We start from the raw sequence: 127,843 nt of genomic DNA, 5'->3' as shown, positions 1-127,843 counted from the left end.
GTGTGTGTGTGTGTGTGTGTGTGTGTGTGTGTGTGTGACACTTTTCTAGATACTGTGACTCGGTAAATCATAACGTTCAGATACGTTTAACTCCAATGCTATCACACGCTATTGGCGTGTACTACCATATGTCCGTTCATGCAATGTATATTGATGCCGATATACCTAATTTTTGAGCGATTAATCTTACTACTTCTGTGAAATAATGATAGACGTGTATGGTCAACTGATGCATTCCTGGTTTTAGTTTAAAAAAAACAAAAACCACAAAAAAAATTATAAAAAGTCTACAACTTTATAATATACTGTGATCGGTAAGAGTCTGACTGCCGGGACCCTGCTGATCCTGAGCAACTAAGGCCCTGTTCACACGGAGTTTTTTTGCAGGCAGAAAATTCTTCCTCAAAAAAGGAATTTTGAGGCAGATTTTGCTCTGCCTACACGCCATTTGCCGCGTTTTTCGCTCGCGCGCCTCGGGCAAAAACGCAGCGAAATACACTTTCTTCCTCCCATTGATGTTAATGGCAGGTCAGAGACATGCCCTATCTTCGGGCGTTTATGACGCTTTTTCCCGCGAGAGTTTTTTTCCCACTCGCTGGAAGAAAAAAAAAACGACCGCCTCCCTTTGAAATCAATGGGAGGCAAAAAAAACCTCAGTGTGAACAGGGCCTACGCTGGGCAATCGCAGCGCTTTGGCACCTTAGGCTGGGTTCCCACCCGTTGGATACGCTGCGTAAAACCATGCAGCTTATTCAACCTAGAACCCACAGTACATACCGTCCGAAAAACCGCACCACGTTGTGCAGTTTTTCAGGCAGAATTTCCACTGGTAAACTGCAAGTTCATAGGTCAAAGTCATGGCGAAAGAGTCTCTTCGTTGACATGCAGTCTGGCCTCCCGGGATGACGCTGCAGCAGTCACATGGGATAAACCGTCATTCCAGGACGCGGATCTGGAAGAAGATTAGAAAGCGTCTTTATGACAACGCCCGGGTTGTTTCAACACTTGGCTATTTGTTGCAGGTTTTACATCCCCATTAAATTCAATGGGGAAAACCCGCAGCATAAATGGAAATGCAGATAACAGAGGCCCCCTCTGAAAAAACAGCGGGTGGGCCCTCTTCTACCTGCAGACTTGCAACTTAAATCACTCATATTTAAAATGTCTAATCACTAGGGGTTAATAACGACATTCCTGGTGCTCTACAGAAGTGAACTCCCTGTGATAAAGGTGATCCACAGTACCTGTACTGGAGGCTGTAAGACTCCTCCCTCTTGCTAATCAGCCAATCAGAGCAGCTCAGATAATCATGGATCTACATGAAAAGTTGAAGGATTTTGTAAACACATTACACAATTTATGTTGACTGGATCCTGAGTTAGGGCTCATGCAAATGGCTGGATTATGGTAATCAGAGGCCGGTGAATGTATCTAATACTGTACTTCTAGAAGCCTCGGATTTCATACATTTTTTTTTTTTTCTTTACGAAATAATGGCATGCCTTATCGGACGCCATATTACATACCGATTCTCTAAAAGCATTGCTTCTGGGGAATAATCTCTCTATCATATAATGCCATATATTTTCAATTATTTAAATTTATAAAAAAAAGAGAGTTTTTAGGAAAGTTCTATTCAATTGTAATGTAAATTTTAAATTCCGTACCATTTTTTTAAAAGCTCTGCTGGTTGTCAGTGAATTTAAACATTGTGTACATCAAAAACTGTAATGCTGTCTTGGTCAGGTCCCACGGACATAAAGATGCAGGGCTTGCTACAAAAGAGCTCAGATAAAACGCATGGCTCCTTCAGTGTGTGCAATCGTCTGGATATGTTTAGGCCATGTTCACACACACAGAGGAAATGTATGCTGAGGAGATGGCATGGGAGAAATCTGCAGCAAATTCACAAACCCTATTCTCATAAATTGAACTGTAATCTGTTGGGGATATTCAGCGCAGAATTCTCACTAAAAATCTGCAACCAGGTGTGAACATGGACTTATAAATTTGATATAGGTTAACCATTTCATAAATTAATTTTTTTCCCCCTTCTTTTGGCTACAGCAGTGTGGAAGGCCAGTGGTCTCACAACTAATTCACGTTGGAACATCATTTCAGGGCTCGTTTACAGGTGTATTAAAACAACGTTCCAAATACAGGCACATAGAGAAGAATATAGTTCATCTGTATTTGTGTGTAAAAAAAATTTTCCCATCAGTTTCACCTTTTGTTAATAGGTTACACGGATACTCGATTTTTGGTTACAACGATTTCTGGATACGGCGTAAACTACAAATATCAATATGCAGATATTGTAGAAAAAAAAAAAAGTGCTCCAAAAAAGTTCCCAAGAACAACTTTACGTGAGGCCCCTAATTTTTATACATGGAACATAACAAAACCCTGACAAAAACACAATTATGTATTACCATGCATTTTTTTTTTTTTTTTACTTTTTGCAATGCAGCATTGAGGTGGCTCACACTGATAGTCTACACACTTGTAGCTGCGGTTCACAGTATAAGGGTATGTTCACACGGCTTATTTACGTACGTAATTCGGGCGTTTTACGCGTGGAATTACGCCCGAAAATACGGCTTGAAAGCGTTGACAAACATCTGCCCATTGAAAGCAATGGGTTTTACGTTGGTCTGTTCCCACGAGGCGTATATTTACGCGTCGCTGTCAAAAGACGGCACGTTAATAGACACCCGCGTCAAAGAAGTGCCTTGTCACTTCTTCAGACGTAAATGGAGCAGTTTTCCATTGACTCCATGGAAAAACAGCTCCATTTACGTCCGTAATGGACGCAGCGAAATAGCGCCTCAACATGCCATTACGGCTGAAATTACGGTGCTGTTTTCTCCTGAAAACAGCCCTGTAATTTCAGCCGTTACGGACGCTGCCGTGTGAACATACCCTAACAGCCTTCAATTGAAGTAAATGGGAGAAGGCTGTAATACGGTTAGGGTATGTGCACACACAAAATAAAAATCATCTGAAAATACAGAGCTGTTTTCAAGGGAAAACCGCTCCTGATTTTCAGACTTTTTTCAATCAGTCGCGTTTTTCACGGCCGTGTTTGGAGCTGTTTTTCTATACAGTCTATGAAAAACGGCTCCAAAAACTGCTGAAGAAGTAACATGCACTTTTTTCACAGGCGTTTTGAAAAATGGCCGCGTAAAAAACGCCCTATCGGAACAGAACGTCGTGTTTCCCACTGAAATCAATGGGCAGATGTTTGTAGGGGTTCTGCTTCCGATTTTCCAGCCGTTTTCGGCACGAAAAACGGCCGAAAATAGCCCGTGTGAATATACCCCAACCGCCGATACAAGTGTGTCGGCGATTCAGTGTGAGCAAAATAAATGAAGGGGAAGCAGCGCTGCAGCCCCTTCAAAACAGCTGATTGGCGGGTTTCCCAGGAATCAGACCCTGACCTATCAGATACTGATGACCATCAATTCTTTGGCACTGGACAACCCCTTTTATGGGCAGGTTGTAAAGATATACCCCCCCCCCCCCTCTACTTCCTGCAATCTGTCTCCTCTGCTCTGTAGCTAGAGACATATTTTGCTTGACAACGGGGTAGACTGCAGATTATAGGGATGGAGAGACCTAGTGGCAGTAACTTCACACAGAATTGGAATGAATAAGAGAACTAAATTTTAACAGTAAGTAAATGACAAAATTGATATATCAGGTTTACTATTAGCAAAGCATAAGTTGTTTGAAAAGTTAGTGTCCACTTAAAGCAGTAGCTAAAGATTGCGGATTGTTTCTTTTAGAAATTGAAATTTTTTCCAATTTGCTGTGGCACATTTTTGAGAACACAAAATACAGCCATAATTGCTGTCAACTTTTAATCAGTTACAAAAACAAAAAAATTAGACAATTGAGGTAGGCAACTGCTGTGACATTGTCCGTCTAGACTCGGACTGGGGTGTCAGACAGAAGAGTCGTCCAGTGACTAAGACAGAGAAATGTCGCTCTCCGTTCCAGACTGTTGATGGAAAGACTGGACTCCTAGCAGGACCAGAGGCCTTGGGCCGTGAGATTCCAGAAGTCACATCTATGGAGAGAAACTGCCAGTGGAGTGAGAGAAAGGACCGGCGCTGAGGGAACACCGAGGAGAGCCACCATAGGAGAGACCAATGGACAGTCGAAGAAAGTAGTATGCGGCAGACCAGAGAATCCAGAGGCCTGTGCCAGACAAGTGTGAAACTGGGCAAAGGAAATGACCCCCATGGAAACCACAATGGTCCCCAGGACCTTCATACAAAAGCAGAGAGAGGTGGGAGTGCCCAGCCGCAGAGCATTGACCCGCTGCTGCAAGGTGGACAATTTTTTCGGAGAAAGGGACACCTGAGTCAAATCAATGTCAAATACCATTTTCCAGGAAAATAAGTCTCAGACAAAAAAGTTAGACAGGACTTGGAGTGGTTGACAAGCCATTCGAAACAAGCAAGGGTATCCAGTGTGATTTGTAGACTTCCCAGGATGGGGACTTGATGAGAATATCGTCCAGATAGGGGACAACTGAAATCCCCCTGGAACGAAACCATTACCATATACATTTTTGGGGAAATCTGCGTGTCCGTCAACAGGCTGAATGGGAGTGCCACAAGCTGGTGGTGGTGAGGGAGCACTGTAGAACGCAAAAACCGTTGGTGGGACAGGAAAATAGGGTGTTGTAGGTACATGTCCTTGATGTCCACTGAGTGGAAGTCCCCGTTTCATGGGACTCCATGCGAAAATGGATTTTTGACAAAGGCATTCAGACTTTGAGCTCCAGGATGGGACAAACTGAAGTCTTTTTTTGGGAACAAAAAAGTTTGAGTAAAAACGTAGAAATCATTGGTCTGGAGAAACTTGGACAACAACCCCTTGACTCAAGAGTAAGTCTACTGCATGAAAAAAGGTGGCTACCATGGCACGCAATGGCGTGGACTGGAAGAACAGGTCAGGTAGAAGGTGACCTAGTTTGATCTTGTATTCTGAGGAGACAACTTCTCGCACCCAGGTGTTTGAGATGTGAGAGAGACAGACTTCCGTGAAAAGTAGAAGTCTGCCCACCAGCCGACAGCCGAGGCATGTGAGATCGCCTTGGACAGAGAAAAGAGACCTTGGGAGAGAGATGTCAGCATTCGTAAGGTGTCTCTGACCACTGTGATGAGACTATACACCAAAGAGAACAGCTTGGAGGATTGCTCTTCATCCAGTTCTGAATTAGAATCTTAAATTTCTCCCTCAGACAGAGGCATTTCATTCAGTCCCATTGCCACAGGTCACGCAGGACATGCAGTCTGCCTAAAAAGCTCACTGAATTCAAGCATTGTATTGTAATACGATGCCACCATTGCAACAAGTCAGTACATAAAATTTCTTCCCTCGATCAACTGTGTGGTATTATTGCAAAGTGTAAGCGTTTAGGAACTGAGACTTCGCCATTAAGTGGCAGACCGCGTAAAAGTTACATAGCAGAGTTACCGAGTGCTAAGTAGCATATTGCATAAAGGTCGCTAATGCGCTGCTGACTTAACTGCAGTTTCAAACCTCCTCTGGCATTATCTGCACAATACGGTGCACCAGGAGCTTCATGGCATGGGTTTCCGTGGCCGATAAGCTGCACGCAAGCCGTACATCACAAAGTACAATGCCAAGTGTCGGATTGAGTGCTAAAAAAAAAAAAAAAGGCCACAACTGGACTCTGGAGCAGTGGAAAAGTGTTATGTGGAGAAGTTACCGGTCTGACTGCACTATGCCAACTGTAAGGTTTGGTTGAAGAGGGATAATGCTATGGCTATTTTTTTTTTCCTTTTAGGGGTTGGCCTAGGCCCCACAGTTCCAGTGAAGGAAAATATTATTGCTTCAGCATACCAATACATTTTGGACAATTGTACCCTTCCAATTTTGTGGAAACAGTTTGGGGAAGGCCCTTTTTTGTTCCAGCATGACTGTGCCCCAGTGCACAAAGCAAGGTCCAAAAAGGCATGGTTGGGTGAGATTGGTGTGGAAGAATTTGAATTGCCCACACAGAGCCCTGACCAACTCCATCGAACACCTTTTGTATGACCTAGAACAGAAACATCAGTGTCTGACCTCAAATGCTCTTCTGCATGATTGGGCAAAAATTCCCAGACATTCAAACCTTGTAGAAAGCCTTCCCAGTAGCGTGGAAGCTGTTGGAGCTGTAAAGGGGGAACCAACTGCATATTAATGCCTGTGGCTTTAGAATGTGATGTCATAAAAAGGTTCTGTAGGTGTAATGTGTAAGTGTCCCAATACTTTTGTCCATATATAGTACTTGTCGGGAGGTCTCTCCTCTGGTGTCAGACATGGCACTATAGAGGTCTCAATGTACTGCAAGACACAGGACTGTAAATCCCTTAAAAGGGTGTAATGGCCATCTGAGATTACCTAGTGTTCTAGGTATACGCCCCCTACTGTAATTTACTGGATCAGCGTCTGAGAAGGGTATAGAAATGGAGGGGGTGCCAAAGGCAGATTCTACCCATTTGTAGAGTGTACAGAGCGATCCTAGTGCCAACAGAACCTGCCCTTACAAGGGAAACTGTCACCAGCATTTCACCTATTGAACTTTACTTATCTCTCACTGGCCGCCGCTATCAAAAGTTCATTACCGTTATCCCGTCCTAAACTCCTCCGATTGCGCCTTTTATCGTAATAATCCGGTGTCCCATTGTACGCACACACCAGAAGAGGCATCAATGCACAAGCACAGGATTTTGTGTGTGAGTTGCGGTCAAATCAAAAGTAAGGAGGTGGGGTAAACTCGGAAAGACTAGAAGAATGAAGATATGACTCTTTTCAAACGAAGATATGACTCTTATGCTCATTAGTATACGGTGTGGGAACACTAAAAAAACGGAATACTAATGTTACAGTGCCAAATAAGACAATTATAGGTTATATAGAAATGATTTTTCACCCACTACCACCTGGTATAATAGGTGAAATGCTGTTGACAGGTTCCCTTTAAGAGGTCCTGTGCCCCGCTCATTGAGATGATCAACTCCCTCTACCACTCCACAATTTGTTGCCGGTAGTCATCTGACAGCTGTTCACCAATCGCTGGCTAGGAGTAGAGGCATATGTCCCCTCCCCTTCAGAGACTGAAAATGGCTGCCAGGGGACGTGAGACATAGGAAACCTAATCCCCATCTAGGGTACCCCGGAAGGAGCCTAAAATCCGCTTGTAGTGGTGCCATCAGTAAGAATGACCAGGCAGAGGAGCACAACATTTGCCCGATGCACAAAGGACCCAGTTACAAGGGGGGGGGGGGTGGGATAATACACACCTGTACTGAAGTCCACTTTATTGCCAGAAATGTAGGACCAGCACGGGAGTCCCCTCCGCGTGCCAGCTGTGGCAAGGTGGGACAATCTGGAGCGAAAAGGGGAACAGCCCTTTGGCTGGTGGACGACAGGGGCTTGCGCTAGTCATCTTATGGGGAGGGGAAAAAATGCAAGGAAACAAACTGCCCGTCAGACGTTAGGGAAAGTAGGGGGACAGTGCTGCCTACTTTCCTGCTGGAAGAAATATAAACAAAGAAAAGCAATTACAGCCTGCTGTACCATCAGGGGTATCTGCCCCCTACAGACATTAAGCTAAAACGGACTAGCTGAGTGCCTGTAGAAGGGGCCAACTTTTTTTTATTTTTAGTGGCAAAAGCATGTACCCACGGTGTCCCCCCAACGAGACAAACAATAAAACCTATTTCAGACTATTAGGGTATGTCCACAGAGTAAACTCCGCAGAATTTCCGTCTGGATGTTTTTAGAAGAGAAACTAACATGCTAGATTGAAAATCTGCACCACAGGTCAATTTTCGCATACATTTTCAGCCGATTCTCTCTGGAAAAGATTTTAACAAACCTCATCCACACGCTGCACTTTGCTGCTAATGTAACACGATGCAGAGAGTCAGCAAGGATATTCTGCAGGGTTTACACTGCGTGTGGACGTACCCTTGCTATAGCTTTGGAATAAAATTGGGTGTGTGTGATAATGCCTCCAGTCCACACGGTTCCTGTATTTAAGGTGGTTTATGGAATTTCTATTCTTGGTGCATCATATTTCTTGTTCTTCACTGGTCAGCTGGAAACATTCATTGCAAGGGTTCCATATTTTGAGCATGCCAGGTTGCCGTGGTCAACATGTTGTCCAACATTTCTCTATACATATTAGCAGAACGCAATGTTTTTCAAATCTGTATATGGTACTTATTGGGTTGCCTTTTTGGCCCGTCAGATCACGATGGCTCACGTGACACTTACAATCATTTGAAATGCTGGAAGCGCAGCCACAGCAACTTGTTTCTGAACAGCAGAGCATTCAACTATTCATGGTGTTCATTCATAGAGCAATATTTTTTGGATTGATTTTTTCTTGCCAAAAGCGGAGTCTCATCAGAGCAAATCAGGAATACATGTGGACCAAAAATACAGTACTGTGAAATAGCATAGATTTAAGTGTGAAAGTGCGTGGCGAGTTGTCACTTTGGGAACACTCTATTCAGTGACAAAACTAATCTGTTACTATTTACCCAAAATTAAAGACCTCAAGTAGCACAAACTTCATCAAGGCACCCCCAAACTGATGTCTATCAAACTTTGGACTTTAAATCTCTTCCATACAATCCAGCATCCTGGTCTGTCAGATCAGACACCATCCTGATTTTTAGAGCTTACCCGGCTTTCTCTTCCTCGGTGCTTTGCTACAAGTCCTATCATGTACAGAATCACATGAGCAGCTAGAGCCAGTAGCCAGAGCCCTCTCTGCCTGCTGGGAGGGCATCATTCTCTCAACGTTCTCCTAAATGAGCCAAGATTTTAAGTATAGAATTAGGGAGGCTGAGCCATGTTCTTTCATTATAACTGGGTGTCAGGAGCTTATCTAATCTTCAGCAGTAACTGGCACAGGAGTTCCCCTCCTGTGGAGAGCCCGTTAGGAACAGTTCATGTAATTTAGCCATACAGGAAGGTCTGGTGCTTGTGTGAGTGACACAGGATTATTCCCATTGACTCAAGGATTATTTATTTCGTGATATACTGAAGATATTATCATGGCTGCCCTGACCGTATATGATAGGGAATAGGTTTCCTAATGCTTCGATACTTACCATTGTTTTTGAATACAGTTCTCCTGTTTGAGACAACAGACACAATCGCTGCCAGGAAGACGTGTCCAACATCTCCTTGGTATCGCAGTTTCTGGGAATTCTATTGTCGGAGATGCTGACTTAACAGCGCATGTGCGATTTGTATTGCTGGCACGTGCCGTTGTCAGGTAACTGGCGATGTCACATCTATTGGAAACTTGGCGCAATTGTAGTAGTAACATTAAGACGACTGAGCATGTGCAGTAGATAGTATTGGTCTCTGGCGCTGCACACATCCATTTAATGTAAGTTTCAACTGTTTGATACAAAATTTCTTAAAATTGGATACATGGGCACTTTGTCACTGACTTTTTATAGGTTAAATTGAATCTTGTAGGTTCATTTCTCATTAGTAATTCACATTAATTGGCTAACCCTGACTCCGTCCTATAAAGATTTGTACAATCTGTATGCTATATATGCTTGACAAGGACTCCTGAGTCAGTCAAAATGTTGCATTGTTTTTTTTTGGGGGTTGTGTTAATAAACACTGGATATTTTTTTTTGCCATATGAATGCGATCACAGATTGGACATGGTCTAAAATGTGGTGATTTTTCAGACATAGGTGAATTTTCGCATCTTAAGACATTCCATGCTTGGAGAGTGCTGTAGGCAACCAAACACTTTACAATGACTCAAGCGTGATGGATCTGAATCCCTTGGGAACACAAGAAAACTTTTGTTTTGGGAAGTTTTAAAGCTGAAGGAAACTGAGGAAAGCAGTTACCGGTGTGAAACTTTTACCATTATAGATGCAGGTAAAACCATGCCCAGCTAGAACACTTTAAAATGAAACAAGCCGAAAACGTATGCTTATTAATAGTTTAATGTATGAAGGAAACATCCAGATTTCTGAATATGAAGGTACATCTCACATTAATTTAAGTCTACATAATGTAGATCCTCTATACGGACATACTGAATTCTCTGCTTAGCCATTTCTGTTATGTAAACAATTGTACATTTAATTGCCATTCTAAAACTTCAGAATCGGTTACATAGTTTTGCTATTTTTTCTGTGTTTGCTCAGAAGCAGTTTACAGTACTAAAACCAACCAGCCAAACAGCTTCAAGGAAAATAAAGTTATGTCCATAAACAAAAGAAAAAGGGGGAAAATAAAACGAAAATAAAATAAAAAGGTGGGAGAGGGCTAACCATAGTGAAATTTGTGGTAATGAGAACTGGGCGGTCACAACGGTCACAGAAAAAGGTCAGTTAGTAAGTTCTTCTGCAAAAAGCCTACACACTTCAGTCAAGCACATCAGTAGAATGATCTGGGAGTATGTCATCTCTTTTTGCCTCTGTGGTATGAAGGTATTGTGTTTTATCTTCTCTACTCGCTTAACGATTTTCCATGCTAGCAAAGCAATTCAAATCAACCCATCTGGTTCATATGTACACTGTTCATGTGGGGGTTCCAGGTTCCAGTCCATACCTGCAAAAACAAAACCATATATAGTGTTTTGAGTGATACATCTTTAAGTAGGCTGACATTTACCAACAAGCTTTATGCTACTTCGTGGTATCTTAAATCGTGAACTAGAGCAATATTAAACTAAGAAACCCAGCACTTGACGGTCAGTCTGCAAGTTACAGCCCCTTGAATATGTAATAATCATAAAAAAAAGTGCCCTGGTTCTTATGTTGAATTTAATACCCTTCATGCAGCTTATGTGGGACATGATCAGTTTAAACCAATTTATTCTGCACAATAACCAAATAGTAAAAAAAGACTCCAATTTCTAGTTTAACAAGTTAGGCCAAATACTTTACATTTTTAATTTACAGAAAAATGTTATACTTGAGTACACACAAATAACTACTTCCACCAAGATAAAAAAAATAAAAAATGTACAATCTTAAAGGAAAGGTTCACAAAAAACAAATAAAACCACCACAACTTACGGTTTGAGGCCCATTCTCCGTAGAGTTTGAAACCATCTTTATGAGTGAATTCCAAGAAGGATCAGCAGCATGAGGTCCATTGAAAATGGGTCCCCCAGTGCCATCTGGCATTGGAGCTACAGAAGGAATCATTGCATTTCCATACATGGAGAACGGCATGCCCTGTAAGGAAACGATAACATTTCATATAGACAATTCATCCAATCAGAAATAGAAGACTACATTTACCGTGTACTTTAAAGTAAACAAAATTAGCTTTGGCCCATGATATACTAAAAAATGTACTTGTGGAAAAAGAAAAATGGACCAAAACTATTACCCCAACTTTCGGAAAGTCCATGTAGCCGGCAGGCAGATGTTGATGGAATGCTCCTGAAGCAGTTACTATGCCAGATGTATCTCGCTCTATTCCTTGATGTTGTGAAAACACTCCAGGGTCGGACATGGGCCTGTGCATCATGTGATTTCCCATGCCTGAGTGGCACCAGTCTGAAACTTTATCTAAAACAAAAAGGAAAGTTTACTTCTCAAGTATGTGCTGCAGCACGTACATGATCAGGACTGAAGTCTTACAGTATTCTAAGCAATCTAACAGTCTCTTAACATATCCATGTAGGTCAAGATAGAATAGGTGAAATAGAACAGGTCAGACAAAAATATCACAACAGTGTCTTTGTACAACGCCCCTTTAAAAAAGAGTTTTTCAGAATTCTAAAGTCTTTGCATATGGGACCAAAACGTAAGTATACTCAATAGTGGCGGCTATGACAAGAACGAATGGAGGAAATGGACCAAAGTAGAATCCGTATGTAAAATATACAATTTGAGCCCATATGCAAAATATTTTAGAAACCTGGGAAACCCTTTTAAAAAAAATCCTTAGAGTCCAATATCAGCTACTGTAGGGATTTGGCACATTGGATAACATTTTTATTCTCATGAATATATTACTTAATTTCATTGCTCAATGCAACTTTAAGTATTTTATTTTGGTTCAGTTATTTGGTATATCACAGGATACAGTGACAGGCATGTCTCTGCAGTGTGAACAACGCCAAAATATTACCATGGAATGGTTATAGCTGCAATGACTGTAGAGAAGAAATGTTAAAAAAAAAAAGGAAGCGTCACAAACTTTGCCCCCAATACCAGTAGATTGTGGTAGAGGATACAAAGTGAGAGACTGCTTTATGGGTCCTACATAACGTGTTAGCCAAAAGCGGTCACTCTAAAGCAAGAGGGGTTACCACGGAGAAGCCCGACACTTCACTTCGGTGTGTGAGAATTAAAAGTCAATTTTCCTTGACATGGACTTTAAAGAGGCTCTGTCACCAGATTTTGCAACCCCTATCTGCTATTGCAGCAGATAGGCGCTGCAATGTAGATTACAGTAACGTTTTTATTTTTAAAAAACGAGCATTTTTGGCCAAGTTATGACCATTTTTGTAGTTATGCAAATGAGGCTGGCAAAAGTCCAAGTGGGCGTGCTGAAAAGTAAAAGTCCAAGTGGGCGTGTATTATGTGCGTACATCGGGGCGTTTTTACTACTTTTACTAGCTGGGCGCTCTGAAGAGAAGTATCATCCACTTCTCTTCAGAACGCCCAGCTTCTGCCAGATCACGCTGTGACGTCACTCACAGGTCCTGCATCGTGTCAGACGAGCGAGGACACCGGCACCAGAGGCTACAGTTGATTCTGCAGCATCATCGGCGTTTGCAGGTAAGTCGATGTAGCTACTTACCTGCAAACGCCGATGCTGCTGCAGAATCATCTGTAGCCTCGGGTGCCGATGTGTCCTCGCTCGTCTGACACGATGCAGGACCTGTGAGTGACGACACAGCGTGATCTCTCGAGAACACGGCTGTGTCTGCACTGCCAGAAGCTGGGCGTTCTGAAGAGAAGTGGATGATACTTCTCATCAGAACGCCCAGCTAGTAAGTATTAAAAACGCCCCGATGTACGCACATAATACACGCCCACTTGGACTTTTACTTTTAAACACGCCCACTTGGACTTTTGCAAGCCTCATTTGCATAACTACAAAAATGGTCATAACTTGGCCAAAAATGCTCGTTTTTTAAAAATAAAAACGTTACTGTAATCTACATTGCAGCGCCGATCTGCTGCAATAGCAGATAGGGGTTGCAAAATCTGGTGACAGAGCCTCTTTAATTTTATTTACCTTGACTGCCTCCCATTCCTTCAAAAGACCATATTCCACTGTGTCCGACGGACGTTGCCAAGTTACTCCCAATTACGGATGGTGTGGAAGTTCCCGTCTGCCGTATACGTGCAGATCTCTCGGTTCCAATTGGCACATTTCTCGGTTCCAATTTCCTGTCATGAGGCACAGAATTGGGTTTCTCAGACACCATAGGAACTCCCGAAGATGAAGGAGACTGTGCTCGAACGCCAGTAGACACAGCCTGGGCTGAAGAATCTAGATAAAATAAACAAATATAAAAGCACCAAATATTTTCAGGAACAATTTATATACTGGCCTCTGTAAACCCAGAGACAACCCATACCAACTGCTGTGTCAGTACGTTTATAGTAGTTTTCAGTTCAGTATCACATGACCTTTTTGGTTGTTGTTTTTGTGTATGAACAACTGACACTTTGAAGCATTAACAGTACAACTTATCAGGTGCTTAGAAGCGAATACAAGAGGCAAGCAATATAGTAGTGGTACATCTGCTTGCCACATTTTGGAAAATACCACTGCAACAAAACATAAGCTTTGGGTGGAAATGCTCTATTTTTTACATTTAGCCAAAATTATATATAAACTTTATATAGTACAAAAGTCTCTTTGTTTTACCAAGGCAGAGTTTAAAAAATAAATAAAAAAAATATAATAATAATAATAGTAGTAATAATATAACCCCTATGGTCTTTTTTTTCTCTGCAACTGATCAAAAAGTTTGAGTCTCAGAAATAAACTGCAATAATAAAAAGCAAAATAAATAAAAATAATAAGTGTGAACAAAGCATTGGAACTAGAAGACCGACCAATTTAAGTTAGATTGTGTGCACGTCTGCCTTACCACTAGATGCTGATGAACAGGGGGTCAGTAAACTCAGAGGAGAAAAATGTTGTCTGTTGAAATTAGCAGCTGCGGGTGCTCCTCCGGGTGCGTACATCTGACCTCCCGAGATGTTAGAGGCAAAGGTACCCAAATGAGTAGTGGATGATGCCACAGACGTGTAAGAGGAATCCATATTCACAATACCTTAAAAAGGAGGGGGGGGGGGGGATATTAATACACTGACGGTACCATATTTTTTTAATCATAGAAACAAAAAGTGTAAAGCCCATTACTGGGACTGTAACTATATAGTATATGCTTTATTTCATAAAAAAAATAAAAATAAACCTCACCTGACTGACTTGGAGCTTGCCTTTGCATTGGTGGCCTGAAACCTGGGGCTTTGGAAGTATCAGATGGAAGCATAGACTCTGGATTTGGCAAATATGAAGATTGTGTGGAAAGCATGGAATCTGAAGCCGACTGTGAGGAGACCATAGATCCACCCCAGAAGGGATGAGTGGGATTTGGATTGTTTTCAAAGAGTGTGCTAAATGGACTATAGGGCAGAGAATTGAAATTGGGGGGCAAGGGCTTAGCTGAAGGATGACTGGAACTCTGAGCAGCACTTTGTGTACTTAGATTGGAAGGATGTGGACCTGAAGGTACACTTTGGGGTCGCTTAATATTTGAATGAGAAACCATGCCCGACACAGGGGAATTCTGAACAGTGACTTGGTTCTTATGTGCAGGGTTTGTTCCATGTAGGTGAGATCTAACTGCAGAGGATTCCATTATAGCAGCGGATGGCGTAGACACCATAGAGGACTGGGTCATGGTGTAGGACGCTGGGATAGGAGCAGTGTGGTGAGGTGGACCACTGCCTGCCAAGTTGAGAGATGGTGCCATTCTTGGGTCCGGGGGAGGAGGAACTTGTGTCTGGATTAGTGAAAGTCGGGAGTCCTGTGAAACAGACACTGGGGGATGTGGATGAGCCGAGTGCATGGTGGTACTCCCAGAGGTAGAGCTCGCTTGCTTACTGTTGCCTGAGCTAATGATCTCCATGACAGGTTGGATAACCAAATCTTGCTCAGTGGAAAGTTTGGTCCCTTTGTTTGGAGAACAGGTCAGGCAATCAGAGGGACTGCTTCTAGATCCTCCTCCAAGCAAGGATGGTGGGGAAGGTGATGAAGGTGATGACATAGGATGATGTTCTTTGGCAGTGGGAACAGGGCAGGTTGAGGCTGTTGGTGTGGTGATGTGATTGCTTGCAGTTGTGGTAACTGTGGTTGTAGTAGCATTAGAGGTTTTGACCACTGTGACAAAAAGTTGTCTCCTGACTGAAGGTGAGCCGAGGCTCCCATTTGTGGATGAAACAGGCACTGAGGCCGCAGAGTTTATGGTAGCTGATGGACTTGAGGACGAAGGGACTCCTGGGATCACCTGAGGGCTACTGATATTCTGGTTAGTATGGCGAGGCATCACGTGAGATTTGGGAGAGTTGGTAGCTCGTGCAGGACTTAGAGGCCTGACAGGAAATGGGCCCCAGGTAGACTGGGCAGGGGGAAATGGTCCTCCAAAGTGCGTCATAGGTAACCGTGCTGGACGGATCTGCTGGAAAGTCTGAGCAGCAAGTAGAGCATGAGCAAACTGGGGAGGAGGGTAAGCCAAAGGTAAAGATACTGGAAATCCTGGTCGCACATTATTCACTGGATTCTTCAAGGGCTTGTGAGCCGATGCTGAAGTGATAGCTGGCACAGTAAGGGCAGAGGCAGCTTGTGATGAAGAAACTGTGACAGCTGTAACTTTCATTCCCATAACTGAATTATTAACAGAGTGTATAGTGGCAGAGGTTGATGAGACGACTTTTGAATTTGCGGAGTTTTTTAAGCGATTCTTTGGGATCAGTTCATCTATTTCTTTATCAGGATCCTTAATAAGTGCATTAATCAGATGTGTTGCTTGTCTGGTGGATTCGGTTCCTCCCCTATGGAATACATAAATAACAGGTTAGGTAGGATTCAAAGGTCAAAATGTAGAGACAGTCATACAGAAAACAGTTGCCTCAGTTTGAGCAAAAGCTAACAGAACAAGGACACCAAGTATTTCATATAAACAGTTGAGGTGGTGCATAGTGAATAAGAAGATCAAACATCTGGTTCGGACTAAAACAACTTTAAGCAATTTATCTCGTAAATTAAAATTGTACTTAATGGGGGCAATTTCAACTGGAGTCCTAGTTGAAAGAAAATCAGAGTAAGATGCGCTTAATTTAATAAGAGGCACACTTCTTAATATTGGCGCAACTCTGGCTGTCCGTTTACGGTAAAATCAAAATCTACTCCAGCAACGATACAGTAGATTTGCCCTATAAATTTACCCTTATTTTCTAGCATAAATGATAGAAAAATTATCTGCCGGGTGCGCCTCCCCTCCTGTTAAGCCCAGTCATTTCTCAAAGAAAAGTGGTGAATGTGGCGTAAAAATAGAAAAGTCAAAAAAAATTTGCGCAAACAAGTCTTTGTTCAAGCGGTGATTTAGCTACATGATAAAACTGACGTGGAGAGCTTTCGAACCCCCCCCCCCCCCCCCAATATTCACTAGCTGGCGGGTGGTATCTATACTAGATCTGAACTGAAACGTTTTGGTGCTCAGCCTTCATGCCATTTTTCTTTTTTGATACATTTCAGCAGGAAGCATCTTCAGGCTTAATACTGTAATGGTTTCATAGGTGTATTTCAATACTGGATTAACTTCCCACGGGATAAAGCGAACATGAACGGGAATATTACCAATCTGTATTAGGATGATCTATAAACTGCCAAATCAGTTGTCCAATGTATTTAATATTTTAAAGTTAAAAAAATCATCCTGGATAAAAAGGTACAAAAAAGTAGGGCTCTAACACAATTGGACTGATGCATATTTTTTTTCTAAAAAAAAGATTTTAGCTCCAGTTTTAGCTACAGCTTACATACCGCTAAAGCGGATTTTATGCAATACCCAAAGGATCTTAAATCTCAAAACAAAAAAGAACCTCAAATCCTGTTAACCCATTTAAAAAACAGACTTTCCTGTGCTCTGCCACCCAATTTCTTTGATCATTCTTAAATTTGTTCTTCAGCCAATTCCAAACGTATTTTACCTGATCGTTATGATGCGATCGCCAGTTTTGTCCTTCTGCTTGTCTATATCAATGTGGGCTCCCGTGAACTCTCGGATAGCGTTGATGTTACAGCCACCCCTGCCAATAACTCGTGAAATGACTGTTGATGGTACGGACACTTTCTTTGACCTAGAACCAAGAAGGAACCACATCAAGCTTACAATAAATTTATGTTCATAAGAGACAACATCTGTAGTTAAGATGTTTTATGTGCAAGGTCTAGACCCAATATATTCATTAGAAAACATCTTTGGCACTAAGAAAGACTAGTTGGTGACAATTTTTTTTTACCTCAAACTCTCCAAATGCGGAATTAGTTTAGATCAGAATATAAAAAGTTATAATGCCATATACACATACTGTAGTTACCCAACAGTATTAAAGGGGTTTTCCCATGAAAGACATATCCACATGATATGTCAAACGTCAGATAGATGCTGGGACCCAGCATCTATCTCTAGAACAGGGCCCCCTAAACCCCGCTCTAGCTTTTGGTGCTCACGCTGCCTCCCGGCCACAACCAGATTACATGATCAGGAGTTACGGAAACAGCTTAACTCACTGAGCAACTCAGTTTCCGTAAGTCCCATAGAACGGAATAGTAGTTACGGAAACAGCGTAGCTCGCATGCTACGCTGCTTCCGTAACTGCCATTCACTACTATGGGAGTTAGGGAAACAGCGTAGGTCACAGTTGCGCTGTTTCCATAACTCCCAACCACGTGAACACAAAAAGCTAGAACAGGGTTTAGAGGGCCCCATTCTAGAGAATGGTGCGGGTCCCAGAGGTGTGACCCACATCTATCTGACATATCCTGTGGATATGTGAAATGTCCGCCATGGAAAAACCCCTTTAAAATGTAACCGTTTACATTTTTTCCCTTATAGTAATAGCATAAGCCAATAAGAAACGTTCAAATATATGTTATTAGAGAAAAAAAAGCCCCTCTTTCTCCGCTCATCAGGCTCCTCTCCTTCCCCCTACCCTGATAATTTTTTCACGGCTAAAACCCTTAATCTGTTTTGAAAACCGCTCACTGAAGGATCAGGTAGGGTACAGCTGCCCAAAGAGGTCTATGGAGAGGGGAGCTGCTGGAGGGAGACAGAGGAGAGAGACACCGATGACCCCAGTGCTTGATTCAGAGCTACACTGCTCCTTACTGCTGTGTAATGTTCTTCTATGCAGCTTCGCGTAAGTGGTTTACTGTCTCACTCTGGTGTCTCTCTCTAGCCATTACCCTTCTCTTGTTCCCCCCTCTCCATAGACTTCTATAGGCAGCAGCTAAAACCTGATCTGTGAGTTGACAACTCATCTCTGCCTCACTGAGTGCATGATCAGTGCAGGTGACGGGGGAGGGGTAGAAGTGCCTGAAACTGAGGAAAAAAAAGCGCCATTTTTCTGTAATAGGATATATTACAAAGTTCCATATACTCACTTGTACTATTGATTTAAGGGGGGGGGGGGGGGTGGGCGGGGGGCGTCAATGGAAACTGTTACACTTGAAATGCTATCATCCAAGCTTTCCTTTGAAAGTCTTTGTAGAGCAAATCTAACCTATGTATTGATTTTGTTTCCAACTTTGACTTTCCTTTTTATGATCTAAATTGTGAAAACAAAAGTTACAAAAAAGTCAAGTTTCCGGTTTTCTAATATGAAGGGATACTTTATAACTGCACAGGTTCAAATAATGGTAGGTTAACTGTAATAAGCTTAATTAAAAAAAAAAAAAAAAAAAAGACACTTCCTAACATGTGTCTTTATGCTCAACAGAAATCTATTTAGTAAATAGACTAAATAGTAAATTTTGTACAGTTTCTGGTAGTGAATAAAGATCTTGGCTATGCTGTAGAAAACATGGTTCAAATACCACTGAAACATACCTTCTGACCACTTCTTTCCACCCTTCTTCCCTCTTCTGTCCCCTTTTAGGACTGGCAATGGTGAATTTCCCATTAGGAGATGAGAGTGGCGAAGGGACCATCTTACTGTTTGTGGACAATGAATTGCTTGTTGTTTCGACGAAAGATTCGGATAACCTTCAAAATAATGAAAATATAGACATATAACAAGCAGCAATCCTATCTCACAAGTTAACGCAAGACACATTAGGAGATTTAATTCTATTTAGCACAAGTAATTATCATATACTTCAGGAGCAACTGGAACCCCAAACTCAATGATCCGACATAAGTTCACACTAAGGCCTTATTCACACGACCGTGTATTACGTCCATGATACGCGCATGAAAATCACGCGCGTCGCACGGACTTATGTTAGTGAATGGGGCCGTTCAGACAGTCCGTGATTTTCACGCAGCGTATGTCCGCTGCGTAAAACTCATGACATGTCCTATACTTGGCCGTTTTTCGCACATCACGCACCCATTGAAGATAATGGGTGCGTGAAAATCACGCACGGCACACGGAAGCACTTCCGTGTGACGCGCGTGATTCGCGCAACAGTAGATAAAGAAATGAAGGAAAAAATAAAAGCACTTCCTTCATTTCTTTTTCTAAACGTCAAAACCGTGTGTTATAAGCATGGCATATGCGCGAAAATCATGCAGCCACGCAGCACACACTGATGACACACGCAACTGCAATGCGCAAAAAAAGCAGCTTTTTTTTGCGCGCGCAAAACGCACACGTTCGTGTGATTAAGGCCTTATGTTGTATAATCAGTTACTCTAATCCATTTTTATCCTTTTATTTTGATTTTAAAAAAATGATCAGTTAAAATTCCCTATGAAATTAAAACGGATGCAAACGGATTACAATTCATTTGTTTACACGGACACCAATAAAAAAAAATATGGACATCCGTTTTTTTTTACTTTTATATCAGTCAAAAAACAAACAAAAAAACAGATGACTAACAAAACGGACGCAAACAAAAATCCCATTGATTTCAATGGGATTTTTAACGGTTCTGTTTTTATCCTCATTTGATCTTAAGACGGATCAAAGTAACAGATTATACAACGCAAGTGTGAACTTAGCCTAACTCGAGCATCAAGCAAATGCTTCATTTGATGAACTCTTTAGATGGTCATGGATAAGTATATAACTCAGGAGTATTATATCAGCGAGTGAAGTGTAAAATGTGAAAGGTCTACAATCTTATTTTGAGTACTAATTTTTTTAATTTACTTATATATTTTTCCCCACTTTCTAATTTTATTTAAAGGGTTTTAAACACATTCAAAAGCCTCAAGCACATAAACCCTGCCACCCCAGCCAGTCTTGATGGCCAATCCAAGGAATTATATTAGTTTGTTACAGAAAATGTAATGGTCTTATGGCAAGGAAGTTTTAATGAAGCAATCTACACCTCTGCTGAATTACCATTATTAGGCAACCTAAAGCCGCAAAACTCTGCTTGGATAAAATGCTTTCTTCAAAGAACGCACACAAAACAAAAAGTCCTACAACTCACTTTACGGAAGTTTTAGCAGGTACTTTTCTTTCTTCCTTTGGGGAGGAAACTAGAACTGACGGCTTCTTTTTGCTCTGCAGACCGCCGTCATTGGTAGAAGAATGATTGTCACTCTTATTGCTGCTGTTGCTGCTTTCATCGCTACAGCTGGAGATCCTCATATTGTCGCTGTCTCCACTTTCGGAGGTGCTGCTACTTTTGGATTCTCCATTTAACTTTTCCTGTTGCCCATATGATATTGGGAGCTGGTCCTCAAAGATTATCTGCACATTTTCAGCAATTTTATTCTTTCTGCTTTTCCTCTTGATGCTGTTTGTGGTTATAGTGTTATTTCTTTTTCCATGCGAGCCCGCCAGTGTGGTCCATGTAGCAGATATCCCAATAGTGGTGGTGGTTGTTGCACTAGGTGGTTCTGTTAACACTTGCGGCTCATCTTTTGGACAAAAACAAATAAATGCACATTAAGGACTTTAGCTGTTCACCTTTATGAGAACGTACCCATTACTAACGTTAATTGTAGGGCACGTGCAAAGAAAAGAAGAAATATGCCAATACGTCAAATTGTTATACTGAACTGTAACAATAACTGAAGACCATTTTTTTTTTGTGCAGGGCAAATTCTGTTTGCTAGGTCTGCTGCTTTCGCTTTGGTGATGTAAGCAGTAATTGTGTAGGCCTGCATAGACCAGTGTATGCCTTGTTCACATGGCACAAAAAAAACACTGCGTGTAAACGTGACAAATACGCTAGCGTTTCTGAAAAGCGCTCTTTAAACTACAAGAGTTTTTGACACATTTTGTGCGCATAATTAGGACTCTCAGACTATGGGAATTAGGCGCGTTTTCGGTACCTAAGAATTCACCTACGTAAAAAATATATGTCAGATGCACCAATTTCAATGGGAATCTTAAATAACGTGTTTTACGTGATTTACACGCCAAAAAAGCGCACTAAATACACCCTGTGTGAGCAGGGCCTTAGAGCATCCTCTGCAGCACTGTCCTTGGTCATCAGCAACCAGAATTCTTTTATCAGTGCTAGTTTCTCATACAAATGCAATAAAGCAGTAGGTTCCACTTGATTAAAATGTAATATCTGCAAAATATTGCCCCTTAACGGGGTTGGTCCAGTCCGTAAAATTGATGGTCTATCCTCAGGATAGGCGATCAATAGCTGATGGGTCGGGGTCCAACTACCGGGACACACACGCCAATCATCTTTTTTGAAGGGGGTGCAGAGCTCGTATGAGCGCTGCACCCCCTTCATTTCTACTTGATCACTGAATAGTCCTCATGGGTGTAGCGGCAATTCACAGGTATTGCAGCCTTCTTCTCCCATTGAAGTGAATGGGAGAAAAGGCTGCAATACCTGTGAATCGCTGATACACCCATGTCGACGATTTATTGAGCAAGTAGAAATGAAGGGGGTGCAGTGCTCGTATGTATGCACCCCCTTCAAAACAGCTGATCAGTGGGGGTCACGGGAGCTGGACCACGACCATCAGCTATTGATGGCCTATCCTGAGGATAGGCCATCAATTTTTAGGGACTGGACAGACACTTTAATTACACTTGCATGCTTGTTTACATCATAACTATTGGCCAACATGGTCTCAATTACCTTCAAGCTTTTGTTTTTCTCTCTCAAGAGCAGCTTGGAGCTCAAAGTTCTCTTTATTTTTAGCCTCAATTTCCTCAAGTTTCCTTCTCTGCTCCTCTTTCTTCTTCCTCCGTTTCTCCTTGCGTTTCTCTCGCTTTGCTGCCAAAGCCAACCTTCTGCTTTCCTCTCTTAGCTAAAATTTGAATGAGAAAAGTGTAAATACAGTGTACCCAAATTCAAAACATTTTCTGCACAAATAAACGTGACAATTCTCTAAAACACACAGTATGTTTATTTCGGTTTTTAAAACGCAAAAATGTTTCCAGTTACAAGTGTTAGATTTGCAAACCCCTGGAGAAAACTATTACCTTCTCTAGATCCAGCTCCTCCAAGAGGATACTGGCATTCTTGTTCGCTTCAGCAGCTTGCCTGTCTTTGGCTTGTACAATGGATTCCATACACAGGTGGCACTTCTTCAACATCTCCTGAAATCACAATATACATAAGGTTGATTGTCCAGAAAAGCACTGCATCTCGGGAATGAAAACGGTTCTAAGAAAGTCTCCGTTGCCCTGAGCAATCAGATCAACTTTTATTTTTCCACATCAGGATTGAAAATAACAACTCATCTGATTGGTAGCTATGGGCAACACTAATAATTTCTTCAAAACAGCAGATCAAAGTATACCATTTGTAATCGCCCTAGTTATATAGAAATTTTTGGACCTAAAATTTAATCCAGTACAACCGAGTCACCTTGGGTGAGCACTTACAACCTTACCAGCTATTGTTTGACCATCCTAAACATGCCCATTAAACAGAAATGTAAGTACAGCTGATATAAGCACAATTCTAGATGTTAATGTGTAGCTAAACATTTGACAAACTTCTGACATGTCATAGTGACATGTCAGAGGTTTGGATTGGTGGGGGTCCGAGCACTGAGACCCCCACCAATCGCTAGAACGAAGCAGCTAAAGCACTGGTGTGAGCACTCAGCCACTTTGTGTCTGTTTGGCTTTTTCCGGAAAGCGGATGTATCGGACTATGGGCTCATAGACTTTCTATTGAGTCCATACACCGATACATTTATTTCCGGAAAAAGCCTAACAGAGACGAAGCAGCTGATCGCTCACACTAGTGCTTCAGCTGCTTCGTTCTAGCGATTGGTGGGGGTCTCAGAAGTTTGGATTTGTGGGGGTCCGAGCACTGACATGTCACTATGACATGTCAGAAGTTTGTCAAACATTTAGCTACACTTTAAATACACTGTAGTAACCACCCTTACATATCACAAGTCAAATTCTTAATCAATAAGGATAAAAATATTATAAAGGTCCCAAGTGAAAAATTAGAAAATGGAAGTTGCCACATTCAACTGAAAAAAAGCTAATTGGTATTGCATGCAGATTACTTATGTGCTTATAGTACACATGCGAACCGAACACCTCACCTTATCTGTAATAGTTGCAATATATCTCATGCACTCGGAATCTGATGGGAACTGGTTTACCTCTTTTACAAGGTAACGCACCACTTTAACATGACCCTGCAATAGAAGACAGCGTCAAAGTTAACTGCAAAATATAATATATCATAAGTTAAAATGTTTAAAAACACGAGAATATCAATAGAAGTACATAGTAAGAAAAAGCTAAAATGACTACGTTTCAGATATGCCAAACCATTAACTAGTGCAAAAAACACAGTACAATACCTTTCTAAAAGCTGCCATTAGTGGGGTTATTTTTCGGTTATCTGCGGCATCGACATCTGCTCCAGCTTGAACAAGTAGCTGTACAACATCCAAATGACCTCCATTTGCTGCCAGCCAAAGTGGAGTATTCCCCTTTTTGTTCCGCACATCAATGTGAGCTCCCCTAGAATAAGAAAAGAAATGTTCAGCAACAAATACTGCCTTATATTTTACATTCTTTAAAACAAGACTAAGATTCTGACAATGTAAATGTCAGTAGTAAGAATGATGATGATGATGATGATGGAGGAGGTCAGAAGTCTGAATAAACAAAAATGGAACACATGAAACTCTTTAAAAAAGCAAAAAAGGTGTAAAATTATTATTAGGTCTCTAAGCTACTACTATATTTATTAGAGAAGGGAAAAGATTTCAAATATTGCAAACCAAACAGCCAAATGGATGTACCTGCTAATAAGTAGCTCACAGAACTTGTAGTGGCCCTTGTCTGCAGCAATTGTTAAAGCCGTATCTCTGGAGGATGGCACAGGGGGAGCATTAACATCTGCACCTTTGTCAAGAAGAACTCGTCCCACTTCTGCATAACCACCAGATGCCGCTTCCATCAACGGTGTTAGGCCCGTCTGTAAAAGAAACACTGGTCAGAATTCAATACTGCAACCAGCTATTTCAAGATCGTTTGGGGTCTCATTACAGGGCATTTTAAACACTGAATTCAAGACAAATATTCTAGGAGTAACCTTGACTACTGTATTGACCCTTTGCATCACTACATTTATGAGTTCAAGGATAAAGGTTATGAAAAGGGCATTTTTTGAGTTCTCAGCTTAAAAATCTTTTCCAGTCTAGTCTATTGAGGAACAAAGACCGTGGGTATATATTGTTGCCACTAGGAGGCTTGACACTAAAGAATTAAAAAGTGTTGGTCCCTCCCACAGGACATATCCCTCCTATAGACACCGAGCTAATTCAGTCTGGACATAAGCAGAAAAACAAGGTAATGAATGATCAGAAATACGGAGAAAACAAATGTCCAACATTTACAGGAAGGTGTCCGGGCCGTAGAAGTGTACCGCAAAAGATAGGACTTGTCCTATTTTTTGCTTTTTACGGTCCGTGCGCTGATACTTTGTATGGGAGCACGAGCTGAAAATGTGGGCAGCAGTCCACGGCCGTACCCGCAATCGCAGGGCGTGATTACAGGCACGGCCGTGTGCATGAAGCCTAAGGGCTTATTCAGACAGGGAAAGTCGGCCGTGTTACTTTTCAGGGGTGGGAACAGAAGACAAAGGACGTCAGTCATCTGCTATACAGGTGCCTGTAAGACATTGCAACCAAGGAAAGCATCTTCTGTAGTAAAAGTATGTTGCCTGTACAACTTGGTAACTGTGTGCAGAGAAGACCAGGTAGCAGTCTTACATATTTAGGAGCAGAAGCCTGATGGCGCATAGCCCAGGAGGCTCCAACCGCGATAGTGGAATGTGCTGTAATCTGTACGGAGGGTTTTCTTCCCTTGACCTGGTAGGCCTTGTGAGTAAAGAAGCGAATCCAGAGGGCAATAGCAGCCTTAGGCCCTGTTCACACTGAGTTTTTTGGCGCGGAAACCGCTCCACAAAACTCTTCAAAAAACAGCCGAAAATGCTTCCCATTGATTTCAATGGGAGGCGGAGGCAGTTTTTTAACCGCAAGCGGAAAAAACACCTCGCGGTAAAAACCGACATGACCTATCTTGAGGCGGTTTCCGCCTCCAAAACCCCATTTCAATCAGTGTGAGACGGAAAAAAAACGCCTCGACTACTGTTTTGACACGTTTTTGTCAAACCACTGTGCAAAAAACACCTCGAGCAGATTTTGCAGGAGGAATTTTCCTCCTGCAAAAAACTCAGTGTGAACTAGCCCTTAGAAGCAGCTAACCTCTTCCTCGAAATTCCTAGAACAAACAAGGAATCTGACTTGCACAAAGAGAAAGCGATAGATGAATAGAGCCACAAGGCACGGACAACATCCAACTTGTGAAAAGAGTGTTCCTTGGGATACACTGGGGAATGGCAGAAGGACGGTAAGAGGATTTCCTCGTTAAGTTAGAAGGGGGGGGGGGGGGAGACCAACTTGGGCAAAGAGGAAGGCCCTGTACATAGAACTGAAAGTACAAAACATACTTGGATGCCAGTTCTTTTGAAGAGCACAGATAACACAGACACCTCCCCTTAAAAGGAAGTCCGAACCAGACTGTGATCCAGTCCTTCTTGGAGAAACGAGAGGTTTCTGGACAGAGAAAACTAAGGGCGGAAGATTACAGTCCTCACAGCAGCGTAAATAGTTCTCCAAGTAAGGCTTTAAAGGCAGGCCCAGCTTTCTACATTGTGTGGTTAACATGCTTGGAAAACCCCCGTGCTCTCAAAACTGTGGCTTTAAACAGCCAAGCCATTAAACGTAGCAACAATAAACTCTGGTGGAAGGGAGGTCCCTAAGAGCACATCGAGCCAGAGGCGCAATGGCCAGGTGACATTGGTCAGAAGAGCCACCATGTCTGTGTACCAACGACGAGGACACAAGGATGGTGGAAATCCTCTCAGCCTTGATCCTCCTCAAGTCAGGGGTAGAGAAAATCCGGTTGAATGGGCCCCATGGAGCCACTAGAGCTTGAACCACGCATGCTTCGGGATCTCAAGCGCTAGATATGAATCGGGGAATCTTGCGGTTGAACCTGGACGCCATTAAGTCCATATGCAGTGGGAGCAAATCTGGTCAAAAAGGCCCTGAGCCGTGAGGTTCCTGAATGTCTCAGCCTTGGAAACTCACATCTGTGGAAAAGGCCTGCCATTGCAGTGAAAGAAGTGGGTGACTCTGGGGTGGGGGGGGGGGGGGGTTGGCTGGCGATGAGAGCCACCAGCCTAGGGACCATTGTACGGTTAAGGGAAGGAGGATTTTTAGGTCCAAGGAATCCACCAGGAGAGGATTGCCTTTTATAGCAGACAAGTGTTAAACTGAGCAAAAGGGATCAACTCTATCGAAGCCACCATGGTGCCCAGGACTCATGCAGAAGCAGAGGTAAGGGGCTCCCCTCCGCAGTCTTTACCCCCCCCCCCTTGCTGGAGGACTGCATTTCTTAGGTATGATGTTAGACACCCTGTTGGCGAGGGTGTTGGTCCGTCCAAAGACTAATTAATTGACAAAGGGACAGGCAAGACTTCCAGTGGTCTTTCCAGCTGATTCAAGTCAGGGTATCTAGAGTGATCTGGAGATTGGCACCATTGGTCTTCCTTGGAAGTAGACTTTGAGAATGTCACCCAAGTAGGGGACGACCGAAAAAAAAGAGCGAAAAAGTGCCATCAACACAAGCGGCTTTAAAGAGACTGTCACCACATTATAAGTGCCCTATCTCCTACATAAGGAGATCGGCGCTATAATGTAGGTGACAGCAGTGCTTTTTATTTAAAAAAAAAAATCTGTTTTCACCACTTTATTAGCGATTTTAGATTTATGCTAATGAGTTGCTTAATGCCGAAGTGGGCGTGTTTTTACTTTAGACCAAGTGGGCGTTGCACAGAGGAGTGTATGACGCTGACCAACCAGCATCATGCACTTCTCTCCGTTCATTTAGTCAGCGCATAGTGACACTGCGTTGTTCGCTATGTGCTGTCTTATACTGACATATTAACGTTACTGAAGTGTTAAGACAGTGAATAGACGTTCCTTCCAGCCAGGACGGGATGTCTATTCACAATCCCGGCACTTTATTATTGTTTCTATGGTACTTACAGCGGAGCAAGTGTAATCTTGCGAGATCACGCTGTAAATGACCGGTAACGTTTCTGTGGTACTTACAGCAGAGCAAAGCGTAATCTCGCTGTAACCGGTCAATTACAGGGTGGTAACGAAGAGAAGTGGATGATGCGGATTCGTCAGCATCATACACTTCTATTCACAACGCCCAGCTAGTAAAACAAGTAAAAACGCTCAGATGTAACGAACACAATACACGCCCACTTGTACATAACTTTAAACACGCCCAGTTGGACATAAGAAAGGCTCATTTGCATAAATATAAAAATGGTCAATACTTGGCCAAAAATGCTTGTTTTTGAAAAAAACTTTACTGTGATCTACATTGCAGCGCCGATCTGCTGCAATAGGAGATAGGGGTTTGAAAATCTGGTGACAGAGCCTCTTTAATGTTTATTGTAAAAAAGGTGTATGTGTATTTTTTTATTTAACATTACTTTGTTTTTACTTTATTATTAAACTGTAATGTACTGACATATATCAGATATGTGCCAGTACATTAGCCTGTGTACGGATAGTACACAGCCAGTTGTTAGGACATACCATATTTCCTGTTAGGGCATACTTCGATAAGACAGCCCTGGGGTCCTTCAAAGGACCCTGGGCTTTCCTCCCATATATGGTGTCCCCCAACCCAAGGGGCATCCCCCCTTCTAATTTTCACCTTGAATGCTGCGGTGGTGGTCAGCTTTGATCGCAGCATTCAGGGGAATGGCGGCGGCGAATAAAGATTTCTGATCTCCGCCGTTAGAGTGGGACTGCAGCTGTGTAATACGGCCATTGTCCCGCTCCTGACAATAAGTGTGCACGCAGTCAGCATGAGGTGATGCGGCCGGCGCTGCACTAATGATCGGCGGTTCAGGCACTGAAGACAGAACATTGGGGTTTTTTGCGGTGCGTTCACCATGTCCAGTCTTCCGTGCCGCCGCTCATTAGTGCAGCGTCGGTCACATTACATCATGCTGACCAGGCGCACTTGTCAGGACTCAGGAGCTGCAGCCGCACAGCTTAGTATCGAGATACATGAAATAAGGGTATCGAACTGTTTGAGTGTGCACGGTATAGAAACAGCATCGAAGTTTCGATGCATCATGCATCCCTAATTGGGATTACATTACACAGTCCAGAAAAACATTGACATACATATACGTGAAAGCTACTAGAAGTTTTTTTTTTATCTTAGCTAAATACCTACTGAAATTTGGATTTACCTTTGCTCGATGCTCTACATTAGCTTTCCTGTCAAGCAGCAAGCTAACCACTTCAGTTCTTCCTTGGAAGCAGGCCAGAGTAAGTGCTGTGTTTCGATTGGTTTCTATCTGTGCGTTGATGTCTGAACCCATATCCAAGAGCAACTTAACAGCAGCAGTGTGCCCATTCATAGCTGCCAGCATCAAAGGAGATATCCCTAACTTGCTACCAGTTCTGGGGAAAGAAAAAATTAACAAGATTCTCATTTTACAGCACTAGTTTAATCACAAAATTAACTCAAATAACTAGAAATTTACATTCTATCTTCCTTATATGTGACCTTTAGCTGCTTAAAGTGCAAATGGCATGCAATAAAGGTCATGGAAATCGTGCAAAATGGAAGAGAAATTAATTCAATCATATGCGAGTTTGAGCCGTTGCACTGGTGGCAGAAACATCTATTGTCTGCTATTACAACCTAAAACCTGCAGCAATAAGGATGACTGTGCAACAGCACAGAAATTAATACAATACATTTCTAGAACCTGAAAAGCAGCAAAGCATTAGCCTTATTTAAACTTTAATTTTAGGTGTGTGTGTGGGGAAGGAGGTGCCTGGGCGAGACACACACCGATTCTTTTAACAAAATCCAAGACCTTTTGAGATTCATGGGGGGGGGGGGGGACGACGACGACGACAAAATAGATGAAAACCATTCCACATTCAACCACTAGTATAAAACCATTAAAACCAAGCATTGTGAAACATTTGGGAAGTTTTCTTTGACTATATGCTCTTTGCAATAGAAAGGTATTTTTGTAGCGTACAGTGTTTCTATCTATACGGATATCGATCACATGTATGACGAGATTTAACTTTTTGTACTTCAGGCAACCACTAACTAAAAAAGTCCATAGCCGTTGGCGCTAAAAGAGTTGCACTAAGTTTCAGAATGCAATCTGCAGTCCTTCATTAATTTAGACCCTTGATGTGCAATTTACAACCTGATCCTAGTTTCACACTTTTCTCGTGTCTACGTATCCCATCCAGTAATACATGCTGAATGTGAGGCCTGTGTGTCCAGGATGTTGCAGCCTTCACTAGCTCTTATGTATTAGCAGTTTCATTCCTGTACTGATTTCTTCTTCTAACGTAGCCCCTGTACAATCTCTTTACTGTGCACACACGGAAACTAATGCTACCTGTGTACGTGATCGCTCTCCCCTCGACATGCAGAATCTGCCATGTGTGCTCTCCTCCCTATCTACACTGTGATACAGCACAGCCTATGTGATTTCCCCCCCCCCTCCTCGACTCTGCTGTATGTTCTATCCCCCCTATCTAGACTTCTCTTCCCCTGCCAATTATTTTGTGGGTTCTTTTCTACCTCACACAGTTTGCTCTGCGGTTTGTCTAGTCCCCCCCCCCCCCCCTCCCTGATGGATTCTCGAATAGAGATGGTAAGGGGAGAGCAGAGAAAGCACGATGAGGACATCAGCAAGGAGCAGTGCGCTGTCAGATCCATGTTAAAATCAGCGGGACATCCAGCTATGTACAGGGGTTACACAGATTGTACAGCAATGAACTGGTAGACATTTTTTAATGAAGACTATTTAGAAAGTAGATTTAGTAAGCAAAGAAAAAATATTTAAAAAAATATTTCCGTGCCAGTCTTTGTAGCCTTTAAACCTTTCCTTGTCATTGGGTACACAGATGACCGTGGGTACAGCTGCGGACACCAAAAGCATTACTTCCTCCTACCAGCTAATTCCTCCTGCAGGCACAGAGTTAAACCAGTTTTTAGCTTAGTGCCTGTAAGAGGCAGATCTTCCTACATCATTTTTACTCTCTCCCTTTTTAGGCCAGGAATACAGGGTTGACTAGATTTCCACTACTCCGACCAGAGGAAGGAGAACCGTGTGGCATAACTTCACTGTTGAAGAAAAGGTGACAGCAGACGCTCTAATCCCCCTGTAGCCCACTAGTGTAGTATCACTCAGGGCCCAATGCACTGCTAACCAGTGTCTCCATCTAGAAGGGACTTAACTGGACACAAATTACGGGCTAAGGTATAGGGGTGAGTATCGCCCCCCCCCCTCCTTTTCTCTAAAGGGCCTCTGAGCATGGCTCCCATTTGGGATCCCTGAGGACTGAGCACTTTTTCCTATTGAGGTGATTGGCTGTTGACCTCCCCAGGGAACACTTTTTTGGCAGTGGCTTCTACGCCTCATTTTCGGTAGTTCCTGGACAGACACCACGCTCTGCACTTTCCCGAGGATCTTCTCCTAGGATCGGCTAGTCTCTGCCTTTAGCGTTTTTACTTCACCATTCCTTCTGCCCGTCACTTGGCCTTCATATTTAACCCCTTGACGCATTATCACATACATGTACGTGATAAGTGTCTTAGGGATGTATGGAGGGCGCTCAGAGGCTGAGCAACCTCCATACCCTGCGGGTGTAAGCGGTGTTTGGCAAGCAATTACTGTAAACCCAGGCCGCTCCTTCAAACAGTGAGGATTTGTCCTCTGCAGACTTACTACACGGCAGACCACGCAAACAAAGTGCCCTGGCCCTTCAGCATTCATTCTCCCAAACTAGTGTACTTCTCCTCCAACAGAAGAGCTGGGTTCCGATTTTGCTTCCACAGAACAGGATCGATTGGAGGGAGAGGTCTGAGACTGATTCAGCACTGGATGAGGAGCAGTCTCCTAAACTCTCCTCCAAGCTAGACAGTCCTCGACCCTGCCGTAAAAATACACTCAAATTTTCAAGAGGCAGATTGTCCTGCCTATCAGCTAGGTTCTTTCTACCAGAGACCTCAGCGTTCTCAAAGTTCCCTGACAACTTTTTTTTTAAAGGGCTTCTTCAAATTCAGAGTGGGCCTACCGGAAAGTAGTTTGATAAAACCGAAACACACACACAGACGTTATATGTACCCCTTTCCGGAACACAAAAAAAAAAAAAAAAGTTGTCTTCACCAGCAGTTAACTGCCCAGTTTCTTGCCTTGCAAAACACATCACTCATCCCATGGCAGACACATCCTTTTTCTAAAATCATCGTGACAGGAGGATGGAATACTATTTTAAAAGCAGCGGGCTTGAAACTGCGGCAGTTATTCACCTCCTCGTGGGAAAGCAAAGCCAGAAAATAGGCAAAGCAGCTCAGTCATGGTATCATATCTCGAGTCTCCTGAACAATTGGCTGAGATAGCTATAAAGATCTCTAATGCAGGAAAGTACATATGCAAGGCCTCCCTAGATGCGGCCAGCTTGCTGGCTTGTTCCTCCGCACTTTATGGCAAAAATGCTGGTCCGCACATGCATCCCCCAAAGACTCACATCTCTCCTTTGCAGGTTCTCGCCTATTTGGTACCCAAACTGGACGAGGCCACAGGCGGAAGGAGCTTAAAAAAGGGGAGGAACCCAATTTCATTTCTTTCACTGCTTCTCGAGCCCATGGCCTTCTTACCAGGGGCAAGTGTTAGACCTGAAACTGGTTCTCTGAGCAATGATAGTTCTTCACACTCCAGGGGGTCGGTGGCCATACCCAACTTGGATGACACGATAAAGGCTCCGTCCACGTTGGTCAATCTTGAAAGCCTTTAGAGAACACATTAGCTGGATAGTAAACAGCTCCAAATCATCTCTAGCCCCTCTGTCTTTATTAGGCATGTGCTTCAACACAAACCCAGGCCCTCTGGAGAGACCAGACCTTCTGCTAGGAGTGGACTGGTTTCTCCAAAGTCATATCCAGCCTGGTCTTTGCATGAGGGTTCTGGGTCTGATTGAGTTTATTACATATGCCCATTTTCAAACCTGTCCATTTCAACAGGCTGTACTGGCTCGTTGGGACAAGTACACAGCTTCTCTGGATCACTCCATTCTTTCCCCAGTCAGTCCGACACTCACTCCAGTGGTGGCGGCAGTTCTCCCCCAACTTGACCCTGGGATGCTCCTTCTGACTGATGGACAGCCTCCTGGTGAGGGGTCCTTCAAACTGACAGTTCAGGGTGTCTAGTCATTCCAGGAGTCCTCTCTCCCCATCAACGTCCTGCCATCCCACTGTCTCTGACATTGTACGTGTTCAATCAGACAATGTGACCACAGTGGCCTACCCCAACCATGTCGGAGACGACAAACATCCTAAGAAGTACACGTGCCAGCTCTGTCAGCAATTCACATCCCAGGAGTTGACAACTGGATAGCAGGACTCATAAGTGGGAAACATTTATCCGGAGATATTTAAAGAAAGCTGCCCAGATGGCTCACCCGTCTGCCCAGCTACAAGGGTAAGAATATGAGCAGTAACATCTACATCAACCCCTACACCTAACCAGACCATTTGTCTCACGTTTACCAGAATCTGGATCGCTGATATTTTGATATATATTCAGCTCTGTTTTAATCAGTAAGTGGCAAAAGTGTGAAAATTGTTACAGCAGCAAGAGAGATACATTTCAACTCCTCACTAAATTTGAACAAGATTTTTTTTTAAATGGACATACCTGGAGTTGATTTCAGCACCAGCATTCAACAAGATTTTGATGATGTTGACATAACCACCAGAAGCTGCCAAACTAAGAGGTGTATAGTCTGAAACATTTCTATGTTCTTTATTGGCTCCACGAGCCAACAGCAGCTCAACCACCTAAATATGAAGTACAATGGTTTCATAGATCAGTAAATCTAGCAGTATTCGCTTCAGACATGGATGTCCTGGTTAAAGGCCACGTACACCTTTGAAAAGGAATTTTTTTTAAATAAATCAATGTTGGTGATTTGAAACAACTTTTAAATTGACTTTCTTAAAAAAAGTTTTGAACTTTTTTAGATACAGCTTCTTTGTAACCTGTATACATAGAAGCTGTAACGTTTGTCAAAGCCATGGCCATCAGTTCAGCTGAGCTGACGGCTCGGCTGAAAGTTAGCCCCGCTACACAGTAATCAGCTAATAACGATCTCATCCAAGTTTGCTTGGCTAAAAGCTATCAGTTCACCTTAACTGAAGGATCGATACAGTTTCCAGGCATACAGGCTACATAGAAGCTGTATCTTATTAAAAAACAAAACAATGTTTTACTTTTTAAGTCAATTTAAAAGTGGTTTTAATTCTTCTATAAACAGATTTAAAAAAAAAGTAATTATTTATATATATATATATATATATATATATATATATATATATATATATATATATATATTTATATTTATTTTCCTTTCAAATTGTGTACATTTCCTTTAAACAAAATTAACAACATGCTCTAACAATCCGATTGTTATTCCTCTTTGCAATAGTCCGATTATACAACATTGATTAACAAATCACAAGGAGACAAAGCAAAAGTAGTAATCCATCGCTGTGGAATAGATTGGCACTACATAAGCAATAGGAAACGAGTAAACCAGTGGTGGTGGGGATGGGGGGGGCAGGGAGATTGCTGTATACAAAATTTATCAGTTAATGTTATTGAATTCTAAATAGGAAGAGAAGACGTGAACCGGGTGTTGGAAATATTCAGTTAAATCAATAAATTCTATAGCGATCCTTCCGGCATTTTCCACATGACATACACACAAGATATTCTCTCAATTGCTCCTGAACAGACGAGAAGCTGTCACTTTGTAAGCATTTTCTGTAGAAAAGCAGCTGAACTGACAGAATTGGTCTTGTGGCAAATCTCATGAAAAGGAAAATGTTCTTTTAGGAAAACAGGCTGTGATGTAACATGGGGCATGTGGGCTCCTGTACACACGGAGGGAATTACTCAGAGCTGCGGTTGACTTCCCACACAGACATTTTTTGCTAGAGAGCAGGGTGCATAGAGTGTTAAAGAGGCTCTGTCACCAGATTATAAGTGCCCTATCTCCTACATAATCTGATTGGCGCTGTAATGTAGATAACGGCAGTGGTTTTTATTTTGAAAAACGATCATTTTTTGAGCAAGTTATGAACAATTTTAGATTAATTTCTTAAAGACCAAGTGGGTGTTGTAAAGAAGTGTATGAGGCTGACCAATCAGTGACCAATCAGCGTCATACACTTCTCATTGTTACAGCCCAGCATGATCCACAGCACAGTGAGATTGTGCAGTGAAAGAAGCTGGGCTGTAACAATGAGAAGTGTATGACACTGATTGGTCACTGATTGGTCAGCCTCATACACTCCTATGTACAACGTCCAGTTGGTAAAAAGTAAAAAACACGCCAAGTTGGTCATTAAGAAACTCATTAGCATAAATCTAAAATTGCTCACAACTTGCTAAAAAATGATCGTTTTTCAAAATAAAAACCACTGCTGTTATCTACATTCCAGCGCCGATCAGACTATGTAGGAGATAGGGCACTTATAATCTGGTGACAGAGCCTCTTTAAGTGGTTTTGTTCTGTCTGACACTTATGGGGTGCTCAAGTTCTGGCAGGGCCAGTTCTCACTCACAAAAAGGGCATATTTGCAATCTTTTGTTTCCTCTGTTAGGCCTTATTCACACGTACGTGTCAGTTTTGCGCACGTAAAAAACGCAGCATTTTTCCTGCGTTGCAGTTCCGTGTGACATAAGTGTATGGTGCTTGTCAGCGTTTTTCCTGCGTTGCAGTTCCGTGTGACATAAGTGTATGGCGCTTGTCAGCGTTTTTTACGCGCGTATGTCATCCGTTTTTTACGTCAGCAAAATAAACTAAACTGAAGGAGGTGGTTTTCTTTTACTCATTTCTTTAGCATCGGTTGCGTGAATCACGCACAGCACACACATGTGCGTCCGTGTGCTGTCCGTGATTTTCACGCACCCATTGACTTCAATGGGTGCGTGATGCGCAAAAAACGCACAAGCATAGGACATGCAGTGAGTTTCACGCAGCGGACACACGCTGCGTCAATAACACTGAATATCTGAATGGCCCCATTGACTTGCATAGCTCCGCGTGACGTGCGTTATTTTCACGTGCGTAACACGGACGTAAAAGACGCTCGTGTGTATTAGGCCTAATTCTTGCAAAAACCAGAGCGGATTTAGGCAAGATAAATAGAAAGCACAGACTGCAGCTATAGCTATGTAAACAAACCTTGTGTGTACACCTAAACTCTTTTTGTTGAATTCAGGGTCAAGGGCCACATTTGAAGCTCATATAACGTAGCAGCTTTAGATTTATTGTGTAGAACTTTGCTGTCAAAAGAAAAGGAAAACAGCAAGAATTTTCGCTGTTCTATACATATATGTGCATGTATCCAAAAAAGAGAACGTGAAGCAGCACTCAAATAAAGTGAATTTATTCATTCAACATGGAACCAGTGGTTCCATGTTGGATGAATAAATTCACTTTGAGTGCTGCTTCATGTTCTCTTTTTAGGATATCTAACACATAAGGAGAGGTCACTCCTTTATTTTTGAAGCTTTGCACCAGCCTAGTCAGGCACTTGTTCACAGTGCTACTCCAAGCCTAGTCAGGCCCTGTTCACATTGAGGTTTTTTTTACGCGGAAACGGCGCCAAAAAAAGGCCGAAAATGCCTCACATTGATTCCAATGGAAGGCGGTAAAAAGCAGCAGCATGCCCTATCTTTGGGCGTTTACGCCTCTGACCTCCCACTGACATCAATGGGAGGAAGAAAGCTTATTTCGTAGGCGTTTTTTTTGCTTGTGGCACTCAATGGGCGCGAGCTAAAAACACGGCAAACGGCGTGCAGGCAGATGAAAATCTGCCTCAAAATTCCAAACGGAATTTTGAGGCAGAATTTTCTGCCTGCAAAAAACTCAGTGTGAACTCAGCCTAAAAAAGAATTGATATACTCCATAGCTTTGCGAGAACGTCTGTTACAGTTCAAAAATGATTTTGATACCTCTTGTCTGCCACCAGAGCAGGCCAATGACAATGGTGTGTCTTTGGTCCTTTCAGACTGAGCTTCTATGTCAGCACCATTATCCAACAAGATTTCCACCACACCAACATGACCGGCAGTTGCTGCCAAGATAAGTGGTGTAAAACCTATATAAAAAAAAAAAAAAAAAAAAAAAGGAGTGGTATTAGACGATGCAATGGACTGACTAGACGCGTGCTACTTCATAGGAATATTAATGGTAAAACAAAACAACTACACAAACCTCCTTACTTCAGACTGCACCCACACAAACCGTTTGTATGCAGAATGTATATTTCTTGCCAAAAACTGGATCATATAACAAACAAAAGCCTTGGTTTTGGGTAGAGATTCCTTGCTTTCTTCTGGCAAAATACAGTCCTGCTTTTGGAAAGATATAAGTGGTCCTCATACCGACCATTTCTACCAAATCCATTCTAAGAGGAAGTGAAACTGCACTGTTCTCAATGGAAGAAAACGTTTACCTTTTTTATCGCGGTGTTCAATGTTGGCTCCTCTTTCCAAAAGAGTCTGCACAAGCTCTTCATGTCCACCAGCACAAGCAAGTGTTAAAGCGGTATCATGATTACTTTCAGTCTGTCACAAAAAAAAGAGAACCGCTGCAATTAGGTTACATGCACAATACAAATACCCATATGAATAGCCACTTAACAGACAAATGTAGCACCCAAACAAAAATATCAGCTTTACAAAAAATAAAACCAAGTGCTAACTAAACCTTACAATGTTTTATTCTAGCCACTCAATTCAGCCTCATTATTCACCTCCAGACTTGTATGCCATGGGAGACTTCACATTAGCCCATACCGCATTAATCGGTTTGGGAATCATGGGGAGTTTATACTGTTTTTGGGGATGTCCAGGACTCAAACAAAATGGACTTCGAGCAGGAAAGTAGATAAAAGAAGAACAAACAAACCTCACCTGTTCAATCCCCTGCTTCGGTGGTCTCCACCAGTCTCTGTGGATTTGTCCTGGAGTGAAGACATGCCATTCATGCACAGGACTGCTGCAGCCAGTTGCTGGCCTCAGTCATCGCATGCTCTTCTTGCTAGCAACAATACTGAAGCCAGCGATTGGCTGTAGCATTCCTGTGGGTGTACGGCACATCATCGCTGCAGGAAAGGCAGACACGGTCAGGGACCACCGGAGTGGTGGCGCTGAATAGGGGATTTTTTTTTATACAATTTTTTTTGAGCCACAGACAACCACTTTAAATAATATAGGTGCTTGAATTCTCCTATTCTGCCAGGTTGATAAACACTATTTTAAGTTAATCTGTAAAAATGTGTGTCAACATCCATATGGTTGCTAATACAACATCTACAGGGGTTATCATTAACCTTCTGAAATACATATTTGCCTATGCTAGGTAAGCAGTACTTTTGAGATGCAACACTGAATAACTAGGCCGATTAAAAGGAGTTAAAAAAAAAAAAAAAAAAGCTGGTCTACACTCTTATTTTAGGAGAAGCCATAAACAAAAAATGTTTCCAAATGTGGCAACACCATAAGCCTTTACATATCTTACCTGTGCATCAATATCTATGGAAGGGTAGATAGGTAGCATGGCTGAAGGAGATATGATGGGACTTGGAGTCGGCGTCGGAGGTTGGGATATGGAAGTTGCAATGCTGTGGGTAGGAGTGTTTGAGATTGCAGACGTTCTTCCACTCACTGCTGTTGAATAAAATATCTCAACTTAGTAGGGCTAGAAAAAATTAAGGCACCAGGTTGCATCAAAAGTTATATACCATGTGTAAGGTGAAACTAGATGGTCAAGTAAAAGCTCAAAAAGTAAAAAAAAAAAAAATCACTAAAAACTTTACTGCCTACAATAGTAGTTTGGAATATTAATGCTAAAGCAGCACGCTAAAACAATATGTCCAGAGTTCCGATAATCCAATCCTTCAAGGCCCCTCCATATAAATTGGTAATGCAGACTCCAGAACACGTGAACCATATAACATTACAGAAGACACCACTTATTGCTCGAAGGGCATAACATTACATGGAGCCGGGTGTTGTAACTGTGCTTTATGCACCTTGTCCGCAATATATGGAAATCTTAAAGCAAAATTGCAGGTTCATGAGTTGCCAACAAGACATTTATTTCTGTGCCTTGTACGCTAAATTTAAATGTAAAATAATTTACGAGTCTTTTCAAATACTTACCTAACCTCTATTTTTATATGACTGCTACTTAAAGTATATCCAGAGGCGACTCATTGTAACACCTAAATTAAGATTAGGAGTTCTGCACTGCAGTCTGCACTACCAACGCTGTCCTACAAAATGCTAGAATGTAAACTACGCTTGGCAAACGATGTCACACTAACTAACACATAAATCTCTCTTTTGGTTCCCTCTAGAGCCATCTTGCATAACGCATTATAAAAGAATTCACAATATCATGGTACAAAAACAGTTGCAGTGCACCACAGTGCCATAAAGTTACATTTTAAGCAAAACACTAGCCACTTTAGGTGACAAAAGTTGTAATTTCTTATCTTTGCGCTAATAAAGACATGGCCCATGCTCAATGACAATATTTTGACTTAAAAAGTAACGGACCGACAAGACTAAACTACTTGGTCTACAATTGCAGTGCAGTCGAATAGAACCTGCATTTAGCTTCTCCCCAGTCTAACATGGGAGATTACAGGGAATTTTAGGGTTTACAAATGGGTATTCCGCTTTCAACAAATAAAGCTCATTTGTTATCTACTGAAAAGTTATACAATCAATTCCACATGATTTTCAAGATCTCTGCTTGCAGTCAGTCATTGAAAACGCATCCTTCTAGCATTTACTCTGTGATCACACAGATGCACGGCGTGTTACAATAGCGCTGCGATCACCGTAGTGTCTGTCTAGAGCGGTGCGCCTGTGTGATCACGACATGACCAGCACAGAATCTGCTGGATGTAAACACTGAAGGTTCGTTCAAATAACGGAAATCAGCAATTGTGAAAGGCGTGAGAAATTGTATCACCTTTCGTTTTACAATGAATAACATTTGCTGAAGTCACAATTCCCTTTAATGTGAGGTTTAACTGAATTAACTATTCTTATAACTCGCTTTATATCTATAAAAGCATAATCTTAAGGTCAGGGCAGGACACAGTACATTATATCACTCTACGGGCCAAATGATCATAACTTTCATAGATAGAGAAAACCCAGTAAGTTGCTGCAGTCTACCAGATTTAGTGGCATTTGCCCAGCTATGCTTTATGGTACAGCGCTCCTTCACGAGAACATCATGTTAATTTGCCCTTACTAAGGGCCCATGCACATGAACGTGTTTTTGCAGCCGCAATTCACCCGCAAATCTGCGGGTGAATTGCAGTCCCATTCATTTCTATGGGCCCATTCACATGACCGTGGTTTCCATGGTCCGTGTATTGCCCGGGAGCCCGGACATGACTTATTACAGCCGCATTCAAATTAATGTACATGGCCCGCGGAGGACACACTGTGGCAGTCTGAGCCGCACATCACGGGCCGCGCGCCAACTACGGTCGTGTGTATGAGCCCTAAGGTATAGAACCCCTTTTAAAACGAATTTTAACTAATTCTGGAGTTAAGAAGTGAAAGGAACATTAAGTTACTGATATAATTCAGTAAAAAGTTAAATGTTAAAAAAGTTTTAATGTATTAAGTTTGACAATTTGTTCCTAATATAATGACCATGACATCTACAATAAATAATGACACATGGACTGGTATCCGATGCCTACAAAATGAATGGCATACCCCATAACTACCTGGAATGTTCCATTAAACTGACCTCCTCAAGTCTGCTGACAGGTGGGTGCCAAACAGTCCCAATTTTCTATAGAAGGAAAAAATAACCACCACTAACTAAAGCAAATGTCAACTCTGAGACTGGAGTGTCTAACAATGAGACATTAGATGGTACAGCACAATCTCACTGTGAAACAGATTCCTGAAGTATTTTCTCCTGAGGAAATGTTATTTTACATTTGGAGATTGTGGCATTACAGCATGCGGCTTCATGCGACAGCTGAAGTGCGATTCTATTATGCGCCTCCATATACCATGCATAGAAGCTGCATGTCCCGTAATTAGTTAGTACGGGTTACCTGACCAATAAGGACGTTCCAATGTTACCCAAGAGCATTAAACTAGGAGTGAAGTTCCCTGGATTGGGCAATAGAGCAGTAAATTTATAATTTGAGACAATTTAAGTATCCCCAAAAAAACTAAAAAAAACTATCAAATTTATAAAAAATAAAATAAATATAGGGTTACTCCAATAAAACAGTGTGATTTCTGAAGGCAGTACTGAAGCATTTATGCCATTATTTATTATAGCCGTCAGTTTTAGGCTGACTCTTGAGCACTAAGTCCTTTATTGGACGGGTAAATAAATTCATAGCACCATGCCACTGGCACTTCAATTGCACCAAGATTTTCAAAGGTTAACTCCCAAACATCTTGCCATTCACTATACTGAGGTAGGACACAAAACTTTCACAACACATATAATAAAAGGCAAGGAGGATTTGTACTATAAAAAACAAAACGTACGGCTGTACGATTAGTGGAACCTATAGAAAGTCATCCTAGCGCTAACGTACAAGTTGGTGTCACATTGACAAGATTCACTGGACTGCCCCGCTCTGCCGGTTTCTCTACGCCACAAGAGAACATCCCTCAAAATCTTTCACATTTGAAAGGTTGAAAAAAATGTTGAGCAGCAGCCCTGCAGAATGCATTATGGGAAACAGTCATCATGAAACATGTAAAACCAGCAAAATGCTACTTGAAAATTCTAGTTGCCACTCCACTTGTTTTATTTTTTCTTAGAGTTGGTAAACTAAACAATGGCCACCTAAAATAAAAGTGGGAACCGGTTAGGATGCCTTACACTTCGGGAGCCTGCATGTGTAATCGGATAAATATTTTTGGTGCATGTTATTAAATAGAATAACTGCAGTCACATTCAAGTTGAAAAAGAACAGAACAAATGCATGTTTCAAGCAACTGAAAATGAATGCAAGGCTTTTGAGCTCAGATCACTTCTAAAAGCAAAAATAATTTGCACATGTAAATAAAACCACATGGAACTTTTTTGAACCATCATACCCACCTGCCATGATGTCATCCAGCGTGTCAGTGAGGGTCTGAGCAGGACTGGCTATCATTAACCCTTCTTGTGTTTCTGCCAGGACACCTTGCCCAAGCCCTGTTAGCTGTGCTTGACCCAATTCTTGCTGTCCCACTAGAACTCCTTGGAGGTCTGCAAGATTTGCAATGGGCCCAGGGGATAATGTACCTGCTGCCAATGGCAAAGCTTGAGGCATTGCCAATGGCTGCATGGGAGTAAAGCCCATAGGTAGTGCAGTCTGCTGGGAGTCCTGTTTGAGCAGGATGGTGTCCACCTGCTGTAAGTGAGCATAGTCTACCTCGGTGATCTCTTCCCCATCCCCTACTGGAGTGAGAAGTCCAAGATGTTGGCAAGACTGCTGCTGCTGTTGCTGCTGAAGTTGAATTCTCTGGGCTTTAACTTCTAGGTACTGCTTTTTCAGCTGCTGTTGGGTTTTTAGTTGCAGCTCTCTTTCTACTTTTTGTAGCTCCTCCAGTATCTTTTGCTTCTTCTGGATCTGCTCTTCTCGGGTTTTGTTCAACTCCTCTATTTTTTCTTTAGTCAACTGGTCTGCGTGGGCAAGCTCCAGGGACTGTAACTGGGCATTCTTTTCAATGGCTTCTTTGATCCTCTGCTCCAACTCGGTCAGCTTCCCCTGAGCTTCTTCTACAATGCTTTCTGGAGACTGACTGCTGATGTATCCCTGTGCATCTTGGCCGCTGTCTGGCACATGGCCACTGGACTTCTGCTTAGATGCAGCTGTGTGAAAAAGAAACCCCCTCAGAACCAAATGGAAGCGCACAAGGAATGGTAACCTCATGACTGCTACTGCCAGACATGGGGAGACTTGAAAGGACAGGCACATGAACTACATCCACACAACTATGACACGATTACAAATGGAAAACCCAGAATTAACCATATATTGGTAACAGTACAAATGCATTCCCATAGTACTAACAGGCCTAACATTTCAAGTGATGGAGGAAACCTGTCTTCTATGGAGTAGTCACTGATGACAGGTCTTATGCTCCATGCTTTTGTGGGTATAAAAGAAGTTAAAAACTTGCACATGATCAGATCATTACACAAAAATCTAAGGGACATGGCTGAACAAAAAGACTTAAATGAATTAACTAAATTCACTACTACTTCGCTTCTATAGTCTAAGCTTTAAACCGCTGCTATGTTAGTTATGTAAAAATAGGGTGACAGAAGATCTGAAGTCTGAAGCAGTCACCTCCAGTATGTAGGAGTCTAAACATTAAAGGGGTTATCCGGGACGTTTTTTTTTAGTAGGGGCTGCAAATTAAATAAACCAAAAAAAAGCAATACTTAACTATCCTTGCCCCAAGCGATCCATGCCTGAGCCTCCGATGGCACTCCCATTGGGCGTTTACATGCAAGTAACTGCTGCAGCCAATCAGAGAGCTTAGCAGGGATCTGTGGTGACGAATCGTCACATAATGCTAGAAATACAACATATGGCCCTGAGCCCTCTGATTGGCTGCAGCGGTTACATGCTACGTGCATGTAAACAACCATCGGAGCCTCAGCCATGGATTGCTAGGGCAAGGATAGGTAAGTATTGCTTTTTTTGTTTATTTGATTTGCAGCACCTGCTTAAAAAAAATAATAAAAAAAAATAGTATTGCTGTGTGAGAAACTAGCAGAAGAGGAAAACAAAAAAAAAAAAAAAAGAAAAGATTGCGGGGGGTGTGGTTTGGATGGGGTATGTAAGGCTTTGTTCACATCTGCGTTGAGGTTCCGTTTTGAGGTTCCGTCTGAGGTTTGTCAGAACGGGAACCTGAGCACACACAAACTGATACGTTTCCATCACCTTTGATTTCAAAGAGGACGGATCCAGTGCCCAAGGTTTCCCGTATCTGTTGTGCACCGGACCCATCGACTACGCTATTGTTTCTGGCAAAATGACGGTTTCGGTGCACAAAAGAGGCAAATGGAAACCACAGGCACCGGCTACGTCACCATTGAAATCAATGGTGATGAAAACGGAAACCTCTGGTTTCGGTCGGTGTCAGTTTGTGTCTACTCAGGGTCATGTTCTGACGGAAACCTCAGACGGAACGATTTAGATACTAATTCCTCCTTTTATCAGCAATACCAGCTTCATCAAAGGCAAAGCAACCAAAACGCGTAACATAGTAATTAAAAGGGTATTCCCATCTCTCTACCCCGCCTGGCGAGATGGCCGCTGCATCCAGGCAAGTAACAGGCGCAGAGGCAGTCTGGGTTTCCAAAACAGCCGAGCTATGTGGTTTCCAGAACTCCCAGAGAAGTGAATGGGAATTAAAGAAACAACGTCGCACAGCGAGAGACGCGGTTGCTGAAACTTGAGTTACAGAAACAGCGTAGCTTACTGTGTTACACAGCTTAACTCCCATTCATTGATGTAAGAGTTACAACATCGTATCTCAGCGAGCTCTACAATTTCCCAAGCCCGGACACCTTGCCAAAACTTAGTCATTTATGGCATATCCAATGATATGGTATAAATGTCTGAGATGGGAATACCCCTTTACATAAAAAAAAATTCTACAAAACACATCAGGTACATGTACAATGAAAAAACAGGCCCAATGTAGCACCTGTATCTACATAGCATGTATCTACTGCTCCGTGCGTTGGTGGATCAGTCTCATCAAATGGGCTTTGTATGGCTCCAAATCACTGTTCACACATACAAGACTAAGCTGAACAACAAACCCTGGTACCAGGGAATACTTAAGCGTTAAGAAGCTGGTATTGTTGTTTAAAAGGGCATTCCCATCTGAAGACATTTATGGCATATCCACAGGATATGCCATAACTTTCTCAGAGGTGCAGATTCCAGAGCAGAGACCAACATTTATCACGAGAACAGGGCTCCCTAAACCCTGCATGGTAAGGTGGCCGCTGGCCTATGCATCCAAACGGAGCCTTAGTGGAGTAGTGGCCGGAAGTACGAAAACAGCCAAGCTTGCTGTGCTACACTTTCTGTAACTCCTAGAAGTGAAAGGAAGTTACAGAAACCACAAAGCACAGAAATCTCCGCTGTTTTCATACTCCCACCAGCTGCTGCACTTAGCGACGATCTTACCAGGCGGGGATGGGTCAGGGGACCCCCATTCGAAATAGGCACAGGTCCCATAGCTGGGACCCGTATCGGTCAGACTTTAATAGCATATTTTATCGATATGCCATGAATGTTGAAGAGGGAACTACCCCTTCAAAGAGAAGCAAGAGGAGACCGAGCAAAAGAAATGAACACAGCAAAATCAAAGAAAAAAGTGGCACACAATTAAACATCGCTACACAAATTTATAATAGTTTTTTCAAATGAATAGTTTGCTACAGCTTACAACATAAAAAGTAGGGGAAAATAAAAAGGATTGCAGCTAACCCAGCATGACTTTGGTGAAACAAAAATCAGAAAGATTAAAAAATGGAAACCATTTCACACATTTACTATGCAGAGAAGCTGCAATTTTTTAAATTTTGAAAATGCAAAAACTTGCCAAAGTACCAAGTTAATAATAGATGAGGACTAATTCCCATATTGCAAAAGGGAGAGAACAAAGTGGGCCTTCAAGCTAGTTCACCAACTAATAGGACTAGAAATCTGTATGAACCCTCTCACAAGAACAAAGGCTCAAGCTACATGCACACTGGCATTCAGGAGATCTGCGCTAATCTTTCAAAAAAAATAAAAAGTCCTAGCTCAAAGGAGAAAAAAAAATAAAATAAAACACTCTTCGGGGATGCTTCCCATTTTGGGATAATGTATCTTATAAACGCCATTGGGCACGCATCCTTACCCGAAAAGTAAAGAAAATCAAGCAGAACTTACCCTGCTGAGCATGTCTGAAATTGTATGGAATAGTTTCTTTTCGGAGTCTAGCTGTGGGTTAACTCTCGACATTCTGGAGGGCAATGTTTCCTCTTTTACTCAATATATGATTCCTATTGACCTAAATATGTACCTTTTAGAAAGTTTATATGCAATGTAGAGGAGCTCGCAGCCGTGGGACGCTTGAGAATTAGATTGTAATCGGGGACAAGGTCATTTAGCGCTCCCAATTATTGCAGACTTACTCAGCACTGTAAATTTTGCATAGGAAATTTCTGACCGGTGAAAACAAGCTACCGCAATTCATTTTTTTTAATTAAAAAGGTCCAATGTCCGAAAAATAATCATTTTCATGTAGTAACAAAAAGGTTTCCAATCAAACCATTTAGATTAGAATAATGGGATGTCAGGCCAATGGCAGCTAAGAAACCAGCGTAAAAGCAGTGTATACTGTATGAGCTCCGCAACATAAATAGGATTTCTAATGGTAAATGAAGATTACTTGTAAAAATTATTCAACCAGATCATCCTCACTCTTTTGCAGTATGCAGCCATGCCTGAGTTCCTCAAGTCTGCTCAAGATATATAAACAGACGCAATAGAGTATATTATTATACAGCTATTTGTTAAATTAGCAGTAGAAAAGAAGCCTGGGGCGACGAAACTGACCTTTATTTCTGACGGGAAGGTTTGTAGCAACATTTGCAGGGGGTTTGTCTGGCTCTTGGGGTGGTACAACCATTGGCAGTGCCTGCATTGGAACACGGGGAGCCTAGAAGATTTGTAATTACGATTTAAAATGGTTATTCCTTGACTGAAGGCTAAAAAACAAAACAAAAACACCACTTTAAAACAACCATATCCACAAAAGAAGGAAAAATTAGAAAACAGTAGGTTACCCGATTCAAGTCATGGGAGGGAGGGGTGAACTGTGTAACGTCAGGTGGGGGAGCAGAGAGAAGGTTATTAGGATAGTCCAATAGGTAGCAAACCACACTGGTGTGACCTCCTTTGGCAGCTTCAATTAGCATTGTGGAACCATCCTAAACAAAGAAGAAACAAGCTTTTAGAATTAGATATATTAAAAGCAAAAGATACTATCATCAGGTTAAAACTAATTTTAAATAAAAAATACAATTCCATGGTTCACACTCCTATACGAGTGGTCCATGAAAGGAAGAGATTTCTTTAAAAAAAAAAAAAAAAAAATAGGATAGCCTTTGCCTTTCCCAAATTTCTTTGAATCTAGACGTGAGGTCATCTTTAGAATGTATTCACCAATGGCAGATTTCTTCCAGAAATTTCTGCGACAAAGTCTGTTCCAACAAACCTGCCACATGTGAACTTACTCTGAACGGACTTGTCCAGGGAGAGCACAATTTATTAGCATTATTATAGATTGTAAACTCACTGGTCATGTCAACTTTTTTTTTTTTAATAAAGATTTACATTTCATTTGAAATTGTTCCTGCTAGCGGTCAGGTTGTGCGATCTCACATTGCCAGCAGCCCCTACTTGGTCAGGGTCTGTACTGGGGAGATGCATAGAATTACTGTCAGCTAGGCCTTTAGGCATGGTTAAGAATTTAAATTATAAGGGGAATACATTTCCTTGTGAATATGATAGAAGTAAAATTATATGCAGAAATTGCTCAACATTATATGTACAGATGAATGGTAAAGCGAACACCCAAGCAGGAGGGTCTTAAGTGGCACTTACCAAAAAGAGCAATGGATCAGTGGCTCCCTGACCACAATATAAGGGCCTGTAAGTGGCATCTTCTTTTATGCTGGAAAAACCCAAGGCAATGGCAGGAAATTTGTTCATGCAATTCCGTTAGGCTTCATGTGCATTATAAAGTATAGGCGCACGGTCCGTAAAATAAAATAGGACGCCATATTTTTTTTGGGCAGGTTTCTACGGCACGGACAAACTCCTGTAGACATACGGGAAGGTGTCCGTCGGCCATAGAAATGAATGGGCCCGTAATTACGGACGATTTTTCTGGTCGTGTGCATGGGGCCTTAATGTGTGTTCACGGAGGCTGTATCTTGGATTTAATAACATTTAAGAACAAGAAACAATTGGTCATTTGAGCCCATTTTACCTTTAATCTGTGCGTTGGATCAGCCCCATGAGCTAAAAGTAACTCAACAACAGCTAGATGTCCTCCAGCACACGCAAGAGACAGGACAGTATGATCATTGTTTAACGTTGTGCGATTCACATTTGCCCCTAAAACAGAAAGAAATAGAATTAAAACTAGTCTACACGCATCCAACTTAGATGGGCAATCTATTTAGCTAGTTTAGGACCCATTTTCCTAAAGCTGCACAGCTGTAACGGTAAGTTCAAATGTAGTATATTTTTGCTGCAAAATTTGCATTGCGAAGAGTGAAATTGGCAGCAGTCCCTGGCAACTATTCAGAATTTGAGGCGAATTCCATGGGAACAAATCCATGCTGTAAAATTACTCCATGTGTGAATCCAACCTAAAAAGGAAGGTATCACAGAAGAGATCATCTTGCCTGCCATTTTTCTTGAATCGTTTAACTTTGGTATACATCTGAACGAATATCTGTGATATTGACACCAATCCTAGGGCTCTGTCCTGGTCTCGGAATATTCCAGCCACAAACCTTTATCACCTATCCATTAGATAGTTGATTAATGTTAATTAGAAGGGGTCCCACCGCTCCCAGGACTGACAGGCAATCTATTAGGACGTGCCTCAGGCATATGCCCAGGGCAGACTTGGGGGCTTTGGTCAGGCCCCCGGCTGCCATGGCACCCCATCAGAGGCCCGCGATTGCATTTGCTGGCCACCGATGGGTGACATAGGTAGCTCCCTACACTGTAAAGTTTAATGCCGTGGTCGCTATTGCCCGCAGCATTTAACGGGTTAAATGGCCGCGATCGAATAAACTTTGATCGCGGCCGTTGGACCAGGAGCCCGGCTGTCAGACAGCCGAGCCCCAGCTCCAGCCTGCACAGGACACCTGTGCAGGACTTAGACTGGGCCACTGTGAAAAGGCGTCGGCCTAGCCTAAGGCCCCTTGGTGACCGCCATGAAAAGGCGTATTGGTGGTCACTAAGGGGTTAAAGGAATAAAATGGTGACTGGTTAGCAATGCAAACTTACCTTTGCTAATGAGAAACTGAACAGTACAGACATGACCAGCTCTTGCGGCCTTCATCAGCGGGGTCCGACCTCCCTCTGATTCATGCTCCTGAAACCAAAAAACACAAATATTTACTGCATCACTTAGAGCAGTTCTTATTGAATACAGAGCAGGTATAAATAGTGATACTTACCAAATCTGCACCAGCCTGAAGCAGTACATCTGCCACATCAGTATGCCCATTTTCACAAGCATACGTTAGAGCTGTATCCCCTGTTGCAGTTGTTGCGTGGACATTCGCTCCTATAGAAGCGGATGAGACAATTTTGTAATTGCAGGATGTTAGAAATGCAGACTACCTTAAAATGGCAACACACTCTGGCCTCATTCACACTCGCGGATTTTGCATTAAATAAGTCAGGTTAAAGTTCCCTGACATATCCTGCATTTAACGGGTCACGTTAGAGATGGCTACATCTGTATTTGTAATCCATAACCACAGGTGGGCCCAAAACACATAAGAGGTGCAAATCTTTCATTATAAATTTTTCTCCAGCTATGTTCCACTCTGGAGTTTTAGCTTTAAAAAATTGATGTCAAACACTGACCAAAATCCGCAAGTATAAACGAGGCCTAGTCTTTTATATGCAATGTAAAAACGTAGCCATACCAGCTGCAAGCAGGTATTTGACCAGCTCTAAGTGACCTTCTTGTGCAGCTTCCATCAAAGGCGTGGAACACCCTAGCTCTATATCTGCTCCAGCTTTAATGAGGAAGTCCGCCACTTCTAGAAAACCTCCACAGCAGGCCAGAGTCAGGGCAGTTTCTTGAGTCTCTTCAGTCTGAGCATTGATGTTTGCTCCTATACAACAAAAAAGGGATGAAACAAAAGGCAAATTATATTGGAAAAGCAGATCTGTGTTTAATATTTTTTTTTTCCAAGGCCAAGTTCACACCTGACAAAATTTACTACACCATTTTTCTGCAGTGTAAAAAACACAATGGGGTAAATCTAAGCAAAATGCACGAGAAGTCTGCCACAAATTGCAGGCAAAAACTGGCATACATGCCGTGCGCAAAATGTAATATGTTTTTCTGCCACTTTTGCAACCTGAACAGGATCGACCGTTTTGAAGGGACTAGAAAAAGGGACGTAGCGAAGGAGTCTTAAAACGTGCCAGATCGGTTAACAGCGTGCACCATTTTTTTGGCTGCAAAATATTGGTGGAAAACTATGCAAGCCAAGAGTGGTAGGTCTAGTACCATGTGCCAAATCGATCATACAGCGTGTACCAATGTGATCCATTTGGTGCAGTCTGTCAGTCTGGTCTATCTTTAACCCCATAATGCCTACAAGAAGTTCAATTAACACACGAATGTCATGAAAGTGTAGAGAAAATTTTTAAATATAAACTTGATTAAACAATGCATACAAAAGATTACAAAAATACAATGCAAAAGTGGCGTCAGCCTGTGCAAGGAGCATATACAAACATCAGTATATGGGAAGTGAAGAAAGAAGTGTAGCAATATAAAATGGGGGTATAATCTAGGCAAGGGCAAAATAATGTGCTAAGTAAAGCCAGGGGATAAATATACACAAAGTGGTGCAAATAGCGCCTCAAGTAAACCCCTGCCTAATATGAACACCACGTTATGTGGAAGTCATGCAGCTATAGTATAATTCCCGTGAGCCCGCTGCATACTTGTCATAACAGACTTTGGCGTATGGATACGTCAAATGTCGGGAAGGGGTTAATAGTGTGATATTTTCTATTTTTCTCTGCCCTTTCATGACATTCATGTGTTAATTGACCTCTTTTTCTAGGCATTATTCAATTTCATTTGGTCAATGCACCAAGTAATACTTGGTTACTCTCTGATGCCTAAAGTCCTATTTTCAGGACAATGATCTTTTGTTCCGTTTTCCATTGTTTCGTGACTTGTTTGAGGCATCTTCCTGTGTGTACAAGTAGGCCCTTTTATCTTTAACCTCAGAAGAACAGGACATTTTTTTTTTCTTCCTCCACACCCTTTAAAGACAGAACTTTTTTTATTTTCCTGTCGACTGTCGTTTGGGGGCTTGTTTATGCAGGACAAATTGTACTTTTTTTTTTTTTGTATCATTTAATGTAGCATAAAACTTACTTTAACCTGTAATGCATTATCACGTAACTGTACGTGATAAGCGTTAAAGGGAAGTATGGAGCAGGCTCACAGGCGGAGTTCGCTCCATACTTAGCGGGTGACAGCTGTGTAATACAGCGGTCAACCTCACTGCAATGGGCAGAATCAAAGATCACTTTGATCCCGTCCGTTTAACCCTTTAAATGGCGGTCAATCACGATATCTAAGGAGTTAGAAAGTGGGGCGTCCCCCTCAGACGTCTCATCGCCCGCCCCCTCCCCCGTGACACGATCACAGGGTGCCGATGGTCCTCATGGCAGCCTAGGGGCCTAACTAATGAAGGCCCCCAGGTCTGCCATCTTTGTACTCCTATTAAGCTCTGCCTCCGGCAGGGCTCGAAAGGAGCCTGTCAAAATAATGATATACTGCAACACATTGCAGCAAAAAGGGCCAGCGATCCGATGATCACTGGTTCAAGTCCGCTAGGGGTAGTAAAAAAAACACACGTTTTTTTAATATACAAAACAATAACATATCTGGTATCATCACGTCTTTAAAAGTCCAAAACTATTACAACACAACATTTAACCGGCACGGTGAACACCATACCAAAAAATACAAAGTTAAAAACGCCACAAATCGCTGTTTTTTCGGTCACCTCATCTCCCGCTAAAATGGATATAAAAAAGTGATCAATTAGTCTCATGTACCCCAGAATGGTACCAGTAAAAACTACAGCTCATCACACAAAAAAAAAAAAATAACCTGCAAAAAATAAGCCCTCACACCGCTCAAAGCGACAGAAAAAGAAAAAAAAAAAAAAGAGAAAAAAAAAGTTCTGCCTCTCAGAACATGGCGACAAAACAAACTTTATAACAATCAGTTTTTTCCTTGTAGAACTAGTAAAACCTGGGAAGAAAAAAAGTATTTATATCTATCTATCTATCACTACATCATTTTATTTCTTTTTTTTTTTTTAAATCGCTGTAATCTTATTGACCCGCAAAATAAAGTTATCGCTGTTGTTTTTAGCACATGGTAAATACCGTAAAAACAAAAACCCTCAAAAATGTGAGTATTTTTTTTTCTACATTATTCCACCCCACAAAGAATTTTTTCAGTTTCCCAGTCCATTATATGGTACAATAAATGGTGTCATGAAAATCTACAACTCGTCTCGCAAAAAACAAGCCCTCATATGCGCTTCTCAACAAAAAAAACAAAAGTGAAAATCAGAAAAATGGCTGTGGAGTGAAGGGGTTAAAAATAATGGTGGGGTGGAATGAGGAAAAAAAGAAAAACTTCCAACGTTCTTTGGGTTGTGACTTTACGGCCTTTACCTGCCGTAAATGAGCTCTGTTATGCAGGTCAGTAAGATTATGGCGATCCCAAAATTTATATATCGTTTTTTTTGTTTTTTTTTTAAGGTTTTACTACTTTTTCAAAATGTTAACTTTTGTTTAAAAATAAAATGGTTTCGTGTCACCACATCCTGTAGTACATATGACTTTTTAACCCCTTCAGGACTGAGCCTGTTTTGGCCTTGTGGACGCAGGCGATTTTTTCAAATCTGACATGTGTCACTTTATGTGGTAATAACTCGGGAATGCTTTTACCTATCCAAGCGATTCTGAGATTGTTTTCTCGTGACATAGTGTACTTTAAGTCTGTGAAAAAATTTGGTCGATAATTTCAATAATTTATTTGTGAAAAACCCCAAAATGTATAGAAAATGTGCAAAAAATTGCATTTTTCTAAATTTGAATGTATCTGCTTGCAAAACAGATAGTAATACCACACAAAATAGTTACTAGTTAACATCCCCCATATGTCTACTTAATATTTGCATAGTTTTTTGAACATCCTTTTATTTTTCTAGGACGTTACAAGACTTAGAACTTTAGCAGCAATTTCTCATATTTTCAAGAAATTTCAAGGGACCAGTTCAGTTGTGAAGTGGCTTTGAGGGCCTTATATATTAGAAAGTCCCCATAATTCACCCATTTTAAAAACTTCACCCCTCAAAGTATTCAAAACAGCATTCAGGAAGTTTCTTAACCCTTTAGGCATTTCACAGGAATTAAAGCAAAGTAGAGGTGAAATTTACAAATGTAATTTTTTTTGCAGAAATTCATTTGTAATAGAAAAATCTCTGTAACACAGAAGGTTTTACCAGAGAAACGTAACTCAATATTTATTGCCCAGGTTCTGCAGTTTTTAGAAATATCCCACATGTGGCCCTAGTGCGATAATAGACTGAAACACAGGCCTCACAAGCAAAGGAGCACCTAGTGGATTTTGGGGCCTCCTTTTTATTACAATATATTTTAGGCACCATGTCAGGTTTGAAGAGGTCTTGTGGTGCCTAAACAGTGGAAACCCCCAAAAAGTGACCCCATTTTGGAAACTACACCCCTCAAGGAATTTATCTAGTTGTATAGTGAGCATTTTAACCGCACAGGTTTTTTGCTGAATTGATTGGCGTTAGTCTGTGAAAATGAAAATCTACATTTCTTCTGAAGAAACATAGACATTTTTTAATTTTTGCAAGGAATAAAGGAGAAAAAGCACCCCAACATTTGTAAAGAAATTTATCCTGATTACGGCAATACCCCATATGTGGTCATAAACTTATATTTGAACACATTACAGCCCTAAAAAGGGAAGGAGCGCCATTTGGGTTTTGGAGCTCAAATTTTGCTATAATGGTTTTCGGTGGCATGTCCCATTTGCAACGCCCTGGAGGGACCAAAACAGCAGAAACCCCCCAAAAGTGACCCCATTCACTATCAGAATCCAAGAGAGCAAATGCCTCTTCAGTGGTATATAGCTTGCGCGCCATTTTTTACGTATTTTTCTTTTTACTTATTTTTTGTAACAGTTTTCATAAAAGTAACAAAGAAAAAGTCCACTAATCCATTGACCAATAAATTTATGAACAACCCTAAGGCCCTGTTCACACTGAGTTTTTTTTACGAGTTTTTCGGCGCGGAAACCACTCCGCAAAACTCGTCAAAAACCGCCCGAAAATGTCTCCCATTGATTTAAATGGGAGTTGGACGAGCTTTTTTACCGTGAGCAAAAAAACCGCATCGCGGTAAAAAGAAGCGACATGACCCATCTTGAGGCGGTTTCCGCCTCCAAAACCCCATTTCAATCAGTCAGAAGGGTAAAAAATACACCTCGACGAGTGTTTTGACGAGTTTTTGGCAAACCACTGTGCAAAAAACGTCCGGAGCAGTTTTTGCAGGAGGAATTTTCCTCCTGCAAAAAACTCACTGTGAACACAGCCTAACAATGAATCAATGTATTTAGAATTTACAGGCGTGTAAAATATATGAAGAGATTTATATAAGTATATGTGTGTATACGTATATATTACATGTATGTATATATCTATATGATGTTCTAGATATATAACATCCCTAATTATTAATTTTTAGTATTAACAAATTTCAAATATGTCTATATATAATATATATTACGTGTGTCTGTGTGTGTGTGTGTATATATATATATATATATATAATATAGACGTGTATGTATATATATATATATACATATATACACACACACACACAGTATATAAATATATACACATATACATAGAGATATATATATATATATATATAAATAAAATCATATAGATATATATATATATATATATATATATATACACACACACACACACACACACACACACACACACACATTATAAGCCCTAATTGATTATTAATTAACTAATTAATTGTCCTAGTCTGAGTACTATCTACCTAAACTATAGCTAGCTGCCTACACTAAACTATCTATGTGGGGGTGTTTTTTGTGTGTTTTTCACATACATTGTGTCTTTATATGAGACACACAGCAGCTGCTCGGCACAGCTTCTTCTCCCCCACTGTCTCAGAACGATCTGACAGGGAGGGAGGAGAAACCTTGTAACAAACAGCAGGAAAGTTTGTTGCTGCAACAAACTTTGCTGTGATCATCATGATAGCTTTATCATGGTGATCACGTCATCAGGACCGACACCAATCCGGTCCTGATGTCTTCTCTCAGCACTTAGGCTGCTAGTAGCAGCGTGTGCTGAGAGATTCAGAGAACAGGGAGAGCGCTGTGCACTCTGTTCTGGCACCACGTGAATTAACGGGCTGCAGGAGAAAAGCCCAGCACGGCAGCCCGTTAATCTACGTGGGCTGGTCGTGAAGGGGTTAAGGGAGGTTAGGTGACCAAAAAACAGCAATTCTGGATTTTTTTTTTCTTTACTTTGTTCACGAAGTAACATTTCAATGGTTCAGATCATTACGAACTTGTTGATACCAATTAGGTTTATATTGTATACATTTTATTTAACCCTGTAGCAACCACCCTTTTTTCGGCCTTAATAACAAAGCTATTTTTTTTCCTTTTATTCAAAAGGCATACCTTCATTGTTCCCTAGACCGTGATGTCAGGGAAAACGTATACGCAGCTTAAATTTATAATCTTTACCGTGTGGTATAAATGAAATCACTTTATTCTGTGGGTCAGCACTATTACAGCAAAACCAAATGTATATACTTTGTTTGTTTTACTACTTTTGCACAATAAAATCTTTATTTTTTTTCTTTTTTAAAAGTATGTGTTTTTGTGTCGCCATATCCTAAGGCCTCATGCACACATCTGTCGGCCGTTGAACGGCCGCTAATGACAGTTCCGTGAAACACGGACCGCACACTGATGGCTTCCGTGTGCAGTCCATTGTTTCACGGACCAAATCAATGAAAAGGCCGAGACTGTTCCGTCAAAAACGGACAGGAGTAGGACCTGCCCTATTTTTCACGGAACGGCTGCAAAGTTCCGTTAAAACAACGGCAGTGTGCATGGCCCCACTGAAATGAATGTGTCAGGGCGCTATCTGTTAAAAAAAATGGATAGCACCCCGAAGGAAAAAAAACTGAAGTGGGCATGAGGCCTAAGCGTCATAACTTTTTTAGATTTCTGCCAATGTAGATGTATGAGGGTTTTAATTTTTGTTCGGGACGACTTGTAGTTTTCATTGGACCATTTTGGGGAACATAAAATTGTTGAATCGTCTTTAATTGCATTTTTTGGAAAGCAGGATGAACAGAAAACCGCATTACTAGCATTGTTTTTTCCTTATTTTTTTTATGGCATTCACCGTGCAAGTTAAATAACGTAATCGTTTTAAAGTTTGTGTCACTACAGACATGGCTAAACCAATTATGTGTTGCTTCCTTTTTCTCATTTTTTCTCTTATTAACTTCATAAAAAATATTTTTTTTTTATAGTCCTACTATGGGACTTCACAGGGGGGGGGGGGGGATGACAGCGAGAGTCCTATCCAGTGGCTTGAATGTTGCAGTCGCTATTGAAAGCAGAATCTGTGATTGAACGTCCCAGATCGGAGTTGTCCACAAGATGACCCGTTGTCATTTTGACCGTATTCTCGATTCTCGTGTTTTAAAGCCACACTTTCTCGGTTTTCACGCACACTTTTTAACTACACCACAACGCTACTGTTGAATGTATTTCAGACCATTTTCACACAGCCACTTTAAACCTACACGAAGACAAGCTACTCTGGTCAACAAAGCCCTAAAAAAGATGCCAGAGAGTGTAGCACTAAGCTATTGCTCTTAATAGGATAGAACAATAAATTAAAGATCAAGGAAAAGATTACCTATTTAACCCAATGCAAGAGAAAGAAAAAAACAAAAAAACAAAATAAAAACAAAAAAACACTGCCATGGCAGTTTGAATATTCCTGGTCATTTTGGATCGTCAAATTTAAAAATACAACCATCCGATTCAGAAACAAGTAAACACAGGCGTATATAACATTGCTTACCCTGCCCAAGTAATAACGCAACCATTTCTTCATGTCCTTCCCGTGCAGCTTCCATGAGAGGTGTATAGCCTTCATCATTTACCTCCTCAAGATTGGCACCTCGCTCTATGAGTAAAGCTGCCAGCTCTACATGGCCACCACAAGCCGCAAGAGTCAGTGGAGACTCAAACGAATCAGCTGGCATATTTACCTGGGCGCCACTATCTAGCAGCAGTCGAGCAACCTCTACATGGCCATCCTATATAGGACATAAAAAGATTATTAATGCATGCAGAATAAAACATCAAAAATGGTATGTATGGCTAAGCTGCAGAACTTGAGTTCAGATCACAAGAATTGCACCCTTTCAGAAAATATTTGACCTTTCAGCTAGCCAAAACATGGACAGTTAAGATGAAGTACACAGGTCAAGTGCCATTTTTAGCTAAAAACGTAGAATTTGTTCCTAATTCAGACCGCTGAATGTAATTTACTGGGAAGATACGGTCTCCTGTTACTTCTGCTAATAAGTAATTATATAGAACATTAGGTAAAATAATGATTGCTCTATTGGTGTTCGGCGTCATGATCTGGAGATCGCCATTTGTACGGAATATACTAAACTGTACATAAATGAAAGGTGAAAACTGTGCAAACAAAAGTAATGGGGCCGGAGCTACTGAAGGCAGACTTAAAGCATGCGATTTGGAATGTTCTGAAATACTATTGCATAGATTGAAGTATTCATTTAGAAAAGGTTTGCTTACCATGCAAGCTTCCATTAAGGCAGTGTGCATTTCATCTGTTTTATGTTCTTGGTCAGCCCCGGCTTCCAACAAAAACCTCACCATTTCTAAATGTCCTACAAGAAAGATACAAAATACATGGGCATAAGACACATGCATTATGTATATGACAGACGGATACACTTCCAAAAAACCACGTAGACTGTAAACCCTCGCAGGCAGGTCGCTCTCCTTCTGTACCAGTCTGTCAGTCATTCATTCATTAAGTGCATCTTTAGGGTCAGATCACATGTTGCGTAAATACTGAAAATTTTCCACGACTGAATATGTTGCGGAAAATCTGCAGCATAATACAGTAGCCGCAAAGTGGATGAGATAGAACAAATCCCATCCACGCGCTGCGTAAAAACGGAGCGGGAAAAAATGCTCCGAAATGGACATGCGGTGCGGAATTTCATTCCACAGCATGTCAATTGTATTTGCATAAACGCTGCTTATTTGTTGCAGGCTCTCTCCATTGAATTCAACGTGGAGGTAAAAACCTGAAACAAATTGCAGATGTTGAGTTTCTTTGCGTCTGAATCACAACCATTCCGCCACAAAAAAAAAAAAAAAAAAAAAAAAAAGAATAATTTTCCCATAAATATGTTTCTTCCTCCAGGCTGGCCTCCTGGGTTTCATCCCCTGTGACCGCCGCTGCAGTGGTCTCCTGGGATGAAACGTCATCCCAGGAGGCTGACCTGCTAAATGCCGCAGTTATCCGCAGCAGACATTTCGGGAGTTTCCTCTGGCGCACAGATCAGATACGCTGCGTGCTTTTACACAGCGTATCCTCCATGTGCGAGCCTTATTATGCTCTTTGTTTTGTGTCGCATGTTACGTACTTTAACCCGTTTTTCATATGTATAGCATCCTGGAATTAGCAGTGTTTTATAATAAACAATCCGTCCGTAACGCAAACTACAATAAAATGTGGATGGCAGATTTGACAGTTGTGCGTTAACTATACCTGGGTTTCTTAACCATTATTTTTTTTAAATTGTCCCATACTAGGACTAAAACCTCCATAAGAGTAATTCAGAAAAACTTCACAAGATATTTCAGCACATTTTCAGATACCACTGCTCGGTCATTGAGGATGTAAACACCTAGTACCTTTTGAAAGCTCAAGAAATGAAACTAGCCAATATAGATAGCAGACCGTACAGGAGGGAATCTACGGCAAACAATCTGAAGGAGCGAATTCAATAAACATTTAAATTGACAATCTTCGCCTCTGGTCTTCCTTGCATAAAATAACAGGCAGATTTAGGAGAAATTCTATAGTTACGGATTTCTTTAATAATATTTACCTTTATAGCAAGCTAAAGTAAGTGCACTCTCTTTGAATTCATTGGAATGAGTATTAATTCCAGCTCCATTCTCCAAAAGGACTCTGGCCACTTCCACATGCCCAGCACTCCCTGCCTCCATAAGAGGAGTGTGCCCATTCTCATTGTGGTCCTCAATGCTAGCACCCGATTCCAGAAGCACCTTTACAACATCTACATAGCCGCCAGCACACGCATAGGTAAGTGCTGTGTTCCCTGGGTAAGAAAAAACAAAAAAAAGATTCCAGCATTGCAAAAAAAAATAAAAAAAATTTACATACATGTATAGATAAAATAGAAAAGATAGTAAACCTGTGGATGACTGGGAGTTCACATCAGCATCATGAGCTAGGAGCAGCTTCACAATCTCAACATGTCCCCCATTAGCAGCAGCCATTAAAGGCGTAATATCTCCTTTTATACCTCGATCTTCCACATTTGCATGCATAGCCAAAAGAACCTTTATAAGAAGGAGAAACACATTAGGAGGTTTTCATTTGAGGCATTTTTGCAAATAAGGTGAAGAAAGGACAAGACAAAGTGCAGACAGTTGCTTCTTATTAATTACAGCTTTGCAAACTAGTCTTCATCCCCCTTACTTCATTTAGACCCTGAATAAAAAGTGGACATAAAATAAAAAAATAACTGAAAAATTTAATTTTTTTGTTTTTTACAATGATCAGAAAATAAACTAAATGTCAAGTATAGAAACTATTGAAGAAAAAAATAAACGTATAGTTATTCACCATCTTCAAGTCTGACCTTTTGCGGCTATTAAAGCCTTGATTCTGTGTGTATAGGTCTCTTGTTAGGGAGCAACTAGTAATGGTTTGTGTCTGCCCATGAGAGTTAGTGTGTGGATCTTTATATTTGCTGGCAACAAGCTATCCCATTTCTACACACAAATTAAATAAATAAATTTCTGGCTCTAAGGGCCCCTTTACACTGGCCGATTATCAGGCACACGAGCGTTCACAGAACTCTGTAAACAGGGCAGCGATCATCAGATGAACGAGCAAACGCTCGTTCCTCTTCTGATCGTATCGTTTTGAATGTGTCAAATATTATTGTTGTCGGCAGCACATCTCCCTGTGGAAACAGGAAGACGTGCTGCCGACATGATAGAAATGTGTGGGGAGGAGCGATCAGAGTAACGAGCGCTCAAACCTATACTAGCGCCTTGTGAAAGGAGCAAACTAGCGCCGATCAACGAGCTGTCTCGTTAATTGGCGCTCGTTGCACAGGCCAAACTTGGCTGGTGTAAAAATACCTTAAGGCTCTACGATTCCAGCAAGGAGCCATTATACGGCCGTAACCTCTGAGCCTTACATAGCATTAACATAAAACATGCTCTTACCTTGCTGCAATACTCAACACTGAAGGACCTTGATTTATGCCTCATGCACACGATCTGTGTGCGCCGGCCGAGTCCCGTCAGTGATCCAAGGAAAGGTAGAACATGCTCTATCTTTCCTCAGATCAGAGACTCGGATAATTTGTCACGGACCAGATTCACTCGCTAAAGCGAATGGGTCCGTGAAAACCATCGGGTGCCACTCGGATGCCGTCAAAAACATCCCTTAAACACCAGATCCTTTATGACATGCTTAAGGCTCTGTTCTCATCTGCGTCACAGCTTCCATTTACATGGGATGCCACGATGCAGTGCCGAATCCATCTCACAATCACAGCGCGCTCAGCCGACCCAAATTACGTACAATAAGGTCCGTCAGGTTCCGCCAAGGTGTCTGTTGTTTTAATGGGAAAAATAGTGCTGCATGCAGCGCCGTTTTCATGTTAAATTTGACGGCATCTGTGACGGTGCCTTATAAGAGAAGCCATAATGTCAGTGAAATGCTTACAAATCCCGTAAATATTTTCAGTATAGAGATGCCAAATAAAAGTGACATTTCCAATACCAAAAACAGAAGACGGATATAGCCCAGCAATTAAAAGTTATTTCATTTAAAAAAATTATAGAAACCCTTTACATTTGTGCCGTTCAAACCCTCAATATCTTCTTAGAACGGTTGAACAATCCGGAACATCCGGTACAATTGACAACCAGGTTATAGTTAAAGTTATTAAGAGACATGTATAACCGATCAAAGCATTCCTTTGTGGAATAGGTGTACAAAAGCATAAGTGTACACACAGGACCGGTAACAACGTGAGAAATAATGCGGTTTATTTTGCACAAATATGTTGAAATTATTAAGACTCAAATTGACAAAACCTACGTAATGACCATTTTCAGTCTGGTAGACCATAGAGAAAAAATAAATAAATAAGGATATATCCTAACCTGTGCAAGTTCATAATATCCAGCAGAACAGGCAAGGCAAAGGAGGGATTCCCCTTCCTCCGTGTGCTCATTAACACTGCGGCCTTCTATTAGCAGCTTCCTCACAGCATTTACATCTCCTTCAGAGCAAGCTTCTGCTAAACTGCGGCTGGAAAAGCAACATTATTATTACAGGTCCACATAAGCATAGAAAATAGACATCTGCAAACACCAGAAAGACGATTTGTTTAGATATTTCTATTATTCATAATTTGAAAATGGAAAAAAAATCTACGCGCTCACAAATCGGACATTTGATTGTAGGACTCGGCTAAGCGTGTTAATTCAATAGGGGAGGTAGCTGAGCTGTTGCCTGACATCTGTTGAAGCTTATATCCGGGGAAACAAAGGACCTAACCGGCTAAAACCCAACCCTTCTTTCACACAATGGATATGGGTGTATTCACATGTTGCGGTCAGATTGTGGTTTTGCCAGAATTACGGCAACGTTTTTTTAATTTGACAGACCCGTGTGAATACACTCCAAGTCCAGAACAGTAAAGCTGTGCCGACAAAATGCGATTAGCAGGAGATCCCATCAAAATCAGCAGGATCATCTGGCAAATAAGGCCAGCGTAGAGCTAGGTGGAAAGTGACGTCACGAGGACAGAGAGGGAGTGATGCTGCAGGTGCCAGGCCTGTAACTAAACTATAGAGGCTTTTCATATGCTGTATTAGGGCACATAATCATTATCGTCCCTATTAGCCAGTGCAAAGGTCTGCTCTGCCGCTATGTAGAACTTAGCAAGGTAATGGATTACATGGTGGGCCATTCGTTTGAATAGACGCCACGTATTACCACATTTTCTCTGCATAACACATGGCTGCCCACAGCCTCACCCAGCAGTTACATATGAGGGTTTCAGCCCATAGATCCGTAGCGGTCATCTGATGATCTGCAGGGTACGCATTTAGGAAATAAACCATGTTCACCTGAGAATTAAAGCTCTGGGCAAAACAGGTCCTGCATTAGGCAGAAGTGTCGTATCCGAGAGGGACTTTGGCATTCCTTGATCCCGGAAATCTGTGCCAAAATCCGCATGTAACCAGGTTTCTAGAAGAAACTACAAACTTATGTATCATATTTCTTAAGAGTTTGACACTTACTTGTCCGTCTGCCCTGCATTTGAGGTGCTCTCCGCTCTCATTCTTGTAAGTGCAGCAGCAGCTTCATCCAACGCACAGCTGACCGAGGACGTCAATCTGCGAAGCACCTCAGGATCTGCGAACGCTTTACCGTCAGCAGTGGATAATTTACCAATTCCTTGTTAGCACAATTCGCCAAGCCAGTTAGTAGGTAAATGTAAGAAACCAAACAAAAATAGGGAAAAGGCCTACTGTTAGTTCAGTCATGCAAAACTAACATACAGCGAAGCTCAAAGCTTACTGGCTGGTCATTTTTAACATGCTTTAGACTTCGGCTTGGCGCGCACACAGTAGCAATACAAAACACAGCCAATTAAGAAAGGGACTCATTTTAACAACTAGTTGAAAAAAGTATATTCTAGCTAGAGAAAAAAAATAAAAAAAAGAGCAGAAAGACTTGTTTTAAGCTTTAAACTATTCAAGCTAAATAATTTAATTTGAAGGATTTGTCCACATTTGAACATCATTTTACAGTTAATCTGTATAATTAATTTTCGTAGATATAAAAAATTCTAACTTGAGCAAATTTGTACGGATTCAGTTACAATCCACATTCTAGCTTTGAGTTGCGTTCACAGTTCTTCTGGTTGTCATTGGAAATAGGAATTTGTCTAACAAGGAGTTTGTCGCCTAACAGCTTAGGCATAGTTCATATTGCGTTTCTGCCTTCCGTCAGAGGTATCACAACGTATACCTCAGACAAAAAGATGCAACGTATCCCACTGAATAGGCATAGTGGGATACGTGGCCCAAACCCCCCTGGGCAGAGCGCTACTTGTAAGTGCTGTGCCTGGGGAAGCTCCGGCTACACTGTGTAATGTAGGGGTTATTTTTTGCGAGATTCCTCAGGATGGAATAGTGACATCTACTACACTATTCCATCCTTAAAATAGAAGGAAAAGCTACGCATACAAGCTTGTCAGAGCCCAAATGGACACTGTTGGTCTCCATCGGCCTAATGAAGTCCTATGGTTACGTTTAGCGTGTATATCGGGAGATTTTCCTGACATACACATTAAACGTATGCCAAAAAGCAATATAAACTAGGCCTTAATTAAGCTCATATAAAGCTGTAAGTTTAATTTTTTCCTACTTCAAATTACTACAGTGTCTAGTGTGAAGACTACTTTCAACGATTTAAATCTGGGCAGACTGTCAACAACAAATGCTCTGAGATTTCAGGTCTGAAGCCTGCAGAACTTCAAAACGCAGTGATACACTAGAATGCAGGATGTAAGCAAAGATCAGTACAAGAGAAGTAAGGCCGGGTTCACACGGTTTTTTATACTAGGAAAATCTGCCTCAAAATTCCATTTGGTATTTTGAGGCAGATTTTGCTCTGCCTGCACGCCGCAGCGTTTTTCGCCTGCAGCCATTGAGCGCTGCGGGCAACAAACGCCGCAAAATAAGCTTCTTCTGCCTCCCATTGATGTCAATGGGAGGTCAGAAGAGGAAAGGCCCGAAGATAGGGCATGTCGCTTCTTTTTCTCACGTGCCAGTTTTTCCGCTCGTGGGAAAAAAAAGCCTCCGCCTCCCATTGAAATCAATTTGAGGCATTTTCTGCCGTTTTTTGGCGCATTTTCCGATGCGGTTTCCCCGTAAAAAAAAAAACTGACTACATTTAGCTTTAGGGCCAGTTCACACAAAGTTACTCAAGTTTGTACATAGAATAATTCCCCATATGAATAGTAAATGTGAGACTTTCATAAATGTAAACAATGATGGCCAATTTGACAGCATTCACAAATACAAAAGGATAAAGATAACAGTGTGAAGGCCGTGCTTCAAAAACCGTGAGGAAGGCCTCACTGGTGGAAAGCAGCTTCGACTGATAAGATGAACAGGACTTTGTCTGGCTACAGCAATCTCTGGTTTAGAAACATAACGGACTATGTTTGTGCTTATTTTAATGTTGTACCGGATTCCAATGAAAGATTAACCCCTTCCCGACATTTGACGTATCCATACGCCAAAGTCGGGTAGGAAGAAGTATGGAGCGGGCTCACGGAGTGAACCCGCTCCATACGATGCAGAAATCTGCTGTATGTTACAGCCGACACTTCAGAGTAACTAGCGGCATCGCGCTCGATCCCGCTCGTTTAACTCGTTAAATGCTGCATAAAAATTATCAGCGGATTCTAGATATCCTGCGGGTTTTCAAATCCGCAGCATATGGTTTTGCGGAAACACCGTGGATTTTCACAGCAGATGTCATCGCAATTTAAAGTGAAATCCCTGGCTGTGTTCACACCAAAATACTCAACTAAATTCGCAATTAACACGTGTGGATGTAGTCGCAGATATTAGTTGTTAACGGTTCACCACCATAATATTTAGGTGATGATTGAACTTGGCCTATCAGGGAACTGCACTATAAAGCTATCCTGTCTGAAGACCATGCTTGTCGTCAAACATTCTCAGCAAAGAGGAAATATTCAAGCAGCATTCTGCCAGATCTTCAGATTTCTAAAATCAGGCAAAATCATTCTGCTCTCAACCAAATCCAAGACAAATTTTAAGTAGAGCGGTCTACTGCTTTAATAATTACGGCAATGCGGTTCTCCGATATTAACCCCTTCAGGACTGAGCCTGTTTTGGCCTTCAGGACGAAGACGATTTTTCAAATCTGACATGTCACTTTATGTGGCAATAACTTGGGAATGCTTTTACCTATCCAAGAGATTCTGAGATTGTTTTCTCGTGACATATTGTACTTAGTGAAAAAATTGTCGATAAATTCAATATTTATTTGTAAAAAAACACCAAGATTTAGAGAAAATTTGCATTTTTCTAAATTTAAATGTATCCGCTTGTAAAACAGATAGTAATACCACGCAAAATAGTTACTAGTTTACATCCCCCATATGTCTACTTTATATTTGCATCATTTTTTGAACATTTTATTTTTCTAGGACGTTACACGGCTTAGAACTTTAGCAGCAATTTCTCATTTTTAAGAAAATTTCAAAAGGCGATTTTTACAGGGACCAGTTCAGTTCTGAAGTGGCTTTGAGGGCCTTATATATTAGAAAGTCCCCATAAATCGCCCCATTTTGAAAACTGCACCCCTCAAAGTATTCACAACGTGTTTTAACCCTTTAGGTGTTTCACAGGAATTACATTTTTTTTTACAAAATTCATTTGTAATACATTTTTTTTCTATACCACAAAGTTTTACCCGAGAAATGTAACTCATTATTTATTGCCCAGATTCTGCAGTTTTTAGAAATATCCCACGTGACCCTAGTGCGCTAAGTTACTGAAATACAGCCCTCAGAAGAAAAGGAGCACCTAGAGGATTTTGGGGCCTCCTTTTTTTTAGAATATATTTTAGGTACCATGTCAGGTTTGAAGAGGTCTTGTGGGGCCAAAACAATAAAGACCCCCAAAAGTGACCCCATTTTGGAAACTATACCCGTCAAGGAATTTATCTAGGGGTATAATTAGCATTTTGAACCCACAGTTTTTTTGCTAAATTTATTTGAATTAGTATGTGAAGATGAAAATCTACTTTTTTTCTGAAAAAACGTAGAAATGTTAAATTTTTTCAAGCAAAAGAGAAAAAACACCCCAAAAAATGTAAAGCAATTTCTACAAATTATAGCAATACCCCATATGTGGTAATAAACTTCTGTTTGGACCCACAGAAGGACTCAGAAGGGAAGGAGCACCATTTGGATTTTGAAATTCTGATTTTGCTGGAATAGTTTTCAGTGCCGTGTCGCGTTTGCAATGTACTGGAGGGAACAAAATAGTGGAAACCCCCGAAAAGTGACCCCATTTTGGAAACTACATTCATCAAGGAATTTTTCTAGGGGTAAAGTTAGCATTTTGACCCCACAGTTGTTTACAGAATAATTCCAATGAATTCAGCAAAAGGTAAAAATCTACTTTTTTGTTCTGAAAAACTGTAGCCATTTTCAATTTTTACAAGGAATAAAGGAGAAAAAAAGCACCAACATTTGTAAAACAATTTCTCCCGGAAATATGCCAGATGTGGTAATAAACTGCGGTTTGGACCCACAGCGGGGCTTAGAAGGGAAGGAGCGCCATTTGGCTTTTGGAGCTCAAATTTAGCTGAAATGGTTTTTGGGTACCATGTCGCATTTGCAAAGCCCCTGAGAGGCCAAAACAGTGGAAACCCCCCCCCCAAAAGTGACCCCCATTTTGGAAATTACACCACTTAATCTATCTAGGGGTATAGTGGGCATTTAGACCCCACAAGTCTTTTGCAGGATTTATTAGAATTAGGCCATGAAAATGAATATCAACATTTCTTCCACTAAAATATGGCATTTTTTTGCAATTTCAAAAGGATAAAGGAGGAAAAAGCCGCCCAACATTTTTAAAGCAATTTCTCCCGAGTACGGCTATACCCCACATGTGGTCATAAATGCTTTTTCATTAGAAAGTAATTAACCCTTTCCGGACTGAACCATTTTTTTCTTTTCCTTTTTAGTTTTTCCCTCCCCGCGTTCCAAGAGCCACAACTTTTTATTTTTCCGTCAATAGAGCGTTGTGAGAGCTTATTTATTGAGGGACGAGCGGTCGTTTTTATTGGTACATACAACTTTTTATTACATTTTTTAGTAGAGCCATGGTGACTAAAAAAACAACAGCGATTTTGCCATTTTAAATACTTTATTTTTCACGTGAGACGCTCCATACATCACCCCCCACACGACATGCTATGTTGTGGTGCGTAAAGGGGTTAATGTGCTTGCGGATGGTGCAGAGTGAAAATTAAAATTTTCCACTGATATGCCATTTTAGTGCACTATATCTTATGCCCAGTTTGTGCCACTGAAGACAAATAGCTCAAATTATTAACCGGGTTCTCCAGGGTATGGCATTGCCATATCAGTGGTCGTAGACTGCTGTTTGGGCATGCTGTAGGGCTCAGAAGGGAGGGAGCAGCTTTTGGGGCGCAGATTTAGCTTGGTGGTAGTTCTATTTGGCGTTTTACTGGTATTTCAGTTTATAATGTGGGGCATATGTAATCTGCGCGGAGCACATCAGGGCATAATAAGAGGGTATAATAATGGGGTAAATAAATAATAATCCGCAGATATGTGGCCGGTGTTGCACTGATAAATGGTGCCCGATCTTATCCGCTTTTGGAGCACTCTGCACATTTTGCATCGCCATATTCTGAGAGCCAGAACTTTTTTATTTTTTCTCCACCGGAGCTGTGTGAGGGCTTATTCTTTGCGGGACAATCTGTAGTTTTCATTAGTACCATTTTGGGGTACCAGAAATTATTTTGATCACTTTCTTTTACCATTTTTTGGGCAAGCAAGGTGACCAAAAACCATCAATTCTGACAATGTATTTTATTATTTTTTTTTAATGGCGTTCACCCTGGGCTATAAATGACAATTTTACTTTATTCTGCGGGTCGATACGATTACGGCAATACCATATGTATATAATTTTTTTATGTTTTGCAGCGTTTGCGCAATAAAATCACTTATTTATAAAATACATTTTTTGTGTCACCATATTCTGAGATCTAGAACTTTTTTATTTTTCAGGCAAAAAAAGCAGTGTAAGGGCTTGTTTTTTGCGGGACGGGTTGTAGTTTGTATTGGTACAATTTTAGCGTACATGCAACTTTTTATTGTATATTTTGGGAGGGGTGGTGACCAAAAAAAAATTGAGATTCTTGTCTTTCGTTTATTTTTTTTGTGGTGTTCACCATGCGGGAAAAATAATATTACAGTTTTATAGTTGGGGTCGTTACGAACGCGGTGATACCAAATATGTGTCCTTTTTTTAACTTGTTAATTTTTTCCCTATAATAAAGTCTTCTTATAGGAAAAAAAGCATTCTTTGTTTAGGTCACTTATAACTTTTATTTTTACACTTTTTAAAAACATCATCATCTTTTTTTTTTTTTTACTTGTCCCACTAGGTGACACTTAGACTTGCAGCTTTGATCGCTGCTAGAGTGCATTACACTACACACGTAGTGTAATGTTTTCTAACTGTCATTGTGATCTGACAGTCACACTGACAGGAAGCCACGGAGGACCGGCCGGAGGCTGCTCCTCCGAGGCTTCCGTACATGGCAGCCCGGAGGCCATTGTCTGGCCGCTGGTTGCAGTGATAAGGATCGCCAGCCCCCGCAAATGCATGTGGGGGGCTGCCGATCTGCTCTAAACCTCTTCGCAATCGACCACCGCATCGAATGGGTTAATTGCCGATTTCAGCGACGACAGGCCGCTGATCGGCAACGGGAAGAGCAGGGCAGACACCCTGCACAGTTAACCGCCACTGCGGTGTAGCGCCGCACGGCTGTTAACTGTTGAAGCGCGGACGTAACTGCACGCGAAGTTACTGCTCACCTGGGCGTTCATGTACGCCAAGGTGCGGGAAGGGGTTAAAGCTACAGACTCCCATCTCTGTTCAGAGCAGAAAAAGGCGTTTGGATTGCCAAGTATAAATCAAAACAATTGAGGCTTGAGATGTATAGGATTCCTCCTAACTTATCAGAATGTTAATGGATACCACTACGAATTAGTGAAAAGCAGGAAAGCAAATTGAACGGCTAAGAAGACTAACTGATACCGCTACTTCTATGGAGAATAGAGAAAAATCAAACCTAAAATAGCCTTTGAAAGATGAAACTAGCCAGCTGTGTGTGAACTTGCTGAGGGGAATAAGGGAAACTAGCAACAGCTGCATTAGGCAATGTAAGGAAGCAAGTAAAGGTAAATTTAATATATATTTTTTTTTTCTTCATGTATTTTCTGAAGATTTACAAAACAGGATCTAGCTTAGAATTTTTATAGTGAAGGAAAAAAAAAAAAAAAGACAAACAACTAGCGCCAACATGAAGTCTATTGCGGCTGCATTCACACAAGGCATTTTTGCTGTAGCTGCCCTATTTTATTAAATGCGGCTAGATGGTAAGTGTGTGTGAATGGGAGTTTCTGAATACCCATTCACATACTGCATGAAGCAAATTCTGCAGTTCTGACATTGCATTAGAGCATGCAGCCCTCTCCAATCATAGCAAAAATAAGTTTTAACCACACCTTTAACGTCTCTGTGTGAATGAAGCCACAGTTGAAGCCCCAGATATTGTACAAAGATAGGATGCATTACTATATTACACTTGTACTCTAAAGTACAAATCAAATGTGAAAAGCAGAGTACTTTATAAATATAGAAATTGCCAGCGACCATACCTGCAGCTTCTAGAAGAGCCTCTAGTCTAGCCTGTGTCTCAGGATCGACTGTTCTTAAATCGGTTCCATCAGCTGTGCCTGATAAGAGGAGCTTGGATGCAGTCTCCAGCATAGGGTTCTCCAAATCATCTTGGTCCAAAATGAAAGATTCCACCTGTATAAAATGGAAATCAAAGGTTAAACAAAAAAAACTATTCACTTGCTGTCCCCACCGCCAACTATGAAGGCCATGGTATAGCGCACCCAATCTGTATAACGGTCACCATTACCAAAAACTATTGCATTTCACACTAAAACCGTATCGGACAGCTGCAGCGGGATAGAGCAGGCCATACAACCTAGTTCTTCGCTGCCTGACTTTTCGCCTGCAGATAACAAGTACTTCAGCACCCAAAGTATTAAATCGAAATAGCCATAAACATGGTGGATCGAACAAATGTTAGGTTTCCGCTTCAGACCAAGTTACAAGCAAGGACAGATACCCGGCCTGACCGGTATAGAATCCATCAACCAGCTTGCCTTTAAATTATAAGCATAAATTTTAACTGTCTGAAGAGATGAAGCGCTTTAAAACGTTCTTTACTATTATTATGTACTATTTAATATAAAAGGTCACTAAAAATAAATTATTAGCAAAACATCTTCCACAATAATTCAGTCAACCAGGAGCAGATCTCTGCTGCTACAAGTCAAGCTTGGTTTGTACACATCCAGTGAATCCATTATTATGAATGTGTACTTTGATATAAAAAAAACTAAAAAAAAAAACTCAACCCTTCTAATTTTTTCTAATTAACAAAATACCAAAGCAAATGAACAATCAAAATTAGGTGTGACCACCCTTTGCCTTCAAAACAGCATACATTCTTCTAGGTACACTTGGACACCGTTTTTGAAGGAATTCGGCAGGAAGTTGTTCCAAACATCTTGGAGAACTAACCACAGATCTTCTGTGGATGTAGGCTTCCTCAAATCCTTTTGTCTCTTTATGTAATCCCGGACTGACCGGTTATGTGGAGTTCAGGGCTCTGTGGGGGCCATATCATCACTTCCAGGGCTCTTGGTTCTTCTTTACGCTGAAGATCGTTCTTAGGGCCTGTTCACATCACCGTTCGCTTTCCGTTCCGGGGTTCCGTCTGAGGTTTCCGTCGGGTGAACCCCGCAACGGAAAGTGAAAGTGACAGCACAGCTTCAGTTTTAGTCACCATTGATCTCAATGGTGATGGAAACATCGCTAATGCTTTCCGTTCGTCACCATTCCGGCTGCTTTCAGTTTCACTTTCCGTTGCAGGGTTCACCCGACGGAACCCTCCGACGAAACCCCGGAACGGAAATGAACGGTGATGTGAACAGACCCTTAGTGACATTGCCTGTATGTTTGGGGTCATTGTTCTGCTGCAGAATACATCTAGAGCCAAATCAGACGCCTCCCTGATGGTATTGCATGATGGATAAGTATCTGCCTGTATTTCACAGCATGGAGTACACCATTAATCCTGACCAAATCCTAGGGCTGGGCAATTAATCAGAAAAGACCAAACCAAAATTCAGCGAAATTAACAGTCGTCATCTTGCGCATTTCGGTAAAAAAAAAAAATCCAGGTTTAACCTGTATCTTCAAGACGGCTTGAATCTAATAGTAGAAGCCGTAAGGTCCCTGCTCTACCATTCACCATGTATCTCCGGATGAGAAGTAGTGACGTCACGGGCATTATATACAATCGTATACAGAAGGATCAGGGAATAAATATTAATTCAGTGGTGTAGCTTGCAAATGGGGGGGTGTGGCATGCAAAGGTGTGACCTAATAGTTTATTAATCGTAAGAGGTCAGACGTTCAATTAAATCGTGATTTTGATCATAAAAATCGACCAGCCCCACCAAATCCCCCAACTCCATTTGCTGAAATGCAGCCCCAAACTCAAAGAACCTCCACCATGCTTCACTGTTGCCTGCAGGCACTCATTGTACCGCTCACCAGCCCTTCGGTGAACAAACTGCCTTTTGTTACAGCCAAATATTTCACATTTTGACTCATAAGCCCTGGACACCTGCTGCCATTTTTCTGCACCCCAGTTCCTATGTTTTTGTGCATAGTTGAGTCGCTTGGCCTTGTTTCCACATCGAAGGTATGTCTTCTTGGGTGCAATTCTTCTACGAAGACCACCGCTGGCCAGACTTCTCCAAACAGTAGACTGTTGTACCTGGGTCCCACTGGTTTCTGCCAGTCCTGAGCTGATGGCACTGCTGCACATCTTCTGATTTAGAAGGGTAGTAATTACGCATGATGGGTCTTTGAACTGCTGCACTAAGTTTCATTGGCCGACCACTGCGTCTTTGACGCAACATTGCCCGTTTCTTTGTGCTTCTTCAAAATAGCTTTAACAGCACATCATTGAACCCCAGTCTGCTTTGATATCTTTGCCTGGGAGAGGCCTTGCTGATGCAGTATCTACCTTGTGTCTTGTTGCTGTGCTCAGTCTTGCCATGGTGGACCTGTGACATGAAACGGTATTCCACAACCTCACTTTTGTAGAGGAAGTTTGGCGGTTTTAATGTCAGTTCACACGTTGCATAAATACTGCGGATTTTCCGAAACTGAATTTGTTGAGGAAAATCCGCAGCAAATACAGTAGCATCGTATTTTCTTCCACAAACTGTGTAAATACTGAGCGTAAGTGCTCAGAAATGTCAATTGTATTTACGTAAACACTGCTTAATTGTTGCAGGTTTTCCACATAGAATTCAATGGGAGGCAAAACCCACAACAAAATAGCAGTTGCGTTTTTTTTTTTTGAGGTGGGTTCGCAGCGACTCCGTTGCAAAAGACGCAACTCAGAAAAAAACAAACAAAAAAAAAACACCTTTTATACTTACCCAGGCGTCTGTTTCTTCCTCCAGGCCGGCCTCCTGGGATAATGTTTCATCCCATGTGACCGCTGCAGCCACTGACAGGCTGTAGTGGCGGTCACATGGGATGAATCACCACCACAAGAGGCCAGCCTGGATGACGTCAGAGGGCCAGCCTCCTGTGATGACTTCATCCCATTGACCGCCGCTGCAGCCAATCACAGGCTGCAGCGGTCTCCTGGGAAGAATCATCATCCCAGGAGGCCGGCCTGCTAGCAGGCTGGCAAAGTGCGGCAGTTTTCCGCAGCGGACATTCCGGGCGAAAAACCGTTCCACGGTTTGCTGCAGCTTTTCACCCAGCATTCCCTGCGGCGCACAGGGCAGATACGCAGTGTGCTTTTCCGCAGCGTATCTGCCCCGTTTGAACTCCGCTTTAGCGGATCGGTCTTTAGTTTAGAAATGCCCAATCTCCTAACTAATCTAATAGGCACTGCCACACTGATGCTAGTGAAAATTGTGTCCCAAAAAGATTTTAAAAGTTTCGTTTTTTCTAAATATGCAAATTGAACCTATACTTGACAAGTGGGGGGTCAACTCCAGCAATTCTCCTGAGGTGGTGCTGCCTCACAGCCTCTGATGCTGTCCTATCAGCATGAAGCGGCTTCACACACAGTCAAAGACTGAGGCTGGTGGGAAGGGGGATCACTTCAAAACAGTCATACCTCGAGCTGTGGACCACCTAGAATAGCGGGTGCATATGAAAGCTGAAATTCTAATCTTTCATATGGACACCAGGATCTAGCTGTGTAACAACCGGAGATATCATAATCATCAGTTGAAAACAGTCGGGTATGGAAGCTGTATACTAAATGATCAGGCTGTGTTGCTGGGAGGGGGAGAAGCTGTATGAGGATTGGACAGCGTCCTACAGAAAACATTACACTGCCCAGAGTGAAAAGAAAGTGTCACCTATTTGGCTATTCTAGCCAAATTAGCATGTTTTACAAAAATGCTCATAACTTTGCATAGTTATCAGCATCATTAGTACCGATTAGATTAGTTAGGAGATCAGGAATTAATAAAGTAACGACAAATTCTCTAAGTTTTCCACACAGCTTAAACAATTAAGGACTTTCATCCTACATATGAAAATGATGATTATTACCTTTGGTATAATTGGTTAATCATAGACCAGGCTATAGTCCTATAAAATCCATGCCTTTGTGCAAGTGTACCTAGAAGAATTATTGCGGTTTTGAAGGCAAAGGGTGGTCACACCAAATATCGATTTGATTTAGATTTCTCTTCTGTTCACTTTGTATTTTGTTAATTGATTAAAAAAAAAAACAACTATTAACACCATTTTTTTTAAAACATTCTTGGTTCGCAGCATTTTTCCACAGTTGCCTAAGACACTTGCACAGAACTGTACATACGACACAAACTTCACTGCCCCAGTATCCACAGCGCTCAACATCAGCTCTCAGTGACTGAATTACTACAAGGGGAGATTCACACGAACGTTGCGTTTTTGCGCACGCAAACAACGCGGCGTTTTGCGAGCGCAAAAACCATTTGACAGCTGCGTGTGTCATGCGTGTCTGATGCGCGGCTGCGTGATTTTCGCGCAGCCGGCATCATAGAGATGAGGCTTGTCGATGCCCGTCACTGTCCAAGGTGCTGAAAGAGCTAAATCTTTCAGCACCCTCGACAGTGAATGCCGAACACAACAGCGAAAAACATGTAAAAAAAAATATAAAGTTCCTACTTACCGAGAACTTCCCGGCCGTTGCCTTGGTGACGCGTCCTTGGTGACGCGTCCATGGTGACGCGCCTCTCTTGACATCGGGCCCCACCTCCCTGGATGACGCGGCAGTCCAAGTGACCGCTGCAGCCTGTGATTGGCTGCAGCCTGTGCTTGGCCTGTGATTGGCTGGAGCTGTCACTTGAACTGAAGTGTCATGCCGGGAGGTCGGACTGCAGGAAGGAGAAAGTAGTAATCGGTAAGTTAGAACTTCGGTTTTTTTTTACAGGTTCATGTATTTTGGGATCACAAGTCACTGTCCATGGTGCTGAAACAGTTTAACTCTTTCAGCACCATGCACAGTGAATGTCTCCCGACGTCGCGGACCGGAAATTTTTTGGCCGGGTTCGGCCAAAACGAGTTTGGCCGAACCCGGTGAAGTTAGCTTCGGTTGTCGGGGTTCGCTCCTCGCAAAGACACTCCGTTTGGATGCTTGGAAACAGAAAAGCACGTGGTGCTTTTCGGTTTTCATTCATCCTTTTCACTGCTGTTGCGCGAATCACGCTCGTCCCACGGAAGTGCTTCCGTGTGGTGCGCGTGATTTTCACGCACCCATTGACTTCAATGGGTGCGTGATGCGCGAAATACGCAGAGTTATTGAACCTGTCGCGCTTTTTGCGCAGCAGACAAACGCTGCGCAAAAAGCACGGACTGTGTGTACTGCCCCATAGACTTGTATTGGTCCATGCGTGCCGCGTGAAAACCACGCGGCCCGCACGGACCGAATACACGCTCGTGTGAATCCCCCCCAAAAGATACATTGCACAGTGGCAGTGTGCCACTTGGAAAAGCCAGAAAACCTTTGTTCTAGAAATTAATACTTTTCTCCAATTATCACATAGCTTTCCATTTGCATTATTATGGATGTCAAGGGTAATGCTTCCGTTGCTAATGGTTTCCGTTTGTCTCCGTTCCACAAGGGTTCAGGTTTTTTGGGCAGAATCAATAGCGTAGTCGACTGAAATCAACGGTAATGCTAATGGCAAACTGTGGCTTCCGTTTGTGGGTTCCGCTGACGGAACCCCGACGCAGATGTGAACGAAGCCTTACCAGTCATTGTAATCTGGTCTGTGATAAGGACTGCTGAGAAGCGATCTTTACAGAACAGGAAGTGTCAGCCAATTGTAAGGCCAGGAAGAAATTGGCAAGATTTCAGGATTTCAAAATATAAATAACAGAGATTGAAAAGGAAGAGGTATCCGTACAGAAATGTATTTTGGAAAAAAATGTGTATTAGACCAAAAAAAAAAAATAATTAATAAACCGTTTGTTAAAACCAGACTACCCCTTAATAAGCTTTTCAATTCCTACCAAAAGTGTTAAATAGGGTTGAGGTCAGGGCTCTTTGCAGGCCACTTGAGTTCCTCCACATCAAACTCTTTACGGACCTTGCTTTGTGCACTAGAGCAGTCATGCTGGAACAGAAAAGGGCCAAAAACTGGTGCCTAAATTTGTAAGCATACAATTGTCCGAAATGTCTTTGTATGTCTGTGCCTAGACCAAACCCTGAAAATGCCCCAGACCATTATTCCTCCACCAAATTTTAGAATAGGCACTAGGGTTGCACGATGCATTGAAACTGCGACACGGTTTTGATACCGTGCACCCTGAAACGGTTCGATACCGTTATTTCATGTATTACGATACAAAGCCAAGTATAGTAATACATGAATGTTGTTAGAGCAGGGCTGCGTGATACAGCCATTGCCCCGCTCCTTAATCCTGACAAGTGTGCGCGGTCAGGTTGACAAAAGATTGCCAGCACTGAAGAGAGAACATGGCTCACGCACTGCAAAACACCCCCATGTTCTGTCTTCAGTGCCGGCGCTGCCAACTCATCAGTACAGCACCGGCCGCATCACCTCATGCTGACGGCGAGCGAGCACTTAAGCGGGGCAATGGCTGTATTACACAGCTGCATCCCCGCTCTAACGCCGGAGATCAGAGAAACCTCACCTCTGCCGTTATTCCCCTGAATGCTACGATCAAAGCGGACCGCAGCATTCAAGGGGTAAATGAGAAGGGGGGGGGGGAATGCCCTTTGGATCGCGTCACGGAGAATCAATTGAAGGAACGCAGGGCTCTCTGACCATATTACCTGTTAGGACATACCTATCAGTATACTGACTAATGTACTGGCATATAGATATATGCCAGTACAATAAAGTTTAAAAAAAAACAAAAACGTAAATAAAATATATATTTTTTTTTTTTACAATAAACAGTCAATACATAAAATACACACATTCGGTATCGTCGCGACCGCAACACCACATTTATAGCATCATTCATGTTTATGCTCTCACTTATTATTGTGAGGCACGGGGTAGTATGAATTTTGAACCACCATGTGCCTCACAATAGTAATTAACCCCATCATGTACCTCACACATTAACCCCATGTTGTCCATTATGACGGAGGAACATGATGGGGTTAATTACTATTAATGTGAGGCACATGGAGGTTCAAAATTCATCACACTACATGCCTCACATCAGAAAATGGAAGAACTTTTTTTTTTTTATTATTATTATTGTTGGCAAAGTATCATTTTGATATCGAGTATTGCAATACTACACGAAGCATCGGTACCGGAGTCCAAATTCTGGTATCGTGACAACCCTAGTAGGCACTATGAATTCCAGTAAATCGCGTTATCCTACCAAAAGCCAAGCACAGATTCCTCAGTCACACTGCCAGATAGCGAAACACGATTCATCATTTCAGAGAACACGTTTCCTCTGCTCCAGAATCCAGCCAACGTTTGGCATTGTGGATGTGATTTTAGGTTTGCGTGCAGCTGCTCCGCTATGGAACTCTGTACCGAGTGCGTGGAGTGTAAAAAATCACCTATCCTCCGAATCGCTCTGTGGCCCCTGTGTGGTCTACCACTTCGTGGTTGAGCCGTTACTACTGGAAGCTTCCACTTCACAACAGCATTTACAGTTTAACGGACTTGTGGCAAGGGTGGCATCCTACGACAGTGACACTTTTAGAGTTACTGAACTCCTCAGTATGAGCCCATGCTACGAACAATGTTTGTCTCTAGAGAGACTGCAAAGAGCTGTGCTTGATGTTATGCACCGGTTTGCAATGGATGTGGCTGACACATCTGAAATCAAATTAGGAGAAGTGACCAAATACTTTGGACATACAGTGTAGTGTGTTATAAGAGGGTCATCGGTCTGTTTTTTTTTTTAAACATAGCCATATAGTTAAATTATGAAATTTAGAGTACGAATTTAACCAGTTCTGGACCACCCATAGACTATAACCTTCCCGGTGGCCCGCACTTAACTCTCTGCAGGATGTTCTGGAACGTCATTGCAGTTAGCTGGTTGCCGCTCCCAGGCGGCATTTAGCTCTGTGATACAGCTGTCTCACGGAGCTTAAACCGGAGACCAAGCAGTGCGGTTTCCGGTCATGTGATAGTTGTGCCAACCTGTCACGATGATAACATTACTCCTCTAAGCGGCACTTGTGCGCCTACTGTAAGGAGCTCTGTGATACAGGGGTCTAATGACCGCTATATCACAGAGCTTTCACCCAGAGACCACTCAGTGTGGTCTCCGGTCACGTGGTCGCTGTGACAGCGATTACAGAAACATTGGTTAGTAAATAAACGTTTCCATCAGTGGAATCTTCTCCCTCTCTGGCAAGCTTCCAGAGAGGGAGAAGAATAATTGAATACAAAACTTTTTTTTCTTCAATAAAGACATTTTGACAATAAATATATTTGTCTACTACACAACGACGTGGCCGCGACACAGGTCGCCTTGCCAAAGATCGCTATGTCCCGTAGCCTACAGTATATTGCAAGTAATAAAAGTCAATGTGGTTTAGTGGCAACACGCAAGCTGCTGCAACATGACCATTGCGAGAAATCCAAACTGTCTTGTCGCAGTTACTTGCAGGTCGCGACGCGACCACATTGTACTTTCATTACTTGCGGTGTAGGCTATGGGACATAGCGATCTTGGCTGTGCCAAAGTCACCATTTAGCCCCAGCCTTAGGGCGACAATACATGTGGCTGATTTGCACAGGCGAAGGTTGCAGCGGATTACAATACAAGGCAAGTTCGAGATTTTACAAATCTCATCCACATGCTGCAAGACAATTTTTACATCTTTCATGAAATACCTCGGGGGGCGGCGATCTACTTTCCACAAGAGTCATTTTGGGGGTGTGAATAGGGTGTTTCCGTCTCCATCACCATGGATATCAATGGTGACTGAGCCGGTGCCCCTGGTTTCAGTTCTCTTTTGTGCACCGGATCAGTAGTTTTGCCGGAAGCAATAGCGTAGTCACCATTGAAATCCATGGTGGTGGAGACGGAAATCTCTGGTTTCCGTCAGTGTCAGTTTGTGTCTGCTCAGGGTCCCGTTCTGACGGAAACTTCCAACGGAACGTCAGAACGGGAACCCCTAACGTAGATGTGAACAGAGCCGAATATGAAATTGGATCGATTGAGTGTATTGTGCAGTTAGTTGTGGTTATCTTAACTTGAGTAGCTTGGAATCTAGGGGAAAATCTGCATGCGTTGGTGAAATCCTTAGACGCAGAAAAATCCCACAATATGCCGTTAAAGAGGACCGGTCACTAGGTCATATAAATTGAACTGGTTTACGGACCTGAATAGCGCGGTCTCCCTGATACCAGCACGGTTTCTTTTTTTTCTGGACCAGTTACAGCGATATGGCCAACTGTTGTGCTGGCTCCCTCTATGCTAATTTGCTGTAGTTAGCCAGCAGGGCGTGAACTACCCTCAAGATGCCTCGCGCTGATTGGTCAGCATCAGAGGCAGGGAAGCCAGCTCCACCCCATTGGCTAACCATAGCAAATAGAAGAAAAAAAAACAAAAAACAGCGCTGGAAACAGGAAGACTGCGCTATTCAGATCAGTTAACCAGTTCAACTTATATGACCTAGTGACAGTTCCTCTTTAAATCCAGGCAGATTTTATTTTTTACCTCAGCATTTGTGTACACTGCAACGAAAATCTACAAATAAATCAGAACGTTGCCTTAAAGGAGTCGTACAGGATCAGAAAAAAACAGTGCCACATCTGTCCACAGGTTGATTGTGGAATTGCAGCTCAATTCTATTCACTTCAATGAAGCAAAGCTACAATACCAGACAACACATGGACAGATGCGGCACGGTTTCTGGAAGAAAGCAGACATGTTTTTTTTAGGTTTTGATTGGTATCCTCCTTTAAGAGGATACCATACACAACCACAAAACGTTCATCTTCATGCTGGGGGTTCTTCTTTATGTGCATTCATAGCACACAACAACTACAAACCACGACAGAATTGAATTGGGGTGGACAAATGACTGTAGACTTTATTGTGGGCAGAAAGAAAGCCCCAGGAATCAGTGAGATATCTTGTATTTATTTTAAAGTAGACTGGAGAGAGGAAAAAACAAAAACAAAATAAATAAATAGATCGGTATCAATTGAAAGCTAAAAAAATTAGGTGCCAGCAGTACATTTCTAGGCAAATTGGTATGCTAGTTCCTGGGATTTCTTCAGCATTGTTCCATACCCTGCCAGATAGAATGCCAAATCGTATTTGCCCAGGATCACACAGTTTATTCTTCCACCTGGTGGTGAATAAACCAACATCTCCCCACACTGAAGTCCTGGTGCTGTTACTTGTCTTTTGTTTCTGATATATATATATATATATATATATATACACACACACACACACACACCATTCCTATCCCTTGGGCCCACACTTGGCTTTAGGGGAGAGTCTGGGAAGCCAGAAATTGTACCAAAAACTGTGTGCGATATCCTGGCCCAACAGCTACGCACTAATGTATGTTAAAAAAAAAGTCAAAGACTGACAGTTGCATAACTTGACTTACTATCTGAGGCATTTACTTATATGTATGTTGCAACAATACACACTGCTCACATTTCCTTGTAATATGTAATGGAGTATAAAGTTCAGGGCTCTGTAGGAAGAACGACGACATTATATAGGGCAGGAGAAATGGTCCCGTGGCTCTTGAAAAGTCCCTCCTCTAGGATGTCCCCATTGCCTAACTGGGAATACAAAAAGGGATTGGCCTGACTTGATCACCTGATAAGCCTCTCCACATTTGTCACGGTATAACGTACTTTTATTATTATTTGTAGGTGCCATTATTGGTACATAGTCAGCATTTAAGGCCCTGATCAGAGTTTTGTGACACGTTTTTTCTGGGGAAACCACGGCAAAACACGGCCGAAATTGCCGCCCCTCTTTTTCAATGGGAGGTGGAGGCGTTTTTTTTCCCAGCGAGCAGGAAAAACGCTCGCCGGAAAATGAAACGACATGCCCCATCTTGAGACATTTTCCGTCTCAAAAACCCCATTGAAATCAATGGGAGACGGAAAAAACCGGCACGAGCGATTATTTTCTATTGCCTGTTAAAGAAATAAGTATTAAAGAAAAAAAGAACGCCTCAAAAAATACCTGTGGTGCAAAGCCACTAAAAAAAACGGAGTTGATTCTTCCAGGCAGATTGTGTGAACATAGCCTAAGGGTACAAGTCTAAATAAGAAGTGCAGAAAATTCACAGGTAAGAACCTCACCTAATTGTGCGGTTTTTTGGTGCAGTTTTTATATTTTAATGCGGAAATCCGTGCATTTTCATGCTGCGGGTTTTGGTGCGTTTTCCTTACAACTCGACAGATACAATTTGCAAGCGGAAACGGAAGATAAATTGACATGCTGCGGATTTTAAAATACGCACTGCCGGTCAATTTACGTGCAGAAAACATACGCAGCGTGTACATGAGATTTCCTGAAATCTCATTTACTTTGCTGGCAGTGTATCTGCCTGCATGCAGACTTCCGCTGCATTTTTCGCCAGTGGCCATGGAGCGCCTCGTGCAAAAAAATGCAGCGAAATAAGCTCTCTGCGCCTCCCATTGATGTCAATGGGAGGTCAGAGATGTAAAACGCCTGAAGATAGGGCATGTCGCTTTTTCCCGTGAGACGGTTTCTCCATCTCCTATTGAAATCAATGGGAGGCATTTTCGGACGATTTTCCGACGCGGTTTCCACGTCAAAAAACCCTGAACTGAATACAGCTTCAACAAGCCCAACCTACTGGTGACCGTAGGTAGCCCAACGCTACAAGAATTTCCTAATATACAATAAACTGCCCCAATAACCTCATAACTAGCTGCAGTATTTAAGGATAAACCCCTTTCATTTAGACCCCCAAAGGTCGCCGGTACACACAGCGGTAGTATTTTCACTGCAAGTTGCTATGGTTTTGGGAGTGCGGCTTGTACAAGTGAAACATTTTGAAGTCTTGCGCTACGCTTGTTACAAGCTGTACTGCCAAAAAACACAACACCGCCGCTTTTGTCGTGTGACACTACCGCTAAACGAACGGGCATCCCAATATATGCCCTAGGAAAAAACAAGAGAAGGCATTTCTGTGTTTACCCAACGGCCTGAGGCGCAGCAAGAAGGCCGGCCTACGATGCGGCGCCCAATGTATATTGAGGGCACAACTACTAGCAACACCACGAACTAGAACACCTGCTAGCCATATGCCCCCCTTTTAAAGGCACTATTCTCATGTAAAAGCAATGCTTTTTTAGTAAAATCAGAGGCACACAAAATAGTATAGCATACGATAGGTGCTGTGCACATGAGGCCTATATATGTAAATATACAGATGCTAGGTGGAGAATTTATAAAGTTATTACACATTGGGGTTATCAGAGTTAGAAATCTGTATTTTCGGGGGCCACGGCTCTTACAGAGGAGAGCTGCAGTAGGGTACTGAAAATATTTTAAGACCTACCATTATACTTTTTAAAATAGGTTTCTAAAAAATTCAAGGGAGAATGTAGATTAAAAAAAAAAAATTAAATAACCCTTCTACAACCTTTTGAATTGTTGTCAGTAAATAATACAATCGGTTACTGAAAATATTAAAAGGACATTTTGGGGTCACTTTATGGTTTTGCACACACCATAGACATTAGATTTTTGGCAGAATTTTTTTTAAAATGTCTATGGGCAGCTTCAGCATAATCTATTAAATCTAATCTATTGTTCCCACTAAGCAGCCATGTCAGGCTGGGGGGAGACCGATTGTGGTGTCCTTCAATGGGATTACTAATAGGAAGTCCAGGAAAAAGTCCTGAGCAGCAAATCTGCCTAGACCTACAACAAATCAGGAAGCAAGTGATGTCATAACTGGGTAGATTTGGAATTCCAGAATATGTCAGATCTGTGTGATGACATGTAGAGCTGTAGTGTCCGTAAATAGCCAACTCTGAAAAACGGATTACTAAAGAAGCAAAAACAGAAGTCAATATTTTCTGCCATTATATAGTGGCGCCACTTGTGAGGGGACACTAGCACTGCTATAGATTTAAGCCTGTATGTCTATGAAGATCTGTGGGTAGGAGTTTGCTCAGATATGTAACACCGAATCAAGGGTCTAGAATACACAGAATACTCTTCAAATGCTGACTTTACGTTAAATAATTGTCATTTTGGGAAGAAATATTGGAGACCATTCACACGTAAGCAAGGTTATACTAGAAGACTCGAAAAGCAAGAGACTAGAAACCGATTACATTATATTAGCGAAGCTCATAATCGCGAGGTTCGCAGAAACATCAGGTGATTCATTTGCTTATGTAGTTCAGCTAAAAGCTGGACCATTTCTTTTCTTGCAACGTCAGCTCCAGGCACTTGCTCATTGATCACGCAGCTTAGTGTGAAGTGCAGTCAGGAAAATAATCCTTCCCCTAAAATCAGTCGCTGCGGTAAACGGTTAAAACACTTCCCCCCTAAAACAAAACAGCACCAGTAAAGTCCTTGAATTGTCCTTTATCACCTTTACACTTTCCCTGACATGTTAGAAGAGGTTATTGTTGGGGTTTATCATCAGTGACCCCCACCGGGGACACTGTACCCCTCCCCAGGCCCCTTTTTTCTAAAGATTTTTGGGTGTCACAAGGAACAGACCCCTACATCTCAATTCAGCCATTTTCTAGTTCTATCCGTTTCCTGGGAAAGCTGGGTGACCACCAACGGTCTCCAGCTTTGCCAATAAGGCCAGAGGATGGATTACATAACTAGGTAGACTTGCCACCCTGGAGTCCGGGAAACAAAACCATTATGGGTAACAACTGAATAGATTTTATAAAGGAGGATGGACGATGACCAGGGAGGAATTTTTACTGGCCATTTCCCGATTTTAGAGGAAGAACATCAAAAATACAACATGACAAGGAAAGTAAGTGGCAGAATATGCGCCCATGTGAGAGCCCATACAAGAAGGAAGCTGGCACACCATAGGTGGTGAACAGTGTAATTCCTCTATTTTATCAGACGTATAGGCCTCCACGCACAGAATCTCTGCAGTAATAAACAAAGTCCACACAACTACTGCGAGGAAACGAGTGATCGGGGCCAGTACTGAGCCGGAGAACTAGGCCTCTGCGAGTAGACGAGTTGTGCAAGACATCCGATACTATGGCAAGAGAAAGCGGCTTTGCAGACCCCACCTTCTAATGAGTTAATCTAAAGGTCACAGGCATTTATGTAACGGAAGGCCCCCTCGCTGCCTGCCAGGATCCCGGCAACCACACCATAACCCCCTCCCCCCGGTACCGGGGAGATGCTAGCGTCAGCGGCGAATATGCACCGGGAGCCGTAGCAAAGGAGAACGCACAAGGTCTAGCTAATCGCCTGACATTATCCGGAGATCCGCTCCCTCCTCCCTTAGGCCGAGTCCACCACACTCCGCCGTACCTCCAGGATGTCTTCTAGAACATATGCTTCCATGTCGGCTGCCGTCTCCACCATGTTTTCTCACACAGCCATAGCTCTTACTGCACTAGGATTAGATCTGTGCCAGCAGGAGCCCTCCTCTGTCAGCCAGGGAACAGGAAATGGAACGTTCTATTCTCGCCCAGAGCAGCTCTGCAGTCACAGCGCAGGCCTCTACCACTGCACACAGGGGTGACTCACGCAGTCTGATCTTAAAGTCACACGCTTGTTTTTCCACCCACTCCTTTCTGTAATATGGACGCAGTGACTGGCCACTTGCACCATGGCCAGCAACACGATACTGACTGCACATGTATTAATTAATACGGTGCATTTATTAGCATCTGTTCAATACAGATAGCGAGACGTATAAAAACGAGTGCAAAGGAAAACTCCAGCATTTCAAGTCTGAAATCACAAAGTACTGACTTAATATGGACAAGACCACCTAAGTCAGCTCAACCGGAGGGGTTAGGGTTACTCATAGCAACTAACTAGATCACAGATCTCTTTTCCTGGGGAAGATCTAAAATAAAAGCAGAAATCTGATGGGGTTTTTTTTATATATAGATTTTGCAGATGCAGCATTTGGCCAGATCTACCAAACCTGAGAGGCAGAAAGAAGTGGATGGCAGTAGCAGGTGGCTACAACTAGGGTACACCACATTTCGATTTAGCAAGCCATGAACGCCATGTTTAGGAAGGCCTCCGAACATGCGACAATTCTGGCGCACGCTGTAAAAGAGGCACAATTTCTCGATACAATGTGCTCAGAGAGGGTGAATACAGGGCACAGTACACCACTTCAGATGTGTATGCCAGCCCTCATAGATGGTTTCCTACTCTTACAAGGAGCCTTGTCAGCAAGGTTAGCACCAATTTTCAAAACATGAAAATTGGCGGCACCAGCATGTTAAATATGTGGGTGCAGGGGACATAAGCTGCCAAGACCTGCAAGTGCCATGTTTCCGCCTCCTCAGGACAATATAACGTATGTGGCAATCAAGGTTATAATTTTTTTTGGGGAGGTGAAAACATTAATTCTGCCTACGCCATCCATATATACCCTTATGCCAGATTCTCAAAAGGTCGGATACACTGCGTAAAAATCACGCAGCGTATCCGACCTGGAACCTTCCGTCAAAAAAAAAAAACCACCACAATGGTGCGGTTCTCATATGGAACTACGGCTGCGTAAAGAAGCGCTCATACTTACCCCCATTCATGTCCGCTCCGGCCTCCTACGATGACGTTGAAGGCCATGTCACGCTGCAGCGGTCACATGGAATGAAACCTCATCCCAGGAGGCCAGACTGCAGGAAGGAGGGCGTGCTGGGAAAGTAGGATTTTTTTTTTTTTTACAGAGTTGCGATTTTTGCGGCGGAATTGCTGCAATTACGCCGTAAAAGTCGCAACGCTTGGTTTTGCATCTCCATTGAATTCTATGGGGAAAACCCGCAACAGAAAAATCAAGAAAAACGTAGCATAAATTGACATGCTGGAGAAAACGTACGCACCGCAGGTCAGTTTATTAACGTTTAAGCTGCAGAATTTAGTCGTGGAAACTCTGCAGCGCTTACGCTACGTGGGAACCCGACCTTTTTTTTTTTTTTATAGATAAAACGCCAATGCAGTTTTCAATGCTAAAAAGGAAGAAAGAAAAACCAGCATGGAAATCTGCGTTTTTTTTCACACAAAAAAAAAAACCACTGTGTGAAACCACCCTTGAAGTACCAACATATGTGGTGGACTTGATGTGGATTTTCCACAGGGAACCCACAGATTAATCTGTATGGGTTGCGGATTGAACCGGAATCTCACTGCTACATTGAAAAGAGTGAAATCCGCAGTGAACATACAGAACAGAATGAGCATGTTGCAAAGTTGAAAATTCGCAGCTCGGATTTCCATGCGGAAAAGGTTTAGGAGAATCCCCCAGCCTGCCTGGTGACATGGCTGCTGCATCCAGGTAGACACGCAGTAGACTGGTGGCCAGGATTAGTAAACAGCTGAGCTATGCTGTTTCGGAAACTTCCATTGTTTGAGGGCTTATTTTTTGCAGGACGAACTGTAGTTTTTATTAGCACCATTTTTTGGTACATACGATTTCTTTTATCACTTTTTATTTCATTCTTTTTAGCGCTATGGTGACCAAAAGACAATTCTGGGGTTGTAATTTCTTTATTTTTTTACGCCGTTCACTGTGCGAGTTAAATAATGCTATATTGTAATAGTTTCAAACTTTTACGGACGCAGCGATACCAATTTTTTTATTTTTACATTGTGCTTTGGGAAAAATGGGAAAAGGGTGTTTTTTTTTTTTTTTAAACTTTTAAAAAACGTTTACACTCCTGAAAATATTAAGATTTTTTTCTTTTCACATTTTATTAGTTCCCTAGGATGAGTTACGGAAACCACTTAACTCGATGAGCTATGCGGTTTCCGTAACTCCCATAGTAGTGAATGGCAGTTACAGAAGCAGTGTAGCAGTCGAGCCTGGGAGACAGCGGAGCCGGCCAAGATAGAACGGGGTTTAGGGGGCCCCGTTCTAGAGATAGATGCGGGTCCCAGAGGTGGGACCCGCATCTATCTGACATATCCTGTGGATATGTCATAAATGTCCTTCATGGGAAAACCACTATAAAACGCTGCGGTCGCTATTTAAGTAAACGGCCAGGAACAGTGCGATCGCTGTTCCTGGCCGTTAGAACAGCGTGTTAGCTGCTGACACCTGCAGTGTATGGAGCGGGCTCAGAGCGTGAGCCCGCTCCAAATATCATCCCCTCCCCACTCCATGATGTGCCGGCACATCATGGTTCGGGAAGGGGTTAAGTAAGCGGTCAGGGGGCCTGGCGCTGCCGGGTCCCTTGACTGCCGACTATAAGACGCAGGGACTTTTTAGCAAGATTTATTCTTGCTAAAAACTTCATCTTATAGTCCGAAAAATACGGCAACTTTCATTAGATTTGTTTTTGGAGGGGAATGCGGAAAAACAAAACAAAACAGCAGTTTGCTTTTTTTGTTTGTTTGTTTACACACATTCACCTTGCGTTTTAACCCCTAGGCACACCACGATGCAACTGTACGTCCTAGCGGCCAGTGTCTTAAGGCACAGGGACGTACAGTTACTACGTGGTTCCCGGTGCACACTGTCGGCGACAGTGTGCACCGGGAAGCCAGCTGTCCCTGACAGCTGACACTCCACTGTATGCCGATCAGCGGCTTATTTTGGCAATTATCCCCTTAATTGCGGTGATCGATTGTAATCGCCGCATTCAGGGGTTTCTAGCAAATCGGCAGACCTCACAATGAAATCGCAGACGGCAAGCATGGCGATCAGAGGCCAAGTAATGGCCTCCGTGTCTGCCATGTACGGAAGCCTATCAGGACTAGCCTCCTTATAGACTTACTGTCAGAGTGACAGGACGTCACTGCCATTCGCGATGCACACTGTCGGCGACAGTATGCATCGGGAACCAGGTGGTCAGCTATCCCTGACAGCTGACACTCCACTGTTGCCGATCAGCGGGTCATTGCCGCTGATTTCGACAATTAGCCCGTTACATGCGCGGCTCGATTGCGATCTCCGCATGTAGGGGGTTTGTAGCACATCAGCCCCCATGCAATTATGGGGGCTGCTGATGCTTGTGATGGCACCCAGGGACCAGACAACGGCCTCCGGGTCTGCCATGTATGGAAGCCTATGAGGACCAGCCTCTGGCTGGTCCTCGTAGACCAACTGTCAGAGTGACTGTGACGGTTGGAATAAGTTACACTACCTAGGTAGTGGAATGTATTCTAGCAGCGATCAGAGCTGCAGGTAAAAGTATAAAAAGTTTAAAAAAAAAAAAAAAGTTAAGAATGTTTTACAAAAGTGTAAAAATAAAAGATTTTTTTTCCTATGTCTCTTATTATAGGGAAAAAATGAAACCGTTAAAACAAAACAGTACACATATTGGGTATCACCGCGTTCGTAACGACCCAATCTATAAAACATTAATGTTATTTTTACTGCACGGTTAACGGCGCAAAAAAAATAAACTAAAAACAATGCCAGAATCACTATTTTTTGGTCACCACCCCTCCCAAAACATAGAATAAAAATTGATCAAAAAGTCGCAAGTACCCGAAAATAGTACAAATAAAAACCACAACCCATCCCGCAAAAAACAAGCCCTTACACCGCTTTTTTGACTGAAAAATAAAAAAGTTACGGCTCTCAGAATATGGTGACAGAAAATAAATTATTTTATAAAGAAGTGATTTTATTGTGCAAACGCTGCAAAGCGTAAAAAAAAACAAAACTATATACATATGGTATCGCCGTAATCGTACCGACCTGCAGAACAAAGTAAAATTGGCATTTATAGCGCATTATGAACGCCGTAAGAAATAAAGAATTTAAAACCGCCAAAATCACTGTTTTTGGTCACCAAAGCTCTAAATAAAATGTAATAAAAAGTGATCAAAAAGTTGCATGACCAAAAAATGGTACCAAAGAAAACTACAGCTCGTCCTGCCAAAATAAGCCCTCACACCGCTAAATTCATGGAAAAATAAAAAAAAGTTATGGCGTTTGGAAGGCGGGGAGTGAAAAACTAAAATGGAAAAGCAAAAAAGGATCAGTCCTGCAAAGGTTAATTCATTTCTATTAAAAAAATAAATTATTACCACATGTGGGGTATTGTCATACTCGGAAGAGATTGCGTTACAAATTTAGGGCGACTTTCTCCTTTATCCCTTGTGAAAATGAAAAAAAAAATTGTTAGTGTGTTAGTGGACAAAAATGTTAATATTCATTTTCACAGCCTAATTCTACTAAATTCTGCAAAAAACGTGTGTGATATAAATGCTTACTATACCCCTAGAAAAAAAAATTCCTTGAGGGGTGTAGTTTCCCAAATGGGGTCACTTGTGGGGTGTTTCCACTGTTTTGTTCCCTCCAGGGGGATGCAATCGCGACATTGCACTAAAAACCAATCCCGCAAAATCTGCGCTCCAAAATCCAAATGGTGCTCCCTCCCTTCTGAGCGCTGCCGTGGGTCCAAACAGCAGTTTATTACCACATATGGGGTATTTCCGTAATTGGGAGAAGATGCTTTACAAATGTTGGGGTGCATTTTCTTCTTTATTCCTTGTAAATATTACAAATTTCTATGTTTTTTTCAGAAAAAAAAGTAGATTTTCATTTTCACAAGCAAACTCCAATAAATATAGCAAAGTACCTGTGGGGTCAAAGTGCTAACTATAGCCCTAGATAAATTTCTTGAGGGGTCTAGTTTCCTAAACGGGGTCACTTTTTGGGGAGTTTCCACTGTTTTGGCACCACAAGACCTCTTCAAACCTGAAGAGGTTGCCTAAAATAGAATCTAAAAATAAGAAGGCCCCAAAATCCTGTAGGTGCGCTTTTGGTTCGGAGGACAGTGTTTCGGTCCATTAGGGCCACATGTGGGATATTCCTAAAAACTGCATGACTTGGGCAATAAATATTGAGTTGTATTTCTCTGGTAAAACCTTCTGTGTTACACAATTTTTTTTATTACAAATGAATTTCGGCAAAAAAAAAAAAAGAAATTTGTACATTTCCCCTCTACTTTGCTTTATTTCCTGTGAAACGCCTAAAGGGTTAAGAAACTTTCTAAATGCTGTTTTGAATACTTTGAGGGGTGCCGTTTTTAAAATGGGGTTATTTATTGGGGGATTCTAATATATAAGGCCCTCAAAACCACTTCAGAACTAAACTGGTACCTGTAAAAATAGCCTTTTGAAATTTTCTTGAAAATATGAGAAATTGCTGCTAAAGTTCTAAGCCTTGTAACGTCCTAGAAAAATAAAAGAATGTTCAAAAAACAATATGGAAAATATGGGAAATGGTAACTCGTGACTATTTTGTGTGGTATTACTATCTGTTTTATAAGCAGATACATTTAAATTTAGAAAAATGCAAATTTTCTCTATTTGTGTTTTTTTTACGAATAAATTTATCGACCAAATTTTTCCACTATCACAAAGTACAATATGTCACAAGAAAACTATTTTCACGCGCGTCGCACGGACCTATGTTAATGAATGTGGCCGCTCAGACTGTCCGTGAATTTCACGCAGCGTGCGCTGCGTAAAACTCACGACATGTCCTATATTTGGCTGTTTTGCGCAGCACGCACCCATTGAAGTGCACTGTCGCGTAAAAAACCCATGGCACACGGATGTGCGTCAGTGTGCGGTCTGTGATTTTTCCCCCACCCATTGACTTCAATGGGTGCGTGATGTGCAAAAAACGCACAAGTATAGGACATGCAGCGAGTTTCACGCCGCGGACACACGCTGCGTGAAAAACACGGAATGTCTGAATGGCCCCATTGAATTGCATAGGTCCGTGTGACATCAATTGTTTTAACGGACGTGAAACACGCTCATGTGAATTAGGCCTTCTAGAAGCAGTTCTAAAGAACATTTCTTATAGCAGTTTCCTTAAATAAAAACAAAGCCAGGAGTGGATCGTATAAAACACTTTTTCATGCAATTTAAAATGCTTCTAAAAGGCCATCATTATTAAAATGTAACATGTTTTTTATGATGATCTTGGTGCCATTTTTCATTTAGGCCTCCTTCACAAAGAATTTTTTTGGCAATTTAAACTGCATCCAAAAACAGTTATAGAAACTCGTTTTTTGGTCTCATTTTGTTTTCCGGCGATTTTGAGGCCCTATGGGGAAGCAAATGTGGAAAAACTCCTGAAAAAACACCCTACCCAGAGCATGCTGCGTTTAGAAAAAAATGACACGGACCACAAAATTGCCTCAAAAGTTAAAAGTATTTATTGATCTCAGAGGAAATGATCCAATCCCGTAATGGTCTATTAAGATTGTGTCAGTCTCGACTTCTGGCTGGGACTGTACTCTGACATAATAATAATAATAATAAATGGTTATGTCCACTTGAACTTTTTATGCAGGGACACACACTCTAATACCACAAAAATAAACATGCAGCATGCATCATCGGAAGGAGATTTGTGGCCAAGATATCCCCATAGAGGTCAATTTAGACCCAAAATAATTGCATCCGTTATATGGATATAAAAAATAAATTAAAAAAAACACATCCATTATGGACCTAAATTATGGTTGGGACAATATTGTACTTTTGATGATCTCGAAGAATATCCACACGTAAAAAAACTGGTCCAATATGCATCTAATACGGACAAAAACAGCCGTATTACAAACATGCTCATGAAACTCAATACAGAGGAAAATATGACCAGTTACAATTACATTTTCTGGACATAATACAGGCGTTCTTCTTTAGTTGTGTGAATGAGGCCTTATACACGTTTCTGAACCTTGGATTCCATTAAGGGTTTAGGTGTTAGCCTATAACCTCTATCTTCCTTTTCATTTTGAAATAATATGCACGCTTAGCCGTGGCACGCCAGAAGCTTAAAAAAAAAAAAAAGTCCGGCCCTGGTACCCAACGATAAAGGAAAAAAAGCGTGCCTGGTTCCACTAACAAGTGAAGTGGCTGTTCAATGTAAAGAGATTTACAATGGACAAAAATATTTTCGGCCAAATGGACTACTGGCAGTACACCGCATCAAAATATTCCATTTTTTTTTCCCGCCACGTATAAATATTAAATTTCTCTGATAGCAGCATTTTTGAAAAAAATTCCTTTTTTTTGTCATGTCTGCGTATAGCTGCTACATACTATTTATGGCCCCCCCTGGCGGGCTTCGGATTTCCTCGCTCTCAGTACGACCACCTAATGTGTCCAGTGGTCACATATGCCCAGTAGCTCAGTCTCACAGACCAGATTGTCAGAGTAATTCCTGCTATTGTGCAGGCCAGCCAGTAAGAAGCGGCTCCTTCTCAACAGCAGTGAACACATTAGGTGGATGTTCTGAGAGGGGAATGAAAAGAACATCAGGGGCGCTATACCAAGTATGTAACAGCAACGCATGGAGGAAAAAAAAAAAGGTCTTTCAAAATTTTTTTTTACAACATTTTTTAATTGGAATTAATTTTGTAATCCGAGAGGAAAATATAGTTACTCGTTTGACAATCCCTTTAAAAATTGTACCAAGCTACATTGGCTTGTTATAAAACCATTTATTTTGCACCATTTTCATGTAAGCAACATAGGAGTGCTTGAAAAAGTGCATAAGCATACAGTCTCTGTACTTTTGAGTCTTTCTTTTAAACATTGCTCAATGTTAAGAATAGCTTAAAAAAAAAAAAAAGTTTTCTACTGCATTGTAATGAAATCTACCCTCCTAGAGAGTCAATGTATTGTTTGTACTCATGGACCAGTGGGAAACAATCAGTACTTTATATACAATTCCGCACACATGATGTCATGCTCTTGATTTAGTTCTAGCACGGAGACTCACGAGAACAGACAAGGTTATCAGAAGGACCGTTACACTAATGAACAGAAAAACTGGGGTATTTGTACAATATTGAGGTTTTCCTTTTCTTCATCCAGTACCATAAAAAGTTTACACCCAGTAAGGGCATTTTATTGGCCCAGAGACAAACATCAGCTCTTACTGATTAAAGGTGCCCATATACATTATTAGAACATCAGCCAACGATCTAATGTCTATGGGGGAATCCCGACGGCAGATGTCAGGGTAAAGAGGGATCGGGTCGGGTTTGATTTTGACACACCCAATCCTTATTCCCCTCTCCTAATGGAGTACACGTGTATGCTGGGTTCAGGAGGAATAGCTAATAGTGGAACGCTTACATCTGCATTAGAGGCTGTTCGGGTCGGTTTAAAAAGAAGCTATTTTGTCTGGTACAACACCGTGGCGAATACACGACAGAACCATTAAAGTTAATTGGTTCAGTCAAGCGCCGAACGTGTCTGTCACGTAACGGATCCGGTGCTTCTGGTATGCTCATCGTTCTGCTCCTGTAACGGAGCAGAGCAACAGATCTACCGAACACAGATGTGAACGAAGCCGAAGGTGCATGGGCCACTGTTAAGTGGGAAACAGCGTGTTTGGACAGCATGGTCTCTATAAATGTAGCCTTTTTTTCTATTCATAAAAGGTTATTACAAAACAAATCCAGAGTAGATAAGTTGGTTCAATATAGTCACACTTTATAGGTTCTGGTGCCAAACTAGACCCCTGTTCAGGATGTCTCGAACAGATCCATTGGGAAGGACAACACGGACTTGTATTTTGTTTATTTTATAGATTTCCGGTTCGTTCATGCAGTTTATTCAGATACATAGCGGTTTTCAATAGCAGTTTAAAATTCTGCTTGTTACATTTAGACGAGACCGCCATTTATCTCCATTTCGCGGTCTAACACGTGACGAACAGCTTCGTTCTATATGGGTTGGGCCAGTTTCACGTATAAGTAATGCAGGTGCATTTCTACACCTCTTTAACAACCAGTCACAAATCTCACACCAAGACGGTCTAATGAAACTAGCAGCATGATAGGCTGCTCTGCCTCCTCGGCTATTGCGGCCAGCACGGGATTCTACGCCGCTGACTCCAGCACTGAAGAGGATAGCCTAGGAGTCAGAGGGGGACGCCGTGTCTCCTACTGTCCAGCGTGCAGCCCGCAGCATGGACTGTAGTTTAACCCCTTAAAGAAACAGTGTCACAAATTATTATTTTTTTATATGAGTTTTATGTTAGGGTTTTATTAAAAACGTTTATATTTATTTGTGTGTTACTTTTTTCTATTTTTACACTTTTTCTTCCCTATGGGGGCTGCCATTTTTTTTTCCCATTTCTGTATGTGTCGATTAACGACACATACAGACATGGAATAAGGCAGCTCCAGTCCCATAGGGACTGCGAACGGGGCCCATTCCATCCACTATGGTGTACGCCGTGTGTGTGGGAACGGCGCATGCGCCGCTCCCTCACAGTCCAATTTGACATGCGCGCCGTCCGGCGCCATTTTCCTGTGGACCGGAAGTCGCGGCCGGACAGTAAGATTACTACTTCCGGTCGCGGCTTCCGGACTTGTGCACATGGAGCAGCGGCAGCAGACGGAGCGGACGGACCGGAGGGAGCGGCGGCGACTGGAGAAGGTAAGTGATTTCTATGTATGTTCGTGTTTCAGTGTGTGTTTACTAGTGTATGTAAACCTTCTACACTGTGTGTTAGCTCAAAAAATGGCGACACACAGTGTAGGAGGTTAGACCGTTCAAACCCCTCGTTTCTCCCGGCACTAGCCAGGATAAAGGAGGGGGGGATTCTGAGAGCTCACTAGAGCGAGGGATTTTTTCCCAATTTTGCAGCATAAAGCAATGTGGTTTGCTTTACCACATGCAATGCTGCAATTTTGGGAATGGCTCCATCTAGTGACCAGTGCTGGGAAATATTATAATTTGAATCCAATTTATAATATTTCCTGACTCGTGAAAAAAATAAAAAAAATTAGAACAATGTTTAATCACCTACACACTAAGGGCATGCCCCCACGTGGCGGAATTCCTCCGCAACTGTCCGCATCAATGCCGCACCTAATCCGGGTTGCGGACTACGTCTGCGGATCTGCCCAAAATGTGCAGTAAATTGATGCGGACTAGCTGCTGCGGACTGTGGTAAAAGTGCTTCCCTTCTCTCTATTATCAGTGCAGGATAGAGAGAAGGGACAGCACTTTCCCTAGTGAAAGTAAACGAAATTCATACTTACCGGCCGTTGTCTTGGTGACGCGTCCCTCTTTCGGCATCCAGCCCGACCTCCCTGGATGACGCGGCAGACCATGTGACCGCTGCAGCCTGTGATTGGCTGCAGCCGTCACTTAGACTGAAACGTCATCCTGGGAAGCCGGACTGGAGACCGAAGCAGGGAGTTATCGGTAAGTATGAACTTCTATTTTTTTACAGGTTGCTGTATATTGGGATCGGTAGTCACTGTCCAGGGTGCAGAAACAGTTACTGCCGATCGCTTAACTCTTTCAGCACCCTGGACAGTGACTATTTACTGACGTCTCCTAGCAACGCTCCCGTAATTACGGGAGCCCCATTGACTTCCTCAGTCTGGCTGTAGACCTAGAAATACATCGGTCCAGCCAGAATGAAGAAATGTCATGTTAAAAAAGCAAGACGCATCCGCAGCACACATAACATGTGCATGACAGCTGCGGACTTCATTGCGGAATTTAGAATCTCCATTGAAGTCAATGGAGAAATTCCGCCATGAGTCCGCCACTGCTCCGCAACAGACAGAGCATGCTGCGGACACCAAATTCCGCTCCGCAGCCTATGCTCCGCAGCGGAATTTTACGCATCGTCTAAACGAACACTTCTAAATTTAAGTGGAAGTCAATGGAGAAACGGCTCCGCTGCGGATTAACGCTGCAGTGTCCGCAGCGGAATTCAAGTGAAATTCCGCCACGTGTGAACCCAGCCTAATTGTTTAACTAAAAAAAAAAAAAAACATGTTTTGCTGGCAACACATTCCCTTTATTAATGACCAGCCTATTTTAGACCTTAATGACCAAGCCATTTTTTACGTTTTTCCATCGTCGCATTCCAAGAGCTATAACTCTTTTATTTTTGCGTCGACATAGCTGTATAAGGTCTTGTTTTGTGCGGGACAAGTTGTACTTTTTAATAGCACCATTTTGGGGGACATATTATTTATTGATTAACTTTTATCAACTTTTTTTTGGGGGGGGGTGAATAGAAAAAAAACCTGAAATTTCGCCACTCTTTTTCACGTCTTAAATCAACGGCGTTTACCGTGTGATATAAATAACACCATAACTTTATTCAGCGGGTTGTTACGATTGCAACGATACCAAATTTGTATAGTTTTTGTATGTTTTACTACTTTTACACAGTAAAAACGCTTTTTTTTCAAAATTATTTGTTTTTGTGTCTCCATATTTGAAGAGCCGTAACGTTTTCATTTTTTTGCCGATGCGGTTGTATGAGGGCTTTTTTTTTGCGGGAAGACTTGTAGTTTTTATTGGTACCATTTTTGAGTAGATGCGACTTTTTGATCACTTTTTATAAAAAAAAAATAAAAAGTCAGGATTCACAGAAAACAGCAATTTTTCCATAGTTTTTTATTACATTTTTTACGGCGTTCACCGTGCGGGTTAAATTATGTTATAGATTTATAGTCGGGGTCGTTACGGACGCGGCGATACCAAATATGCGTAACTTTTTAACTTTATTTTGTTTTTTTAATAGTAAAGCATTGTGTAAGGGGAAAAGCTGGGTTTTTCATTTTTTTTCACATTTTTTTTTTCATTAACTTTGTTAAACTTTTTTTTTACTTTTTTACTAGTCCCACTAGGGGACTATAATATGCGATTCTCCGATCGCTATTGTAATACACTGCAATACTTTTGTATTGCAGTGTATTACTGCCTGTCCGTTTAAAACGGCCAGGCATCTGCTCGGTCATGCCTCCGGCATGATCTAGCAGGCAGTCGCTACAGGGCAGACCTGGGGGCCTTTATTAGGCCCCCGGCTGCCATTAGAGACACAGACACTCGGCGATCGTATCGCCGGGTGTCGGTGGGGGAGAGAGGGAGCTCCCTCCCTCTCTCCAAAACCACTCAGATGCGGTGCACGCTATTGCGCACCGCATCTGAAGGGTTAAACGGGTGAGATCGATACTAATATTGATCTCACCCGGCAGAGCAGGGACGCTCCCAGCCCTCAGCTGCCTCTAGCAGCTGAGAGCAGGGAGATTTGACACTCCCTGCTCTGTTTACTTTATCCTGATGCAGTGCCGTAAAAAGGCACATGCATCAGAATAAAGCCCGTTAGTGGCCGCCGTTAAAAGGCGTATTGGCGGTCACTAACGGGTTAACATCAATATACCCGTATACAATTATTTAGGAAATGGTTATAGTGAAACTTCGGTGCCGACCACCTGAAATTGCACAGAAAAATAGTCTTATGGAGAATGCAGTCAGCCGCATTTCCCGGACCGAATACAGTTAATGGAGCCTTGCTCCTAGCATCAGTTACGTAGGACGCTAGGTATCCCTGCAGGAATACGGTCAGGCAATTAAACGAAAAAAACGAAACCGAAATTCAGCACAATTAATCAGTTTCATCTTGCGAATTTCGGTTTTATCAATTATTTTTTTCTGGTTTAAACTGCATCGGCATCTTCAGGACGCAGATATAGTTGAATCCAATTGTAGAGCAGGGGATCGTAAGGTCACTGATCTACCATTCACTATGTATCGCCAGAACCGAGGCAGTGACAACACCGGGCCTGTCTGTACTGTGCTGCACAGACCGGATCTCCTCCACTCCTCATTGAAACAGGGTTAGGATAGTATGTATATTAGGCACTATTGGGGATGTGGGGGCATTATACTGTGGAGGGACAGCTATGGGGGGCATTATGCTGTGTGGAGGACAGCTATAGGGGCATTATACGGTGCGGAGGGCAGCTATAGGGGCATTATACTGTGCGGAGGTCATTTCACCAGTCTAAACCAAAAACCATGCCTTATTACGCCCTGTTCAAAGTTTTTTGCAGTCAGAAAAATCAGCCTTAAAATTCCTTCAGGGATTTTGACCTGCCTGCACTCTATTTGCCATGCTTTTCGACCACGGCCATTGAGCGATGCGGGCAAAAAAAAGACGCAGAAAAAAAACGCTTTGTCTGCCTCCCATTGATGACAATAGGAGGTCAGACACAGAAACGGCCGAAGCGCATGACGTATTTTTTTTTTCCATTCACGGAAAAAAAAAACTGCCTTCACCTCCCATTATCAGTGGAAGGTGTTTGAGTTTTTTTTTTTTACGCGGAAACGGTGCCAAAAAACTGTCAATGTGAACAGGGCCTGAGAGTACCCGAAAAGGTTTCCAAACATGCCCCTGTATCTCAGATGCAGCCAAATCAGGAAAATTTATTTTTACAATAGCGTGTGCTATATGTTAAATACCAGTGAAGTCATCTGGGCGTTGATATCAGGAACAGTGAAAAAAAAAAATTTAAAAAAAAAAATCCGGTTTCCAACCGTGCCCCTCCAGGCTTGGTGGACATCCCCCTGGCCTTTAACTGGGAGATACAGATCATTCAAGCCTGGACTGCCTGGCTCTTTTTGATATTGTCAAGGCCCAGATGACTGAACTAGCAAACAAAACACAGCGCATGCAGTTTTGAAGAATAGATTTTACAGATTGACGCATCTGAAATAACATAATAGGGCATGTTTGGGAACATTGTTAGCCACAATGCCTTATTACAGTACCTGTTTAGGGTGATAATACGACCGATAGGTTATTTACTAGAATTTAGAAGGATTGGTAGAAGAGATCCTCAAATCTACATATTTTAGCAGCACTGAATAAAGGCATTTAGACGCAAACGTATGATTGTACGAAGCGATATGTAATGATTGTTTCTTCACCGAGACATCCAGAGCATTGTCATTCACATTGCATCAACGTCTGTCTCAGGCCTTCTGGACTTCCTTAATAGCATTTTCTCTTCATCTCGAACTAGTGCTAAACCTCATATGGGAAAACAGATCCTGGACTTACCAGCCCAGCTTTAATAAAGCGGGGAATATTTACTAAGCAAAATGCACATCTATTTGCACCACAAAACTGGCATATATGTTGTGCGCCAAATTTATTATGCGTTTTAGATACCTGTTATGCCACACTGGACCGTATAAAAAAAATAAAAAAAAAAGTGTCAAGAAAAGGGGGACATGGCTAAGTGCATGGAGTCTTAAAATGCGCTAGATTTACTATCGGCGTGATCCATTATTTTGCACAAAATTCTAGGGTAAATTCAGCCAGCCAAGATGTGGCATAAGGAAAAGCGCTTAACATACCTAGAATATAACAGTATGCTCCATAGTGATACATTTTCCGCGTATTCTGCCCGTCTTGTCCAGTTTTATGCTCTCTAATTTTAGTACAGTCACAGTAGTAATAATAAATCTGCCCTAGTATATATCATGGCCTCCTATTTTTTTTTTTAAAAGTGTAGCTAAATGTTCGACAAACTTCTGACATGTCAGAAGTTTGGATTAGTGGGGATCCGAGCACTGAGACCCCCACCAATCACTAGAATGAAGCACTTATGTGAGCGCTCAGCTGCTTTGTGCCGGTTTGGCTTTTTCCGGAAATAAATGTATCGGTGTACGGACTCCATACAAAGTCTGAGCCAGTACTCCGATACATCGGCTTTCCGGAAAAAGCTAAACAGACACGAAGCAGATGAGCGCTCACACGAGTGCTTCATTCTAGGGCTTGGTGGGGGTCTCAGTGCTCGGACCCCCACCAATCCAAACTTCTGACATGTCACTGTGACATGTCAGAAGTTCGTCAAACGTTTAGCTACATTTTAAGGCTAGAAAATATCCATTTTTGGGAGTGTCCACATCTGAAACTTAGTCCTTAGGATTCATGCACACAACCGTGCCCGTAATTACGACCGTGCTTCCATTATAGATTAAATGAGCACAGTCCTTAAAATAGTTTTGTACGGAACGGACACCCTCCCGTAGACATACGGGAAAGGGGTAATTCAGCCATAAAAAAAAAAAAATGAATGGGCCCGTAATTACGGGCGATTTTACGGTCGTGTGCACGGGGCCTTAAAGGACAGACAGTTGCGCCTACTTTGAAATCCTCCGCTACACCAATAAAGTATAGTAGACGGGTTTTTGCTGTTTCATCACCTATCAGTGCACGAGCGTCAGAATTTGAAAGGGCAATATATTTTGTTATTTTTAACGTACTTTTTTATGGGGCTGGAAAATCCCTTAATGCCTCCTTCACACAGATTATTTTTCCTAGCAATTTCAGCTGCATCAAAAAAACGCTTCTTAAAATGCTAGCGATATTAAAATAGAACATGCTATTTTCGTTGTGTTTTTTACATTTTGACGAGTTTTTCAGCGCATTTTCAAGCTGTGGGTTTTGGTGCGATTTTCAACAGCACTAGGCAGATACAATTTGCAAGCGACAACGCAAGATAAAACGGACACCCCAGGTCAATTTCCGTCCAAAAAAATACCGCAGCGTGCACGTTAGATTTCCTGGAATCTCATGGATTATGCCGGTACTGTTATGCTGTGGATTTGCCGCACGTAAAACGCATAGTGTGCATTGAGCCGAAGTGTAATTTTGTATATGCTTTTTTTCTGTTTTTTTTTTTTTTTTTTTTAAAGTCTCATAGAAAAGCCCTTCTGGAAAAAAAAAAAAAAGCCATACACCGGGGCATGCTGCGTTTGCAAAAATAAACGCCACGGACCACAAAATTGGCACATACCAAAACGCAGTTGTATGTAGTGCATTTCATATTTTACTATAGATTTTAAAGGGGTTATCCGGAATGTGAAAAGGTTTTTAGGGTCTGCAAATGAAACAAAAAACACTTGCCTATCTTTGCCCCGGCGATCCAGCGCTGTCAGTCCGGCGGCACTACGGCGGTTGTTTACATGCATGTGGTATGTGTCCGCTGCAGCCAGAGGGCTCAGCGGCCATATGTTGTATTTCTGACATGATGCCAGAAATATGATTCTTCACCAGAGAGCCCTGTTGAGCCTTCTGATTGGCTGCAGCGGTTACATGCTACAAGCACCGAGACAGCCGCAGCGCTGGATCGCCGGGGATAAGGATGGGTAAGTATTGCTTTTTTGTTTTATTTATTTCATTTGCAACCCCCAAGAACACATTTTCACTTCCCCTTAAAAGGGAAGGTGTCAATTTTTTTTTTTGTTTTCAGAATATTGCTTTTAGTATGATATTAAAATACATTTTATTTATTTGTGTTCTACTTTTTACTTTTTTCTTACTTTTACTTCTCTATGGGGACCATTTTTTTTTTTATCTCTGTATGTGTCGATTAACGACACATACAGAGATGGAATACGGCACATACATCCCCATAGAGAATGTAAACGGGAGCCGTTCCATTCTCTGCAGCGTACGCCGTCTGTGTGGGAACGGCGCATGCGCCGCTCCCACAAAGACCAAAACGAAGCTCGTTAGCAGAGCGAAATCCGGCGCCATTTTCATGTGGACCAAAAGCCGCTGCCGGACAGTAAGATGACTACTTCCGGCCATATGTTCAAGGAAGCGAAGGCGCAAGGAATAGGAGCGGAGGCGGCAGGAGCAGGTAAGTGATGTGTGTGTATGTGATGTGTGTGTGTATATGTGATGTGATGTGTATGTGAGTGTTATACTGTCTGCTGAGCCCTGTATCTAAAACTCCTACACTGTGCAGTCGCTCAGAAAATGGCGGCACACAGTGTAGGAGGTTTGAAGATTCAACCCCCTCCTCCTGGCACTAGCCAGAATAAGGGAGGGGGGATTGTGTGAGGACACTAGAGCGAGTGTGTCTACCCCAAATTTGCAGCATAACGCAATGAGGTTGTTTTACCACATTGACCATACTGTAATTTTGGGAACTGCTCCCTCTAGTGACCAGCACATGGAAATTTTATAAATTAGAATCTAAATTTATAATATTTCCTGACTTGTGAAAAAATTAAAAGAATTAAAACAATGTGTAATCATTTAAATAATAATGGTTTAACTAAAAATAAAAAAATTCTAGCAACACATTCCCTTTAGGCCTCATTTACACGAGCGTAATATACGCGCGTGCGACGCGTGTCGTACGCACCTATATTACTCTATGGGGCAGTGCAGACAATGCGTGAATTTTGCGCAGCGCGAGTGCGTTGCGTAAAACTCACGACATGTTCTATAATCGTGCGTTTTTCGCGCATCACGCACCCATTGAAGTTAATGGGTGCGTGAAAACCACGCATGCCGCACGGAAGCACTTCCGTGCGAACTGCGTGATTCGCGCAAGAGCTGTCAAAAGGATGAATGTAAACATCCAAACGGAGTGTCAAATTAGAAATGAGCAAACCGAACTTCACCGGGTTCGGCCGAACTCGTTTTGAATTTTCCGGTACGCGACGTCAGGAGACAGTCACTCTCCACGGTGCTGAAAGAGTTTAACTGGTTCAGCACCAAGGACAGTGACTTCCGATCACAATATACATGAACGTGTAAAAAAAAAAAAGAAGTTCTGACTTACCGCTAACTCCCGGCTTCTTCCTCCAGTCTGACCTCCCGGGATGACAATTCAGTCCAAGTGACAGCTGCAGCCAATCACAGGCCAAGCACAGGCTGCAGCCAATCACAGGCTGCAGCGGTCACATGGACTGCCGCGTCATCCAGGGAGGTGGAGCCGGATGACGAGAGGGACGCGTCACCTAGGCAACGGCCGGGAGACCGGACTGGAGGAAGCAGGAAGTTCTTTGTAAGTATGAACGTCTTTTTTTTTTATTCACAGGTTGCTATATTGTGATCGGAATTCACTGTCGAGGGTGCTGAAAGAGTTACTGCCGATCAGTTAACTCTTTCAGCACCCTGGACAGTGACTGACGTCGACTAGCCTCATCTCTATGATGGCGGCTGCGCGAAAATCACGCAGCCGCGCATCATACACTGATGACACACGGAGCTGTCAAGTGCCTTTTGCGCACGCCAAACGCTGCGTTTTTTTGCGTGCGCAAAACGCACACGCTCGTGTAAATGAGGCCTCAATGGAACAGCCATCTATAAAAAAATAAAAAAGTTTAAAAAAAAAAAAAACACCACGATACAACGTAAAAAACACAGCAAAAGGATGTGTGAATCCAGCCTTAAAGAGGCTCTATCACCACATTATAAGCGCCCTATCTCCTACATAATCTGATCGGCGCTGTAACGTAAACAGTATGCTTTATTTAGAAAAACTGTCATTTTTGAGCAATTTTAGATTTATGCTAGTTAGTTTCTTAATGTCCAACTGGGCATTTTTTTACTTTTAACCAAGTGGGCGTTGTGGAGTGTATGACGCTGACCAATCAGCATCATACACTTCTCTCCATTCATGTCCATTTGTACTCAGCACAGCGTGATCTCGCGACACTGCCTCCAGCGAGGACACGCTGTCTATTCACACCCCCAACACTTCAGTAAAGTTTGTGTGGGACTTACTCACGGCACAGCGTGATCTTGCGAGATCGCGCTATGCGGTGTGATTAATCCCACACAAACTTTACCGAAGTGTCGGGAGTGTGAATAGACATCACGTCCTGGCTGGAGGCAATGTATATTCACTCTTAAGACACTTCAGTAAAGTTAATGAGGATGTATGTGACAGTGTGACAGAACAGCATGATCTCGCGAGATCACGCTGTGCCGAGTACAAATTGACATGAATGGAGAAAAGTGTAGGACGAGTCGTTCACTTGGTCAAAAAACGCCCAGTTGGGGGGGGGGGGGGGGGGGTTAAGAAACCAATTAGCATAAATCTAAAATTGCTCATAACTTGCACCAAAATTATTGTTTTTCAAAATAAAAAACATGGTTTATATTACAGTGCCGATCAGATTATGTAGGAGATGGGGAATTTATAATCTGGTGACAGAGCCTCTTTAAGGCTTCATGCCCACAGTCGTATTAAAATTAATAGTTTTTACTCACTAAATACATACACAATGCATGCAAAACAAGTTGCATATTAAAAAGGGGTTATCTAGGGACCAAAAACAACAAAAATTGCTTTTCATTTATATTTTTATGTTAAAAAAAGTCACTTACTAAAGTGCTTTAAGTATTCGGTACTAAATGGTGCCATTAAAACCTGGTAAATTGTTCTTGGAAGTCCTGGAGCTTTTCTAATATTGATGATGATCTGCTTGGGGACTCCAGCAATAGGAAACCCCTGAAGTCACCGTCCATATATGGACAGTGACGTCGACAGCAGTAGTAGTTGGGAGTCCCCGAGAAGAGCATCAGCTGATGCTCTGCCTGGGGACTCCGTACTGCTGCCAACGTCACTGTTCGTATATGGACGCTTGTTTGCCCGATAGTTGGCCAGTGTAAAAGGGCCTTTAGGCTCTGTTCACAGTCTGTAATTTCTATTCTTCTCTGTCACAGTAGCAGAACGACGAAAATGATAGCACTCTGACTTTAATAGGTTTTGTCAAGTATCCATCATGGTGTCCTTCATTTTATCGGAAATAATAGTCCTGCACGCTGCAAAATTTTTGTGCAGGAATTGTAGCCGGAATCTGCAACGGAGGCCTCCAGCACAGATAGGAACATAGCCATGAGTTATTATGGGTGTGACTGGCAACAAGTTTGTTGACAGTTTCCAATAACAACCAGCAGAATGGTTTTGTGAAGTTTGAGAATAACAGTTTAGCCCAGGGAAGCCTTAGATGAACAACTATTCAGTTAGTCAATCTGATTAACAATAAACTGTATTATTAATTGCTACTGTTATAGTGCCAAACAAATAGATCCAACCAAAATTAAGCTATTAAATAATTCCTAAATGGAGTCGGTCAGCAGTTTGGGGGCCAGAGTGATACAGCGAATGGGATGGGCATTGTACACATGCCTTTTGACTTGGTCATGCAAGTTGCATGACCGTGAAATCTTTGTTTGATTCCCCCAGCGCTGAAGTTGCAAGTGTCACTGAAGCGGGCACTTGATGTTGTTAGCGCTGTCCCTCTGCTCTCAGTGACAGCTCTAGCGGTCTCTTGACTGGCCGCTGGAAATGCCATATGTCGGTTTCTCGGTCATTCAATTTGCTTGACCGAGACAAAAAGGTTTGTTTACAATTCCAGCGCCTCCTATGATCGCCCTGTCTGCAGCGTTGAGGTCTCAAAACTGCTGACAGATTCCCTTTAAAATTTAACAAAGTATTTTTACATTTATATTGTTGGCTGTGACCTTATAATTTTTACACATCTGTAAAGTTGCAAATGAGGAATATACAGGTGATGGTGATGGACTTTTAGGAGATGATCATGTCGGTCTTTTTTTTTTTAAAAGGGAGACCCCTTTATTCTAAAGGCTCTTTTACAGAGGCCTATGATCGGGCAAACAGGCATTCATAATAGTCGTTCCCGAACATTGCGCTGTGTAAACAGGACAACGATCAGCTGATGAACTGGCAAACACTTGTTCATTGGCTGATCATATAGTCTATGCAGACAAAAAGTCGCAAGTTGGCAGCACATCTCCATGTGTAAACGATTATTCATCCTCATACATTAAGGATCATTACTCCTTGTGAATGGAACAAACAAGCACCGATCAACGTGCTGTATTGTCGCGCAGCGCTAGTTTTTTCCAGCCAGTATCGGGCCATGTAAAAAGGCCTTTAGGTAAAGAATCTCTGAGATACTCTATATCAGGGCTTTTCAATCTTTTTCTACTGGGGCCTCACTGGACAAAACAGGATGGTCACATTTACCTCAAAGTAAGGCCCCATGCACACAACCGTAAAAAATCTCCGTAACACGGTCCACAATTATGGAACCGTTGGGTTCTATTGGCCGCGGACACCTTTTCGTATCGCTACGGATAGGTGTCAGTGCCGTAAAACTGTACCGCAAAAGATAGAACATGTACACGCAACTTCTATTTGTCGTGGGTTTCACCTCCCCTTTGAATTCAATGAGGAAAAGCCGCAACAAACGTTTACGCGAATAAAATTTACATGCCGTGGAACAAAACTGTGCACCGCAGGCCAATTTGATAGTTTTTTTCTGCTCCGTGTTTATGTAGCGTGTGGCTACTACTGTATTTGCTGTGGAAAATCCACTGTATTTAGGCAACTTGTGAACTGACCCTAACGGTGAGCTCAGACATGGTGGATATTTTCTTACATGCAGACTTGCTGCGGGTTTTACCCTGTGCACTGCAAAGGGTGAAATACAGACAGAATTGACAAATCCGCAGAATGCCCTCAATTCCATGGCAAATTTTTCTGCTCCATGTGGATGGAGTTATGTTATCCCTATCCACATACATTGTACTGCAACTGTCGTGAGTGCGGAATAAAAATCCACAAAAAAAAAAAAATCTGCTACATGTGAACTCAGCCTAAGGATAAACATCTTAGCAAATGCTAACTAGGACCACATTTATAGAGGTGGCGTTGCTTGACTACTTATTTACATACAGCGCAGTGACGACAAGAGCATCCAATAACTTAAAGGGGTCCTAGTTAGGGGGTTGACACATTGCAAATAATCTTGCATATGCCTTAAAGCTGGTCTGTCAGATTTATGCTGCCCTGTCTGAAGGTGGCATTAGAAAAAAAGTGACAGACACCTAAAAAGTGGCAAACCGCTGAAATTAGTATAAATGGCAAGAGTTGAGAACTTACACTTTATAATATTGGCATGCTTGACAACGCAGGGTTTAAGTCCAAGTATAAGTTCTCCTGAACTACAGTGGTTTACCTAATAAATGACAGACCACTACAATAGCATGTCCGTCACTTCTTTATGCTGGCCTCAGACAGGGCAGCGTAAATATATGACAGATCCGCTTTAACATTAACCTCTTGCCGACACAGGACGAGAATACTCGTCCTGAGCGGCGGGTGTTTGCCGCATTAGGACGAGCATTCTCGTCCTGCAGTTAAACTGTCACAGTAAACATGCTGTGACAGAACAGTGACTTCAGTCACATATGTTAGTGGCGGGACCGATCGCAGCTGTCCCCACCCGGAGATGGCTGTGATTGATCAGTCAATCCAGACTGACCAATCACAGCGAAAATGTGAAAAAAACTGCATTCCCCAGTTCCGATTTCCTCATTCCATTCAAAGTTGTGAGGAGATCGGAGAACAGCTGTAATTTAGTCAGCTCGTTTGTCCTGTTGAAAAAATAAAAAAATAAAAATATATATATATATGTTGTATTGCAAGTTACATACATTTAGTATAATCACTTAGGTAGTTTTTTTTGTCTGTTCTAGTATGGCTAAACAGATGTACACCGTGGAGGAGGCCTACACCATGCTGTGTTCAGACACAAATACCGCCAGTGAGGATGGGGAACATTTCCTAATAATGTCCTCATCAAGTGATAGTGAAGAACCCCCACAAAGGTAGAGTAGGCAGAGTGACAGTCAGTCAAGTGACTCCAATTGGGTGCCTCCAAATATGTTTTCTCCCCAAATTCCAGAATTCATTTCTGCCACGGGAATAAAAATGGTCACCACCGGGTACAGCGAACTGGATTTCTTTAAAATCTTTCACAGAATAGTGAACCTGATGGTTACACAAACTAATCTACACGCATCACAATTTCTGCCAAGTCATCCCACCTCTTAGGCCCTGTTCACACTGAATTTTTTTTGCAGGAGGAACATTCTGCCTCAAAATTCTGTTTGGAATTTTGAGGCAATTTTCATCTGCCTGCACGCCGTTTGCCGCGTTTATCACTGAGTTTTTCGTTTGCACCCATTGGAGTGCCACGGGCAAAAACGCTGCGAAATACGCCTTCTCTGCCTCCCATTGATGTCAATGGGAGGTCAGAGGAGTAAACGCTCGATAGGGCATGTCGCTTTTCTTCTGTAAAAACCGCTCGCAGTAAAATAAACTAGTCCACCTCCCATTGAAATCAATGAGGCATTTTTGGCGTGTTTTTCACGTGCGTATCACAGACGTGGAACACGTTCGAGTGAATAAGGCCTTATTTGACAGTGTGACCGTGAATAGCAGGGTGCACTATGGAGGCAGTGGTTCCCCAATACATCACACGACTGCTGTTTATGTGCTCCCGTGTCCCACATCGCAGGTTACAGATCGGGCAGGGGAAGCATAACTTATGAAGACAGTTATTAAAGCGTGCCTCTAACTATACTAACATGATATAGAAAAACTATTATAGTGCAGGAGTGTCCACAATAATAGGCTTTCTAAATAACCTGTATTAGCAATTTTGCTTCGAACATCAGCACGGACGGGCCGCATTCCGTGCTGCCGGCAGCTCATAACTCTGCTTTAGGAGATAGACCGGAACGCCCTTTTTCCTAGGCTCCCATCCCCATAACAGCCAATAGCGCTGTTGGACCACATTAAATTCTACAGCGTTAACGCCCATTTTTAGATACGGGAACAATGGAGACAAGGAGCACGCTCTTTCTCCAAAGGGAAAATTAAGCCGCCAGAAGTCCGTGCTGCTGTTAGAAGCAACATCGCTAATACAGGTTATACAGTCCTGCACTATTAGCAATTTTCTAAATAATGTCAGCATAATTGGAGGTACGCTTTAACCCCTTACTGACCAGCCGTATTAGGCCCTAACGACCAAGCTATTATAAAGAGCTATAACTTATTTTCCTCTGGACATCGCTGTATGAGGACTTGTTTCTTGCGAAATCAGTTGTACTTTTTAATGGCAACATTTTGGGGTACATATTTTTTGATTAACTTTTATTAACTTATTTTTTGGGGGGGGGGAATGGAAGTTCAGGTTTTTTTCTGACATTCTATGCGTTAGAAATTCACGCCGTTCACAACACATTACCTTTATTCTATGGGTCGGTACGATTACGGCGATACCACATATGTAGAGGTGGTTTATGTTTTACGACTTTTGCACAATAAAAACACTTTTGAATTTAAATTATTTGTTTTTGCATCGTCGCTTTCCAAGATCCGTCATTTTTTTTATTTTTCCATCAATGCAGTGGCTTGTTTTTAGCAGGACGAGACGTAGTTTTGATTGGTACGGTTTTGGGGTACATGATTAACTTTTATTATGAGTTTTTGGGGGGGAAAATGGAAAAATAGCAATTTTACCATTGTTTTTGCGGTGTTCACCTGATCAACTTTGTTTGGGTCATTACGGTCGCGGCGATACCATATATGTGTACATTTATTTTATACACTTTTACCAAATAAAACCACTTTTTAAATGGGAAAAAAGGATTTTTTTTTACAGTAATTGTTATTAATAATCTTTATTTCACATTACTTACTTATTTTTTTTTAGTACCACTAGGGGACTTAACTGTACGATTTTTAGATCGCTGCTATAATGCTTTGGTATACTTCGTAAACCTGAGCACCATTGCCTGTCCTAATAGGCATATGCCCAGGGCAGACCTGGGGGCTTTTATCAGGCCCCCGGCTGCCATGACACCCCATCGGAGGCCCGCGATTGCATTTGCGGGCCACCGATGGGTGACAGAGGGAGCTCTCTCCCTCTGTAAACCAGTTAAATGCCGCTGTCGCTATTGACCGCTGCATTTAACAGGCTAAAACGGCCGTGATCAAAGTAAACTTTGACCGCGACCGTCAGAGCAGGAGCCCGGCTGTCATCAGACAGCCGTGCCCCGGCTCCAGCCTGCACGAGTGGGCCGCCGTAAAAAGGCGACGGCCTAGCCGAAGGCCCCTTAGTGACCACCATGAAAAGGCATATTGATGGTAACTAAGGGGTTAAAGGGGTTTTCCCAAAAACATCACCTATCCACAGAATAGGTAATAAATATCTGATTCCTGGGAGCCCCAAATGAATGGCGCTGTAGTGTGCATGCTCTGCCACAGCTCCATGCATTTCTATGGGGCTGCTGAAGATGGATCCATGAATATTGAATGGAGCTGTAGGGTGTATGCTCATTTGCCACTCCATTTAAGCTCCTCCTCACTTCAAGGGGGTACAATGGTGAAGAACGGACATTCTACTAATTGTGGGGATCCCAGTGGTGGGACGACCAGCAAGCAGACACTTTTTGATAAATGTTTTAAATATTTTGAGAATATCCCTTTAAGAATAGCTAAGCCCCAAGTCTATACTCTCTATAAAGATCTGCATTTTTACTTTATAGCATTTGTACAACTAGTTTTTCATGGTTCACAGCAGTTGTTGTTGACGACTGTTTAGGCTATGCTCACAATCGCACTGTGGCTTTCTTTCAACACTCTGCTGGATCCATCATATGACTGATACCCCGGCACCCGACGGACATCATGTACTTACAGTAGAGTTCTTGTATGGTGTCCAACTGACAGAAAATAAAAAAAAAAATAGCGCAATTTCTACCATCAAATTTGACGGAATCTGCGACTGAGGCTCAGTGGAGAGCCTAAAGACCCTTTTATACTGTCCAATATGGGCCGTGAAAACGAACGAGGATCAACGAGACTGCTCGTTGACCGGCACTCATTTGCTCCTTTCACAAGGAGCAATGATTGGTTATGTATGGGGACCAGCAATCACTACTACGATCGCTCGTCCCCATGCATTTGGATTGTGTCAACAGCACATTTTACACAGGGGGGGGGGGGTGTGTGTGTGTGTGTGCTGCCAATAACGATAAAATGTATTGCTGCATAAAACATACGATCATCCAACGAACAAGTGATCAGTCGACAAACAAGATGCAAATGAATGGTGATAAACCATTGTATTGCACCATTTAGAATGGATCAAACAAGTGCCAAACAATGTTATATTGTTAATCAGCAGTTTGTTTTTTACCGACAGATAATCCGCCAGTGTAAGGCTATGTTCACACGGGGTCTTTTGCCGAGTTTTTTGACGCGGAAACCGCGTCGCAAAACTCGGCAGAAACGGCCCGAGAACGCCTCCCATTGATTTCAATGGGAGGCGTCGGCGTCTTTTTCCCGCGAGCAGTAAAACTGCCTCGCGGGAAAAAGAAGCGACATGCCCTATCTTCGGGCGCTTCCGCCTCCGACCTCCCATTGACTTCAATGGGAGGCAGGAGAAAGCGTGTTTTATGCCCGCGGCGCTCAATGGCCGCGGGCGAAAAACGGCGCGATAATTGCTATTCACACGGAGTATTTTGGGGGAGGAATATCTGCCTCAAAATTCCGTTTGGAGCTTTGAGGCAGATATTCCTCCCCCAAAATACTCCGTGTGAACTTAGCCTAAGGCTGTGCTCACACTGAGTTTTTTTGCAGGAGGAAAATTCTGCCTCAAAATTCCGTTTGGGCTTTTGAGGCAGATTTTGACCTTCCTGCACGCCATTTGCCGCGATTGTCGCTCGCGCCCATTGAGTGCTACGGGCAAAAAAAAACTCGCTTTCTCTGCCTCCCGTTGAGGTCAATGGGGGGTCAGAGACGTAACCACACGAAAATAGGGCATGTCCCTTCTTTCTCCCGTGAGGCGGTTTTAGCGCTCGCGGGAGAAAACCGCCTATGCCTCCCAATGGAAGGCATTTTCAGCCAGTTTTTGACGAGTTCTGCGGAGCGGTTTCCATACCCCAAAAAACTCAAAATACTCTGTGTGAACAGGGCCTAAGAGGTCTACATGTTTAAACAATAAAAGGCTTGGATCACCAGAAGCCTCCTACATGGCTGCTTGATTCATTTGTGGCCAGCTTTATTTAAAGACCTATTCCAGGCAAACTCCGAGTTATACATAATACGACTGCTAGGGGGGCAGTGCATGTAATGTTTCCGCATTCTTGCCATCAGTTCGGCAAAGAAGGAAGATGAGTGAGGAAGACAGCGGTACTGTACCTCCAGAATAGGGCCTCCAAATCAGGTTAGTACAGCAGGAGCGGTGAAGAGCTATACTAGGTTTTGTTTCCTTCAGAATATACCGCTAAATATCCAGGTATTACTAATAAATCAAGACCTCACCAAGACACGTTAACCGGAGATTAGTTCAGGGTTGTCTACGCAGAATCCACACTGAAAACATAAGAAGGTGGTTTCAAAAGAACCCATACAAGCTGCTGAAAAAATATCCGCACAGATCTGCAGAAACTTCTTCCATAGTAGGGATGTCACGATACTAGAATTTGGACTTCGATACCGATACTTTGTTTAGTATTGCGATTCCGATACCAAAACGATACTTTGCCAACAGTAATAAAAATGTTAAAAAAAAGAAGTTCTTCAGTTTTCTGATGTGAGGCGCGAGGTGTGATGAATTTTGAATGTGCCTCACATTAATAGTTATTAACCCCATCATGTTTCTCAGTCATAATGGGTCAATGCGTGAGGTATATGATGTGGTTAATTACTATTGGGCCTCGTTTACACGAGCGGGATATACGTCCGTGCGACGTGCGTGCTTTTCACGCGTGTCGTACGGACCTACGTAAATCTATGGGGGCATGCAGAAAGTCCGTGAGTTTTGCTCAGCGTCAATCCGCTGGAAAAAAAAAAAACTCACGACATGTCCTATATTTGTGCATTGTTCACGCATCACGCACCCATTGAAGTCAATGGGTGCGTGAAAATCACGCAGGTCACACGGAAGCACTTCCGTACGAACAGCGTGATTCGCGCAACAGCTGTCAAACTCTGAATGTAAACAGAAAAGCACCACGTGCTTTTCTGTTTACAAACATCCAAACGGAGTGTCATAATGATGGCGGCTGCGCGAAAATCACGCAGCCACGCATCATACGCTGATGACACACGGAGCTGTTAAGTGCCTTTTGCGCACGCTCGTGTAAACCAGGCCTTAATGTGAGGCACATGGAGGTTAAATTCAACACGCCAATAACGAATATGTGTATGTTTTATGTATCGAGACTTATTTTAACGTTTATTGTAAAAAAAAGGTGTATGTGTATTTTTTTATTTATTACTTTAATGTACTGGCATATATCAGATATATGCCAGTACATTAGCCTGTGTACTGATAGTACACAGACAGTTGTTAGGACATACCTAAGTATGCCCTAACAGGAAATATGGTAAGACAGCCCTGGGGTCCTTCAAAGGACCCTGGTCTGTCTGGCCATATATGATATGGCCCTCGATCGAGTCACAAGAATTCCCTGTGACGCGATCCAGGGGCATCCCCCCCTTCTCATTTTCCCAATAATGCTGCGGTCCGCTTTGATCTCAGAATTCAGGGGAATAACGGTGGAGCTGAGGTTTCTCTGATCTCCACAGTTATAGAGCGGGGCTGCGGCTGTGTAATACAGCCATTGCCCCGCTCCTGACAGATAGTGCGCGCGCGGTCAGCATGAAGCGATGCGGCCGGCGCTGCACTAATGAGCGGCGGTTCAGACACTGAACGCAGGACATGGGGGTGTTTTGTAGTGCGACTGCCATGTTCGGTCGTCAGTGCTACCGCTCATTAGTGCAGCGCTGACCCCATCGCATCATCCTGACGGCACGCACTTGTCAGGACTCAGGAGCGGGGCAATGGCTGTATTACACAGCCGCAACCCCGCTCTCATACATTCATGTGTTACAATGCGGAGCTGTGCGGCTGCACAGCTTAGCATCAAAATACATGGAACAACGATATCGAACCGTTTGGGGATGCAGAGTATCGAAGTTTCAATGCATCGTGCATCCCTATTCCATAGGCAGATTTTTTTCTGGATTTACCGCAGATCTAGGAACGGTTTCTATTTGAAAACCGTGATTGTCCTGCTACACCATTACCAATGCAGGTGAATACACCCTTCGGCCTTAATCAGACTAACATATTTCTCAGCCATATGCAATCCATTTTAACAAAGGACAGTACAGTGAAGTCTATAGGTGGTTCAGAAAAAAAAAAAAAGAAACATCCGAGTCAGGCCCATTTTTCATGAATCAGTTAATAAAGAAATGCATTTAAAAAAAAAAAAAAAAAAAAAAGGGAATCCAGGAAGTGCTTGCAAGAAACAGATGACACGGAAGCCACACGGACGCTAAATGGACGTTCACATGGATGAAAAACAGTCGGACAGGCTGATGTGCATAAGGCCATAGGCGGTATTTTGCTTTAACCCCCTAGTGTCCGCCAAAACACCTTTTCACGGCAGTCACTAAGGGGCCTTAGGCTAGGCCGTCGGCTTTTCACGGTAGTCCAGAATAAAGTCCTGAACAGGTGTCCCGTGCAGGCTGGAGCCAGGGCTCGGCTGTCTGATGGCTGTCTACTTTGATAGCGGACGTTTAACCCATTAAATGCCGCGGTCAATAGTGGCCGCGGAATTTAACTTCTTTACAGATGGAGTGAGCTCCCTCTCTCAACCATCAGCGGCCCGCAAATGCAATCGCAGACCTCCGATGGGGTGTCATGGCGGCCGTGGGCCTGATAAAAGCCCCCAGGTCTGCCCAGAGGCACTTCCTAATAGATTGCCTGTCAGTTTTACACTGACAGGCAATAATTCTTTGGTATACTAAGTATACCAAAGCATTATAGCAGTGGGACTAAAAAAAGTAAACAAATGTGAAATAAAAATGTAATAAAAATTAAAAAATATTTTACACAAAGTGGTTTTATTTAGTAAAAGTACAACAAAAAAAAAAAACAAAAAAAAACATGGTATCGCCACGACCATAATGACCCAAACAAAGTTAATATTTAATTCAAACCGCAAGGTGAACACCTCAAAAAAAAATAAACAATGGCAAAATTGCTCTTTTTTTTCCCATTGTCCCCCCCAAAAAATCGTAATAAAAGTTAAATCAATAAGTCCCATGTACCCCAAAACAGTACCAATCAAAACTACATCTTGTCCCGCAAAAAACAAGCCCTCATCTACATTGACAGAGAAATAAAAAAATTACAGCTCTTGGAAAGAGACTATGCACAAACAAATAATTTTAGTTCATAAGTGTTTTTACCATTTAAAAGTACAACGAATCCCGCAAAGAACAAGTCCTCATACAGCTATGTCGACGGAAAAATGAAAAAGTATTTTGGACCCACTCCTAGTTTTGACTTACAAATACGGACTAAAAATACTAACCGAAATACGCAAGCGTAAAAGTGGCCTTAGGCTCTGTTCACACTGATGTTTGTTTCCATTCAGTTAGGTTTACAGTCCTGTGACGCTATTCTATCCTATAAGGGTGAATTCACACATGTCAGAAATGCTGAGGAGTTTCCATCCACATTTGTCCACAGAAAATCTGCAGTGGAATATAGTATAAGGCAAGCAGCTGAGATTTTAACAAATCTACATGCTGCAGAAATCTTCCACGCGGAAACTGACCGGCGGTGCGGATTTTGAAATCCGCAGCATGTAAACTTCTGCTGCGGAAGGAGCACAGATTTGCGGATTTTCCACAGTAAATTCAATAGGGGGAAGAAGAAATTTGTAATCAAATAAGTGTTGTGGATTACATGCAGATCCGCAGGTGTGGATAATCCTTTGAAGAGAAAAAAAAAATACATACATTTTACCAATCTCCTGGCGCTCCTGTGGCAACGCTTGCCTGGTCCCCCACCGGTCTCTGTAGACCGGTCTCCAGCAATGATGTGTTGTGTTGAAACGTGACTGCTGCAGAGTCTGATGGGGAACCAGGTAAGCATCACTACGGGAGCCCCAGAGGATTGGTAAGGGGAGTACACCGCTTTTTTTCCCCCTTTTTAAACGATCAGCTGTTTGAATCCACAAAAGGAAAAACCGCAACAAAATCAGCACCATTTGGAGCACTTCAGCAGCAAATCTCTCACATGTTAACCTACCCCTAAAAGAGTAACGAGAAAAAAAAAAAAACAATAGGAATTCTGATGGATCCATTATAAGTCATTGGGGTCCTTCAAATACATCATGGAAGTCATGACATGATGGGAAAAACACTATGCATCTCTCGCTAACCGTTTGCAAGTAGAATATAAAACCAGAAAACACTATTTTCAGGCGCTCTGGCAAACCTGGTGGCTTTATAGATGAGCAAAACTAAGGCCCCATGCACACGAACGTGCTTTTGCGGCCGCAATTCCCCCGAAAATCCACGGGAGAATTGCGGCCCCATTCATTTCTATGGGGCCATGCACACGACCGTAGTTTTTACGGTCCGTGCACGGCCCGGGAGCCCGCACTGCAGAAAGAACGGACCTGTCTTATTACGGCCGTGTTCTGCGGTCTGGGCTCATTGAAAATAATGGCCGCGGCCATGTGCATGTCCCGCGATTTGCGGGGGGCTCGCGGCTGACAATCCGCAGCCGGCCGACCCGAAAATCGTGGTTGTGCACATGGCGACGGTCGTGTGCATGAGCCCTAACCCTAAACCTAGGAAACAAAACCCCCCAAAGTGCAGTCATTGAAATCAACTTTAAAGAGGCTCTGTCACCACATTATAAGTGCCCTGTCCCCTACATAAGGAGATCGGCGCTGTAATGTACAGTGAAGGAAATAAGTATTTGATCCCTTGCTGATTTTGTAAGTTTGCCCACTGGCAAAGACATGAACAGTCTAGAATTTTTAGGCTAGGTTAATTTTACCAGTGAGAGATAGATTATATATAAAAAAAAAAAACTGAAAATCACAGTCAAAATTATATATATTTATTTGCATTGTGCACAGAGAAATAAGTATTTGTTCCCCTACCAACCATTAAGAGTTCAGCCTCCTCCAGACCAGTTACACGCTCCAAATCAACTTGGTGCCTGCATTAAAGACAGCTGTCTTACATGGTCACCTGTATAAAAGACTCCTGTCCACAGACTCAATTAATCAGTCTGGCTCTAACCTCTACAACATGGGCAAGACCAAAGAGCTTTCTAAGGATGTCAGGGACAAGATCATAGACCTGCACAAGGCTGGAATGGGCTACAAAACCATAAGTAAGAAGCTGGGTGAGAAGGAGACAACTGTTGGTGCAATAGTAAGAAAATGGAAGACATACAAAATGACTGTCAATCGACATCGATCTGGGGCTCCATGCAAAATCTCACCTCTTGGGGTATCCTTGATCCTGAGGAAGGTGAGAGCTCAGCCGAAAACTACACGGGGGGAACTTGTTAATGATCTCAAGGCAGCTGGGACCACAGTCACCAAGAAAACCATTGGTAACACATTACGCCGTAATGGATTAAAATCCTGCAGTGCCTGCAAGGTCCCCCTGCTCAAGAAGGCACATGTACAGGCCCGTCTGAAGTTTGCAAATGAACATCTGGATGATTCTGAGAGTGATTGGGAGAATGTGCTGTGGTCAGGTGAGACTAAAATTGAGCTCTTTGGCATTAACTCAACTCGCCGTTTTTGGAGGAAGAGAAATGCTGCCTATGACCCAAAGAACACCGTCCCCACTGTCAAGCATGGAGGTGGAAACATTATGTTTTGGGGGTGTTTCTCTGCTAAGGGCACAGGACTACTTCACCGCATCAATGGGAGAATGGATGGAGCCATGTACCGTCAAATCCTGAGTGACAACCTCCTTCCCTCCACCAGGACATTAAAAATGGCTCGTGGCTGGGTCTTCCAGCACGACAATGTCCCAAAACATACAGCCAAGGCAACAAAGGAGTGGCTCAAAAAGAAGCACATTAAGGTCATGGAGTGGCCTAGCCAGTCTCCAGACCTTAATCCCATCGAAAACTTATGGAGGGAGCTGAAGATCCGAGTTGCCAAGCGACAGCCTCGAAATCTTAATGATTTACAGATGATCTGCAAAGAGGAGTGGGCCAAAATTCCATCTAACATGTGTGCAAACCTCATCATCAACTACAAAAAACGTCTGACTGCTGTGCTTGCCAACAAGGGTTTTGCCACCAAGTATTAAGTCTTGTTTGCCAAAGGGATCAAATACTTATTTCTCTGTGCACAATGCAAATAAATATATATAATTTTGACAATGTGATTTTCTGTTTTATATAATCTATCTCTCACTGGTAAAATTAACCTAGCCTAAAAATTCTAGACTGTTCATGACTTTGACAGTGGGCAAACTTACAAAATCAGCAAGGGATCAAATACTTATTTCCTTCACTGTACATTACAGCAGTGCTTTTTATTCCCAAAAATCTATTTTCACCACGTTATTAGCGATTTTAGCTTTATGCTAATGAGTTTCTCAATGGACAACTGGGCGTGTTTTACTATTGACAAAGTGGGCGTTGTACAGAGGAGTGTATGACGCTGACCAATCAGCGTCATACACTTCTCTCCGTTCATTTAGTCAGCGCATAGTGACACTGGGTTATTCACTATGTGCTGTCTTATACTGACACTTTAACGTTACTGAAGTGTTTAGACAGTGATTAAACATTCCTTCCAGCCAGGACGAGATGTCTATTCACAATCCCGACACTTCCGTAACGTTTTTGTGGTACTTACAGCAGAGCAAAGTGTAACCTCGCTGTAACCTGTCATTTTCAGCGAGATCTCGCGAGATTACGCTTGCTCTGCTGTAAGTACCACAGAAACTTTACGGAAGTGTCGGGATTGTGAATAGACATCCCTTCCTGGCTGGAAGGAATATCTATTCACTGTCTAAACACTTCAGTAACGTGAATATGTCAGTATAAGACAGCACATCGTGAATAACGCAGTGTCACTATGCGCTGACTAAATGAACGGAGAGAAGTGTATGACGCTGATTGGTCAGCGTCATACACTCCTCTGTACAACGCCCACTTGGTCAATAGTAAAACACGCCCAGTTGTCCATTGAGAAACTCATTAGCATAAAGCTAAAATCGCTAATAACGTGGTAAAAATAGATCGTTTTTCTTTAAAGAGGCTCTGTCACCAGATTTTGCAACCCCTATCTGCTATTGCAGCAGATCGGCGCTGCAATGTAGATTACTGTAACGTTTTTATTTTTAAAAAACGAGCATTTTTGGCCAAGTTATGACCATTTTTGTAGTTATGCAAATGAGGCTTGCAAAAGTCCAAGTGGGTGTGTTTAAAAGTTCAAGTGGGCGTGTATTATGTGCGTACATCGGGGCGTTTTTACTACTTTTACTAGCTGGGCGTTCTGACGAGAAGTATCATCCACTTCTCTTCAGAACGCCCAGCTTCTGGCAGTGCAGACACAGCCGTGTTCTCGAGAGATCACGCTGTGATGTCACTCACAGGTCCTGCATCGTGTCAGACGAGCGAGGACACATCGGCACCAGAGGCTACAGTTGATTCTGCAGCAGCATCGGCGTTAGCAGGTAAGTCGATGTAGCTACTTACCTGCAAACGCTGATGCTGCTGCAGAATCAACTGTAGCCTCTGGTGCCGATGTGTCCTCGCTCGTCTCACAACGATGCAGGACCTGTGAGTGACGTCACAGCGTGATCTCTCGAGAACACGGCTGTGTCTGCACTGCCAGAAGCTGGGCGTTCTGAAGAGAAGTGGATGATACTTCTCGTCAGAACGCCCAGCTAGTAAAAGTAGTAAAAACGCCCTGATGTACGCACATAATACACGCCCACTTGGACTTTTGCAAGCCTCATTTGCATAACTACAAAAATGGTGGCCAAAAATGCTCGTTTTTTAAAAATAAAAACGTTACTGTAATCTACATTGCAGCGCCTATCTGCTGCAATAGCAGATAGGGGTTGCAAAATCTGGTGACAGAGCCTCTTTAAGGCAATAGGAACAAACTGGTAACCTGGCACCGGGGATATTTGCCCATGCTAGATATGTCTCATCAACATTAGATTTACAATCTATTGTTCCCTGTTATCAGCCATTCAAGGCTGGGGAGAGGCTGACTATTGTTAGTCAATGAGATTACTGACAGGAAGTCTATAAAAATGTCTACCCCCTTGATGCCGATTTTGCCTGACCGGTCTCCAGTCCCGAGAACCTGTGGGAGTGATATTAGCAGCTTCTTATTATAAGCTTCACTTTTAGAAACCGCTGACCCGACAGAAGAAATACAAGCAGAGCATCTGAGGAAACAAAAACCCTAATCTGAGTGGCTGTAGTTAAGAGGATCACAGAGCTCTAGCAGCAACAGGTATGTGGGCACTAGGAGCAGGCATTGCCACAGAGCCTGTGCTAGGACCATGGACAGAACACTTATTACGCCAACTTCACACACACATGTGCCCCATGTACACGCTGCCCCCCTCCCTCCTGCCCGGGCTCCCACCTCAGACACTTCTTCCTCCTCTTCCTCGTCGTCCTGGCTGCTGCTGCTGCCGCTCTCGCTGCTCTTGTCGGTGTCGCTGCTGCTAGCTGTGCGGCTGCTCCGGCTCCGCTTCTGTCTGCGGCTTCTACCAGGAGGCCCGGTTCCAGTGGGTGAGGCCGGCAAGGCCCCGGCTCCTTGCTGTCTCCGCTGGCGCTGTTGCTTTTTCTTCAGCAGCAGGTCGCACATCCTGACCAGGCCCCTGGCAGATTTGCTAAGCTCCGCTGGCGCCTCGCTGGTTGCCTCGTGACTCCCGCTGGTGGCCAGGCTTGGACTTTTCTCTTCGTCGTCTCCGCTCGTCTGCTGCGGCTCCTGGGTTGGCGGTAACGGCAGCTCCATCATCATCATGTCCCCCTGGCCTCCTCTTCTCAGACACTGCGCTGCCTCTCCGGCCAGGATCTCGCGAGAGCTCCTACGTCACTGAGTTCTCACGAACTGGACCTGCAAAAAGGGAGGGGGGTGATTAAGTGGGTGCACGCAGTGAGCTCACCCGGTATCACCCGCTGCTTTTAATAACAACGCTATGCTTTATTTAGGTCTACCATGTCGGGCGAAGGTGGCTGCTTTTATTTTACGTTCCTTAGCTCACATATACACATCTGTCTCTATTTATATATATATATATTATATATTTACACGGATATATCTTCAGCTCAGCTTTAGCTCCTCAGTCTCCGGGCACGGGTCGCGCAGTCCCCGCGTATATTATCCGCGGGTCCCAGTCTGTGCGTGTCCCGTGCAGTGTCCTCTGACTCCCGCTTTAGCAGCTTCACGCCCCGCCTCTTTCGTTCACGTGACAGAGCTCATGAACGGGCATGGCTGCGGTGGGAGTAGTCGGGGGCGCGCTTTTCTGGGGTCAGGTAAGGAGAAGAACCTGGGTACTTGTAGCACCTGAGTTTGGAGGCCTGTTGAGGATTTTCCTCATGTCATTAGTGAGACTTCTTTCTGTTTTCAGGTCAAAAGCCTATACCACGTTTTGCCTTATGTCAGGCATATATATATATATATATATATTTATCTCTGTAGAATAAAAAAAAGTGTATGTATATATATATAATTAGTGTGTGTGTATGTATGTATATATATATATATATATATATATTGTTATGTATGTATATATATATATATATATATATATATATATATATATATATATATATACACACACACAAAAACACGTATGTGTATTCCTAACACTATATACCTCAATAACACATCAGCTCTGGACAAGCGAGCAGTCGTGGAACTTCTGATGTTTGTCCATTTTCGACAATTGATCCTCCCATGGAAAGTCCCTTTCAGTTGGCTGTTGCCGGGTAAGCGGCCAGCTAGTCTTCACATCTCGATATTCATACAATTGTATGATCATATGGCATTACGCCGACTACTTTTCTATAAGGAAAAAAAAATACAACGTCCGTGTGCTGTCCGTGCTTCACAGATCAGTTGCTAAGCAATGCAGACAATTAGTTTTTTCATTGAAACCAGGAAGTGTGAACCAAAGTAGAGGAGCCATCACAACCAGGCCAAGGGTAACGCTGGTTCACGAAAGGCCTGAACTTTGGGTTAGTCGGTCTGACTCCTACCATGAACGTATAAAAAAAATATGCGGCCTGTTCGCTATCTCCCTTAATTTTTCCCCTGTGGATGGAACAATTTGCAGAACTGATCCCAGATAATTTCAGGCATTAAAGGAGCACGCCCAGAACATTTTTTATTCTCTAGCCCGTTGGAAAGGCACATTATGTAAACCGGTGGTTGTATTTGTGCGTTATGACACCGCTGAGGACCAGAAGGGAGTGGATAACTCACAAATACAGTCACCGGTAAGAGGATGACCGTCACCTCAATTTACATAATGGGTCAGAGAATAAGAAATGTTGTGGGAGTGCTTCTTTAAGATAAGAAGCAAATAACATAAAATCGGTTTATATGCAGATGAATTGGTTCTTATTTGCACTTTTCCCTTCTGTCTTTCAGAGATTACCAAAGTCATCACACAATATTCTGAGGTCTCCTATCAATGTATCACTTTTACTGAAGTCCCTTCTTTCTAGTTTTAGTCTTACTTGGGCTGATTCAGGACTCCCATATCTGGACTCCCCAACCATCGCAAGTTCTGATTGTTATCTATACAGAACTAATAGATTGGAGATTGGTAGGATAAATTTGGTTACAATGCTACTTTTACATAAAGATCTATATTTATGTAGAACAGTACCATTTCTCAATCCCTCCTCACTAGTGTCGCAAATTCAAGCTTTGTTTCTTAAAAAAAAAATAAAGAACAAGTGTGACTAAGCACCTATTGTGTCATAGAACCAGGAATGTGGGGTTGGTGGTTCCGAATTTGGCCACAGGTGGCAGCTATTATGGATCAAACACTCCAGCTAGAAGGTCCCGGCTCCCTTCTTGTGGTCACAGTTTGGAAGATACGACTTTTCGCTTTTCTCTTAAACACCTATCCACTGTGTACTTAGGTGCAAAGTTACCGACCCTATCGTTACAATCAGGTGTGGACGGCATATGTTTGTAAACAGAGTTGGCTTTAACCCCTTAACCCCTTCAGGACCAAGCTCATTTTGGCCTTCAGGACCAGACCCATTTTTTCATTCTGACATATTTCACTTTATGTGGTAATAACTCCGGAACGCTTTTACCTACCAAAGCGATTCTGAGATTGTTTTCTCGTGACACATTGGACTTTATGATAGTGGAAAAATGTGGTCGATAAATTCAATATTTACCAGTGAAAAACACCAAAATTTGGTGAAAAATTGCAAAAATTAGCATTTTTCTAAATGTAAATGTATCTGCTTGTAAGACAGGCAGTTATACCACACAAAATTGTTGCTAATTAACATCCCCCATATGTCTACTTTAGATTGGCATCGTTTTTTGAACATCCTTTTATTTTTCTAAGACGTTACAAGGCTTAGAACTTTAGCAGCAATTTCTCACATTTTCAAGAAAATTTCAAAAGGCTATTTTTACAGGGGCCAGTTCAGTTGTGAAGCGGCTTTTAGGGCCTTATATATTAGAAACCGCCAAAAAGTCACCCCATTTTAAAATCTTCACCCCTCAAAGTATTAGAAAGTTTCTTAACCCTTTAAACGTTTCACAGGAATTAAAGCAACGTAGAGGTGAAATTTTCAAATTTCATTTTTTTTTGCAGAAATTCATTTTTATTCAATTTTTTTTGTAACACAGAAGTTTTTACCAGAGAAACGCAACTCAATATTTATTGCCCAGATTCTGCAGTTTTCAGAAATATCCCACATGTGGCCCTAGTGTGGTAATGGACTGAAGCACCGGCCTCAGAAGCAAAGGAGCACCCAGTGGATTTTGGGCCCCCTTTTTATTAGAAAATATTTTAGGCACCATGTCAGGTTTCAAGGGCTCTTTCGGTGCCAAAACAGTGGAAATCCACCAAAAGTGACCCCATTTTGGAAACTACACCCCTTGAGGAAATTATCTAGGGGTATAGTGAGCATTTTGACCCCGCAGGTTTTTTGCAGAAATTATTGGAAGTAGGCCGTGAAAATAAAAATCGTCATTCTTTCAAAGATTATGTAGGTTTAGCTAATTTTTTCTCATTTCCACGAGGACTAAAGGAGAAAAAGCACCACAACATTTGTAAAGCAATTTCTCCCGAGTAAAACAATACCCCACATGTGGTTATAAACGGATGTTTGGACACACGGCGGAGCTTAGAAGGGAAAGCGCCATTTGGCTTTTGGAGCTCAAATTTAGCAGGAATGGTTTGCGCAGGCCATGTCGCATTTGCAAAGCCCCTGAGGTACCAAAACAGTGAAAACGCCAAAAAAGTGACTCCATTGAGAAAACTACACCCCTTGAGGAATCCATCTAGGGGTGTAGTGAGCATTTTGCCCCCACAGGTGTTTCATAGATTTTATTAGAATTGGGCAGTGAAAATAAAAAAAATCCTTTTTCTTCAATAAGACGTAGCTTTAGCTCCAAATTTTTAATTTTCTCAACAAATAAAGGAAAAAAAGAACCCCAACGCTTGTAAAGCAACTTCTCTGGAGTACGGCAATACCCCACACGTGGTCGTAAAATGCTGTTTGGGCACACGGCAGGGCTCAGAAGGGAAGGAGCGCCATTTGCTTTTGGTGTACAGATTTTGCTGCATTTGGTTTCTGGTCGCTATGTTGCATTTGCAAAGTCCCTGTGGGACCAAAACAGTGGATCCCCCCCAGAAGTGACCCCATTTTGGAAACAACACCCTCAAGGTATTCACCTAGGGGTGTAGTGAGCATGTTAACCCCACAGGTGTTTTGCAGAAATTTGTGTGCACACGATGTGGGAGAATGAAAATGGGAATTTTTCCTTAGATACGCCAATATGTGGTGCCCGGCTTGTGCCACCATAACAAGACAGCTCTCAATTATTATACGGTGTTTCCCTGTTTTAGAATCACCCTACATGTGGCCCTAATCTTTTGCCTGGACATTCGACAGGGCTCAGGAGTGAAAGAGTACCATGTAAAATTGAGGCCTAATTTGGCGACTTATAAAGTATTGGTTCACAATTGCAGAGGCTTTGATGTGAAATAATAAAAGAAACCCCTGAGAAGTGACCCCATTTTGGAAACTGCACCCCTCAAGGCATTTATTAAGGGGTGTAGTGAGCATTTTCACCCCACGTGTCTTTTCCATAAATGATTGCGCTGCGGAAGGTACAAATTAAAATGTTTCCCTAGATATGCCAATTCAGTGTCAAATATGTCATGACCAGCTTGTGCCACTTTTTTTTTTATATACACCGTTCACCGTACGTTATAAACTACATGTTACCTTTATTCTGCGGGTCAGTACGATTCCGGCGATACCAAATTTATAGAACTTTTTTATAACTTTTTGCACAATAAAATTACTTTTGGAAAGAGAATGTATTTTTTCTGTCGCCAAGTTGTGAGAGCCATAACTTTTACATTTTTTCATCGATGGAGCTGTGTGAGGGCTTGTTTTTTTGCGAGACGAGGTATAGATTTTATCGGTACCATTTTTGGATACATGCGACTTTTTGATCACTTTTTATTTCAATTTTTGGAAGACAGTGACCAAAAAAACTGTAATTATGGCAGTGTTTTTGAGTTTTTTTTTTACGGCGTTCACTGCGCTGGATAAATAACATAATATTTTTATAGTTCAGGTCGTTACGGTCGCTGCGATACCAAACATGTATGGCTTTATTATTTTTTTCAATAATAAATCACTTGATAAGGGAAAAAGGGCGATTGTGTTTTGTGTTATTATTTGAAACTTTTATTGTATTTTTCCCAACTTTTATTTTTACTTTTTTTACACTTTTTTTTACACTTTTCTTTAGTCCCACTAGGGGACTTGAATGTCCAACTGTTTGTTTGATGTTCTAATAGATTGCACTACCTATGTAGTGCAATGTATTGGAACTGTCAGTTGTTCACTGACAGCAAGCCGATCAGGCTCCGCCTCTGGGTGGGGCCTAATCAGCTTATGTAATGGCAGACAGTAGTCCATTGTTAGGGCTCCTGTTGCCATGGTAGCAGTCGCCAGCCTTGCCATCGCATGGCAAGGCTGCCGATTTTTTACAAACCTCTAGGATGCAGCGATCACAATGGATCGCTGCATCGAAGGGGTTAATGCCAGGAATCGGAGCTAGCTCCGGTTCCTGGCGATAGATCGGGGTGTCCGCTGTAACATACAGCGGACACCCACTGCTGATGACGCCGGCTCAGCTTCTGAGCCGGAAGCTGAGCCGGCGCCATCTTGCCGATGTTACCGGAAGCCTCCTGGGCCCCGCCGACGACGGGGCATAGGAGGACTCCGTTACAGGCTGATCGGGAGGTAAGCATTAGCCCTCCGATCGCCTTTGCAGCCACCGGCAACCCAGCGATCACGTTGCTGGGGTGCCGGTGGCTATAAACTCCTCACATGCTACGATCTCTATTGAACGCAGCATGTGAGGGTTTAATCGGTCGGATCGGAGGCTAGCTCCGGTCCTGGCCGATACCTTAGGGTGCCAGCTGTAACATACAGCTGTCACCCGGTGGTGATGTCGCTGGCTCAGCTCCTGAGCCAGCTTCATCTCCATGACGTACAATTACGTGAAAAGGCGGTAAGCCACCGATTTTAATGACGTTTATATACGTGATCCGGCGGGAAGGGGTTAAAGAGGCTCTGGCACCAGATTTTGCAACCCCTATCTCCTATTGTAGCAGATCGGCGCTGCAATGTAGATTACAGTAACGTTTTTTTTTTGTTTTTTTTTTAAACGAGGATTTTTGGCTAAGTTATGATCATTTTTATATTTATGCAAATTAGGCTTTCTAAAGTACAACTGGGCGTGTCTTGTGTATGTACATCTGGGCGTTTTTACTTCTTTTACTAGCTGGGCGTTGTGTATAGAAGTGTCATCCACTTCTCTTCACAACGCCTGCATCGTGTCGGACGAGCGAGGACACATCGGCACCAGAGGCTACAGTTGATTCTGCAGCAGCATCGGCGTTTGCAGGTAAGTAGCTACATCGACTTACCTGCAAACTCTGATGCTGCTGCAGAATCATCTGGTGCCGATGTGTCCTCGCTCGTCCAACACGATGCAGGACCTGGGGCAGGAAGTGAGTGACGTCACAGCGTGATCTCTCGAGAACACGCTGTGTGTCTGTGCACTGCCAGAAGCTGGGCCTTGTGAAGAGAAGTGGATGATACTTCTCGTCAGAACGCCCAGCTAGTAAAAGAAGTAAAAACGCCCAGATGTAACGAACACAATACACGCCCAGTTGGACTTTTACTTTAAACACGCCCAGTTGTACTTTAGAAAGCCTCATTTACATAAATATAAAAACGGTCATAACTTGGCCAAAAATGCTCGTTTTAAAAAAAAAAAAAAACTTTACTCTTATCTACATTGCAGCGCCGATCTGCTGCAATAGGAGATAGGGGTTGCAAAATCTGGTGACAGAGCCTCTTTAATGACCGCCTGTACATGTTCTTCACGGCGGCCAATAAGGGTACTTATGTCAGAGCGCCACCTTTTCACGGTGGCGCTTTGGCATAAGATAGTGCCCCCGGGAGGCACTTAAACTCCGTGGACTCCGCTACGGAGCTAGCTGAGGCCTCGGAGCACAGACCGAGGACCGTTTTGTCTGGTCCTCAGTCACGTGATCGCCGTTATTCAACAAATAACAGCGATCGCTGTAAAAACAGATGCTCTAACAGATGCTCTTATTTAGATGCTCTAAATAAGGGCCCGCACCCCCCTATTACACCCCCGATCACCCCTCTTTCCCCCATCTGCCCACACGTACCTGATCCAGATCTTCAAGATGGCGCGTGACTTATTGTCCCGTCACAATGACAGAACATATTATACTACGTATGTAGTGTAATGTGTTCTAGCAGCGATCAGAGCTGCAAGTCTAAGTGTCACCTAGTGGGACAAGTAAAAAAAGATAATAAAAATGTTTTAAAAAAGTGTAAAAATAAAAGTTAGAAGTGACATAAACAAAAAATTCTTTTTTTCCTATAATAAGTATTTTATTATAGGAAAAAAGGAACACGTTAAAAAAGTGCACATATTTGGTATCACCGTGTTCATAACGACCCCAACTATGAAACTATAATATTATTTTTACCGCACGATGAACACCGCAAAAAAAAAGTAAAAAAACAATGCTAGAATCACTATTTTTTTGGTCACCACCCCTCCCAAAATATAGTATAAAAAGTGATCAAAAAGTCGCATGTACCGCAACATAGTACCGATATTATAAAAACTACAACCCGTCCCGCAATAAACAAGCCTTTACACAGGTTCTTTGACTGAAAAATAAAAAAGTTATGGCTCTCAGAATATGGTGACACAAAAAATAAATTATTTTATAAATAAGTGATTTTATTGCGCAAACGCTGCAAAACATAAAAAAAAAACCTATATACATATGGTATCGCCGTAATCGTACCGACCCGCAGAATTAAGTAAAATGGTCATTTATAGCCCAGGGTGAACGCCGTAAAAAAATAATAATAAAAACCATTGTCAGAATTGCTGGTTTTTGGTCACCTGGCTTGCCAAAAAATAGAA

At 42.4% G+C, this 127,843-nt stretch overlaps 1 protein-coding gene across 6 annotated transcripts; it reads right to left on the bottom strand.

Moving 5' to 3' along the window:
- Positions 1-9,997: 9,997 nt before the first annotated feature.
- ANKRD17 (ankyrin repeat domain 17) lies at positions 9,998-120,533 on the bottom strand. Of its 6 annotated transcripts, none has more exons than XM_075860681.1 (35): positions 120,392-120,533; positions 119,720-120,196; positions 69,732-69,885; positions 62,500-62,656; positions 61,354-61,501; positions 59,361-59,508; positions 59,031-59,264; positions 57,700-57,794; positions 56,954-57,191; positions 49,646-49,837; positions 49,169-49,278; positions 48,996-49,083; positions 47,962-48,089; positions 46,754-46,897; positions 46,524-46,626; positions 42,008-42,763; positions 38,420-38,568; positions 37,353-37,464; positions 36,850-36,995; positions 33,523-33,665; positions 29,038-29,251; positions 24,488-24,663; positions 24,041-24,203; positions 23,777-23,872; positions 22,692-22,808; positions 22,345-22,516; positions 20,725-21,157; positions 19,169-19,324; positions 17,268-17,417; positions 14,476-16,109; positions 14,141-14,326; positions 13,276-13,533; positions 11,413-11,594; positions 11,094-11,255; positions 9,998-10,623 (listed from the first exon to the last, which is right to left on the bottom strand). In XM_075860681.1, exons 2-35 carry the CDS (start codon positions 120,101-120,103, stop codon positions 10,564-10,566), a joined length of 7,788 nt encoding a protein of 2,595 aa, XP_075716796.1. In that variant the 5' UTR covers positions 120,104-120,196; positions 120,392-120,533; the 3' UTR covers positions 9,998-10,563. The 6 variants fall into 6 exon arrangements, with proteins under 6 accessions (XP_075716796.1, XP_075716797.1, XP_075716798.1 ...); XM_075860682.1 differs by having other exon boundaries at positions 38,420-38,565; XM_075860683.1 differs by having other exon boundaries at positions 62,500-62,614.
- Between the last annotated feature and the right edge of the window lie 7,310 nt (positions 120,534-127,843).

Source organism: Rhinoderma darwinii, chromosome 1 (assembly GCF_050947455.1).
Source record: "Rhinoderma darwinii isolate aRhiDar2 chromosome 1, aRhiDar2.hap1, whole genome shotgun sequence".
Classification (NCBI taxonomy): domain Eukaryota; kingdom Metazoa; phylum Chordata; class Amphibia; order Anura; family Rhinodermatidae; genus Rhinoderma; species Rhinoderma darwinii.
This window is presented reverse-complemented; position numbering and strand designations above follow the sequence as displayed.

Excerpts from the sequence above, each read along its gene's own strand:
- ANKRD17 (XM_075860681.1), bottom strand. The coding sequence starts at position 120,103 with ATGATGATGATGGAGCTGCCGTTACCGCCAACCCAGGAGCCGCAGCAG. Across the intron at positions 17,418-19,168 it reads TGGAAAGAAGTGGTCAGAAG|GTCAAAGAAAGTGTCCGTAC; the intron begins GTATGTTTCAGT and ends TCTTGGTTCTAG. Across the intron at positions 14,327-14,475 it reads GCAAGCTCCAAGTCAGTCAG|GTATTGTGAATATGGATTCC; the intron begins GTGAGGTTTATT and ends CTCCTTTTTAAG.